This window comes from Mixophyes fleayi, chromosome 3, assembly GCF_038048845.1.
Source record: "Mixophyes fleayi isolate aMixFle1 chromosome 3, aMixFle1.hap1, whole genome shotgun sequence".
Lineage (NCBI taxonomy): Eukaryota > Metazoa > Chordata > Amphibia > Anura > Limnodynastidae > Mixophyes > Mixophyes fleayi.
In genome coordinates this window covers 313,097,442-313,241,620 of record NC_134404.1, presented here as the reverse complement: position 1 = coordinate 313,241,620, position 144,179 = coordinate 313,097,442, and the positions used below count along the sequence as shown (strand labels likewise).

At 41.4% G+C, this 144,179-nt stretch overlaps 2 protein-coding genes across 2 annotated transcripts; one reads left to right on the top strand and one right to left on the bottom strand.

Annotated features, from left to right (window-relative positions):
* Positions 1-96,602: 96,602 nt before the first annotated feature.
* On the top strand, positions 96,603-107,618 carry GZF1 (GDNF inducible zinc finger protein 1). The gene is made up of 6 exons (XM_075204016.1): positions 96,603-96,855; positions 98,051-99,416; positions 103,117-103,211; positions 104,472-104,639; positions 105,990-106,147; positions 107,075-107,618. The coding sequence occupies exons 2-6, from the start codon at positions 98,071-98,073 to the stop codon at positions 107,408-107,410; spliced, it is 2,103 nt and encodes a 700-aa protein (XP_075060117.1). The 5' UTR covers positions 96,603-96,855; positions 98,051-98,070; the 3' UTR covers positions 107,411-107,618.
* A 13,168-nt stretch (positions 107,619-120,786) lies between these two features.
* Positions 120,787-138,580, bottom strand: LOC142144809 (beta-soluble NSF attachment protein). The gene is made up of 11 exons (XM_075204015.1): positions 138,371-138,580; positions 131,175-131,254; positions 130,025-130,141; positions 128,576-128,622; positions 127,674-127,751; positions 127,135-127,190; positions 126,474-126,558; positions 125,655-125,759; positions 125,137-125,205; positions 124,883-124,933; positions 120,787-123,713 (listed from the first exon to the last, which is right to left on the bottom strand). The coding sequence occupies exons 1-11, from the start codon at positions 138,472-138,474 to the stop codon at positions 123,609-123,611; spliced, it is 897 nt and encodes a 298-aa protein (XP_075060116.1). The 5' UTR covers positions 138,475-138,580; the 3' UTR covers positions 120,787-123,608.
* Between the last annotated feature and the right edge of the window lie 5,599 nt (positions 138,581-144,179).

Here is a 144,179-nt window from a genome sequence, read left to right as displayed (position 1 = left end):
GATCTGCTTGTAGTTGAACACAGACGTGCGTATGCCCCATTTTTGTTTGTTGTTTTCTTTTAAAAAAAAACACACACACGCATTACGTTCGTTGTGCATTCTTAAATGAATCAGGCCCAATATTTAGAACTAAACCCTGCGCTAAATATAAATATTATACCAATAGACATGGCAGAAATAACAATTCCATTACACAAGTGTACTAGCAATTAAAAATACATTTAGAAAAATAGCATACATATATAGCACCAGGGCCGGACAGGGACTAAAAATTAGCCATGGCATTTAAAGTACACAGGCCCATCTCAGTTCCAGCAGGAAAGAAACTGTGTGCCACCGCACAGCGATGGCGCCGATAACGCGTGACCACATTGTGTTGTGGGTGTGGCCAACATGGTGCATTGATACATACATTAAAACATTACATTTATCACGCCCTCCCAGCCACATCACGCCATCCCCCCAGGCACATTATGACACCCCAGCCCACTGTACTAATCTATACTTCTGGTGCTGCTGACATCCATCAGGGTGGGAACTTCCTGTAGAGTGAGCAGGGAAGCTCTTTGTCTCACGAGATTGCAAAATCTTGTGATACTTAGAGCTCCTTGACTTGCTCTGCAGTCTGGGTCCTGTCCAGGAACTGGGAACAGCTATCAGTTCCCTTCCCCTAAGTAGAGGTGGATTAAGGATCAGGGGCCCAGTGTATTTAAGACAGCAGGGCCCCTATTATGTAACATAGTTATCATTTTAGACAAATACACAGGCAATACTGTGTGCACTACTTTTAGAAGCACACAGCTCTGCCTTTACAAGCAGTATGTTGTGAAGCTGGACATACCTCCTAACTGTCCTTGCAGTCGGACCAAATCCTGACTAAGCGAGACAGTCACCCAAATTCAAGACTCCCCCACCAGATTCAGTACAGTTGGCAGACTGTCCTGCTCTCTCCTACCTGTCTTGGTCACTTTCACCACTTGTAGCAGCTGGTTTCTTTAGCTCAGTTCCTTCTTGTCTTGATCCTGGAATATTGGATGCCCTATTTTGAAAAAAATGGGTACATGAGATTTAGAAAACTCCAACCTGCCCGGTGTTAAAACAATAGCACTCACGTTTTATAATTAGGCCTCCCTCCAATCCCTACAATAATAATATTCACATTTAATAAGTAGACCTATTTCCCTCCAGCCAGCTCCAACATTAAATTAACAGTATACCCATTTACTCAAAACATATTTCCCTCCCTCCAAACATTCCCAGCAATAAATTAAATAGCATTAAAGTTTAATAAATATAGCCATTTTCCACAACCATCACCGGCAATAAATAATTCATATTCACATTTAATAAATCACCCTCCTCCCCAAAATCAGCCCCATATTCAATTGATAGCCCTAAACCATCCCAGCATTAAATTAAAGGTTCCTTCACCTCACCTTAAATAATTAGCCCCCACTTACACTCCACCATTAAAAAGCCTATTTCCCACACTATATTAAGATCCTCCCTTCGGTCACATATATAATATTAAAATACTGCACGCGCACACACACACGCACACTATATTAAAATACTGCGCGCACACACATGCACATTATATTAAAATACTGCGCGCACGCACACACGCATACTATATTAAAATTCTGCGGACACACACGCACACTATATGAACATGGGCAAACACACACACACACACTATATGAACATGGCAAAAAAACACGCACACACTATATGAACATAGCCACTCACTCACTCACTCACTATGAACATGGCCGGCCACACACTCACCTTGTTACCTCCCTACGCGCTGCCCGGCGGACAGAGTTTCAGTGATGTGCGGCCGATGTAAGTAATCACATGGTACGCGCACCACGTGACAGGTGCCATCCCATATGATTAAACTCACATGGCCGCATATCACTGAAACTCTGTCCGCCGAGCAGCACACAGTGGGCTGCTGCTGCTTGGGCGGGCAGGCTGCCGGCTGGATCGGCCCAACTAGCCATCGGCCCTTCTGGCATTTGCCAGAAGTGTCAGATGGCCATTCCGGCCCTGTATAGCACATATAAAAGTCAACTAGAAATTGCTAATTAGTACTTTTGCTTTAACCAGACCTTAATCACTAAATGCAATAATACTGTTCTGTCTGGATAGTATCACCTGTCCGATCGCTTTAACTGCGCAGTAACTAACAGAGAGGAAAATTCTTCAGAAAGATATTTGAATAAAACTTGAGAATGTAAATATCATGTTAGGAACATTGTCCCATATAAATAGTTGCTGTGTAACACTGTGTTTCACAGAAGACCTGAATTTCTAAATCATTAGCTAGTTAATAAAAGCTAGCACAGATAATCCTCCATCTGGTCCACAATTATTTTACAGATAATAACACAGTACCTTTAATCTGTGACCACCTTTTGATATCAACTACTGATTATACACTCCATAAGGTATAATGTCATGATGTGCACTTATTAAACGGGTTAAACACAATCTTTTCTTCTCATATGCACTTTTCCTTTGAATACTGCAATCTGATCAAATGCAGGTGTAATGCAAGTGATCAATTCCAACTCCTGTCTGGTTCTGACGCGTTTCTTCTTTGTAGGAGACTTTTCAAATTGTCATTTTTGATTCCTAATGTTCAGTGAACATGTGACACACCAATCAATGTGATAGAGACTGTTGTGTGCATGAGACATTGATGGTATATCTACAGTAGGTATGTGTGACCACAAATGTGAAACATACCCATAGATTGTTTGCAGTTTGCATAGTTAACTGAGAGGGTGCTGTGCGGTTAAGTGGTAATACATGTGGAAGTGGGTGTTTGTGTACATATGTCCCAAACTGAACTTTTGTAAGTTAAAGAAATTCCAGTAGCATAAGGAAACAAGACCACAACAAAGTTAAGTAATTAATAAAAGGTATGATTTAAATAAAATATATATACACTTAGCTTTAGGGAAGAATCAATGATCCGTGGTACAAATAGTCATCAGGGAGCCTCAATACACAGGTCCTGACTGGTATGACAGTCTTTCATTTAGGGACATTCAAAATTCCACATTATCCAGTAACAATGCTATTTATTATTAGAGGATTGCAATCCCGGCCTCATCTATCTCAAATCCAGTCCCCATTAGGCGTCTATGATGTCTGGTGGGACTGCAAAAATGCCCTATTTATCAAGCCCTGAAATCTGGAGTTTGACCCTGACAGCTAACGCCATCTTCAGATGACGTTAGAGTTCTACTCTATGGGGAGAACATCGCAGAAGAGGGATTTTTGAGTCCCTCCCTGGCAGGATAATAAATAATAATTAACATGAGCAATATGCGATGGGTCATAAATAAACCCCTTAGTCTTTGACACTGCACTTCAGTCCAAAGATGAGACTGCCAGTCCAAGGCTCCAATTTATACAGCAATAAATAGACATTACATAATACAGAAATACAATAAGGTTCTGAGTTGTTTATACAACAAACACATAAATGTTGCACAATAAAACAATAGATGCATACAGCAAGATGTCTGATTATTTCTATAACGTATTACATAATAGAACAATGCATAGTTCCTTGATCCAGAGTAGGACGTAAGGTGTATTGTGTTTGCTTAGTTGTTTACTAACACAAGTGGTATTAAAGAATCAATCTCTGATTTATTATTAAACAGTGTGTTCTAAGAAAAAAACATTATCTTAACCCTATAGTCACTACAACATAGCACATGTAGAAAATGGCAAAAGGAGGAAAGTAATTAACAAGAAGATCTAGGAAAAGAATCACAAATAGTTAGAGTCATGTCTTCCTTAGGTCATCTATTGTATTTCATATGATATCATATGAAATATAATAGATGCCCCTTACATTCACTCTCTCGCCAAATCCTGCCGTTTCCAGCTTCGCAACATTGCCCGCATTCGGCCCTTCCTCTCCCAGGATGCCACCAAATCTCTCGTCCACTCTCTGATTATCTCCCGCTTGGACTACTGCAACCTTCTCCTTATCGGCCTCCACCTCTCTTATCTCGCTCCTCTTAGATCTGTACTTAACGCCGCTGCTAGGCTTATTTTTCTCTCTCGCCGTTCCACCTCTGTCTCCCCACTCTACCAAGCACTTCACTGGCTCCCCTTCCTCTACAGAATCCTTTTCAAGCTCCTCACTCTGACTTACAAGGCCCTCGCCAACTCCACTGCTCCCTTCATCTCTAACTTTATCTCTATTCACACTCCCTCCCGCCTCTCTTCCCCTCTGATTACCTCCTCTCACGCACGTATCCAAGACTTCTCCCGCGCCGCTCCCCTCCATTGGAACAAGCTCCCCCGCTCCATCAGAACTTCCCCTAATCGGTCCTCTTTCAAACGAACATTAAAAACTCACCTTTTCCTTAAAGCCTTCCAGTTTCATGCCTAAACTCCCACTGGTCGGCTTCCTCTCTTTCTCATCCCTTCATCCCTTCTCCCCTTTCCTCGACTCCGTCTCTGTCTCTCCCATCTCATCCATGTGTCTGTCTGTCTTCCCCTCCCTTTAGATTGTACGCTCCTTTGAGCAGGGCTCTCCTACCTCCTGTTTCCATCACTTTTAACTGCGCTCTCCAGCTACTCTGTTCACCTCCTCTCTGTCCCTCTGCCCTCTGTCTCCTCTCGCTTCTCTCCGCTCCCCTCGGTGACCCTTTACCTGTCATCCATGCACACCCTCTTGGTCCATAGTTACCTGCCTGTACTCACTTTTCCCTCCCTCCCTCTCTTTCTTGCTGTACCTGAGCCCCCAGAGTTATAGTGCTTACTGTTACTTGTACTGTGCTGTTTCACCTTGTACTATGCCATTGTTTGTCCTTGTACGGCGCTATGGATACTTTGTGGCGCCCTATAAATAAAAATTAATAATAATAATAAGGGTATCAATAATCCTGATTTCATGTGAATATTTAAAAGTCACCTGTTGAGGAGACATTAATTAATATTGATTTTAGAATTTCGTTCTAACTTTGAAATAATGCACTGAGCCTCCATAATGTATCTATGTTGTAAAATACCCACTTTCAGGCTCTTATAGAGTTGGACCCATTTGAGTCAAAAGCACAGGCGTAAAATGTTTACTGCAAATAAACCTCATTTACGTGTTTATTTTGCATTACACATGTCTTATTATGCATGCAATTCAAAATAAGCATGCAAATACGTCCGCATGAAAATATGTTTAAAATAAGGACATGTTTTATGCGTATCATGATACGACAGCAGACTTGAGACACCATTAATTATCATCAATTTGATGATGATGATGATGATGATGAATGGCTTTATAGTCTAAAGGTTTAAATAAATATTTTTGTTTGTTTGAAAAGCACCCCCATCCTCCCTCCCAAGAAAAAAATTGATTTATTCACCAGCACTCATAGCCTGGGCTGGACCCACAAAAAAAAATGCAGGCCCCCCTTAGGAAAAAAAACTCTCTGCCTGCAGGGTAATAAACAGTTAAAAGTAATCAATCGTAATTTTTGTATGTGGCACTACTGGTCCCAGGAAGCCCTCGCAGCCATAAATGTTTGGGTATGCTGGCGCTTGTAGAACTACAAGTGCCTGCATTCCCATGGCTGCCGGAACATGCTGGTGTTTGTGGAACTGTTGAGTCCTGCTGTTGAGTATAACTACTGCAATCTAAAAAAACACCTATCAATGTAAAAAGACAAATTCAAATAACCGTTAGAGATAAAGGACCATTATAGACTCAGGATACGTATCTTTTTTTAGAGCAATGTCTTGGTTTTTTCGTCTGGAGCTGAAATCATGTCGCAATTATTGTATACAATGCTAATGCTTTCAGTTCGCTGACATCTCTATTATTAAAAGGCCAATCCTGTAATGACAAGAACTCAGAACCATATTTGTGACTGCCAGCCATTATAGGTAATTTTATATGGGATTTTTGTATTCATTTCAATCTATACAAGCCAAGTGGAGAAGACATTACAAGATCAATACTCAGTGCAGTAGATAATAATACTAAATGATCATACTTAGAGCGGAATTTCAGCAGCAACTGTTATTTAGAACACAATGATGGGTTGTTGTACGGAATTTCTCTATGAACACCAATGTTACTCTATTGCAGCCCATTGTCTATCTGCACAGCGCAATGTGCCAGATGGGTATTCTGCTTCCCCCTACCTCTTATGAAAACAAGTTGTCATGATTGTTCTCTTAAACCACTTATCGTTTTATACAAGGTAGCTGTTCTTTCTGCACATTCCTGATTCAACAGAAAGGGAGCAAGAAAGTGTTGAATAAAAAGTAACAAATCAATGGTACAATTTAGATATTATATATGCAAAAAGCATCTGTACTATATATAAAACTAATGCAAAGTATGGGAAAGAGCGGATATTTCATAAGGACTGTTGTAATGATTATAACGTTGTTTTGTGGGTTGCAATGTGCTATGTGATATTTCCAATACTTGTTTTTAAAAAGCTAGAACATGTAGGTAGGGAATAATTTTGCTTTATATTATGATCTATAAAAAACAGAAGTGTATTACAAGTTTATATCCTGTTCATAATCAGATTTCACTGCCCACTGACCATAGATAATGAAAGGGCAGTGGCTTATTCTGATTGATGTATATATAAATGTAATAATAGGTTCTGTCGGGCGCTTCACTATGGTTTGTAGCTATGAATGTACTAAAGAATTACCACCACAATTCAACAACATACAAGGATATAAAATAAAACTAGTACATACCCTTGCGCTCCCGTTTCTGTTTAGGTGATTACAACATGGACACCTTATTCCTAGAGGGATTCTTTCTTCTGCATACAACTTGATTCACCATCAGGTGCAGTATACATATAAATCAAGGAGACACAAGGAACACAAAAAGCATAGTGTAGTATGTATACACAAAAACACTCTAATACAAGTCCACCACTACTGTATAGTACCTTCAGCCTCAGGCAAGGTGTGTCTAGAAGAGAGAGGGAGAATAAGATTCATCTGGAAAAGCGTGTGTTGGAATTTCTATAAGTAAGCATACAACCGAAGGGGTGCGGAGACAGAAGAATCACGGGTGGATACATTGGAGTTCATTGTCTTAAGAACACACATTAAAGATCACATTGAACTATACAGTGGTGGTGGACTTGTATTAGAGTGTTTTTGTGTATACATACTACACTATGCTTTTTGTGTTCCTTGTGTCTCCTTGATTTATATGTATACTGCACCTGATGGTGAATCAAGTTGTATGCAGATGAAAGAATCCCTCTTTGAATAAGGTGTCCATGTTATAATCACCTATACAGAAACGGGAGCGCAAGTGTATGTACTAGTTTTATTTTATATCCTTATTCTGATTGATGGCATATGGACAGGCTAGTAAACTATCATCAGTGAATTGGCCTAAGCCTTGCTGTCAGTGGTCAAATTATCATGGACATTGGAGAAAAGCTTGTTTGAGTTTATCAATCAATAAATGGATTAAAAATGATCTAATTCACGTATGTACATTCATATACCTTGAACATTGCTTTGCAACAGGATTACCCAATCTCATTGGTAGTGCTGTAGGCAAAGTACAATGGAAATGATAAAACCATCTGGTGTAATTCAGAACACGTTTCATTTTCCATTGGGAGAAACTAAATAGGATTGCTAAAACGTTGGTGATGCCAATGGTAGAGGTTGGGACCATCTTTAAAGTGCTTGTTAACAAGTATAGGTACAAAGGCATAATAGCCTTTTATTGAGTATCCCCCTTTATAAACTTTGCATTTCATGATTACCTAGGACATCCATGTGCCATGGTTTTCCCAATACTGACCTATTATTTTGTTGAAATATGTAAAATGAATTTTGAGTTTCCTAAAATGAGGATTCCTAAAATAACTAGACTAAAAGAATTAGAGAAATTACTCTACCTTTGACGCAGCATGCAGCACCCAAAAGGAGACACAGGGTGACTTTTATAATCTCAACACAGGCAATTTCTTATAGAGTGTTTTTCCTGGTTTTCTGGTTGAGTATAAAGCTATCCTACATTGTGGCACTTATCTTTGCAGTGAATTTGGTCCTATCCTTGGGACCAGGGGTGTCCAGAGTGCCAGAAACCTGGAGAGCAGAGGAAAAAGCTGAAGACTTTTGCTACAGGGTACACTGGTAACAGGTACTATACTGCAAAAGGTCACCGGTACAGAGGTCATTGTATATTCAGTTAATTTAAGTATGAACCTGTACAGATAATGCAGGTAACCAGGTTGAACGGATAGCAGGACTGAAGTCATAGGAAACAGGACTGGCATATCACTGATATAGCAGATATACCTCCAGGTAACAAAACTAACGTAACAGGATATACAGACAATGCTAATGTGGCACTGGTATAAAGAGGATGCGCATGTACGGGACTGAAGAAACTGGCTTATATATAAATAATAGATGATGTCTGGTAGTCAGAGGCAGAATGGCTACCAGCTAATGGCAAGGAGTAAGAGTCAGAACAGGAACCAGACAAAGCCAGGAGATCAAAGAGAGAGCAAAGTCGACAAACAAGCCAAGGTCAGGGGATCCAGTATTCCATAAGGTCAGGATCAAGCTAAAGGTCAGGGTTCCTGAAAATCAGTCAAGAAATTCAGCAGCAACCTCAGAAATTACAGTACATCCGCCAAACAATGGCAAGCTGTAATACAAAAGAGTAACAATCAAGGATAAATAGAGGCAACTGGAGAGTGGTGAGCCCAGTTTATTTTTATCACATCCAGGATTTCATACCTTTAGTGGTTGAATCTGTATTTATATTAGGATCATAATATTACCCTTTCTAAAACAGCTGGAGTTAGTTCCTAGCACGAGATAGGGGACAATTATGTGACACATAGGATTACTCAAGACAATAAAAAAGTTATTCTTAGATGGAGATCGATCCAGTATATATTTATGTGTGTGTATATGTAGGTATATATATATATATATATAAATATATATATATTATCTTCCATTGAAAAGGGCATCATAAACCCCGCGGCTTGCTGTAACCAGGACAAACAGGAAGAAGACAACGCATTGCATTATGGGACCATTATGGATCCTGGCAGATCCAGTGGAGCAAAAGATGGTACAAAATTTTTTCAATTTATCTAATCAAACTGCTCCCTAAACCAATTTTTTTATTTGGGTGACGTTATCTTAAACTATATTTTGACATGTTGTAGTAGATCTGTCCTGTCTAACGTTGAGTTGGAGGTCAGAACAGCTTCAATTAAAAATTATGCATTAGTTGCTACTTGGATACTTCCATATTTTTTGCAACAGTCTGTCCAACATTTCATGTCACTGACTTGAATCATTACATAAATTGTCCTAACAATTTCTCCACTACATACATGTTTTATATTATTTAAAACCAAACAAGTCCAGTTGAATATTTCAATTATTGATAAATCTTCCTTAACACTAACTTCCAGAAATGATCATGGCAGCTACCAGACAATAATGTCTGCACTGGTGGCATTTATGCACTAGAATTAATTTCTTTGGGTTTTGTCCATTCAGAGATGATCCTGCCATATATGCAGCCGAAGCTGACACCGGTTTTAACCACCACCCCTCCATAAAACCAGCTAACCCATGCCCTATCTAGCACTTACTATCTGCATATGAAAACTACAGGAGGAATCTCACAGTGATGCACAGACCAATCACTGTGTGCTTCATCCTGTAGTGACTTTATCCGGAGCATGCGCATAATTACAGTGAGATAGAGGAGGTCCAGCGGAGAGAAGATACTTCATCTCCACACTGAGTATCTCCTATGCTTACGTGCACTGGGGAGAGAAAGCTTACTGCTGCCTGGCAAGTTAATTGAGAACCTAATTTCTGCTGTTTCTAGACACATTCTGCTAACTGAGGCAAGATATTCTCCTTGTTTCCTTTTAGAAAACAGCAAATCACCTATCTCTCAAGCTGTAACTTCAGAAGCTCTGCCTCATATCTGTGGGGGGTTCTTTTTACCCCAGAACCCTTCTAATCAGCCAGTCATGTTGCCTCTGTAGAACAAGTCGCCCATGGGTTTTCTGGACATTCAGCTGTGAGCTATAGCTTTAGTTATAACTAACCCTTTAACTTAGAGAGTTAGCTAAATAAACTGGCTTCTGTATGAATAGCATAATAAGATGTGTCTTTTTGTTTTACCTCTAACCAGCGGTCAAAGTGGAAATTTAGAAGTGGCTGCATGGAAAATGCAATGGGAATGTAAGTGAATGGACTTTGATAGTTTTACAATGAGGACAGTAGGAGAAGTGGTGGCAAGGGATATCACTGTATATATACCCCCACTTCGACCACTGCCTCTAACCCTAAAACAACTTACCGCTAATTAAACTGGAGAGCACAACACAAATGTAAGTGTTAAGGATGAAAACACAATTTGTTACGCATTGTTATACTACCATAGCAACTGCTGCTAGTGGTTACGGCTGAAGTTGTTATACCTTCAATATCATTTTATATAAGACTGAATAAGATTTCATAACATTGCTCTTTATGTCTATTAAATGTGTACCAAGAACTGACAACTTTTCTAAAAGCCAATCGCAATCTTTGTGCAGACATCAGTCTAGTTCGTGCTTAGTGTTTATAATATGCAATTGCACAAACTCCTTATATTTAAAGATTCTGTTATACTACGTCGTAGTTCTACCTAAACTGCAATGACAATAGTCAAAAAAAATGTCAAGTACCATTTCTATGGTAACTAAAATCTAATCACAAGTGTCAAAATCTGTGTTTCCACAATCAATTTATTTAATACAGAGTTTACTGTCCAGCGGTGGCTAATTATTAGTCAGGAAGCTGAGAATAGACAGGAAACAGAGTTCAGGAATGAAATTGTTATAGCTATGACTGCCAACAGACAGGAAAGAGGAAACTAAGCAATGTCTTATATGAAAAATGAGGAATGAGCAATGTCTTATATGGAAAATATACCTTATTTACAGAAGAATTGTATTTGATTTCCCAAATATGAGCATATTATATGGAGAGAAGACACCACTTCTATATATTAGAATGTAGATATTTGAGTAATAGCTGCCAGGTTCCATCCCATATGATATGCGTGCGCAGCACATTTCACTAGGGTTTGCACCCAGGGAAATCTATAGAGGGATACTCTGCACCACAGCGCGCTGTCTAGCACCGCCTGGGAGGGGGGCATCCAAAAATGTCCCCAGTTCATATTAAGCCATACTTCTGTGCCCGCAACTCTCATTATGTCAAATACAATAGAAGTGCCTCTAGGATGGTGTAATCGATATATTACATGACAACATGTACAACTCACTGCACTGCTCCATTCTCAGCTCCTCCAGGGGTGGAGATAATTAGGGTGCAAATTAATGGGAGGATGCCGCTGTGACGCTATGTCTTACGAGTCACTGGGACCAAATACATAGAGACGGTGTCCTACATAGGGTGTGCCTTAGCACACCCGACATACCCTGTGCATATGCCTATGTTCCATATTAAAAGTATATAATATTAACTATAACATTATTAAAAATTCATTGTGCTTATTTGCACGCAAAAAACTTTTCAATAAACAAGTGTTACAAGCTATAACAAACAAATCTGATAATACAACAGGAAGCAGCCTAAGGAGCCGCACGTGAAGGCTTGGGGGGCTGCTTGTTGCCCATCACTACCATAAGTGAAGTAATCATCATATTAAGCTTTCAATGTACCTCCCCCTGTCCAGGGAAACACTGGTTGCAAAGTATTACATTCCAGCTGTTACCTGGACTGAAGCATGCACCAGGCTCGAGTTTACCAACTTCTCTATGCCGGTAACAGTGTGCTCCCATGGATCAGCTCCTACAACTCATGAACTGCCAACAGTGAGTAACTCTGAAAATATGACTGAAGGAGGTAGATAGAACAGAGTTTAGGGAAGCTCAACGGACTGACCCATCACTAGCGGAGATATATAGTGCAGCTGAGGTGGCAGGAAACTAGGTCACCATCGGCTTGGGGTTTGTATGTTCTCTTTGTGCTCACGTAGGTTTCCTCTGTGTGATCCAATTCCTTCCCACAGACCACAATACATACTGGATTGATTGGCTTCACACTAAATTGGTCCTAACGCATGTGTGCCTGTGGGAGGAGATTAGATTGTTAGCTCCACTGAGACAGCAACTGATACAAATGAATAAGCAGTCTCTAATTGTAATATGGGTGCACTACATAAATAAGGAATAATAATAATAATAATAATAATAATAATAATAATTGATGTAGGAATGCAATGGAATCTTCCAATACATTGTATTATTTTATTTCCATTATTTTGAAAACTTAGCTATGTATGTGTCTACTAGAATCACCGATTATTTATTTTCTGACAACTTCAGTACCCTAATACACATAGTTATAAAAGCTGATGACAAAGTCACTATAATCAGCCAGCTACTAATACAAAAGAGAGCACGACTGCTTACAACTTATACAGAGAACACTGGATGAAAAAAATAGCTATCCGTGCATTCCACTTAACAATGGCTAAATGGTATATGACGTGTTGTTTGTGTATTTACAGAGCAGAATAATGCTGCTTTGATTTATATAGTAGTTGTGCAGTTGTGCTCTCATCTTTAGTCTCAGTTTGCGTTACATACCAAGGTCATAGAGAATGAAAGACATTTTCTTAAAGCATCTTATGGGAAGTAATCTGTTTTGCTCACTTGTGAGACATATAAATCACTACTATCAGGATTGATTTTTTGTTTGTTTTTTAAATCACTGAAAAACATTTTAGATGTAGGATTTGACCAAAAGAAAAGTTGTAGACAAGAAAATACATGACCTATGTTATACTTCTATGTACAGTCATTCTGAAATGGGTTCATATGAGCAGAGATTACTCTTTCACTATATCCCTATTTTGCAGCCTCTTCATCTATTAACTTTCTGCCTTATGGATAGAGAACAGACATTGCTCTTTCTGTTCGTCATAAATGAGATTTCTGCCTTCCTAATTGTTTCATTATCTTAGCAAAAATGTTTTCAGATTAAACATTTTGCTATTCTCAGAAGCAATCTTGCAGTGATATTAGAGCTACAATCCCACACAGACTTAAAAAACCAAACAAGTTTTCAAAAGTGTCCTCCTAAGATTGCACTATGGGAGAGAAAAATGTGGTTGCCATGCAAGAAAGTGTCTCTCAGTGGGAAGCATTTAATTTTAGCTCTAAATATGTATTCCTAGGGAAGGCATAAACTGATCTTTGAGTCCTAGCCAGTCGATCACGAATCTCCTTAGTGGTCACATGATGGCAGAGGAAGGAGAGAAGGAAGATTGTGCTATGAACATGCATGCTGTCAAAAAGGGCATCCCTAAGCCTCTCTGCGCACTGCATCCTGTCATGTGACTGTAGTTGTCATGGAAATTGCATGACACTTAGCAAACTGTAAATTATTAACAGTAGCTTAAAGATAAACACTAAGGAAAAATGAACCACCCCATGGGGAAAATGTATCAAAATGTATTATTTTTGGCAGTTTTGAAACTTCCGCACACCGTTGGTAACTTTCACCTCCAAACTGCTGGGCAAAAAATCAAGTCGCCAATGATGTGGCGGTTTTCAAAACGGTGGATTAGTCAAAATCGCCAGAAAAACTGCAAGAAAACAGTCAGGTTTTCTAGACCTACTTCTGATAGGCTAGATAGCTCAAACAGCATGGTAATGACCAATCTTGCCATTCAGAACATAAGTGGAAGCATTATTGACTTATGAATTATAATGGCAAGCATTATTTATTCATTAAGGGGGCACAATTAATTTACAATTATATTATGTGGCTAAAATTAATTTATTATTAACTTATGAGGGCAAAATTAATTTATCATTATATTAAGGGGCAAAATGAACTTATGATTATATTAAGGGGGCATTAATTATTTATGATCAGGGCAACACTTTTTATTTCATGTTGGAGGTACCAACTATACTGCACACTTGTGTCACTACAAGTGCCAGCATGCACATGGGGATAAATTAATTCTGCCACAAGTGTACAGCATAATTTGTTGCCCTTTATAAATAATTATTGCCCCCATTATCTATTAAATAGCATTGTCCCTTAATATAATGTTGACTCAATTAATTAGGCCCCTTAAAATAATTATAAATTAATTTTGCTTCCATTAGTTAATTATGAATTAATTTTGTCCCTTTAATCAATAAACGATGATTGCCCGCATAATTCATAAGTTAATGATGCCTCCTTTTATGTCCTGAATGGCAAAATAGCACAAGCAGCACACAATGCTGCCTCTCGGAATCAACTCTATTTTTCTGATGCTTTTTCCAGGCATTTACTATTGGTTTATAAAATCACTGCTTGATACATCACTCGCTTTGTATTCTTATCATGGCTAAAAGGGGAGATTGAGATTTGTAATGTGGCCCTTTGAAAATAGAGCTTTTCCAGCAGTTTACTATCAGTTTGCCCATTCATACATCTTCATACATCTTCATATATATTCTAACTGGCAACCAGAGGAGAAAGCAGTTTTTAAGGTAACATCAGTACCAGGGGTGGAACTGCGCACTCTCTGAAAGGCAGAACAGATTTCAGTAGACCCTCGGTATAGTAGTCCACCATGCCAGCCCCCCTCACCTCCATTCCCAGCTACGACCATACCCTCTGCTGTGGCGGTAGTTCATCATCAGCATCATCATCAACATTTATTTATACAGCGCCAGCAAATTCCGTAGCGGCTAAAATTGGGAATAAACAGTAATAAAACAATACTAGGTAATACATACTGTCACAGTCCAGGGGGCTGGTAGGACCCTGAGACCTGTCTAGTTTAGCACTACCTCCTGGGAGGCGTGGTGCCTAACGACACAGGAGGTTTTCACCAGTGATCCCTGCAAGGGGATATGGGCTTGGCTGCTTCTGTACCGCAGGTCGCGGCCCTCCTAGTTATTATTATTATTATTATTATTATTATTAATTTTTATTTATAGGGCGCCACAAAGTATCCGTAGCGCCGTACAAGGACAAACAATGGCACAGTACAAGGTGAAACAGCACAGTACAAGTAACAGTAAGCACTATAACTCTGGGGGCTCAGGCACTGCATGAAAGAGAGGGAGGGAGGGGAAAAGTGAGTACAGGCAGGTAACTATGGCCCAAGAGGGTGGGCACGGATGACAGGTTGAGAGTCACTGAGGGGAGCGGAGAGAAGCGAGAGGAGACAGAGGGCAGAGGGACTGAGAGGAGGTGAGCTGAGTAGCTGGAGAGCGCAGTTAAAAGTGATGGAAACAGAAGGTAGGAGAGCCCTGCTCAAGGGAGCGAAAAATCTAAAGGGAGGGGAAGACAGACAGACACATGGATGAGACGGAGAGATGGGAGGAAGGGGGAGAAGGGAAGAAGGGATGAGAAAGAGAGGTAGCCGACCGGTGGGAGTTTAGGCATGAGACTGGAAGGCTTTAAGGAAAAGGTGGGTTTTTAATGTTCGTTTGAAAGAGGACAGATTAGGGGAAGTTCTGATGGAGCGGGGAAGCTTGTTCCAATGGAGGGGAGCGGCGCGGGAGAAGTCTTGGATACGTGCGTGAGAGGAGGTAATCAGAGGGGAAGAGAGGCAACGATCGTTGGACGATCGCAGTGAGCGGGAGGGAGTGTGAATAGAGATAAGGTTAGAGATGTAGGGAGCAGTGGAGTTGGCGAGGGCCTTGTAAGTCAGAGTGAGGAGCTTGAAAAGGATTCTGTAGGGGAAGGGGAGCCAGTGAAGGGCTTGGTAGAGTGGGGATACAGAGGTGGAACGGCGAGAGAGGAAAATAAGCCTAGCAGCGGCGTTAAGTACAGATCTAAGGGGAGCGAGATGAGAGAGGGGGAGGCCGATAAGGAGAAGGTTGCAGTAGTCCAAGCGGGAGATAATCAGAGAGTGGACGAGAGATTTGGTGGCATCCTGGGAGAGGAAGGGCCGAATGCGGGCAATGTTGCGAAGCTGGAAATGGCAGGATTTGGCGAGAGAGTGAATGTGAGGGGCAAAGGAGAGAGAGGAGTCGAGGATGACACCTAGGCAGCGGAGTTGGGGAACAGGGGAGATAGATGAGTTGTCAACAGTGATGGAGAGGTCAGAGGGGAAGGAGGTACGAGAGGGAGGAAAGACTAGTTGGTATTAAGCGAGATCTATAGGAGAGATGGGAGCTGCACAGGTAGGTACAAGGTAGAAGAATAAATACTAAGAAGAGTATTTTACAACCAGGAGCAGGGCTAGGCAGATCACTGCGGTAAGCAGCAAAAGTCCAGAGAATGTTCAGAACAGTATGGCAAGTATAGCAGGATATTCAGATCTGTGGCCAGGTGTATCCTTGGGTCCAGGTAGGCTAGTGAGCACTGGAACTGGATCAAATGAAATACAACAGAATGCGGAAGAGGTCCAATAGAATCCAGGATACTATAGCAGATGTAGAAGGGAAACAGGATCTGCTGCCATGTATATACTTAGGTTCAGATATGCTAGGGAGCACAGGAACTGGATCAGTAGGAATACAACGGTAGGAAGCAGAGTTCAAATAGCATACAGGATACTGTAGAAGGAAAACAGGATTTGCGGCAATGTGTACACTTATACACCAGATATGCACAGGAACTGGATCAGGCGGAATACCATGGTAGGCAGCAGAGGTCCAGACAATGTTCAGAACAGTATAATGGATATAGCAGATTATACAGATCTATGGCTGAGGCTATCCTGGGTCCAGGTATGCTAGGGAGCACTGGAAAGGGATACAGCGGAATGCAGCGGAGGTCCAATAATGGTCAGGACACTACAGCGGTAAAAGTTAAATAGAACAGGGTAACCAGAACACATCCACACACAAGGAGTGACTTCAAAAACTGAGACTGATTGGAAAAAAAAGAGGTGTCTTAAATAATACAGCCAATAGAGGGCACTAACCTATAGGAGTGAATGGGAGCAGCCCGACATCAAAGATTGCGCCGGACCTTCGGAGCAGCAGTGTCTCCGGGGTGGAGACCCTCAACAGGGGATCTCTTGGGTAAGTGAACTGGGACCTAACCGAGTGGTCGGCGGGTCTGGATCGTGATACATACACAGAGAGGTAGGAGGGCCCTGCTCACAAGCTTACAATCTATGGGGCAATGGCTTGATATACAAGAGTAAGTGCTACATCATATTGCATATTGGTTCAGCTAAAATGCAAAGGTAAATAGTATTGAGTGGGCTGAGTGATCAGTCACACAGCAATGTTGGTCAGAGGGTTGTTGTCTTGTGTTAGCTGTGTAGAGGGTGGTAATAAAGTAACCTAGTGAGATTAAGAGATGGTTGAGGAATATTATAAGCTTGCCTGAAAGAGGTGGGTTTTCAGAGAACGCTTGAAGGTTTGAAGACTAGACAAAGTCTTATTGTGCGAGGGAGGGAATTCTATAAGAACACAGAACGGAGTTGTCGAGGAGGAGTTGTATGTTGGTGCAATTTTGTTGACGGCCTTATATGTTAGTAGAAGAAGTTTATATTTTATTCCCTTAAAAACAGGCAAACAATGTAGAGACTGACAGAGTGGCTCAGCAGAGGAAGAACAAGTAGTGCTGCCACTGATCAATAAAGATGTGAAAAGTGCTGCCATTGAAGGTTGCAATTTAAGTTCCAGGAGAAAGTTTGAGAAAATCTTTTTTTTTAATAAATTTAGTTTTGGAGTATATTAAAGTACTGATCACAAAAAGAAATTCAATGTACTCCCCAAAGTAGTCTTCAATCGAATTTCACAGGTCTTCAATCGAATTTTTACTAACAAAGGAGCAATACAGAGACACATAATGAGCCTATTAGTGAATGGCTGAGCCTGTCTATAAAGGTAAGCACATTACTATTAGCCTACAACTGCTTTTTGAATGGAAAATTTATAACTTGTCAATAATATGAATATTGTTGGATTTCCATATTTCCATATTTTATACTGTAATTTAAAATCTTAGCAGTAAAGCCTTTTAGAAAAATAGACTTCACGGGCTTGAGTCATTAAGGGACGTATTTGTTTTTTGTGTGGATCGTACGCAATTCCCTTCTGCGCATGCCCAGAACGAGGTCACTCGTCCATCAATGAAACCAAGTCCGCTGCGTATACCAAATGACAGTTCTACAGAATCCTCTTCAAACTCATCACCCTCACATACAAGGCCCTCTCCAACTCCACTGCTCCCTACATCGCCAACCTCATCTCCATACATACTCCCTCCTGCCTCCCTGGTCGGCCAATGACCGTTGCCTTTCCTCCCCAACCTTCACCTTCCACTAAACCATTTTAGCATGTATTATATGTCACCATCTTCCATCCTCCATCTTTCCCACTCTTGGTTCTCCCCCTCAGATCCCCTTAAATTGGCTCACCCCTATGTGTTAATCATTGGGTTGCCCCTTTCCCTTTATATTATAAGCTCTAATGAGCAGAGCCCTCTTCCCTTCTGTTCTCATTATCTATAACATTTGCCCACCAGCAACACTGCACACCTCCTCCATTGACTTTGCACCTCTTTCAGTGGCTCTAAACCTATTAGTTGTGTCTTGCGCTGAATATACCCTTTGCAGCGCAGTAGCTGTGTTGAGAGTTGTAGTGTTATTTGTTTACTGTATTGTACTGTTATACCATGTATTGTCTTGTTGTTTGCCCTGTATACTGCACTGCACACCTCATGTGGCGCCCTATAAATAAAGGTTTACTACTACTACTACTAATAATAATAATAATAATAATACCCTCTCCTTCACTCAGTCATATCTTGTCTCTCTACCAGGCCTCTTGTTTATAACTTTACAACAATGCCAGATTACGATCCTTTGTTAATCTAAACAAAACTCTCATCCACTCTCTCATTATCTTCCACCTCAAGTATGGTATATGGTACCATCCCTCTCACCTATCTCACCTTTCAATCCATTCTTAATGCAAGATTGATGGCAAGATTGATTTTCCTCTCCTATCTCCCTCTGTTAATCCCTTCCCTACAGAATCAAACTCTTAGCCCTTACCTGCAAAGCCTTCAAATAATCTTACCACACTTATATCTCTGACTTCCTGCCCTTATACACTCTCTCTCACTCTCTTTGTTCTGCAACCATGTCTGGCTTGACTTCCCACTGGTTACCAGCACCCATGCCTGCCTCCAAGATTTCTCTCATGCCACTCTCCATCTATGCATTCCCATGCCCAATCAGAATCTTGCCTGTCTTCAAAGTTTCAAATGCTCCTTAAGAACCTACCTATCATCAGTGCCTACAATCCTTCCAACTAATTTCTCTCTCGCTGGTCCAGCCTGAGTCCATCCACACCTCCACTCTGAGTTGTACCCATTCCTTCTGTTTCAGTCTTGTTTTTCACTATTAGGTTGCAAGCTCTCAGGAGCAGGGCTTCTCCTATCTAGTCCATTACCATCTTTTAAAGATGTGCTTTCTTGTATTTGCTTTTTGTATATTCTGTATTATGTTTAATGTTTGTCCAGTATTTATTATGCAGTTAAATCAGTATTTTGCTTGCTGTTTAACTATGTTCTATATATAATACCTAATAGCTCACTGTATAATGTTGCTTAATATTATAGCAATCTATAAATAAACAATAACAATAATTAAGCTTGATAGACATATAACAGGGGATTTTTTTACTGTGTAAAGGGAATGTGTATTCTTCCATCAGAAATAGTGTGGGCGTTTGAGGCCTAGACAGTGGCGGAACTACCATCGGTGCAGCAGGTGCCATACACCGGGGCCCATGCAGCTAATGGGGTCTTCTGCATGGTTCCCTCCTCCCGCCTACCTGCACTGGGGCCCACAGCTCGCTAGTTCTGCCTCTATCAGTTTTTGACTAGAAATGTTCCTCATTGTGAATAGTGGACAAATTCAAAAGCTTACCAAAAGGGTTCCCTCAAATTTCATTATTATGATTTCCATGAGTATTTAAACACAGTGGGCCAGAGTCATTAAGGATAGTAAAGCAAAAAAGGAGTACGTTTCCTCCTGGACAAAACCATGTTACAATGCAAGGGGTGCAAATTAGTTTATTATTTTGCATATAAGATAAAAACTGGCTGTTTTGTCATGTAGCACACAAATACTTGATAGCTTTATTTTTACACTGAAATGTAAAGTTGATCTAGGACATGCTCTACACCAACTATAAATCTGTCATCACATTTTAAATTAACATCCCCCTCCAAAGCAACATGGTGTTTCCAAGGTACAAAGTTACTCTTTTTTTGCTTTCATTTCCTTAAGAATCAGGCCCTTTATACATGAAGTTTTGACTTTCAACAGAGATCACTTGTATGAGACACTCAATCTATCAATCAGTATAAAAATTCAAACTACAAAGATTTCAATGGAGCTAATCTCTCCTAAATGTCCTGTCCTTGACATTTAATGTTCAATAACTGAAAAAAGATTGAGGTTGTCTAAATGCAAGACTTCAATTTATTCCTTCAGCAGACACGTTTCACACAAATATGTATTTTATCAGATATACAATGAACCCCAAAGGTAAGGGAGCTTGGGTGAGATTGGCTCCATTGAAAAGTTTGTATTTGCATTCTTGAACCAATTCAGTACCACAAGCAATAGCATTCCACTTTTTTATGTGAAATTCTAACTCCCGCTGTCACCATGGATTGACGCTACGTTGAAAATATCTACTATATAAATGCCTAGTGGCGTGTGTGGAAAAAAAAACAAGCTGCAGCGCCACCTGCTGGGCAGAGTTATACACTGACCTATATATTTCTTGAAGGAGAAGTGACAGTTGGGAGTGGTTGGTGGTTGCCGGGGGTGACAGTGGGGAGTTTTTAACACCTTAAGTAGCTTGATGAAGGATGTGGCGATGAAGATGAAGGATGAGGTGATGGAGAAAAATGATGAGGTGGTGACATGTGGACAAAACCACATTAAAAAAGGGCGCTTGCGTCGGGAAGTAACGCTCTTCCCCTGAGGAGGTCTGGGCTAGGCCCAAATGCATGACAAGAACCTTTTTAACACCTTAAGTAGCTTGATTTGACTAGAATGCATGAATATCATGCACGGGTTACTTGTGTCAAATACATTCCATATTAACATTCAAATAGATATTGGTAATATTATAATAAAGATACAATACTACGCACTACTGTTTAAGCATTGTATTTGCTTTGCAATTAAATCTAGTTAGAAAAAAATGTTTGAGCACCTGTAATATGTAGTGACTGCCAGCTTATCATATGTGATCAGAAAGCCTTGTCCACTGCTATTCTCCAAAGAGTTATATAATAGCACAAGGAGGGTCAACCACAGGGCCACCAAGAGGTATTTTGGCCCGCAGTAGAGCAACATCTTGGGGCCCCTCCCATAGCTGCATAAGGGGCGTGGCAACCAGGGACTGGGGGGCAGGGAGGCATCTGCTACCAGGGCTAGTACCCTAGTGGGCTACCATGGGGTGGGTCCCTGGGCTATCTGTGTTTGTTTTCCTTTATAATGTCCCTAGCAGGCTGCTGCGCCAAGTCTTGCCCCCAGGTCTAAAATTTGCCAGAGAGACCCTGGTGACCTCACAAGGTTGGTGGCTCCTCCCACCACACAGGCAAACCTGCTACTACTCTGTACCTGCTCCCCGTCCTCTACTTGGCGCCACTGATGAAATAAGCAGTCCTGTAGACTGGGAGAGAAAAAGTGAAAACTAATGAGCAGGAGTGAAACAATGTGAACTCTGAGCTTACTGTTGCACGTTTGCAAATCATACATGTTTCATCCACAGTAAAAAAAAAGTGCATTGGTTGTGTAAAGCACCAACCACGTTGTGTAATGCTGTACTGGTCACTAAATGCTGCTCTACGGCAAAGATTTACAACTCCGCATCCAATCTCACGTTTAACACATTTTTACAGGATAATGAGATTTTCTAAGATTGACAGATATCTAACGCAACCTTCACATATAAAGGGGTTTTTTTTCAAATATTAAAAAGCATGACATTTTGATGAATTGCTGCCATAAAACAATAAAATATAAACTGTACTAGTTATAAAGACATTGCTCCAAAGATCTTGCAGTATTTTTAGCTGTCTTAGCTGTTATTTCACACATATACAAAAATGTGCAATTCTATGGGGTAAAAGAACTCATGTTACTATAGTGATATATTCATTTCAATGTGAATACATTCCCTTCTTATCCTATTTAATCCACTAGGTAAGCCAATATTTTGAAAGTCAGTTTAAAAGTATAATTAAGATGCAATTACAGTCATTAACATTTTTCACAATTTGATAATGTAAAGGGAAGGGAAAACCTAAATTCTGCAATGTAAGCATTGATCTAAATCCAATCACGACTGCACTTATCGTACCTTCCGCATCTCTGATGTCACTACTGGACTGTAAGCTCTTCAGGAGAGGGAATGTGTTACTTTTTTATTTGAATGTCATAAACTTTCTCCTGATTTGCTCCTCATATATGCTGTAAGGCTCATACTTTTCGTTTACATATGTCATGAATAATACTTGCCTACTCTCCCGGAAATTCCGGGAGGCTCCCGAATTTCGGAAGAGTAGGCAACATGGACACTTGTGGAGGTTGGGCTTAATGACGCAATTGCGCCTTTAATCCCCGCCCCCAGCTATTCAATGCTGTGAATTTCTGCTTTTTTATAGTAGGGGGCAGAGCTAGGGTGACGCGACAGCGTCACCACTCCCCCCTACACCTCACATGACCTGTCCTCCGGAATCTCCAGGAATATAGGTTTTAAAAGTTGGCAAGTATGATGTATATACTGTATATTCATTTACATAATGCTATCGGCACCTTGTGATAACCCCCCAAAATTCTTGTTCTCACTCCTGTTTCTGTGCACTTATTAACCATATCCATGATTACTCACAGTAGAGGTCATCTTTGCTGCATATCCTTTGCAGACAAGTAGGTTCATACATAAAAATTGGTTCAAATAATGATATATAATAACATATAACATATAATATAATAATAATAATAACTACAGATGTTCACTGACCCCATGTTTTGGTTTTAGATCTGGATTAACTTCGTGTTTTGGTTTTGGCAAAACCGCCCTCGTGTGTGGTTTCGGTTTTGGATCCCTATTGTTTTCTAAAATCCCTAATTTTTTGGCTAAAATCACATAATTTGGCTCTTTTTTTGTTTCTACAATATTATTAACCTCAATAACATTAATTTCCAGTCATTTCCAGTCAATTTTTGTCAAGTGACAAGAACACTACTACCCCTCCTGTTTCTGTATGAGCAATGGTACTGGAGACTGGAGAGTGGCAAGAACACTGCTACCCCTCCCGTTTCTGTGTGAGCAATGGCACTGAGCAATGTCACTGGAGAATGGAGAGTGACAAGAACACTGCTACCCCTGTTTCTGTGTATACAATGTCGCTGAATCTCCTGGGGAGGGAGGTACTTATCAAATCCAATACCCGGGAGATCCGACAACGCAACAATGACGTTTTGCCTCGATTTAGATCCGAGGATGCACGACAGTACCGAGCCGGCTCGCGAGCCTACTCGGATCCCCTAAGTTCAGGTGGGTTCTGTTTTCAGCAAACCGTGCCAGAGCATCTCTAATAATAACATTTGTGACCCGCTGTTCTTGCATCACATATTGAACACGTACTGCATGGTTACTGTACCTTCATACACATGGATACACTAAATCTACATGGCACATGTCTCTTGTAAAATAAAACATTGTCGCAATAGATATAGCTTGAATATAGATATAGCTTTTAAACATAAAACTCCTTCACAAACATTATATAGTTTTAATGTTACAAGGTAAGAAAACTGGATTAAGATAAAAAAAAAATAACAAATTATTTCAGATATATGATGTGGGTTATTTTGCATTACTGACATTATAACATGTTGCCATAATTAGGGCAGTTAAGGTACTGATGTGTTATAGTCTGTAGGATTGCCCTTCTATACCTCTATTAGATGCTTTAGATTAACTATCACTGTGATCTCTGTGTTGACATTCACACTGCCTCAAGCATCTGCTAATTCGCCTTCTCCTTTTTCAATATGTGATTATGCCTCCGTGACATTAATGATGATATGTTTCTAAAATAAACAATTACTCATGAACTGCTCAGAACAGAGCAAATAGTGTTAGCCTCAGCATTTTATATAAACATAAACAAATGCCCCATGTCTACAAAAAAAAAATACGTTTAATTATTGATTTATAGCCACTAATTTCATATACATAAAATGTTGTGCGAATCCGACATCAGTGCAACTACAGTATAATAAACTGACATTTTCATTTTATCAGTGTCATTTGGTCAATTTTACTTACGCATTGTGCGTGGGCAAGGTAGGAATTGTCACCTGGAACAAGTCTTTGAATTAGTATGTGGCAATAAGCAAATGTCCCTTATGACCCCTATTTCTCAGCAGATTGGTAGAAAACACCAGTGTCTCACTCCTGCTGGAGCCATTCGCTAGCCAAATTAATCATACAAATGAAAAAAATGATATAGAAGTGACTTTGATATTTATATTGTAAGATCACTGTGAGTTTCGCTTGGCAGAATGCTGTCTGGTCCGTGTGACACAAGAATAACTGCAGATTTTTAAATTAAACAAGTCCTCTGTGGCCTTGGAAGTAACCCATTAATGGGTCTTAGACTTCATGGAACTGTTTGTAATTCATCCACCAGTTCTAGTCCACAACCCTATTGGGAGCCCAGCTGTGTGTGGAAATCAGTATTTGAAAGTAGTGTCAAGACATAAAACAAGTTTAGACAACCTCTATGTTCCAGGGAGACTTCCTGTGGTCTTGCCTAGCCTATGGCCTATAGCTGTAAACTTGACTGGCAGGAAACTACTAGCACACAACGGTCAGTAGAAATCAGCAAAACTACCGCAGACTTTTAAACATAACAAATAACTGATATTGACACTCACAGAGCAAAATCAGTTGTTCACCAAGTAGATTTCCTCAATTTGTTATTTCTAACTTTTTCATAGAATTTGTAAGTAAGTTTACTGTTTGTGAAGAGATGTGAATGGGTAGGGCCTAACGGTTTGCGGTAGTGGTAGACTGTTTTAGGGCCTTTCTTACATTACTAAAAGAGGAATCCGTTCAGAAAGAGAGAATCTAGTGAGGACAATCCTTTATTGTGTCTAATACCTTCACATATTTACTCCCTCTTATAGTGCATGTTACTCTACTAAGCCCATGGGGTGTTGGCCAGATTTGGGAGACAGAGCTGTCCGTTCTTTCAGATGTTAAAATTAATTGTGCTAAGTGTAGTGTAGTAGCAGGGCTGAATCACTCGTTAGATGACCTAGGCCCCTGACTAAGGCCAGCAGACCGACAGTGACCTAAGTCCTAGGTGGCCTAGTAAGTGATCTGCATAACGGGGATAATCAAGGTCATCCATGGCCTAGGAGGCCGGTCCCACTGCTACTCTGCATCCCGATGGCTGTTCCCTCCCCCAGGAACATCCAGCAATGCACTATTCCGTAGAGCCATTTTTTTCCCTTCCTTATCGTTACCACCTGCCCCTTCCTAAAAACCTCACCTCATGCCTCTTCCTTACTCTCACCTCCTGCCCCTTCTTTTTTCTCACATCCTGCCCCTACCTTACCCTCACCTCCTGCTCTTTCCTTACCCTCACCTCCTGCCCCTTCCTTACCCTCACCTCCTGCTCTTTCCTTACCCTCACATCCTGCCCCTACCTTACCCTTAACTCCTGCCCCTTCCTTACCTTCACCTCCTGCCCTTTCCTTACCCTCACCTCCTGCCCCTACCTTACCCTCACCTCCTGCCCCTTTCTTTTTCTTACCCTCACCTCTTGCCCCTACCTTACCCTTACCTCCTGCCCCTTCCTTACCCTTACCTCCTGCCCCTTCCTTACCCTCACCTCCTGCCCCTTCCTCTCCTCTTCATTTGATCTTCACCCCTCTCCTGAGCTCTGCACAATGGCTGAGGCAGATATAACAGCAGTTTCTTCACAAGTAGGTAAGTGAATTTACAGGGATGGGGGGGTGTATTAATATTATCTGGGGGTAGTGTATTAATGTTATGTATTAATGTTATCTGTCATCAGCTACTGACTCTCTTAGTGTAAGAGAAGCACCCGGGTGATCTCCATTGTTTCTATTTTAGCAACATACTCAGAGTAGCTTTCACAATACTGATTCACTGTGTGCACAACATGACCAAATGGGGTTAATCTTGGGGATCCAGGGGAGTGCTTGGAGAATGCATTGTGGTGGTTATTATTATAATTAACATTTTCCTTTATAGTGAATTCATAACTTATGGTGTGTGGTATGCGATCTTTTATCTGGAAAAGTGAAATATGTTGGCTACTTGTTGTAAGTATCTATTCTTATCATGCATACTGCATAAATTGAAGTGTAGTAATTAACGTTAGACTTGGTTTATGTTGGAAGTTGCTATATCTGCAGAGATTGTTCCACATGTACTGTGGACATATTATCCTATCCAGCAGTACACTCTCCCTGTAATTAGACATGCATGGATACACTAGTTCTTGCCAGGACTGATAAAGGTTTAGGAGATTCCTGCTAATGAAGGCGATACATGTAGTTTATTGCAATCCTCTTTTGCTAAGAAACATCTATGCAGATAGTCACAAGACTTCTCATTTGCATATTCATGTGTGAAGTCTTCCCGATGTGACAGCAGAAGATTGTGATTGCAGGGAGGGGGACAAAAGAGTATACATCATCCTCTTCTGTATAGCTTTTCTCCCAATACACACACACATACATTAAAATAGATATATTTTAGATATACATTAATTAAAAGAAAATCAAATAGTGTTAGCATGATAAAACTAGACCTTTTAGAAGGTGTATGTTTGTTGGATTGCTTAATAGGAGTTGAAAATAACATGTGTGGAAATATTTCCATACCCCTAAAGGGAAAAAGCAAACATTATTCTGAGAATTCCTGACTTGTGTGACTACAATTAGTCGTTTTATTCTGTCAAGGTCACAAGTCTCATTAATGCTGCAGTGTGTTTCCATGTGAAATCTAATTTTTTCTCATAGAAAAACAAGATATAGGTTTTGCTAAAAATATGCAAAATATATTGTAAATCTCTAAAAAAGAAACGTTGATGACATAAGTCTGCACAGTTCCATCTAACACATGCATTAGGCAGACTGTTCAACCACTACTGCAAAATGTATTTATATGTAGCTTGAAAGACTTGATCGCCCCCAAGTGAAAAGTATGTACAGTGCACACCCATATCTATGTATGAGGCTGCAGCATGAAAAATAAGGAAGAAAATATATTGAGTTATTTACTAATTGATTTTATTTCTCTATTATTGTTATGAAACCTGTGACTGGATCACTTATAAATAACTTATGGTATAAATGTATTTAAAGGAAATAGCTCATGACGCTTATTTATATAATTGCACGTGCTATTGTGTATATTTTGGCAAGGGGAATCTTTAATTTCTGACACTAGGGGGAGAAAATTTATTTTTTCTGTTTTAACCTTTCTAGAGGAAATGCCTTATTTCTAATGTATATATCTGATACAATAAGCCTTTGTTTAGAAAGCCTTTTGTATATCTTGGTGTACGGAAATGTATCTATTTGGGGTTTGCAACTTTTACTTGGGGAATTCTTTTCTTTGGAGGAAATGTGTATTCTGCAACTGTTGGAAGAAAGGACTCATGCTAATATCATGCTAATTAGACCTTTTGAAGTGTGAGGGTCATAGGAAGATGTAATTAGACTTGCTGTCAGATGTCCACTGTGCAGGAAATCACAGCAAGGTTTCTAAGATATCACAGATAAGCGTAAATGTTGTTAGCTTTGCAATGCATGTAAATCTATGTGTTGGTAAACAGGTTACATCCTGATTCTAAAAATAGCCTGTAAGGCTGTATTCCATAAATAGTAAAAAAAAAAGGGAGCCCTTGTAAACTGAAATGTATTATTCTGATGGTCCATGTGACCTGACCACTGATACCTTTAATCAATGGAACTGTGCTTGTCAGGGCACCTGAGCAAAATAAAACATCACTCTTTGCTTCAAGACCCTGCTTGACAACTTCTTCAATATTGCTGTAACTCTGTGACCTGCAGATTAGACCCTAAATCTAATCCGTTATCCGGCTGTTTCTGAGGTTTGGACCTAGCTCTCCAGTACTACCACTCTGCTGCTACCCAGCAGCATTGGCCAGTGTGATAGGCCAGGGGGGATCCATTCACAGCACCCTGATCCATAGTAAGCGGTCAGGGGTAACAGCCCAAGTGTCCAGCACGGGAGCAAACTAGCAGCGACAGTTACCCAGAAGGAACGTGGTTCTGGGAGCCATAAAGGAGCCCAGTGGTGACAGCAAGCTCCTCCTACTGCTGCAGGAGGGGTATATTCGGAATAACGAAAGGGAATGGTGGCAAAGTAACTCCAGCCGGTTCCCAGCTAAAATAGACAGGGTGGCATAGGTGGTCCATCCTGTCACAAAACCTATCCAGTTAAACTTATGTGGTGGGTTCAGGGTCGGGGGTTTTATTAAATGGAATTAAAACCAGAAATAGGGCCTATTATCCAAGGTTTGGTTGGCACTTTATAAGTATTGGATATTAACAATAATAAAATATATGTAATGAAAGTAGAGTACACATTATATAAATGTCCTTCATAACATATGATATGCAGTAATTAATTTGTACTTACTGTTATCACTAGTAACACATTTTTCAATGTCTATTTGTAACAGGCGTTAGTAAACAACATAAAGAAAAAAGTGCCTGGAAACCCCCCTCCAAGCCTGGGGCACTGTATAATTGAGGTGGCTGGATCCTGCTTCCGCTTCACAAAGCTCTGCTTGAAAAGGGAGAGTGCACCTAACAGTAGTGCACGTAGCATTGCCCATGTATATTATGGGGCTAGGAAAACTTGGAGAGCAGCCAAGCACTGTCTAAAATTATAGCCACGCCCCCATGCATGCTGGTCACGCCCACTGTTGGCGTGGTGTGGAAACCCCCCTCTACAAATCCTGCGTTTGCCCCTGATCACTTTCCCATGCAACTGAAAATGTAAAAGAAATATTGCATGTCCTCGTCCTGCAGTCTATGTACATGTTCTTTCATATCATGTTAGGCAATATAATGTAGTAGATTTAATCTATGTTTGAATAAATCCTTTAAGTTGCAAGTATTGAAATTGAATGGATTGTGAGAGCCCATATTTCTCACATGGCTCTGTAAAGAAATTTGGAGTAAATTCATTCAATTCGATAAAATAGGTGTTTCCTAATTGGGATAAGATGTTCGTTTTAGATATCCAAGGCTAATAGCACATTTTAAGGTACTTTTGATGTAGGTTTAAGCCCCTTATTGTGTTCAATCTTGATCTCTGACTCATCCTGGATGTATGCAATTTTAAACTGGGCAGTGATAGAAGAACCTGTAGCCCATCATCATCATCATCATCATCTCTTTATATAACACCACTAGTTCCACAGCGCTGTACAGATAACTCACATCAGTCCCTGCCCCATTGAAGCTTACAGTCTAAATTCCTTAACATACGAGTACACACAGACTAAGGTCACTTTAATAGCAGCCAACTAATCAGATCACCAGAATGAATACAGCAGCACAGATTATTTCAGGAGATTAGAGCTCTGATCACATGGTAGATAGCAATCTGTCTACTTATGTGACTATGTAATAGAGGACAAGGCTACATGTGATAGGCACAGTATTATGATGTGAGGAGAGTAATAGAGGCAAGCGGGATATTTGTAGCGCTATGCGGCTCCTATAAAACGGGTGCTTGAAAACTGTGGTTTCAAATGAACCTGTATATGAAATACAGTTCATATATCTAACATACGCTCATGGCAACAACTGAGGCTGGGAGAATATCTTGCTAGCTTCCATGAGCCTTTGGGGGTGGACCCAGATCTGGAAGCAATAGCTGACTGTAGTGATAAGCAAAATTGCACCAAAATTTCCCCTGCAATTTGAATTTTGCAGTTGAATTGGCCGTTTTGCATAGGTGCAATGTACATTACAATCTATACATAACACGTTTGTTTTGTTATTTCACAGATTGGCATTTTCAACTGTTAGGGTGAAACCTGACTTTAGAAATACAGAGCTGGAACAATGATGGTCAATTCACTCTGCTGTGTGGAAAGCTTGGGATGGACTGGGAACTTTTAAGCTCAGATTGCACTGACAGAAGGTTTTTTTCCATCCTACGACTGTTCCCAAAATAATATAAAGCTGTAGTGTTGCTGATAACAACTTAAGTTGTACAACCATTAAATGTGCTTGTGATGTGATTTTCAAACATCACCAACACTACACAGGAGTCAATCCCTGTAAAGGCACTTTTGTAATTAAATAATGCCTTTGTCATAAAATCATCATCATCATCACCATTTATTTATATAGCGCCACTAATTCCAAAGCGCTGTACAGAGAACTCATTCACATCAGTCCCTGCCCCATTGGAGCTTACAGTCTAAATTCCCTAACATACACACACAGACAGAGAGAGAGAGACTAGGGTCAATTTGATAGCAGACAATTAACCTACCAGTATGTTTTTGGAATGTGGGAAGAAACTGGAGCACCCGGAGGAAACCCACACAAACACGGGGAGAACATACAAACTCCACACAGATAAGGCCATGGTTGGGAATTGAACTCATGACCCCATTGCTGTGAGGCAGAAGTGCTAACCACTTAGCCACAGTGTTCCATATTATATATATTTTAAATTACATAAAGAATATATGTATATAATATTTAAAGACAGTTGGCCAATATGTTCTACATGGCCTCTTCAATACATAGTGCCATGTTCATTCCTCTGTGATATAAAACACACTCTCTGAACTATGCTCTCACCTGGTCCATCTGTCACCAGTTATGGAGGAAGCTGACTCAGGCGAAAGCATAACGCTGAAAGATCGACTTGGAAACTGAGATGAGCCAACAGCTTAAAGTGTGTCATTATGTATTAGTATTATGTGATCTTTGCTGGGTGAAAATAGGTATGGACGAACATGGTTTTTTGTGTTTTTTAAATTCAAAGGGCCTAATTTAGATAAATGTGCAACACCTTTGCAAGCCATATTCCACTGCAAGGGATGCAATTTGTCTTTTTTTGCAGGGAAGTACAACTTGCTTTTAATGTGTCACACAATACAGGACAGTTGAGCTAGGGCCCCTCTACAGCACATGGTTTTGCCAAGGGGCAAAAGTGCACATTGTATCTGGATTTACACCTAAAACTAAATGAGACCAAATAAGGTATTATGTAATAAATAAATAAATAAAAAGGCTGTACAGAACCTTTTAAAGTACATGCAATTTTATTATTGTACAGCACTGTTTAATATTTTGTTATTCTACAAATTGAAGATAATAAAAATATAAAAATATATATCTGGGTTTTGTTTGACATTTTTTTACTTTTAACAGTGAAATAAATAGTTCTTTTACATCCTCAAAGGTCACTGGAAATTGCATAACACTTATCCAAAGCTATTTCCAACAATCTGCTTTTTATTTAGTTTTCAGTAAAAGTTTGTTTAACGCCTTAATGACAATGAATACTTTCATTAACAAAAACACGCAGTTGACTTTGGCAGTGAACGGCAGAATACAAGCTGTGCACTTAAATGGAAGTGAAGACATAAACGCAATGTCATTATTTACTCAGAATCTTCAGCTGCAAATGTGTTGATATGCAAATTGAGGAGCTTGCAAGTTTTTCGGAACTCAATAATTATTTTCCGCAAATCTGGAAGTGATCAGCTGCTAATTGTGACAAATCTTGTGATAGGACGTTTATATTGAATTCCATAGATTCCTGCCCAGTCACAGAAATACATATAGAATGTGTTCTATCGATTACAATTGTGAAACTTACTGAACCGAAATACAGTAAGCACAATTTCATAATGCTCATGAGAATGAATTAGCATTGTCTGTCTTATTATTTATTTTGCTTTAACTTCTTTAAATACCTTTGTTTTTGTTCTGCACTATTCCATCTAGATAATGTTTTGCAGAGGTCATTGTACTGTGTGTATGAAAAAACAGATGAAAGAGATATAACTAAAAGGTTGACATATGCGGGCACTGCTTTTGCACCCATGATGCCTTCAGTTCAATTGCAGGCACTATAGCTTGAATGTCTGGGAAAATAGAGATTATGGCTCACTGCATCTCATTAGCTTTAGAAATCAATGATCTTTATTTTCCCAGATGTGGAAACTGACCACAGATTGAACTGTGTGTTCCAAGGGTGCAAAACATGTTCCAGTATGTATCTGCCCCCCGCTGTTCAGATTAATTTTGTCTCTAATCTCCTGTGGGCCTACTGATAGCTACTGTCAAAATTGACACCACATCTGATCTGACAACACATAAAATTTCCACTTTTAGTAGGAAGAGGCAAAACTCAAAACAGTTATTTAAAAATACAATATTTTTTTGCTGTAACATTAAAAAAAACAAAAAACACACTGCACAAATTATTTTATTCTTGCTAACTTCTCTTTAATGTTCACTGATGGACTCTAAACAGGTTCCATGTTAGTTTAATCTGCTCTGCATGTGTAGATCATTCCTTGGCCAAGGGTAATTGTATTTTGTTCCATTTCAGTTGTTTGTAGTCATGGATCATGTGAGTCACAGGCAGCAGCCGGTTTCACCACCAGTGAATAGAGGAATGTTGTAGAAATGAGCTATTAGTGAGGACCACATGTGGAAGCAGAGATTGCTGTCACAACTCCAAGAAGGGTAGAAACAAGTCATGTGCAAAATAATACAACTAGTCATTTTACTTTTTAAACTTAGAAACATAGAATTTAGAGGATTGGCCCATCTAGTCTGCTCAATAAAGCCCCTCATTTTATTTTTTTTATTATTTATTTATCTACTTATTATGTGGTTAGAAGTTTTTACAAAAACCCAACAATATTTTGATTTTTTAAATATATGAAACCTCAACCCCATATTCAATGCATATTATAGAGAAACTTGTTGCAGAAAAACAATGCTCCCCTTGTCAACAATGCTAATGACCATGAGTGTCTTCTACTAATGTCTTGTTTTGGATGATAAGAAATTGTTTGGTTCTGTACAGTATCACATAAATGAAAATTTCTAGGTCTTGTTATGTATGCACATGAATAATTGTAATGACAAATAATATACAGTTTATTGAATAAGTCAAAGGAAGACAAGAAAAGCATAAACAGTGAAGTATTGCAGTAATGAATAAATACCACAATGAAATGCAGGAGTTAAACAGTCTTTTCTTACATTATTGAAATAATTAATATCTCTTGAAGGGCTATTGGAGCAGATATTCAGTGTAGACAAGGCAAGATATTAGACAGTATCTCTTGAAGTTATACTGAAGCAGAATATACAGTCTTTAGACAAGACAAGATAATGCACAATGTCTCTTGAAGCAAAACTGATGCAAATTAACACAGAGTCCAATAATCAATTCAAAGCCTCTCTTTGTGTAATACTAAAATAAACAATATCTCTTGAAGATTTTCTGGAGCAGATGATGCAGAGTACAGTAATAAATGCAAAGCCCCTCTAGAGAGCAAAGGATAGTTTCCACAGTCTGTGCCTGGGAATTCTGAGTAGAACTGTATGTGAATAGCTTGTAGATGTAGACCAGTAGACAGTAGACAGACAAACAGACTTGGATAATGCAACCTGATATCAGGAGTCCAATATGAACACAGACAGAACCTAGCAGATTTGTATAATGCAATCCAGAGATCAGAATACAAATAATGAAGAACCAGGCACCGATGCAAGGTCAGGACAAACTTGGACAGGAAAAACTGGACAAGATACAGAAGTCAATAAGCGTGCATATCCAACGATATTCAATTCTATCAAACGCTATCACTGACCAGGTATGAAGGCAAGAGGTGTCTTTAAATAGTGCAGCTCACCAATCAGAGAAGCCACACCTGCACTGAAGCTCGAACTTGATAGAAAGCAAGGATGCAGGAAACAGTTCTTCAGAAGGAGACAATCTGCACTGCAACTCAAACTTGATAGAAGGCAAGATGAAGGGAACAACCAGCTGAAACCTAATAGCTCTAAAGAGATTAATCCCATCTGGACAATGACCCCTCTCTATATTTTCTACCTCTGTCATGTAGTGAATCAGATCTCCTAGCATCCCAGCCATTACCTGAAGGCAGCAACTGCTACACAACTGGAGGCAGCAACTGCCAGAGCCGTAAGTAGAGCTGTGCAAGTGGTGCGACCTGGCAGGGCGCAAGGCCGAGGGGGTGCAACACCCACCCGCTATATGCAGCCCCCAGATGGTCCCAGAGCACTTACCGCAGGACTGTCATTTTTGAGTAACAGGGAGCTGGCAAAATGAGAACGCCAGCCGGCTCCCTGCATCCTGCTCCCTGCAGTGTACCTAATGTGCACATGTGACATCAGGATGCTGCATAAAGAAGCCTGCACAGAGAAAAGAAGCAGTAAGAAGACAGACAGACCGAAAAAGAAGACAAAAGAGCAAAAAGCAGACAGAGCAAAGAGAAAAGAGAACAAGAAGAAGCAGGATGCAGAAACAAGAGAAGCTGAGGAGCGCTAATGTAAGTATATTGCTGGAAGGGGGCTGTAAAAATTGTGGGTGGGGAGAGGGGGGCAGGTAAAAAACAAGGGGGGAGAGGAGGATGTAAAAAAAACAAGAGGAGAGAGGGCGCTGTAAAGAACAGGGGGGGAAGAGGGGGCTGTAAAAATAAAAAGGAGGGGAGAGAGGGGGCTGCATAAAACAGGGGGGAAAGAGGGGACTAAGAACAAAACAGGAGGGGAGTGAGGGGGGTGTAAAGAACAATGGGGAGAGGCAGCTGCAAAGAACAGGGTTGAGAGGGGGCTGTAAAGATCAGGGAGGAAGAGGGGGATGTAAAAAAGCAGAAGGGGTGGGAGGGGGCTGTAAATATGGGGGAAAGAGGGGAGCTGTAAAAAAAACAGGAGGGGAGAGAGGGGGCTGTAAAGAATAAGGGGGTAGAGGAGACTGTAGAAAACGATGGTAGGGAGAGAGGGGGCTGTAAAAAATGGGAGGGAGGTTGTAAAGAACAGTAGGAGGGGGCTGTAAAGATGTAAAGAACAGGGAGGGAAGAGGGAACTTTAAAAGACAAGAAGGGAGGAGTGTGAAAAGAACGAGGGGGAGGAGGCTGTAAAAAACAATGGTAGGAGAGAAAGGGCTGTAAAAAATGGGGGATGAGAGAGGTGGCTGTAAAAAAAAATAGGAGGGCAGAAAGGGGGCTATAAAGAACAGGAGAGGAAAGAGGGGGCAATAATAAGTAATTAATTATAAATAATAAATAAGTACTATATTCAAAAATGCAGTGATGTGTTTATCAATAATAATTTATAATAATTATAATAATTATTATAGTAATAATAAATAAAAATAATAATAATAATAATAATAATTTATCAAACAATCTCTATTAAATGTGGTGGAAATTTGTATGCCATGAATTTGATTGTGGGGCTAGTGGAGGAAATAGGCCTTTGTATTAAATGGGAATGCTATTAATGTTGAGGCTGGTAAGAGAAATTGGTCGGTTTATTAAATGTGAATGGTTTTAATTTAATGGGGCTGGTTTGGGGTAAGGAGGCTTATTTATTAAACATAAACACTAATGTGGCGCTGATTAGGGGGAAGGAGACATAATTATTAAATGCAGGTGCTATTTAATTTAATGTTGGGGCTATATGAGGGGGAAATAAGCAATATTCATTAACTGTGAATGCTATTAAATTCTGGGGCTGATTGGATACAAGGAGGCATGTTTATTTAACAAAAAAAGCTAATAATTTAATGTCGGACTGGTTGGGTGGCGTAGTGTTTAGTGCATACTAGACTTTCCAGGAGGTGCATAGCAACTATCTCTTTTCCAAACAGGGAACCCAGCATTCCAGGATCCGGCCAAGAAGATACTGCATTTAAGACACCAGCAGCAGCAACAGGTAGGAATGTCCCCTCTATTTGTGTGTTCCCACGAGTGTGCCGGAAGGCGTGGGGGGGCGCCAGTGCTCTGTTTTGTCCAGGGCACTAAAATGTTTAGTTACAGCACTGGCAAATGCCATTCCCAGCTCAGGGAAAGTCAATCCAACCAGCCAGATTCTACAGGTTAGATAGTCATTAAGATTTATTGAATTGGATTGGACAGCTTTAGTCTAAGTTATCTCTACTTCTTTAGTGTCAACAGATATATAATCACTAATAAGAGGCTTGAGCATCACAAAAAAATACACTAAAAATAATTTAAAAAAATTTGCATTTTTATGTGTGCAAAAACTATATGCCCTCTAAAAGATTTTCTGTTGCTCTAGGGCCGTGATTTTACGTACCTAGCTTCAGTGGTCAAAGAGGAAATTTAGATGTGCTGGTATCGAACTTTCACTGACTTGGAACCCCGAAGTTTTAGAGGTTTTGACATACTTAAATTAATTTATATGCCTTTTAACACTATATAGTATAATAAAAAGCATATTAAATTATGCAAGGCTATCCATCCTGTCCCCCCCAACTCTCCTGTGTCCAATTAACTTTTCTCTGTGTCCCTCCACCTCCCCCTCATTTCTCCTTTGTGTACTTACAGTTTCCCTCATATCCCCATAATTTTAAAATAAAACTTTCCAAAATATATCCCTTATATTTTCCATGTTACCCTTTATCTTTCCCTTATCTGTTTCCTTTCTCAATTCCTATGTGTCCCCACTTCATTGCAGGTATCCTCCTCTCTCCCTCCCTATCTTCTCTCCCCCGTGCCAAACATCCTGCTTCTTTCGTTCCTCCCTTACTCCTTCACCCTATCTATCCTTGTTCCAGCTCCTATTATTCCCTCTCACTAGGTAATTCACATGTTTGCCCCTCCATCATCACACTGCACCCTCCATCATCACATTGTGCCCCCTCCTTCTTCACACATTTGCCCTTTCATCACATTGTGCTCCTTCCATTACACTGTGCCCCCTTCATCACACTACTGCCCCATCCGTTCTTTACTTTCATATTCTTCGCTTTTCTTATTCCTTTCTTCAGACTTCTGGCTCCTCTCTGCACCGCTCCTCACTGACTGTGTCGAAACATGATGACGTCAGGCCCGACAGCGATTTTTTTTACACATTTTTTAGTGAAATATTCACTCACTTTGCTTGCGCCCCATAGAGGCACGAGCAAAAGTCATCATAACTTTTTACTGTATAAAAAGTAAAAATGCAGCTAATTGAATCTGCCCCACAGTGTCAGCTCAGAACTCTGTCTCTGACTGTTAGGGATTCTCAGTATGAATACTACGGAGAGTTATAATAGTGAAAACAGAGTGTCTTTATTTAAAACACCGGTCACACAGGTAATAAATAAGTGCAGTCAATGGTTAACAGTATAGATAGTCCATAGAACCAATAGATATCAGGTATAGTTCGAAACTGCAGCATGAAAGACTGGTGTTCAGGTATACAGATGAAGCGCAGGCACAAATAGTCAGTGAAGTGCAGATTCAGGTAACCAGGTTTAGCAGATGACAGGGGGCACCAGATGATCCATGAGAGAATCAGGCAAAGGAGAGTCAGACATGCCAGGGGTCAGAAGCTGGAAGATCCACAATAATACCAGGGAGTAAACAGGAGCAAGGCCAAACAAAGCCAGGTTCTAGGCCACAAGAGGAGCTATAAACATAAAATGTAGGGACAGAGCAGGAGTCAAATGCCAGGGTGGAGTCAGGATCCAAACAGGAGTTTCAAAGAGATATCAGCAGCCTGATAACATCAAATGCCACAGGTACACAGGGGCTACGGGGTTTACAATTGTGTGGGGTTTTTTGTTTGTTTTTTAAGATTTATAGGTTTCATTTTATATTATTGATATTTTAATATTTCCTGTTGATCAGCGATAAGAACACTTTCCATTTTAATTCCATGATGTAAAAAAAAATGTAGGCAGTGAATACTTTCTATAACACAATAGATAAAAGTATAGTAGGATAACATTAGTGATCATACTGTGGAACACATTATACCAGTGATTCAACAACATCCTTAATGGTATGCTAGTAACTTTAACCACTGCACCACAGGAACATTTACCTAGTATACTTAGCTTAGCTTCACAAGACCTTAATCATATTAAAACGAATAAGGATTACACAGCAAGAACCCAAGGTTCATTTATTCAGCGTGGTCCTTGAAACCAGTTGCCAGATATACGGCACTCTATCAAGTTTTTGTATGAATTATTCCTTCCTTCGCAACTATTAAAGCACACTTCTGCCGTGCCACCTTTGTCCTTGTACTCTCCATTTCTTTATTGTTCTTCTGCATTGTATTTTTACTTTTTTGACCCTGTAATAAAAACATTTATGACTGGAGATAAGCACACAAGGCACTGAAGGCAACACCCGATTACCTATACAGCCACTAGACAGTAATGACTGTAGATATAAAGATCAAGAGCACAACCTACTGTTCATTTCGTTTATTACAACTTATAGGTAAAATCCAATAAATGTACTGTACAATAGTGTATGATATTAATTTACAGCTTAATTTACTAAGGTACACTTGCAGCCAGCACATGTATAAATTAATTTAGCCCATAGATTGAAACAATAAAAATATTTTACAAGAGAAAAAATGGGGATAAACAAATAGGAGTCTATATATTAAGGCAAACAGGGAGGAAAGAATGTTGCTTTTTTTCTTATTTCCTTTTTTAGCTGTCCCCCCTCCATGGCCATCTTCCAGAATGAGTACCCTGAGAAGGACTCCGGGTTGTGCAGGGCAAGCATGCAGAATATAAGATTTTTCAATGACCACTTCATCTATAATGCAGATTGCTTTGTTAAAATAAAAACGTGCAATGAAATGTATTTTGTTATGTCTGCTCTACATGCTAGACTTTTCCAATGATAAAGAGAAGAAGTCAATGGGAAAGACTGCCAGGTGTTATAGGATTATGAATACTACTTGGAAAAGTCAAAGCAAACAGGTGCTGCCTTAGTTACAAGGGGCCTGATTCATTAGGGATCTTAACTTAAGAAACTTTTTATTTAAGTCTCCTGGACAAAACCATGTTACAATGCAAGGGGTGAAAATTAGTATTCTGTTTTGCACATAAGTTAAATACTGACTGTTTTTTCATGTAGCACACAAATACTTGATAGCTTATTTGTACACTGAAATTTAAGACTTAACAATATATTGAATAAGGCAGTTCTGAAACTGTGGTACCCTTCTGGAGATTCCTCTCATTGTGTTACCATAATGCTGCTCAAATGCCAAGGAACGGTAACTGGCATCTGTGGACCAGTCAAGAAGGTAACATTTACCACCCACAGTGGCACTAATAATGATTACAATTAGGCTGAGATGGCGATTGACACTTTTTGAAAGTTATAGCCCTTTGGTAAACAATTTAATTTGAGCAAAAAATACTTTCATATGTTTAAATGCATATCTAATTTACCTTTTACTGTTTCCTCTATATCTGTCTAAAAGTTTTTGAGTCTTTCTAGCACCTTGTGTTGAAACAGAGAGAAAACATTGTTCTTTTGTGTATTCCTCTCTGCAGGAGCAAAACTGTTGTAGACAGTTTCTTTGGGTCATTAAAGTTCACACTGTTACAAATTGGCGTGCAAAATAAGTTATGCAGCATCCCTGCTGGAAGATAAGTAACTCTACACCAGGAGCGGGTAACGTATAGTATCTTAATACTGCATCGTTCAATATGTATTGTTATTCATAGTTTAATTTATTCAAATTCTCCTCTGCATAGCAGTGAGGGCTCAAATGTGCCAGTAGATATATAAAATTCTCAGCAGTCAGCTTCCCAAATCCTCCCTTAAGTTAGGATTAAATGAAAACAAAATTATAAATTCAAATTGCTTTAAATGAACAAAAATATACAGCTATCAAACCTTTATATAAAAGTTTCAGGAACTTATAAGAATTGAAGCTGGACAGTGAAGATGTAAACCCCAAGATGTAAACCCCCATCTGTAGGACATGGAAGAAATGTATGTCAGACTACTGTTACGGATCAGTGAAACCAATGGGTTTTATACTGCTAATTGTTTTGCTACTTTGCCACCATTGTTTGAATTTTACCATTTTATATGAAATATCCATATATTACTTCTTAATCCATATTAAAGAAAAGTACTACATGGAATTGTAGCATTGTATTGAGTTTGATCTATGCAAAACTTGCATTGAACCACAGTGGTTTTATAGAATTGTTGAGACAATGCTGTATGGAAAATGGATCCAAATGTTTTGTTAATATCTTGAAGCAACAGTAAAGCAAAAGAAAATATTAGAGGGAGATTCAGTTGGGCAAAATGTTCCTCAGAACATCACGGCCGCGCTTCATTAACGTTGCCCGCACCTCGATGGGGTGCAAGCAGAAATCAGCATATTTTCTGAATTCAGTCTAGGAGTACACAAAACCTATCTCCTTCACTCAGATCACGATCATAGGCAAACCAAGGGGGGGTTCCTAGTGCCTGGAAACTCCCCTCCAAGCCTGTGGCACTGTATAATTGGGGTGGCTGGACCCTGCCCCTGCTTCACACGGCTCTGCTTGAAAAGGGAGAGCTGCGTGTACCTAACAGTAGTGCATGTAGCATTGCCCATGTATATTATAGGGATAGGAAGAGTTGGAGAGCAGCCAAGCACTGTCTAAAATTATAGCCACACCCCCATGCATGTTTGTCACGCCCACTGGCGGCGTGGTGTGGAAACCCCTCTTTACAAATCCTGCGTTTGCCCCTGACAATGGTATATACATATTTACATAATTTGTTTCACACTGTTACATACATACAGTTATTTGATTTTGTTGGTGTTACAATTATTTTTCTTTGGCCAGTGTGTGGTATGGTTGTAAACTGCGGTATTTGTGTGGTTTGGTAAAAGCACAACCTAAAGTAGTCAACATGTTTTTATTTATTGTTTGAGATTCAAGGGTACAGAAATAAAGAAAGGGGATATATATCAAAGAACACAATATAACACTCATTATTTTCAAATTTGGCTCCAATATTGAAAGTTAGGCAATCATCCATATGGAGAAACACATTTGTGGTATCAAACAGAAGCCCTTGCTATAGCTATTGCGTACATGTATATTTTGTAATACCCGATAAAAGTTTTTCTGTCTCTTTCTTCATTAAAATGTTCTTAAGTATAAATTTATAATAACTCTGGGGAAGTGTCAGGAGGTCTTCCACGGGGACAGTAGGGAGGCTATAGGAGGGGAAGGGGCATAAAAGCATTTGTTGTATCATCGGTCTAAATAGGTGGATCTTCTAGAAGCACTCTATAAGATCTGGGGCACACAAGGTTTTGTAAAGGTAAGAAATTGCTCTGGGAAGGATTTGGTCAAGTTGATTATTTTAAACAGAGAGTGTCAATAGGTATAACACTGTGGGGTAAATGCATGAAGCTCCGATTTCTGCAAGTCACCGGAAATCGGCGACTTTGCAGGGGAAATTTAAAGCGGCAATGGCTTGTAAAGGCAAGTTTGCCTTTATAAGCGAGTGTTTTGAGGAGTTCCTCAAAACACTTGTCATGTGTTCCATTTGATAGGTGTATTATAATCGCTTGCAGAGTGAGATGATGATAAGAGGATGGGTTTTTTTCCATTAGGCTGCTACTTGACATGTGATGTGATGTCATATGATGTGAAGAAGTAGCTTAAGGGACTGTTTGGGAAAGTCTGGGATAGATAGGGGGAGCAGAACATGCTCGGGGTCATGTGGGACCTGAAAACTGAGGATGCCTGAAGCTAGAATGATTGGAGTTAGTATTATTTCTAGAATGATTGGAGTTTGGGGCAGATCCACCATTTGTTCAGAAAAGACCCCAGCTGTCCATGCTTCATCCAACAAGCATCAGAAGCATCAAGAAAGATGGTATAGCCAGGGCTGCCAAGAGGAATTCAGGGCCCCGATACAACAAAATAATGGGGCCCCCCTTATAGTCGAGTATGGTAAAAAAAAACATTTAGGCAGCGCAAAATTTTTCGGATGTGTGATCATGCATTTGGGGGCGTGGCAAATGCACCATTGGGGCGTGGCTAACACATCAAAATCAATAGGCTCTTTTTTAACCCCTCTATGACAGACCCCCTCCTTGTTTTTTTAACCCCTCTGTGCCAGCCCCCCCCCTCGTTTTTTAACCCCTCTATGACGGCCCCCCCTCGTTTTTAACCCCTCTATGACAGACCTCCCCCCCTCATTTTTTAACCCCTCTATGACAGCCCCTCCCCCTTGTTTTTTAACCCTTCTGTGACAGGCCCCCCTCTCATTTTTTAACCCCTCTATGACAGCCCCCCCCCCCCCGTTTTCCTCCCTTTACTTACCTTTTCCTTTTCTTCTCTCTTGGTCTTCTCTGCTGCTCTGTGCTCCATTGCTCCAGACTGACTGAATGCTGGGCGTGACATGATGACGTCACACCCGGCATTCAGACAGTCTGAATGGAGCACAGAGCAGCAGAGAGGAGGGACGCCGGCGCCGCGATCACGTGAGTATGAATATTTATTTTTTTACTACCCTGCTCCCCCCACCAACGACTATTTTTTCAAAAATAGTTTTGAAAAAATAAAAATAAAACGTTGGCGCGAGGGCCCGGGCCGGGCCCCCTGGCATGCCCGGGCCCAGGTAATTAGTACCTGCTCCCCCCCTCTCGGCGGCCCTGGGTATAGCGACTGGTTCCACTCTGGAATTTTTGTCTTTCTCCTTAAATAAGATTAATATTATATTACAGAAATTAAGTGAAATATTGGAAACATCAACGATAAGTCTGCCTTTACTTCTTATCGGCATCCATGTCATCGGAATTAGTTTGTAGATATACATCTTGTCGTTGTTTTTAGCATGGATAAATGGTACCCAATCCATTTTATAATATTGTTCAGTATCATGTTTGTGGGAGTCACGTCCTATTTTTGTCTAGGGTAACATCTCAGATTTAAATTTTGGCTCAATACTATAACTGCAACAGAGCCATGGAGAAAAAAATGTATTTTTGGTGAGCATTAGAGTCACAAATAAAAGCCATATCCTGCCTATATATATTGTACTTGAGAGACAGCTCAAGCAATCAAAAAAACTCCAAATATCGGAATAGATAAATCATATTTTTTATATCTCCAGTGCTTCTGAATCCCTGGAGCTCTGCAACACTATCTACCCAGGTGGAAATCTAAGTGAACTTGTACAAATCAAGGTGGAACAATTGCAGAAAACAATTTTGCTCTTTGTAAATTACCTCCAGAGTCGTCTGAACTTACAGAAAAAGACCAGTAACGATAGTGTAGGGGGAAATCAGAGGAGCAAGTAAACAAGAAACAAAGACAAGGGACAAGGAAGAAAATAAAATAGCAGAACAAACTGGACAAGGGCACAAGATAGAAAGCAGAGCGGAGAATACTGAACTGGACACACAGGAGCAGGACAACACACAACATGATGGTCAAGAACTTAAACAGAGCTGTAACAGACAGAGCCTGTGAGTGCTCTAGGAACTCAGCCACAGCTTGGTGCCAGAATAAATGCTAGGCTGTATTGTGAGATATTCCAAGGGATATGCCAGGAATGACTTAAAGATCATAAGCAAGAATGTGAGTATTAACAATAGCAAGGGAACACAGAGGAGAGGCACAACAGACAGAAACAAACTTCAGAAACAGCCAGCATAGTAGCAAAGTTCAGTTAGCTATGCAGGGGAGTTCCTGAGCCTTGAACAAAGAGCAAAATGAAAGGCTGATTTTTTAATTCCTCCTCACTATCCCCTTTACAACAAAAATCATGTTGTTAATGTACAAGCTGGGCAAAATGGGAATGCACATGTCCATTGTAGGTGGGCTAACAAATACATTTTGTATATTTTTCTGAAGCTTTGCTATCTTTGCAACACAAATATGTTGACTTTTAGTTAAATAATGTATTATTTAAAACAAACTACAAGACAATCAACATATTTTTTCCTTCTCCTTATCCTAACCCTATCCCTACTCCTGCTCTGTTCACAGAGCAGCAATGTCCAGAGCAGGCCATTCCAAAGGCCCAGGAGAATGGGCAGGACGAGAGCCTTTAGGCCCAGGAGGAGAAGCCAAGAAGAAGTGGGTGGCAGGATGAGTGGCCAGAGGAGATGGCTGGCCCATCGAGGCCTAATCCCAATGACAGTAAATACATGTAACCTCTTATCTTAATTGAAAATCATGTTTTGTAGCCATGACACAGCCAAGAAGTGTAACCCACAGAGGTTTCCTCATATTCTACCCAAGCTATACTCTGTATTTAGGGCATGCTAAATTACTGAAAAAAATATTGCAACACTTACATTTTCCCTTTATTTTATCCACAGATGCTGCACACAAGGGTATCTATCTGTCCCTCTATCTGTGAAAATAGAGATGGCAAAGACATACCTGGATGGCGTCCATCTTCATATGGGTATCATGCAGTATAGCGCCGGTCAATGGGCCTGATTCATAAAGGAAAGTAAAGCAAAAAAAATGAGTAACTTTGCACCTTGGCAACACCATATTGCATTGGAGGGGAGGTAAATTTAAAATGTGATGGCAGATTTATAGTTGGGGTAGGGCATGTCCTAGATCATCTTTAAATTTCAGTGTACAAATAAAGCTATCACGATGTGCTAGATGAAAAATGACAGTATATATCTTTTGTGCAAAATAATAAATTAATTTGCACCCCTTGCATTGTAACCTGGTTTTGTCCAGGAGAAAAATGCTTCTTTTTTGCCTTACTTTCCTTAATGAATCAGGCCCAATATGTTCAGCTTTTGAAAAATTTTAAAATAATTTGTTGAAAATGATAAAAAAAAAATATTCATTTAAACAACAACAAAAAACAAAAAACAAATAAACAAATATGTTTAATAGAAAACAATGTTTGGGGTTTTTTTGCTTAAAACTCCTTGTTTGATTGTCCATAAATTAAAGGTATTAATATTGAAAGTGCAAAATTATTTATTGCTCTGTAAACTGTTCCTAATGGGAACCAAAACCATGCAGTGTTCATGTAACATTACTGTATTCATGAAGAGTATGATGTATGGGGTCCTTTCTTAATTGTGAGCAGTGTTAATTCAGAAATACGCTGCATTCTACATTCACATATGAGCTGCTTTACGCTAGACGCACCTGTTCTGGGATGGTTTAGGTGTTAATATATTGAATGTAAACCAGGTGCATTTGCTACTTGTGTAGAGTTGGAAACAATGGGCCTGAGTCATTAAGGTGAGCAAAGCATAAAAAAGGACTATCTTCCATATAAGGTAATTACATGTTTTTTCAGCTACTAGCATTCCCTGCAGAAGTAATTGAAAATAATCTGAAGAGCTTCTCACACTCCCCCCCTCTTCCTGTCCTTTACCTTTCTTACCTCTTGTTTTATCCTTTGTCCGGTCTTTGTTTTGTTTTACCCTTTATTTCCCTTCTCTACCTTTGTCAAAGCTTGTTCATTTAGATTTAAAAAAAAAAAAAAAAGAGGAAACAGTGAGTCTGTTTGTTTGCTTTATTATAACCACCGATAGATTGACACTTTATCATTTGTAACGCTATGCTTATGTACACTGTATAATCGGTACTATGTATTGCTATATTTCCTCTTTCTAACAAATAAAGAATTTAAAAAAAAAAGGACTATCATTTGCACCTGGGCAAAACCATGTTGCATTGGAGGGGGAGGTAAATTTAAAATGTGGGGACAGATTTATAGTTGGGGTAGGACATGTCCTAGATCAACTTTAAATTTCAGTGTAATAATAAAGCTAGCAAGTATTTGTGTGCTAGATGAAAAAACAGCCAGTATTTAACTTATGTGCAAAATAATAAACTAACTTGCACCCCTTGTATTGTAACATGGTTTGTCCCAGAGAACATTTACTCCTTTTTTGCCTTAATGACTCAGGCCCAATGCATCCAGCTCAACATATGCCTTCATATGCCTTATGTGCATGCATGTTAGAGAGCAATTGTTGCTGCATCTGTGTCCCCATAGTGCACATCCATTCAGGGTTCATGATTTTAAGCTGATACATATCAGAATGTTACAACACACAATTTGCATAATGTGAATTTAATGCCAGCTCAGAATAATGTTACAGCCAATTAAGATGAGAAACTCATAAATTACACTGACAAGAGTTTCTGCAGAATGTCAATGTCATGAATGCAAGAACCAAGCCTGGAAAGAAGCCGCGGGGTTATCAGTTCACTTTAAATAAGTGGAGCAAGAAATTGTTTAAAATGAACATACATATCAAAAGTCACTGACAATCATTATATAATGTATTATTATTATTAATATTTATTTATAGGGCGCCACTAGGTATCCGTAGCGCAGTACAGGGACAGACAGAAACACGGTACAGGGTGAGACAGCACGGAACAGTTAACAAAAAGCACAGTAACTCGGAAGCTCAAAGTACAGCTAGATGAAAGGTGAGAGCCCCCGGGGGTAGAGCGAGGGGTAGAAGGGCCTCACGGAAGAGACAAGGAGCTGGAGAGCAGAGTTAAGGTGGTGGAGAACAGGAGGAGAGGAGGCCCTGCTCGAAGGAGCGTACAATCTAAGGGGAGGTTAGGACGGACAGAGATGCAAGGGTAGCAGGAGAAAAGGGGGAGAGTGGAGACAGAGACGGAGAGGGGGGGAGAGGAGAGCGATGAGGAGGGAGGTAGGAGGGGGAAAAGAAGGAGGGCAGGAGAGGGAGGGGGGTAGGTGGGAGACTGGAAGGAGGGCAGGTAAGTGTGGGACTGGAAGGCTATAAGTAGTAGTAGAAGTATTAGAAGTAGTAGTATTAGTAGTAGAAGCATTAAATCAACACTACAGGGCATCATTAGGGGTCAGTTATGAGCCTACATGTCCAGCTAGAATATTTTAAGGTGCACACCTACCTCATGGTCTTTGGAACTGTACACAGAATATTCGTTTGCACCTAAATATGCAGGTTTTCAGGACCACCTGAAAATGGACATGGTGTAAAGAGTGAATCACCACTTCAAAGTACAACCTACTAACACTTTACAACATCTCATATTTTATTTAAACATTTTTTTATCCTAAATTATTGCTCTGTTTGCTTCATTTATGCTATATATTAGAGTGTGGTGCAATAAGGGTTGTCTTTATAACATGCATCACTTTATGTTTTTGAATTTTTATTATATTGGGCAAAGTCTGCTAGAATGCCATTACCACAGAGGTACACCTGGAAGGTGCAACTTGTATCCCACTAAAAGTATAGGAAAAGCTGTACCTCAAAGTCAAGTCAAGTCTGGTAAAAAAAAGTGCTGTGCGCCCTCCCACAAATCAGCGAATGTCCTTGTAAACGCACCCTCTCTAACCATTTATCTTATTTATATAATCACCCTGCAAAGCTAAAAAAAAATCTGTACGTGGATGCAAAAGTAGGAGCACTCAATACCTTAAGCTATAATGACTCCGGTGAGTCCAACTGCTTCCATCGGACAGTGAAAACTTCTGCACCACCATGGAAGGTGCCGTCTTCCGCAAAAGTAGGCGTGTGACTTCACAAAAGTGCATTTGCGTTTAAAGTTTGCATTTTGTAGTAAGTAAATAACCCTGAGTGACTTAAAACCAATCAATCATGCCTGAAATCCCGGAAGATCTAACTTTCATGACTTTTAATAGTTTTTGGTTGCACCGTTACATAAAAACTACAGAAAAATAAAACCAATACTAACTTTGAAGGAGAGAAAGACTTGGAAAGTAAACAGCCTAAATTACATTTTCTGGTGCTGGGGACCATATAGCTCTTTATAAAACCTTTCTATAATCACCAGCATTATCTTTTTCAGCAGTTTGTGCTACAGTAGCTCTTCTGTGGGATTGGACCAGACGGGCCAGCCTTTTGCTCCCCATGTGCATCAATGAAACTTGGGCGCCCATGACCCCGTTGTTGATTCACCAGTTGTCCTTCCTTGGACAACTTTTGGTTGGATCTAACCACTGCATAACGGGAACACCCCACAAGTCCTGCCGTTTTGGAGATGCTCTGAATAGTCTAGTCCTTGTCAAAGTTGCTCAAATTCTTACACTTGCCCATTTTTCCTTCTAACAACACATCAACTTCAAGAATGGAATGTTGTCTTGCTGCCTAATATATCCCACCCTTTGATAAGTGCCATTGTAACAAGATAATTAATGTTATTCGCTGCACTCTGTTCTTTTTAACTTTTATGATAGAAGATAGAAAGGTGTCAGAACACACAGTGTATCGCATCTTGCTACATATGGGGCTGTGTAGCTGCAGACTGGTCAAAGTGCCTAAGCTGACTCCTGTCCACCACCAAAAGCACCTACAATGGGCACATGAGCGCCACAACTGGACCATGGAACAAGGGAAGAAGGTGGCCTGATTGAGGAATCACAATTTCTTTTACATTATGTGGATGGCCTGGGTTGGTGTGCGTCCTTTATGTGGGGAAGAGATGGCACCAGGATGCACTATGGAAAGAAGGCAAGATGGCAGAGGCAGTGTGATGCTCTGGCCAATGTTCTGCTGGGAAAACTTGGACCCTGGCATTCATGTGGATGTTACTTTGACACGTACCACCTACCCAAACATTGTTGCAGACCAAGTACACTACTTCATGGCAATGGTATTCCCTGATGGCAGTGGCCTCTTTCAGCAGGATAATGCTTCCTGCCACACTGTTGAAATTGTTCATGAATAGTTTGAGGAACATGCCAAAGAGTTCAAAGTGTTGATTTGGCCTCTAAATTTCCCAGATCTCAATCCAATCGAGCATCTGTGGGATATGCTGGAAAAACAAGTCCAAGCCACGGAGACCCCACCTTGCAACTTACAGGACTTAAAGTATCTGCTGCTAATGTCTTGGTGCCAGATACCAGAGGATGCCCTCAGAGGACTTGTGGAGTCCGTACCTTGATGGGTCAGAGCTTTTTTGGTGGCATGAGGGGGACCTGAACAATATTAGGCAGGTGGTTTTAATCTTGTGGCTGATCGGTGTATATGTGAATAATGAAAGCCGAAAAACAAAGCTTTTTTGATCATAAAAATTGCTAGTTAAGTAGATACTGTTTGTCAGATAATGACAAGTAAAGCCATAAGCTAAAGTCCCTAAATGAAGATGATAGGGTTAACGAATGTTACTTACCCTTTCGGGGTTAACTTCTCTCCAGTTTCCAGCCAATAGGGAAGTAGTTGGGAGGTTCCTTCCTGCAGAGTATATATCCCTAGGCAAAGCATGCTGGATCCTCTTTCCCTGCTGGAAATCCCACCTCACCCTCCTGTATATATATTCTCCACTACCTATTCAAATTCAAATTTAAATTTAATAAACTGTGACCTAAATTTTGCCAAATTAACAGTTGTCTTGTGTCGTTATTTTTAGTATTAAGTTAGTAGTTAAGTTTCATGAAGGTTATAGTAACAGTAGTATGACATCTGCAGCTGCAGTTTAATACTATAGACCAGAGTGTAATGAGAAATAATTTAAAATTAAAGAATACTTCAATTGACCAGTTCCAAAATTTGCCAAATTGTTAGCCAGTAATGATATCACTTAATGCTTTTGATTATTTTTTTGTATCAAAATTATCTACTACCATATATTTTTTATTTCTTTCTTTAAATCTTTTCATTTGTAAAATTTTTGTAAATATCCCTTTATAATTAGTGTCGTTTGAAAGAAGAGAGGCGTCGGGGGCGAAGGGATGGGAGGGATGACTGTATGAAATTTGGAGATACCGAAAGAATTTTGAGTTAAGGATGTATTGTCTTTTGTGTATGTCTGAGAATGAACGAGGACCAAAGTTGCCCACAATGTGGTGGAAACGTGTGATTGCTGCAGCCTTCCACTCAGAGGCAACACCGGGCTACTGGCCAGGAGGAAAAAGGGGATTGTCCCAGATTGGGGTGAGTGGAGTGGGATACTCCAACAGGTGAAGAGTCTCATCAAGGAATCCCACACTGAGAGCTTGAGTCGAACCGCAGGGATCATGTTAGTCTTGGGCTGTCATGCATCACTTAGGAAGCAAGCCAGGGGTGTAACTCCAGCGAACTTGTAATCAACAAGTCATTTTCAAGGTCGACTCACATTTTAGAGTGTGGGGCTATGTGTTATGACATTAATTGGCTGAGCCAGGCAGCTTGGTAGTATCTGCAAAACAAGGGTAGTCCCAGGCCACCAGAGATATATGGTCGATGAGCAAATCTTGACAAATCTGGGGTCTACATCCGTTCCAAATTAAGTTATTACATGGGGCTTGCAGAGCAACGAGGGTCCGGTGCGGCGCCTGGATTGCCAGAGTCTGAAACAAGTATAGTTATTTAGGCAGTACTGACATCTTAATGGTTGTTGACTCTGCCTATCCAGGTTATGAAGTATTTCTTTCGGTGGAGGAGGTCCTGTTCTAGTTTGTGTATCAGGGGTAGAAAGTTTGCTTTGTACAAAAGGTCCTATAACTTAGTTATCTTGACCACTAGATATGTTAATGAGTCGTACGCCACTGGAAGTTAAAATTGACCTACAGAAGCTTTTTGAAGAGGCCAAGCAGATAGAAAGGCAATGCCTCAGACTTGCTTTTGTTAATCTTGTATCCCGAGACTGCCCCAAAGCCAGACAACTCCTGGAACAGGTGTGCCACAGAGACTGAAGGCTTGGTGAGAGAGAGTAAGACATTGACTGTGAACAAAGGGATTTGATACTCAGAGGATACAGTGGGTATGCCTGAAATTAATGCATAAGCATGGATCCAGCAAGCCAGAGGCTCAATAACTAGAGCAAAGAGCAGGGGGGATAGGGGGCAGCCTTGTATGGTGCCATTGGCTAAAGAGAAAGGGGTAGATGACAGGTCATTGTTGTGGACTGAGGCGGAAGGGTTTGCGATAAAGGGTGCCGATGGTCTTCAGAAATCTCCCTGTGAAACAGAATTTCTAGAGGGTAAGGGCCATGTATAACCAGGATACCCTATCAAAGGCCTTCTCTGCATCCAAGACAAGCACAAGTGATGGGGTCTTCATTGAGTTAATGAGGTGGATCAGATCAGTGACCTGTCAGGTATTGTCAAGTGCCTGGACGTAACGAAAGCCACTTGGTCCAGGTGAATGGAAATCAATGGTCTTAGCAAAAATCTTGAGATCTGTGTTCAATAAGAATATAAGGTGATAATTGGAGCAAGTGGTGGGATCTTTACCTGGTTTGGGGAGCACTACAATGTTGGCATCCAGTGGTGTCTGGGTGGAAACATTCCCCGTCCAGGATTTGATTAAGCTGCAAGCAGAGATGCAGGAGTAAACTAGGGGTGAACGTTTTGCAGTAGGGCATTGGGTATCCATAAAGTCCTGTACCTTTAGATGGCTTCTGAGACTTGATGGCGGTTTCAATTTCCTCTATGGTGATGTTGTCGCTGAGAGTGGCAGGGGTCGCGGGAGAGAGATTGGGGAGTCTACAAGAGAACAGATGTTTATGGTGGGGCGAGGGTTGGACTCCTGAGGATCAGTCTTCTGTAGGTTGTAAAGTGCCTTGTAGTACATTTTAAAAGTGTCGTTTATAGCCGCCAGGTTGTAATAGGGAATACCATCTGTAATTTTTATAAACGAGATTGTTTGGGATCAGCAGCGAGCCTTACATTTATTGGCTAGTAATGTATTCGCTTTCTTACTCTTCTCGTATAAGCATTGGTTTAGCCGTAATAGCGCCTTGTCTGTCTTTTCGGGCAGGATATTATTCAATTTGTTTCTAGCCAACAAAATGTTGCGGTAATTTCTGTTAGAGGGGGATCATTTATGGGCATTTTCCAAGTGTTGCACCTTGGTGGTGAGCTTGTCTATTTGGCGTTTCTGCTCCCTATTGCGGTGGGATGCGTAATTGATAATGCAGCCCCTCACGACTACCTTTTGCACCTCTCAGACCAAGCAGGAATCCTCCTGAATGTTGCTAGTGAAATAATCTACCATAGCTTTTATTACCATATTTTTTTAATTGACTTACATGGGTCATCATTCTTTTGTATCACAAGAATTGCCAAAATCTGAATTTCACTTAGCAGATTTGAGTACCAAGCCGAGCCGGCTCGGTACTTTCGCGTGCCCTCAGAATTGAAAACGAGGCAAAATGTCATTGTTAAGACTTCGGATGTTGCACGTTTTGTATTCTATAAGTACCACCCTCCACGGAGATCCAGCGCCATTTCACAGAGAGCCACAGAAGGGGTAGCACGGTTCTTGGCAGTCTCTAGTGCAGTTGGGCAGCATCATAGCTAGAAAAGAAAGAGGAAGGATAGCTTGGTTCTTCAAAGTCTCCAGTAACATTCTACTGAGTTATAGCTCACACAGAAACAGGAGAGCTCCATTGCTAATTGTCTGTCAGGCGCCGTCCCTGCTATTCCTCTGCTGTGCGGGGACGGACCCCTGATAAGACGCGGCCGGGGCGTCCTGCTGCCTAGCAACAGGCACGCAGCGTCCCCGGCCGTCTTCTGGATGTCGGGCGTGTGCGCTCTGACTCGTCCCGTTGCTAGGCAACGGGAAGCTTCTATTCGGTGGTCAGCACATCTGACCCGTCCTTCTGTTCCTCCTATCCCTGGCTTCCTGCCTCTATTTGAACCTTGCTCTGACGCCATTAGGGTGCCAGAGTAACAGGTTCCTGTCTCCAGCATTGTTCCTATTCTCTGTATGCTATTTGGATTTTGACCCGGCGCTCCTGACTACTCCTCTGTATTGTGCTTCTCTGTTGTGACCCGGCTTGTCGACCATTCTCCTGCATTCTGCCCCATCTTGTTCCTGCGACCTTGGCCTGTCTGACTACCCGTTTGGGTCTCCCTTTGGTACAGCACATTCCCGCTTCTGACCTGGACCGTCTGACCTTCATTACAACTACACCGGCAACTGGCTAGTAGGACCGCGACCTGCGTGCTCTGAGCAGCGAAGTCCAAACTTCCTTGCGGGGGTCCCTGGCGAACACCAGGGGCACGTTAGACTCCGCACTTGCTAGTTCAGTGGCGCTAATACCGGTTAGTGGCCCTCTGCCCCCGAGGCTACGGCCGAAGCCTGACATTGTCATTGCTGAAATAGAAATAATAAGGCTGGCAGTCTTGTTATAAATCTGCAGTCACAGTTTTCTGTGTAATATAGCTCACACACAAACAGGAGAGGTCCATTGCTCCATTGCTTAATGTCATTGCTGAAATAGAAATAATAGGGCTGGCAGTGTTCTTCAAAATCTGCAGTCCCATTGTACTGTGCTATATAGCTCACACACAAACAAGAGAGCTCCATTGCTAATTGTCATTGCTGAAATAGAAATAATAGGGCTGGCAGTATTCTTCAAAATCTGCAGTCACATTGTACTGTGCCATAACTCACCCAGAAATAAGACAGGTGGCAGTGTTCAGTGCTGAAACAGAAATTCAAATAATAATGCTGGCAGTGTTTTTAAAAGTCTACCGTGACATTTTAGTGTGCCATAGCTCACCCAGAAAAAGGAGAGGTGGCAGTGTTTAGTGCTGAAACAAAAATTATAATAATAGGGCTGTCAGTGTTCTTAAAAGTCTTCAGTGACATTTTACTGTGCCATAGCTCATACAGAAACAGGAGGGGTGGCGGTGTCCTTGTCACTCTCCAGTCTTCAGTCACATTGTTCTTGTCACTCTCCAGTCTCAGTGCCGTTGGTCACACAGAAACAGGGGTAGCAGTGTTCTTGTCTTTCTCCAGTCGCAGTCATGATGATACTAATCCCTCTACCTCATGTACTAAAGCCTATGTTCAAGTGCATAGTGGTTTTAAGGAAGGGAAACAAAAATGTAAATAAAAAGCTTGTACCTTTTTAAAGAAAAAATCACCTCTCTAATAAAGGTGAAAGTTTACTGGAGAAAAACATAAATTTGCCAAAATGGCATTCTACCCAAAATATTACCAAGCATACCAGCATCAGCTAGCTCCCTTCTCTCAGCTAGATCTCAGCACCTGCAATCTATACTGTCATCATATTCACCCTCATCAGTGTGTACATCATCCTCAAACAATACTAATTCATCCCTGGAATCCACCATAACAGAAGTCTGTGTACTTTGATGTAAATGCCGGTAATAGCCTTCCTCATGGAATTTGTAGTTCATTTTATGGCACAACTGTCACGATTTTTGTGCAATTCTTTTAGACCAGACCAAATGTCAAAATGTTGTGCTGACTCTTCTGCATCACCACTGGGTGTCTTGGGAAAGCTAAGTTTTTTCTTAGAAGCAGTTGCCAGCAAAACTGAAGGAGAAGTCATTGTGTCATGTGCCACTTGAGCTGTCAGCTTGCTGACCAGGAGCTCATTGCATCTATTGAGATCTGGGTGAGTTGAAAAGAAAAAGAAGACATAGCTCTTAAACCTAGGATCATGCACAGTTGCCAAAATGGAGTGATCCGATTTCAGGATGTTTGTCACGGGCACTAGGAGTCTTTACCCAGGGATCACCAGGTGGTAGGCTTACCAGAGCAATATAGATGGTAATAGGGTACTCTGGTAGCTGGGTGATCACGGAACAGGAAACAGCAGATGATGAGATGCTCAGGAAAGTCTATGACTAGCAGCACTGGTAATATGGAGGTAATAGTACACGAGGAACTGTAGGACAAGGAGACGTGAAGGTAGTCAGTGGTCTGCGATAGCAAGTTGTACCACTGCTATAGTGAGGAGGAATGTCCAACAGAAACGAGGAGGTGATGAGAGTCAGCGGTCTGCGGATAGCAAGTTATACCGCTGTCTGAGTGAAGGAATGGAATCCAAGTGGAGGTATCCGGGGAGTCAGTGGTCTCCGATAGCAAGTTGTACCACTGCTATGTGAGAGGATACTGGAACAGGTGATACTGGAGACAGGGATCAGTGGTCTGCTACTAGCAAGTTGTACCACTGAATATATATGTGAGGAGGTGCACGGGGAGAGGCTGCAACACAGGATATACACAGGCACCTTATATACGATCCACAGTAACATGCACAATATGTATATAAATGACTGAACAGGTCTGCAAATATAGGAAGTCTCTTGAAGCAGTCCAGCACAAGTTAACACAGTCAATGATGGCAATAGACTCAGCGGATAGCAGACTCCAGAGGAGAACCAACACAGTCCAGCAAGATATGCAATACACCAGCACAGTCAATGAGAATTATGCATACCGTGGTTCAGAAGCAGGTAGTCAGATAGGAGTGCAGGGATACCTGAGCGGCAGGAGGCCGGCTGGGTGCGAAGTCCCAGGATACCTGAGGCAGCAATCAGTAGGTGCAGCGCACAGATAAGTAGACCAACAGGGACACGAATCCACAGGAATCAATAACACGTGGAACTGGACTCACGCAGGACCCAGGAGAGTGGAGACGATCCAGCAGAGGAGTAGTAGATGAGATATAAATCCAATGCAGACGGGAGGGTAGACCTGCGGGACACGTGAAGGCGTGGAGAGCGGATCAGCAGTAGATGGATGATAGCGCGATCAGCAGCAGCAGGACTCTGCGGTACACGGAGGTAACCAGTAGCAACCAATAGTTGTCAGTAGCGATGGCACACGGGATAGCAGAGCAGACCAGGAGCTGTTGATCACGGAGAGTAGCAAATGGCAATGCGAGCAGCAGTCTCGAGGAAACACAGGAGAGCTGAGAAGAGACTGCAGTGCACAGGAGCAGCGGATAGGAATCAGCTAACTTGTCACGATGATGAACACAGGCGAGTTGTAGGCTGGAGGCTGTAGTGCACGGAAGCAGCGAGTAGACATCAGCTAACAATCCCGATGATGAACACAGGCGAGTTGTAGGCTGGAGGCTGTAGTGCACGGAAGCAGCGGATAGACAACAGCTAACAGTCACGATAATGAACACAGGCGAGTTGCAGGCTGAAGGCTTATAGTGCACGGAGGCAGCGGATAGGAATCAGCTCACTGACTTGATGAGGAACAGGTGAGTGGATGTAAAGTAACGGTTGGAGTGCACAGAGGCAGCGGGTAGGAACCAGCAAACAGTCACAGTGAAATATAATAGCGATGAAGTGGATTAGAGGACTGAAGTGCACGGAGGCAGCGGATAGGAATCAGCAAACAGTCACAATAATAAGTAGTAGCGTTGAAGTGGTTTGGAAGACTGTAGTGCACGGAGGCAGCGGATAGGAATCAGCTAACAGTCACGATGATATAGTTGATGGTAGAAGTGGTATGGGGACCACAGTAGTAGAAGTGGTTTGGAAACCACAGAGGTAGAAGTGGTTTGGAAACCACAGGAATCAGCAGCGCTGAAAACACGAGGAATACAGGAACACCTTCAGAGACTCATAGGGAATGAGACTCCAAGATCAGGCCACGTGGTGTTGACCACAGGTGCTTAATATAGGGAGTGTTGCCTGATCTGCCAATTGAGTTAAAGGGACATACACAGAAGTATAGGAAAGGGCTGCGCATGCGCAGACCCTCAGGATGGAGGACGGCCACGGTTCCTAAATGTCCGGGAAGAGGCACTCACCGTACGGTGAGTGACAGTACCCCCCCCTTTAAAGGTGGGCACAGAACGCCTGGAACCGGGCTTGTCCGGATTTTTGGAGTAGAACTTCTTCAAAAGGGCAGGAGCATTAAGATCTTCGGCTTTGATCCAAGAGCGCTCCTCAGGACCAAAGCCCTTCCAATGAACGAGGAAACGGAGGACTCCTCGCGAAATTTTTGCATCCAATACTTCAGTAATCTCGAAATCCTCCTCCTGATGAACTTGAACTGGCTGCGGAGCTGAGGGAGGAGTTGAGAAACGGTTGATGATAAGAGGTTTGAGTAAAGACACATGGAAGGCATTGGAAATCCGAAGATTCTTAGGAAGAAGAAGTTTCACACATACTGGATTGATTACTTGAATGATCCTATATGGACCAATAAAACGAGGGGCGAATTTCATAGATGGAACCTTCAAACGAATGTTTTTAGTAGATAACCAGACACGATCTCCAATTTTTAGTGGTGGAATAGCCCGCCTCTTCTTATCTGCGAAAGATTTATATTTGATAGATGTCTTCTTTAAACAGGTTTTGACCTGAGACCAGATATTTTTAAAGGTCTGACAAGCGATCTCCACCGCAGGAACTTGGGTGGGCGGGAGGGCAGGAAATTCCGGAAAAGACGGATGGTGACCGTAGACCACAAAAAATGGAGTTTTGGATGATGACTCATGATACATGTTGTTATGGGCGAATTCAGCCCAAGGGAGCAACTCTACCCAGTTGTCTTGATTGGCTGAAGAGAACATCCTTATAAAAGTCTCAAGATCTTGATTGACACGTTCAGTTTGTCCGTTAGATTGCGGATGGTAAGAAGATGAGAGTGCTAATCGTATGCCCAAGGTTTTACAAAGGGCTCACCAGAATCTGGAAACGAATTGTACTCCTCTATCCGACACAATCTCAGACGGACATCCATGAATACGGAAGATCTCTTTAATGAAATGTTCAGCCAGAATGGATGAGGAAGGCAAACCAGCCAGAGGAATGAAATGAGCCATCTTCGAAAATCTGTCCACCACCACCCAAATAGTGTTATGATTCTTACTAGGTGGTAAGTCAGTAACGAAATCCATACTAATATGGGTCCACGGTTTGGACGGAATGGGTAGTGGTCGCAGCAACCCTGCTGGAGTTCTGCGGGAGGATTTAAACTGGGAACATAGCTCACAGGAAGCAATGAACTCTTTGACGTCTCTCCTCATTGAAGGCCACCAGTAACTTCGAGAGAGAATCTCAAAGGTCTTGTGTTCACCGGCGTGCCCAGAAAAACGAGAGGCATGGAACCACAAAAGGATTTTCCTCCTTAGAGTAGGAGGCACGAGGGTCTTCCCAAATGGTAGCGTTTTGGTGGATGAAGCAGCCAGTGAGATACATTTGGGGTCTAGAATGGTATGGTTGGAAACCTCTTCTATATCAGAGGGCGTCATAAAAGCTCTAGATAAAGCGTCAGTTTTTTTGTTCTTGGCAGCTGGTTTGAAGGTTATTATTAATTCAAAACGGGAAAAGAAAAGAGACCATCTTGCTTGACGAGGGTTCAAGCACTGGGCAGACTGGAGATATGACAAGTTCTTATGATCTGTGAAGATCGTCACCGGATGGCGAGCTCCTTCCAGTAAGTATCTCCATTCCTCTAATGCAGCTTTGATAGCCAGTAACTCCTTGTCTCCGATAGTATAATTCTTCTCTGCGGGCAGGAGACCCCGAGAATAAAAGGCACAAGGATGAAATTTTTGCTGTTCCGAGCGTTGGGAGAGAATAGCTCCCAAGCCCACATTAGAGGCATCTACTTCCAGGAAGAAGGGGAGTGTCACATCAGGCTGTCGAAGGATTGGAGCCGAAGAGAAGGACTCTTTTAGTATTTGGAAGGCTTGAAGAGCCTCAGGTGACCATTGCTTAGGATTAGCCCCCTTCCTAGTCAAGGCCACAATAGGATATGCAATGGAAGAAAAGTCTTGAATGAAGCGTCTATAGTAATTGGCAAAACCTAAAAAACGCTGGATGGCACGAAGAGTAGTTGGCTGGGGCCAATGTAGTACAGCATTCACCTTGTCGGGATCCATTTTCAGGCCAACTCCGGAAACTATATACCCCAAGAATGGAATCTGGGGTAATTCGAATGAACATTTTTCTAATTTACAGAACAATGAATTTTTCCGTAGCCTGGAAAGGACTTCTGCCACATGTTGGTGGTGAGAAGGCAGGTCCTGTGAAAAGATCAATATGTCGTCCAGGTAGACGACGACACATACATATAGTAAGTCCCGGAAGATCTCATTAATGAACCCTTGAAAAACAGCGGGGGCATTACACAGCCCGAAAGGCATTACCAGATATTCGTAATGCCCGTCTCTGGTGTTAAACGCTGTCTTCCATTCGTCACCGGAACGAATTCTGATTAAATTGTAGGCACCACGAAGATCCAACTTAGTAAAGATACGAGCTCCCTTGATGCGATCGAATAGCTCAGTGATCAGCGGAATGGGGTACCGCTTCTTGATAGTAATGGCATTGAGTCCACGAAAATCTATGCAAGGGCGTAAAGGTCCATCCTTCTTTTTAACGAAGAAGAACCCAGCTCCAGCGGGAGAGGTGGAAGGTCGAATAAACCCACGCTGGAGGTTCTCCTGTATATACTCAGATGTAGCTTGAGTTTCAGGTAACGAGAGTGGATAGACCCGGCCCCTGGGTGGAGTCTTGCCAGGTAGAAGATCGATCGGACAATCCCAAGAACGATGAGGAGGAAGACGTTCAGACTGAGCTTTATCAAAAACATCGGTAAATGAAGCATATTGAGGAGGGAGTCCCGGTGAGGTAGATGAGATGGAAGATTGCTGTACTTTGAGAGGAATGACTTGGGAAAGGCAACGATGGTGACATTCAGACCCCCAAGACGTGACTTGAGGGGTGCGCCAGTCAATCTGGGGAGAGTGACACTGAAGCCATGGAAGGCCTAAGACAATTGGACTTGTCGTAACAGGAAGGATTAAAAACGATATTTCTTCATGATGCAGGGCACCAATCTGAAGGGTTACTGGAGACGTACTCTGAGTGATGAGACCGTTGATGAGACGTGATCCATCTATAGCCGTCACAGTAATGGGTGTTTTTAAGGTAATCACAGGTAGAGACCATTGATTTACTAATGATTTGGAAATAAAATTTCCTGCTGCTCCGGAATCAATCAATGCCTGTGACTCAAAGGTTTTGGTAGCACAGGAAATCGTAACGTCAAAGGCACAGACTTTAGATTTCATGGAAGATGGAGAGGACTCCAGGGACCCTAACTTCACCTCTCCAGAACTAGTTAGGGCCTGGCATTTCCCGATCTCTTAGGGCAAGAGCTGAGCATATGAGTGGAATCGGCACAATAGATACAGAGTCTATTCTTTACTCTTCGTTTCCTCTCCTCTGAAGATAATTTGGAACGTCCTATCTCCATGGGAATCACAGAGGGTGAAACTGGACGAAATTGAGGGTTAGAACGAAGAGGTGTTTTAGCCGAAGTTGTTTTCTCAGCCTCTCTTTCACGAAATCTCATATCAACACGATGGCAAAGAGAGATCAGATCTTCAAGTGACGAAGGAAGCTCCTGGGTAGTCAGTGCATCTTTAATTTTATCGGAGAGCCCCTGCCAGAAGGCGGCAACTAGAGCTTCAGTGTTCCACTGAAGTTCAGAGGCTAAGATCCTAAATTGAATGACGTACTGTCCTACTGTATGAGATCCTTGTCGCAGACGGAGGATGCTGGAAGCAGCGGAGGTCACACGACCTGGTTCATCGAACACACTTCGAAATGTAGCAATGAATTTGGCACTATCTTGCAATATTGGGTCGTTTCTTTCCCACAGAGGGGAGGCCCAAGCCAGGGCTTGTCCAGAAAACAAAGAGATAAGATAGGCCACTCTGGAACGATGGGTAGAAAAATTTTGAGGTTGGAGCTCAAAATGGACTGAACATTGGTTAAGGAAACCCCTACAAGTTTTGGGGTCCCCATCGTACTTTGACGGAGTAGGCAGGTGAAGCGTAGAAGCTGTAGACACCTGGGATGGCACTGGGGAAACGGAGGAAAGCACAGGAGCCTCAGTAGTAGCTGTCACTGTCTGTCCAGATGTTCCTTGGGAGGTTAACGATTGATAACACTGAAGTAACAGCTGTTGGCGGGCATCCTGTTGCTCTACACGGCTGACCAGATGCTGCAGCATCTCTTTGGCTGTAGGTTCCGTATCTGGGTCTGTCATGGCCTGATCTTACTGTCACGGGCACTAGGAGTCTTTACCCAGGGATCACCAGGTGGTAGGCTTACCAGAGCAATATAGATGGTAATAGGGTACTCTGGTAGCTGGGTGATCACGGAACAGGAAACAGCAGATGATGAGATGCTCAGGAAAGTCTATGACTAGCAGCACTGGTAATATGGAGGTAATAGTACACGAGGAACTGTAGGACAAGGACACGTGAAGGTAGTCAGTGGTCTGCGATAGCAAGTTGTACCACTGCTATAGTGAGGAGGAATGTCCAACAGAAACGAGGAGGTGATGAGAGTCAGCGGTCTGCGGATAGCAAGTTATACCGCTGTCTGAGTGAAGGAATGGAATCCAAGTGGAGGTATCCGGGGAGTCAGTGGTCTCCGATAGCAAGTTGTACCACTGCTATGTGAGAGGATACTGGAACAGGTGATACTGGAGACAGGGATCAGTGGTCTGCTACTAGCAAGTTGTACCACTGAATATATATGTGAGGAGGTGCACGGGGAGAGGCTGCAACACAGGATATACACAGGCACCTTATATACGATCCACAGTAACATGCACAATATGTATATAAATGACTGAACAGGTCTGCAAATATAGGAAGTCTCTTGAAGCAGTCCAGCACAAGTTAACACAGTCAATGATGGCAATAGACTCAGCGGATAGCAGACTCCAGAGGAGAACCAACACAGTCCAGCAAGATATGCAATACACCAGCACAGTCAATGAGAATTATGCATACCGTTGTTCAGAAGCAGGTAGTCAGATAGGAGTGCAGGGATACCTGAGCGGCAGGAGGCCGGCTGGGTGCGAAGTCCCAGGATACCTGAGGCAGCAATCAGTAGGTGCAGCGCACAGATAAGTAGACCAACAGGGACACGAATCCACAGGAATCAATAACACGTGGAACTGGACTCACGCAGGACCCAGGAGAGTGGAGACGATCCAGCAGAGGAGTAGTAGATGAGATATAAATCCAATGCAGACGGGAGGGTAGACCTGCGGGACACGTGAAGGCGTGGAGAGCGGATCAGCAGTAGATGGATGATAGCGCGATCAGCAGCAGCAGGACTCTGCGGTACACGGAGGTAACCAGTAGCAACCAATAGTTGTCAGTAGCGATGGCACACGGGATAGCAGAGCAGACCAGGAGCTGTTGATCACGGAGAGTAGCAAATGGCAATGCGAGCAGCAGTCTCGAGGAAACACAGGAGAGCTGAGAAGAGACTGCAGTGCACAGGAGCAGCGGATAGGAATCAGCTAACTTGTCACGATGATGAACACAGGCGAGTTGTAGGCTGGAGGCTGTAGTGCACGGAAGCAGCGAGTAGACATCAGCTAACAATCCCGATGATGAACACAGGCGAGTTGTAGGCTGGAGGCTGTAGTGCACGGAAGCAGCGGATAGACAACAGCTAACAGTCACGATAATGAACACAGGCGAGTTGCAGGCTGAAGGCTTATAGTGCACGGAGGCAGCGGATAGGAATCAGCTCACTGACTTGATGAGGAACAGGTGAGTGGATGTAAAGTAACGGTTGGAGTGCACAGAGGCAGCGGGTAGGAACCAGCAAACAGTCACAGTGAAATATAATAGCGATGAAGTGGATTAGAGGACTGAAGTGCACGGAGGCAGCGGATAGGAATCAGCAAACAGTCACAATAATAAGTAGTAGCGTTGAAGTGGTTTGGAAGACTGTAGTGCACGGAGGCAGCGGATAGGAATCAGCTAACAGTCACGATGATATAGTTGATGGTAGAAGTGGTATGGGGACCACAGTAGTAGAAGTGGTTTGGAAACCACAGAGGTAGAAGTGGTTTGGAAACCACAGGAATCAGCAGCGCTGAAAACACGAGGAATACAGGAACACCTTCAGAGACTCATAGGGAATGAGACTCCAAGATCAGGCCACGTGGTGTTGACCACAGGTGCTTAATATAGGGAGTGTTGCCTGATCTGCCAATTGAGTTAAAGGGACATACACAGAAGTATAGGAAAGGGCTGCGCATGCGCAGACCCTCAGGATGGAGGACGGCCACGGTTCCTAAATGTCCGGGAAGAGGCACTCACCGTACGGTGAGTGACAATGTTGATAACTCTTGGATCCTGGCAAAGCAAATAAAGTACTTAATCTACAAGTCCAACATAGTTAGCGGAATTGCTTTGTTTCATTTCCTCCTTCAATTTCTCTAGCTGCTTTTCAAAAAGTCTAATCAGGGGAATCACTTGACTCAGCTAACAGTGTCTGCACTCTTTTCACAGGTGACTACTTCGAGTGGTTTGAGCACCTTGCACAACACGGAAAGTATTCTCCACTGCGCTGGACTAAAGTAAATTTACTCTCAATTTCTATTCTTCTTGCAGCTCCTGCATTCTCCTACATGCTGTTGCAGAATGCTGAAAATGACCCAAAATATTTTGGGACACAGACAGAATCCCCTGCATGTCGCTGTCATTTTTTTAAAAGTTCTGTAACACCAAGTTGATTGTGTGAGCAAAACAGGGAATGTGATGGAATTCCCCCTGCTGTAATGCTCTAAGAATATTGGTGGCATTATCAGAAATCACATATCCTCAGGACAGTCCAAGCAGGATAAGCCATGTTGCAATGACATCCCTTAGTTTTTCAAACAGGTTGTCAGTGGTATGCCTCTTAGTGAAACAGATGATACACAGAGTAGCCTGCCTCTGAAAGATCTGGCGTTGTTTGTTAGATGCTGCTGCTGTTCCTGCTGCTGAAGGCGATTTACCAAACCAGTGGGCTGTCACAGTCATATAATGTTTAGTTATCCCAGTTCGCTTGTCCCCATATATGTGGTTAAGTGTGCAGTGGGTAGAATGACATTTTGTATCCCAATTATTTTCTTTTTTGTAACCTCTTGGTACAGGTGAGGATTTGTCTAGTAAAATGGTGTTGAGAGGGAATTTGGTAACAGGGACACAGGACTAATTAACTGTTTTATTACTGCTGCATTAATGGTGGATATTGGACGCAGATCTAATACTAGTATAGTCGCCATGGCGCCTGTGATCCGCTGTGCAACTGTGTGACAGCTGCCATACTTACTTCCTCTTGCAAGGATTGTTTAACAGTCACTTGTTGTAAACTACTAATAGTCTTCTTCTGGGTTGTTTAAAGATCCATCCCCTGCAGCAGGAGCAGCAGCAGTGGGCCTAATGCTCAAGGATCCTTCTGAGGAGTCCTGGATTGGGGAGAAGTCATCTCCCCTTAGCTATTTGGATGCAGAACTAACTCCGATCACTTGTGAGGATATTGATGATGAAGGTGTTGGGGGTATAGATTGCAGGTGCTGGGATCTAGCTGAGAGAAGGGAGGTAGCTAATGCTGGACTGCTTGTTGCTATTTTTTTAGCATAAGTTTCTGATTTTCCAAAGAGCTTTCCATGAACTCGCTTCATGGCGCAACATGGATGAGGTTCCTAAATGGTTAAGGTCCTACCTCTACTTAAACACATAAGAGGTGGATTTTTTGGTCTTATGCCCAGGCATGACAATGGCCTTCTTCCACTGGCAAGAACGGCTTCCACTGGTGCATGACTTGCCACAGTAGAGTTCATTAACAGCACTGTTTGCTTCGGTGCCTTAAGCCCATTGTTAAGTTGTTTTGGGGGGAACCTAACAAACCAAGCACTTCAGCCATAAAAGTTGCACTCCTTTTCGCTGGAGCTCTTACTTGCATGTGCATGTCCTTTTCAATATCTTACATAAAGGTGGGTGGGAGGGCCCAAGGAGAAATCCATATTGCATCACTTTTTTTTTTTCTTCTGCCACTGCTGTGTGGCAATGTTTCCTAGATGTCCTATGAACGGCCGTGTGTTTGTGTCGTTGCTCTTTCGCTTAGCATCCATCTCGCTGCAGTCTTTGTACGACAGTGGATGAAAATAATATTGACCTGTGAAATGTTCAAAATTGACTGGAAATGAATGGAAATGTGTTATTGAGGTTAATAACAATGTAAGGGCAAAATTATGTGATTTTAGCATATTTTAGCTATTTTTTCTAAAAAAAATACAGAGCCAAAACCAAAACCAAAATCAAAACACTGGAATCAGTAAACAACTTTAGACCAGACTATTTTACAGTCAATTGAGAAAGATACTGTATGAGTTAAGCAACAGGATATTCCTAAGGACATGAATTTCAGGTATGCAGGAAACTAACCAGATGATTGGTAGATTCTAAATAAGCAGAACACAAAATTACACATTTGTTTTACATTTAAAGTTAATTTACAAAAGCTACCGTGAACCATTTAGTTAATTTATAAGTGGTACAACTATTTTGATGACCCTACAGAGGACCAATGACTTCATGCCAGTTCCAATGAACCATCAACCAAACAGACCAATACATCAGAGAAAGGAAAGCTTTGCATTGAAAGTTGCTGCTGAGCTATAACTATTCTGGTTTCTAACAGATGTTGGGTCATAATTTAAGAACAACTGGAGAACCACAGGTTACTTAATTAAATTTTAAATTACGATAATAAAAGAAAGTTATTTAAAACACAGTATGATGCACATAAAACCGCAGTAGACTCAATTTAACATTGCAGAACTTCATAATTTCTGGAAGCAATTTTGTGGTGACGTAGTGGTGAAGGCTACACTACAACATAGGCCAAGGATGACACATGATGCACATTGCAACTTTGTCTGAAAGTCAGATAAGAGACCAGCAGGTAGGCACAAATGGAACAAATGCTATAGTGGACCTTTACTAACAGGTCACCTGACTTGTCACAGGGGCGCACGCAGGATTTTTAAGGGGGGGTTTGCCCCCCCACCCAACAAAACCCCAAAAAAACGAGAGAGCTGCTGCGCATACGCCCGTGCACGCGCAGAAGCTCCGTTTCGGCAGCACTGTACTATACAGCAAAGAAGCGTCCGCGGCGGTGCTGTATACAATACAGCACCGTCGTGGACGCTTCTTTGACAGCGCCGCAGATGCTGTATAGTACAATGCTGCTATGTAGGGGCACTTCTTTAGCGGAGGGGAGGGGTTTCTGGAGACCCAGAAACTCCCCCTGTGTGCACCCCTGTGTCATATACAATATCGCACCTTAAATAGTAAGTTTGTGCACATGTGTATTACAAATTCCTGATGTTGGAAGTTCATTCAGCAGATGTTCTAGCACGTACATTACCAACCTGTCTAAAAGAAGGATATGGATAAAAGGAGTAATCAAAAACACAAAGCATTGTAGACTGCAGATTCATTGATACTTTATTGCATGAATACACTCAACCAAAGCAAAAAGGTTTCAGGAATCTAGTGACAAATGGACCCCTGGATTTACCTTATTGAGGTATCAGTAAATCTTCCAGCAGTTTGCATTGTAGAATGATTGGAGCACAAGTTACACAGCATTTCCTGGGAAAGTCAAAAGTAATGTACTATTTTGGATGTTATAGAGAGGCTTTAATAGAAAATATTTGTATGTTATCTGTTTGAAATGAAGACCCATTAAAGAGAAACTCAATAGGATTAGTTTTGACAAACCAAAAAATTCTAATAGAAAAGGTGAACAAGAAAAGACGTTTAAAAACTGGTGTACCAGAGATACCCTATTCTGGTCTAGTGCAGTATAGACAATAAAAAAAAAACATCTAAAAACAGTCAGTATTTAACTTATTATTATTATTATCATTTATTTGTTGGGCGCCACAAGGTTTCCGCAGCGCAGTACACAGTACAAACAGTAGACCATACAGGGTTAAACAGTACAGAACGATAAACACAAAGTACCAATGCTTCAGTAACTCCAGGACAGCCATATGGAGTAAGGATAGAGCAGAAGAATAGATATGGAGACACGAGGGAAGAGGGGCCCTGCTCATAAGAGCTTACATCCTAAGGGAGGGTTGACAAATCAGACACGAGAGGGAGCTGGTGATGCCAGGGGAGAGAAGAAGGGGCCAGGGGAGAGAGGGAATAGCGAGCAGAGTAGATGAGGGGTTAAGTGGATGGTTGATAAGCTTTGAGGAACAGGTGAGTTTTAAGTGCTCGTTTGAAGGAGCACAGATTGGGAGAGAGACGGATGGAGCGAGGGAGGTCATTCTAGTGCAGGGGGGCAGCTCAGGCGAAGTCTTGGATTCTGGAGTGGGAAGTGGTAATTAGAGTGGAGGAGAGGCGACGGTAATTAGCAGAGCGCAGGGTCCGGGCAGGAGTGTGAATGGTGAGGAGGTTGGAGATATGGGGAGCAGTAGACAGGGAGAGAGCCTTGTAAGTGGTGATAAGGAGTTTGAAGAGGATTCTGTAGGTGATGGGGAGCCAGTGTAAGGCATGGCAGAGAGGGGAGGCAGAGGAGGAGCGGCGTGAGAGAAAGGTGAGAGGGGGAGGCCAGTGAGGAGAAGGTTGCAGTAGTCGAGGCGGGAGATGATGAGTGTGTGGATGATGATTTTGGTGGCGTCTTGTGAGAGGAAGGGTCTCTCACAAGAGACCCTTCTTCTCTCTGCAAAACAGAATACTAATTTGCACCCCTTGCATTGTAACATGGTTTTGTCCAGGAGACTGAAATAAGAAGTTTCTTAAGTTAAGATCCTTAATGAATCAGGCCCCTAGTTTTCAGAACAGAATTGTAACACTTAACAGGTAACTACACAGGTAATTAAGTTAAATAATATCACAAAATGATTGTAACTGTCAGTATGAAAACATGTTTCAACCGTTTGGCACAGGTTTAATTGCTACCTTTAATTGCTACCTTTACTCAAGTCAAACAGATAATGTATCTGCATGTATTCTGTGTGCATTAAAATCTCAAATATTAGTATATGATTTTGTGACTTACAGGTGCTTAGACTCGCCCCCATACCAAGCGAGCACAGATTAATTAGAGACACATCATTTCTGCATTATAACCGTACTGTCTTTTATTTAACCTCAGCTGGATACATATTAATTGATGTAACAGATTTCTGGCACCACACATTAATTTTAACACATAATAATATAGTGTACTGGCCTTGGCTGTATGACACTTTTTTGTCATTTACACAGTGCACATCATTTCAATATTATAAACTTCATTAACCATTTTGAGCTGACATTATAATATTATATTGAGCTTCAGAACTTTGATCCTGGAGAGATAAATTGACTATGAGTTCTGAAAGCTATTCTGTAACTCAAACTTTTTACATTTTTTAAAATAATAGATCATTTTATTTAACACTAAATGATTATAGTTTATGAACCAATTAATCAATAAGTTATGAGAGAATTATTATTATTATTATTATTATTTATTTATAGGGCGCCAGGAATTATCCACCACAGGTAGTCCAAATATCTTCATCATAATCATCATCATCTATATAATGTCACTAATTCCTCAGGGCTGTACAGAGAACTCACTCACATCAGTCCCTGCCCCATTGGAGCTTACAGTCTAATTTCCCTAACATACATTCATACACAGACAGAAAGAGAGAGACTAGGGTTAAATTAATAGCAGCCAATTAACCTACCAGTATGGTTTTGGAGAGTGGGAGGAAACCGGAGCAACCGGAGGAAACCCACGCAAACACGGGGAGAACATACAAACTCCACACACATAAGGCTCCCAGTGCTGCGAGGCAGAAGTACTAACCACTAAGCCACCGTGGTGCCCAATATAAAACATAGACAACGATCAATATATACTGTATCGCATGAGAAGCAAGAGGGTATGTTCTTATAAATAAAGTATAGCAATAGTGCCCTTATCAGTAACCATTATTAAAATATGAGTTATTACACTTAAATAAGTACCAGTAAATAGAGCACCTATGCAACGATATTAGATTGCACCTCCTAAAATCTGAATAACTTGTTGATGTGTGGTGTCAATTATAGATATTAATCTCAAAGAGCAGGAAAGGTAGGTATTACAATAAATATAGTAAAAATCAGCCAATAGGGTGATTATATATATATATATATATATATATATATATATATATATATTAGTGGGAGTAGTCCCCTTGAGATAAAAAAAAAAGATAAAAATGATGTTAATAATGTGTGTAAATAAGATTATTGGTGCTCATGGTCGGATTGACTGCATAGGTGGCAAGGATGTGTATAACAGTAAAAAGAATTGTACACCTTTAAAATACACCTCAAGGGTTGATCCATTCAAGACACATCCCTCACATGACCAGGAACAAACCCTTAACTAGCCTCTGTGTAGGAGCCAAACAGCAAGAGGAAGTGTGTGTTCCTCATAAGAGAAGAGCCATTTGAAATTGAGAAGGAGAAACAAGCCCATATAAGGCGGCAAAGGCCATTATTGGGAGAAGGAGACAGGGAAGATATTGGAGGAGACTATAACAGGGGCAAAGGAATGAGTAGGTAGTAGAGGAGCGAGTTGAAGGCAGAGCATAAGAGATAAGAAAATGTAAGGAAAGTAATGTAGAAGCAGAAATATCACAGAAGACAGCTAGAAAAAGAATAGTGAGGGGAATAGAGAAATATAGAAAGCGGCATGCTGGTAAGCCCAGAGGGGAAGCACACAGGATGAGGAATAAAAAATAAAGGATAAGATAAATAAATATTAAAATACACAGTAGGGGAGGAAAAGAGAGCTAAGACGGGATGCTTTTAAAGGAGACAATACCTTTAGAAATAGAGATGATTGACTAGGAAACCTATAAAACAGAGAGTATAATAGGTAGATTAAGTAGGATAGAGCTTTTTAGATAGAACAATAGAGTAATTAGAGAAACAAATATCAGAGCAGGAAGAGCTAGCAGTGATACAGCGACCGCCATCACTTGAGCCACTACATGGACTACAACAACGCTGCGCCAGAATCTAAGCGAGAAACTACAGTTCACATTCACTCTACAAGGACAATCCTACTAAAGCCAGGAGCACAAGGGCCCATCCAATGGTTACTATATCCAGAAAAAAATATAATAAAAAGTAACTGCTGAGTCTTGGCCAGGTGATTTACTTTTAAAAAGTGCTCACCTACTTATTAAGCTAAAGTGGATAGAAACAGACAAGTGAAACTAGGGACTGAAACTTAAAAACAAGAGATCTTAACCATTAAGGACCTAGGTTGCCTATTTGTAAATCAACTGTTTATTTCAGTAGATGTAATTATTGTACATGTATTAGTAAAAGGTAGAATAAGCCTTCATGATAATTTCAAGGTCGTTTAAAATAAACTTTAATAAAACTTTCTCTCCTTAACTCTCCTTAACCCTGTTAATTAAAAGTATTCATTTAAATATGTCCAAATATTGGGGTCTTGTCCTGATTGTTGGTTACACAACTCTCTCTGTTGGTGTCAGTGCTGCTTTCTCAGAAAACAGTACTAGAACAATCACCAATATCTGATAAGTGTGAAACAAAATAAAAGTACTGAATAAACCTAGAAATGGCCAGTAAGCCATCTATTAAAATGTGTATAAATTACATAATAAAACAACAAAATCTATGAAAAAAATAAAAATAATGTGCTATGCACACAGTCTGAGAGAGTGACTCTGACCAGCAACTTGCAAGTTGCCGAAATTGCCTACACTAGATCTAGTGATATTTTTCCAGGGCTCTGACATATAGATTGACATTTTAATTTTAAACACCAATTCCACTAAGGCCATCACATCATTATAGTGTTGGCTGCTAGGGCTTATACCCATTATATATACAGTATATACAGTATATACACAACTTGATAGTTGGTGATGACTTCAACACGGTCAGAGATCCGATTGTTTACAATTCAGACCTGAGTGCTCTATATCACAAACTACTACCCATCTCATTCCTTAACACACACTCAAACTCGAATGACCCTTGGGCAGTCTCTTATCTCCTACAAACGATTACTCCTCCTGTTCACACCTCTATGTGATACATTCCTGAATTGATTATATTCTTAAATATCAAAACACACTCTTTCCTAAATTTGAAAATGCTTGCCTCAATGATTTCATTGTTTGCCAACAAACCACTATATCCATATCACAATAATTTACCTTTGATAGATGTCAACAACCATGCTGAAGGCCAGTAACCATAAAGATTCAGAATTTCGCAGATACATCTAAACTGATGATTCACTACTGAAAAATCTCTTCACTACAAAGGGGGTTCTTCTTATTTTCCAGGACTTTTCCAGTCAAGGTGCCAATTTGTGTAGAGAGTTTAGCACAATTATCTAGCACATTTTCCAGAAGATTAAATTCTAACTCAGATATCCTGCTAAGCTGAAAATCGCAGAGAATGGCAAGGTCATAATCTTGACACACTATCCCCCAGCCAAAGAACACTTCATCAAACAATGGGTCCTGCCATTGTCGCTTTAACATCGGAAACTTCAGTATCGCCATTTTATGTGACGCAAGATTCAAGTGCCAGCATTTTTTATAGTCGCAATTCATAGGACCCGTCTCGAAAATGTTTCATGGTAAGTCTATATTTTTTTCATGTCAGCCTCATAGTCTTCAATATATTTATGTCGCCATAGTCAGTGTCTGTGTAATCTCAACCACAAAAACTTACCCAACCCCTCTAAGACACCCACTTTTTCTTTCCCTTAATCAGCTACCTGACACTTTTGGTGGTTTTCCATTGCTTAAAAAGTGGACACAGAAAGGTAAAACGTACAGATTTTACAGCAACATCCTTTCATTCAGCTCCAATTCTAACCACTCGATATCTCTAATTAACAATACAATTAATACATTTTTATTCTTTTCAGTGTTTAGCATAAACTTTGATGAGTCTGAAGCCTTGGCAATGTTTGGTCTGGCAAGGTCAGGCTAGTGTGACAACATTCCCTTTAACAATATCTGGGAGTGGCACTCCCTTCACACCTCAAAAACGAATTTATTCTGCTAGCCAATAAAATTCATTCTCCAAGTGAAAAAAAGAGCTAAACTCTTGGCAAGAACATAAATTTAATGAGCTAATTCAATTTGGTTAAAATGTCTACAAATATGTTTTATATATTGCAAATGATTTCACTTTCACAGAAAAAGGCTGATTTTCATATGTAATAATATTGCGGAATTTGTTCTGCACAAGAAAAAAGATAGAATTAGCCTTTTTTCCAAAATATACAACTAATCAACAAAGGAGTGAAGAGGCGGATGCAGGACAATATGTAACAGTAGTTCATACTGTTGTATCTGCTAAAAGGTGATTTTGTTAAACTAAATATGTATAGTTTTCCAATCTCTGAACAACTTTGTGATGTATTTAATAGAATGGGAAAATAATTTTGCTTCCATTAATTTATATGAGTTGGTTTAGGATTATATGAGGTGGTTCCTAAATTAAAATGAGGTGTTCCCTAAGAAAGAAAGTAGAGGTTCCATAGAATTTCCTTCTTTTAAGTTCATATGTAAGGTTCACATGCATTTCATCCACCTACCTTTAAGTCACCTTTAAGTGTTACAAAGGTCCACTAGGAAATCAATGAGTTGGAGTTATAGAAGATTACATTAAGATTTAACTTCTAAAGCAAAGTATTATTTTAGCCAGCCGCTTTTATTTTGTTTTTCTGATTTGTAGTAATAATTATGTCCTCGTAATTGCCACATGTACATCCTAATTTCATTAGTATAAGGTCCACTAGGCAATCAATGAGTTGGAGTTATAGATGATAAAAATACGATTCAACTTCTGAAATATAGTATTATTTTATCCAACCACTTTTATGCTGTTCTTCTGGTTTGTAGTGGTAAATATGTGCTCGTAATTGCCAAATGTACATTCTTATTTCTTTAGTGAAGACGCCACTGTTAGGGCCCACGACCACCAAGCTGAGCTTTTAGAACAGTTAGGGTAGAGAGCTTAACCTTTAGCAGCCACCTTCCCCGTAAAGCTTAATATGCTTACAGGTACTCAGATGCCCCCAGGTCTTAAGCTCAGAGTAGTAAAAGCTCATCAAAGATGGCCATAGCGCAGAGGGAACTGGGGGCGCTAGCCCAGACTGGAGCGGGTGGTCAGTGGCAGGCCGAGTTCAGGGGTCTGAAGCAAATGGGCAAATCGATATCCAAGCAGAGGTCAGGGTCACAGGTGAAACAGTGAAGTCCAGAATACAAGCCAAAAGGTCAGGGATACAGGCAAACAGGCAAGGTCCAATGTGCAGGGTCAAAACAGTAGATCAGGAAAGCAGGAATCCAACAGCAGGTCAGCACAGCACAAGACTGGAAACGCTATAACCGTCAGGGAGTTCCAGTCCTCCCTGCCTGAAATATCCAGAGCAGCCAATTAAAACCATGCAGCCCAGCCTAAAATAATCAGCCACAGGAGACTGATAATAAATTCCTCCCTAATACGCACAAGCCCGGCTTATTTCCCCGCCGGGACGCGACGTTTGACAGCTCGGAAGTGACGTCCCGGTCATCAAGGAGACAGCCTGGACGCCAGTTACAGAGGAGAGCGAGCCCTGGCGACTATGGACACCGCCGCGGCTCGTAACAGCCACCAGATATGATTGGAGTCTAATAATTGCCATAATGGGGCATCCTTTTATTAACACTTTGTATAATGCTGGGTGGTTGTTCATTTGTAAAAAAGAAAACAGTCTACACTTATGATAGTCAGTGCACGCTGAGAAATGCAAGTGTAAGAGACTGTTGCAGTAATAGATAGCCGAGGGCGAGGGCCTCTGTACAGGAACAGTGCTGATGATGTGCCTGGCTGAATAGCAAAAGCCACATGTAAATTAACCTGGATATTATCTGACTCCTGAGAAGAAGGGAACAGGTTTGGAAGGTCATTGGAAGGTCACTGAAGGTTATCTACTAACCATAAAATGAACACAGCAGCATGTATTATATTTTTTAAGTTTAATTAATGTAAAGGATTATCGGGCCTCTCTTATTTTATATATGAAGTATATAACCTTCATGTAATGGAGTGAATTGGTGTACTTGCACGTACCTCTGCAGATTATTAGTATTACTTACACCTTGAAGCACATTCTTTAGTGCATTTTGTTTCCGGTTTTAATCTGGTTTTACTCATCCTTTCTGGTTTCAGATTTTTAAAGCTTAGTTATGGGTTAGAAAATCACTGCCGCATCCTGTAGTAAGGAACATCTTCAAATATATCCAGTCTATACACATTTGGTTCATTCAAACAAATTCTTGTTTTAGTGGATCTAGGTACATCTTGTGTCCAGCATATAGAAACAAGAAATTCCTATCCCCCATCAGATTGTCCATCATTGGATGGAAGATTTCCATATTCCACAAGGTTGCTATCTTGACATACAAACCAATGTTCAGGCCCATACATTCATACTTAATAGAGAGAAATGCGTTACAGGCACTCTGTACCATGATATCAATGGCAGATAGCTATAACTGCCCAGGCGAGGGTATCCAAAGGGGTTAGTATAGTGTACTGTAAAACCCTGAATCCCTTCTAGTTACTGTTGTTCAAATAAATGTCTATGCTCTCAAAGTTTAGTGCATATGTGTTTGAGGAAACAGTTAGAAAAGCCTCATCCAGAGAAGAAATAAGCCAGTGCTCGGTATAACCCATATTATATATGGTACCAGCTGCATGGCAATATCAATGCACATATATGTATACAAAAGAAAAAGTGTCAGGCGCTGTCTCCACACTGACACTTGGTGCAGGAGACAGGCGCCTGTGTCCTCCCGACAGCCGTGTCCCGTTACCTAGCAACAGGATGCTCCCTGGTTTTCTTATGCAGGCTGTGTGTGCGCATGCCCAGCAGTCTCGTGTCCCAATGCTAGGCAATGGGACGCTCTCCCCGCTCACCTGTCTGTGGTCAGCGTGTCTGACCACCAAATCCCATTCACCCAATCAGGGTGCACCTTATTGCTTATATAGGATCCTCTGGCACCATTAGGGTGCCAGAGTATTGGTTCACTGCCTGCTCCAGCGTCTCTTGGTTCTGACTCGGCTTGTTCTCGACTACTCTCCTGTGTTACAATTTTGTACCTTTTTACTCGGCTGGTTCGATTTTTGGCTTGATCTGACTACTCTCTGGGTCCTCCCTCGGTACCGCTCTGCTCGGCTGGCTCTGACCTGGACCTTCTGACTACGACTGTCTACTACTGTCGCTACACCGGTGACTGTCTTGAAGAACCATGACCTGTGTACCCTCTGCAGCTAAGCCCAAACTCCCTTGCGGGGGTTCCTGGTGAATACCAGGGATATGTTAGACTCCGCGCCTCCCTGTTCAGTAGCACTCATACCAGTTAGCGGCCATCCCTGATAAATTCCGTGACAAACAGACAGTTGTTGTCAGCGCTTATCCTTAACACTGCATATCTGTGTGTAACGAGCAAAAGGAAAACATGAGGTATTGGTTCATATTTTGATCAAAACATTTAAGCCTGTATCCCAGCGTCAAGGGCGCCTCATTGTATACAGGTCTTACACTGACCTGTATGTAGTCGGTGTTTTCATTTTGCTAAATACACACAGATATGTATGGTTAAGGATAAGCTCTGACAACAAAACTGTCTTTTTGAGTTGGAAAAGCCCGGTCAATTTAATGACATCATCTTTCAAAAAGATGGGACGAGTATGAGACATCTATAAAATGCCAGTTCCAACTTTTATGTCTTCTTCCTGATATCACAATCATTTTGCCTGCTCCCTATCTGCACACAGATTGTGTAATCGCCCCATTCTGGTTCACTTATGTAATATTTTTAACACTCAGTGCTCTTTGCCGTACTCTTATTTTCTTGATTATGCCTTCAGACTATGGTATTTCTTTTAAATGTACATTGTGTTTAAAAATAGGAAGTGGTCTCAACAACCTCTTAAATCCATTTAAGATCATTATAATCAAGGATTTTCTTTAGATTTTCATTTTCCAAAGACTGGTTTGATTATTTAAGAGTGTCATTCTGAACTGTCAATCATGGGTTAACATGCCAGAAGATGTTAGTTAAGTAACCCTTTTTCCACACTTAGAATTGCTATAAAAACTTTTTTAGTAGTTGTAAGTTACAATAGAGTATCTTCTTTCTAATAGCAAAAAAAAACAAAGTTTCAAGCACCCCCTAAAATTATGAACATCAGGATTTAATTTGACTGCAATATTATATGTCCAGGTATATGTAATATGCCATAATAATGGGCATCAGAATCATATTTGCTCAAATTATTTTTCCTTTAAATAATGCATAGCAACATGCCTGAAATAATGACCAGATCTTGGCAGCATTAATGTTCTAATCTTGCCCAATAATTATGCTAAACAACATGCCAATAGCAAGGCTCATATCTTGTCCAGTAGCAATTCCCAGATGAATGTAATTTATTCCAAGGAATAACGTCCTGTAGAATCTGCCCTGCCGCTAGATAACTGCCCTGTAGAATCTGCTTTTACCCCTCACCTCCTGCTGGGTCCTGGTCCCTATGCGCTTCTGGGTTTCTTCCAGTGCTGCCCCAGTAAGCGCAGTGTCAAGCATCACATGACATGATGCAGGTCATGTGCCTTCTCCAGAGGTGGCCAATTAGAAGCTGGACAGGTGGGGTGGAACTTACTTTGGTTTTCATTAATCAATCATATTCTGGTGCTTTAGTTACTGCAGGGAGTTTGCACCATGGTTTAGAGTTACCTATAAACTCTGCACACATATAAATAATGTAACTAAACTTTTACTGGAAGATAATGTAATTACACTGTTACTAATGCATGTAATATAAGTGCAATGAATGTTATTGATAGCAGTGAAAGATACCTTCATTTTATATGACTGATTATAAAGAATGTATTAATATCCCATGAAAGTTGTGTACAGTCATCTGACCTAGTCAACTAAGTGAACAAAATTAATGGTAATTTTTGTGTGTAATAATTGTAAAAATGATCTTCAGATGTACTCCTAGTGGACTTAGCATTATATGTAAGGCCAGAGCTGTGGGTTTCAAAAAGTGGAGTTGTTGCCTATAGCAACCAATCAGATTCTAGCTGTCATTTTGTAGAATTTACTAAATAAATGATAACTAAAATCTGATTGGTTGCTATAGGCAACATCTCTTCTTTTTCAAACCCACAGCTTGATAAATTTACCCCCAGGTTTTATGTTCAAGCTATTGATATTATCCTGTAAAGTTTTACAGATACCAAGTTTGTTCATGTTGATAAGAATAAGTGCCCATCAAACACAGTTATGTACCTTTAAAAACAAACTGTAACAAAGACACTTTATAATAAATCAATGGGGGGTAAAGACAGATATCGCTTCAACGCAAAGTTTTGAAACAAATGACACTGAAAAAAATACTAAATGGTACTGAGAACCCATCTGGATGTATTTAAGTCAAGATTTATTAGTGAGGAATATTTATCAGTCTATTTGGGTCGAAATGTATCCACCCATAATGGAAAAGCCACATTAAACCTGGTTTGCATTAATATGTGAAACAGATGGTAAGAAATATTCAAGAAAGTCAACAAAAGAACAGTACAATTTGTGCTGCAAAAGAATTTCTATACATTTTTGCACTACTGATCTCCATATGTTTGGGAATAACATTTACACAGACACACATATTTACATGTGCACACTCAAGGGTCCTTGCGGTAAGTGGGAATCAATGAGCCAGAAGTACTTGAACAATTTAGGGGCTGATGCAGAGTTAGTGCTACGCCAGTTTGTGCAGCGTTACTTGTGTAAATTCGCTCTGTGCATGCTCAGAAAACTAATACACTCAAATGCGCAAATGCAGACATGAACGTAACTGACACTTACAACTGCTTATAACCAGAGAGGTGGAATGGGGAGAGTGGAGTTTTAACATACATTTTACACCTGCTACAGTTTTTTTCCCCTTTCCACCACAGTTTCAAAGATGAAATTCCATGTTGTGGTGCAATGTTATTCAATCTCTTCGCTGCTAATGTTTCTTTTCACCCCTGCACTGAACTGATTTTGGCACATTTTGAGCTGGCTACATTCCACCATCAATGTTAGTAATTATTTTGTGCAGTACCCAAACAAATCATGAATTCTTTTTTTCAGACGTTGTATTTATCAACAATACTTTTTTTAAACTATTTTATAACCCAAGATAAGCAAGTGGAAGCAGAAATAATAATGTTTTTTTTATAACAAGAAAATTCTTATATGACATGGATTACCTCAAGGGGAGTCCCCCTTTCAGACACATGGGGCTAGATTTACTAAGCTGCGGGTTTGAAAAAGTGGGGATGTTGCCTATAGCAACCAATCAGATTCTAGCTTTCATTTATTTAGTGCTTTCTACAAAATGACAGCTAGAATCTGATTGGTTGCTATAGGCAACATCCCCACTTTTTCAAACCCGCAGCTTAGTAAATCTAGCCCATTGTGTCCCTCAGTAGATCATTTCTGGTGATCACAAGACATACATGCAGATTTGCATTCATAAAATTGTTAAAAAAATATGGTACCAAATTTTTTAGAAGAGTCTACAGTTCTGTGCTTTTACTCTCTAAACAGTTCTACTTCAAACCTCTCATTTCCTCCCAATCCTCCAAACCCTACCATCTCTTCACCACTTTCAACTCATCTCTCTATATTTACTTGACTTTGCTAACCCCCGTATCTCCAAAATTGATTCAGTCTACTATGACAACTCCTTCTATCAGGCTGCTCTACCTCCACTATCCCCATCAGGCATACCTACCTTGTCTTCCTTCCCCCGCCTCCTTCCACCTGCCTTCTTAACACTAATTCCTATCAACTCCTCCTATGCCCTGCTAGCACATCACCCATCTGATCAACCTGTCCCTCCTCCTTCAAAAATGCCTGGTCTCCCCCATTCTCTCTTGATCCTGCTTCTCTCTCTAATGCCCTATCTCCCTCTTCTCTTCTGCCTCCAAACTTCTTGAGCGGGTTTTCTACAACCGTCTTACCATTCTTCCCACTCCCTCCTTGACCCATTTCAATCTGGCTTTTGGTTCTTCCATTCCAAAGAAACTGACCTCACTAAGGCCACTTTAGATCTCCTTACTGACAAATCAAAGGTAATTTCTCCCTACTTATCCTTCTTGACCTCTCTGCAGCATTTGACACTGTTGATCACCCTCTCTTCTTGCAAACCCTACACTGCACCTGCCTCCATGACACTGCACTCTCATTGTTCATCTCTGTACCTTAACAATCCCTCCTTTTCTGTCTCTACACCAGCCTTCACCTCCCCTCCACTTCCCCGTCCTCTCAACATTTTCCAAGAGTCTGTTGTCGACCCCCTGCTTTTCTTCCTTTACACTTTTTCCATCTGTGATCTTATCAGCTCCTTTGACCTCCAACACCATGTCTATGCCAATGACTCCCAAATCTATGTTTCCTCTCCCTAACCTCTCTGGCATAAACTGTTTCCTGTCTTCCCCTTTCCAAGGTCCTCTCCCTCACCCCTCTCCCTTCCTTTAACAATACCACCTTCCTCACACTCTTCGCCCTCACCTACAAAGCCCTTAACCGCTGGTCTCCACCCTACATTTCTAACCTAATTTCTACACATAATCCCTTCTGCCCACTCTGCTCTGCCTCACCTCCCGACAGTTTACCCACTCCCACCTATCATGATTTCATCTCTACGCCCAATAAAACTATCCACCAGTCTCCAAGGCTTCAAACGTGCCCTAAAAACCCACCTTTTTATTCAAGTTTGCCAGACCTCCTTCTAACTCTGCCACCTCCACAACCCCAACCTCTGCCTCCACCCTTTGTGTCTGCCCTCCCTTTTAGAATGTATTTATTTCTGTTTGGGGGATAATAGCTGTTAAACATTTGCGCAAATTTTACAGTAAAATGTATTTAACATTGGTACATGTTTTTTTCTCTTTTTGCATGACACATCCGGAAAAGAAAATTATCAGTCATTATTTGTTCGTGTTATCAAGCAATGAGGTTCTGCTACCTGCATATATAAAGTATCATAACAGATTGGAGATTCAATGTACAGTTTGTGCATAGGCCTCCAAACAGCGGCTGGGAGTGATAACAAATTACCGCTAGCATGCTTTTATAACAAGTAATAAATCATTTTAGACTTATGCCTCCTGCTATGAAAGATTACATGAGATACATGATTGAGAGTAAGTAAACAAAATTCAGTATACTGATTTCAATATATACACAAGTGGAAATCTTGATTATGAGTTGTGGTGCCCTTGGATTGGTAGTGAATTTCACATTTTTGTTTGTTTTTAAAACATACTTTCCTCCTTTATCATAGCTGATAATGAACTGTACACGTTCAGCAAAGGATAGTATTACGTTACAAATCGCAGGGTTGAAGCTCCATCTGGTGGCAAATACAAATCATTGAGAAACATAATTAAATATGACTGTCACGGGCACTAGGAGTCTTTACCCAGGGATCACCAGATGGTAGGCTTACCAGAGCAATGTAGATGGTAATAGGGTACTCTGGTAGCTGGGTGATCACGGAACATGAAATGATGGCCGATGAGATGCTCAGGAAAGTCTATGACTAGCAACACTGGTAATAATGAGATAATAATACACAAGGAACTGTATGGACAAGGACACGTGAAGGTAGTCAGTGGTCTGCGATAGCAAGTTGTACCACTGCTATAGTGAGGAGGAATGTCCAACAGAAACAAGGAGGTGATGAGAGTCAGCGGTCTGCGGGTAGCAAGTTGTACCGCTGTCTGAGTGAAGGAATGGAATCCAAGTGGAGGTATCCAGGTAGTCAGTGGTCTGCGGTAGCAAGTTGTACCACTGCTATGTGAGAGGAGTATGGAACAGGTGATACCGGAAACAGGGATCAGTGGTCTGACATCAGCAAGTTGTACCACTGAATATATATGTGAGGAGGTGCACAGGGGAAGACTGCAACACAGGATATACACAGGCACCTTATACACGATCCACAGTAATATGCACAATATAGATATATATATAGATATAAATGACTGAGCAGGTCTGCAATCTAGAAAGTCTCTTGAAGTAGTCCAGCACAATGATAACACAGTCAATGATGGCAATAGACTCAGCGGATAGCAGACTCCAGAGAGAACCAAACACAGTCCAGCAAGATATGCAATACACAGCACAGTCAATGAGAAGTATGCATACCGTGGTTCAGCAGTAGCAGTCAGATGGGATTGCAGCGGTACCTGAGCGGCTGGAGGCCGACTGGATAGGAAGTCCCTGGATAGGTGAGGCAGCGGTCTAGCAGGTGCAGCGCACAGGTGAGTAGACCAACAGGGACACGAATCCACAGGAGTCAGCAACACGTGGAACTGGACTCATAGGGGACCCAGGAGAATGGAGATGATCCAGCAGAGGGTAGTAGATGAGATACAAATCCAAATGCTGACAGGAGGGTAGAGACCAGTGGAACACGTGAAGGCGTGGAGAGTGGATCAGCAGGAGATGGACGATAGCGCTGACCACAGCAGCAGGACTCAGCGGCACACGGAGGTAACCAGTAGCAACCACAGGAACCAACAGCGATGGGAAACAGGAGTGCAGCGCAGGGCAGGAGCTGTTGATCACGAAGTGTAGCAGATGGTAATGAAAGCGGCAGTCTCGAGGAAGCCACAGCAAAGATGAGATGAGACTGTAGTGCACGGAGGCAGCGGATAGTAATCAGCTGGCAGTCACGATGTTGAACACAGGCGAGTTGCAAGCAGGAGACTGTAGTGCACGGAGGCAGCGGATAGTAGTCAGCTGGCAGTCACGATGATGAACACAGGCGAGTTGCAAGCAGGAGACTGTAGTGCACGGAGGCAGCGGATAGTAGTCAGCTGGCAGCCACGATGATGAACACAGGCGAGTTGCAAGCAGGAGACTGTAGTGCACGGAGGCAGCGGATAGGAATCAGCAAACAGACTTGATGAGAAGCAGGTGAGTGAAGTAAAAGCTGGAGTGCACGGAGGCAGCGGATAGCAATGAGCAAACAGTCACATTGATATAAAATAACGTTGAAGTGGTTTAGAAGACTGTAGTGCACGGAGGCAGCGGATAGGAATCAGCAACAGTCCCAAAGATATACAATAGCGATGAAGTGGTATAGAAGACTGTAGTGCACGGAGGCAGCGGATAGGAATCAGCAAACAGTCATGATGATACAGTTGATGGTAGAAGTGGTATGGGAACCACAGTAGTAGAAGTGGTTTGGAAACCACAGGAATAGAAGTGGCTTGGAAACCACAGGAATCAGCAGCGCTGAATACACGAGGAATACAGGAACACCTTCAGAGACTCATGAGGAATGAGACTCCAAGATCAGGCAACGTGGTGTTGACCACAGGTGCTTAATATAGGGAGGTTGCCTGATCTGCCAATTGAGTTAAAGGGGTATACACTGAAGTATAGAAAAGGGCTGCGCATGCGCAGACCCTCAGGATGGTGGACGACCACGGTTCCTAAATGTCCGGGAAGAGGCACTCACGGTCCGGTGAGTGACAGTACCCCCCCTTTTAAAGGTGGGCACAGAACGCCTGGAACCGGGCTTGTCCGGATTTTTGGAGTAAAACTTCTTCAAAAGGGCAGGAGCATTAAGATCTTCAGCTTTGATCCAAGAGCGCTCCTCAGGACCAAAGCCCTTCCAATGAACGAGGAAGTGGAGGACTCCTCGCGAAATTTTTGCATCTAGTACCTCGGTAATCTCAAAATCCTCCTCCTGATGAACTTGAACTGGCTGCGGAGCTGAGGGAGGAGTTGAAAAACGGTTGATAATAAGAGGTTTGAGCAAAGATACATGGAAGGCATTAGAAATCCGAAGACTCTTAGGAAGAAGGAGTTTCACACATACTGGATTGATAACTTGAATGATCCTATATGGACCAATAAAACGAGGGGCGAATTTCATGGATGGAACCTTCAAACGAATATTTTTTGTGGATAACCAGACACGATCTCCAATTTTTAGTGGTGGAATAGCCCGCCTCTTCTTATCAGCGAAAGATTTATATTTGACAGATGTCTTCTTTAAACAGGTTCTGACCTGAGACCAGATATTTTTAAAGGTCTGACAAACAGTTTCCACCGCAGGAACTTGGGTGGGCGGGAGGGCAGGAAATTCCGGAAAAGACGGATGGTGACCGTAGACCACAAAAAATGGAGTTTTGGATGATGACTCATGGTACATGTTGTTATGGGCGAACTCAGCCCAAGGGAGTAACTCTACCCAGTTGTCTTGATTGGCTGATGAAAATATCCTTATAAAAGTCTCAAGATCTTGATTGACACGTTCGGTTTGTCCATTGGATTGTGGATGGTAAGAAGATGAGAGTGCTAATCGTATGCCCAAGGTTTTACAAAGGGCTCGCCAGAATCTGGACACGAATTGTACTCCTCTATCAGACACAATCTCAGATGGACATCCATGGATACGGAAGATCTCTTTAATGAAATGTTCAGCCAGGATAGACGAGGAAGGCAAACCAGACAGAGGGATGAAATGAGCCATCTTCGAAAATCTGTCCACTACGACCCAAATAGTGTTATGGTTCTTACTAGGTGGTAAGTCAGTAACGAAATCCATACTAATATGGGTCCATGGTTTGGACGGAATGGGTAGTGGTCGCAGCAACCCTGCTGGGGTTCTGCGGGAGGATTTGAATTGCGAACATAATTCACAGGAAGCAATGAACTCTTTGACGTCTCTCCTCATTGAAGGCCACCAGTAACTTCGAGAGAGGATCTCAAAAGTCTTGTGTTCACCGGCGTGTCCAGAAAAACGAGAGGCATGGAACCACGAAAGGATTTTCCTCCTTAGTATAGGAGGCACAAGGGTCTTCCCAAATGGTAGCGTTCTGGTGGATGAAGCAGCCAGTGAGATACATTTGGGGTCTAGAATGGTATGGTTGGAAACCTCTTCTATATCAGAGGACGTAACAAAGGCTCTAGATAAGGCATCAGCTTTTTTGTTCTTGGCAGCTGGTTTGAAGGTAATTATTAATTCAAAACGGGAAAAGAAAAGAGACCATCTTGCTTGACGAGGGTTCAAGCATTGGGCAGACTGGAGATATGACAAGTTCTTATGATCCGTGAAGATCGTCACCGGATGGCGAGCTCCCTCCAACAAGTATCTCCATTCCTCTAATGCGGCTTTGATAGCCAGTAATTCCTTGTCCCCGACGGTATAATTCTTCTCTGCGGGTAGGAGACCCCGAGAGTAGAAGGCACAAGGGTGGAATTTTTGCTGTTCCGAGCGTTGGGAGAGAATAGCTCCTAAGCCCACATTAGAGGCATCTACTTCTAGGAAGAAGGGGAGTGTCACATCAGGCTGTCGAAGGATTGGAGCCGAAGAGAAGGACTCTTTTAATGTTTGAAAGGCTTGAATAGCCTCAGTTGACCATTGCTTAGGATTAGCCCCTTTTCGAGTCAGGGCCACAATAGGAGATGCAATGGAAGAAAAGTCTTGAATGAAGCGTCTATAGTAATTGGCAAAACCTAAAAAACGCTGGATCGCACGAAGAGTAGTTGGCTGGGGCCAATGTAGTACAGCATTTACTTTGTCAGGATCCATCTTCAGGCCAACTCCGGAAACTATATACCCCAAGAATGGAATCTGGGGTAATTCGAATGAACATTTTTCTAATTTACAAAACAATGAATTTTTCCGTAGCCTGGAGAGGACTTCTGCCACATGTTGGTGGTGAGAAGGCAGGTCCTGTGAAAAAATCAATATGTCGTCCAGGTAGACGACGACACATACATATAATAAGTCCCGAAAAATCTCATTGATGAAGCCCTGAAAAACAGCGGGGGCATTACATAGCCCGAAAGGCATTACCAGATATTCGTAATGCCCGTCTCTGGTGTTAAACGCTGTCTTCCATTCGTCACCGGAACGGATTCTGATTAAATTGTAGGCACCACGAAGATCCAACTTAGTAAAAATACGGGCTCCCTTGATGCGGTCAAATAGCTCAGTGATCAACGGAATGGGATACCGATTCTTGATAGTAATGGCATTGAGTCCACGAAAATCTATACAAGGGCGTAATGATCCATCCTTCTTTTTGACAAAGAAGAACCCAGCTCCAGCGGGCGAGGTGGAAGGTCGAATGAACCCACGCTGGAGGTTCTCCCGTATATATTCAGATGTAGCTTGAGTTTCAGGTAACGAGAGTGGATAGACCCGGCCCCTGGGAGGAGTCTTGCCAGGAAGAAGGTCAATCGGACAATCCCAAGAACGATGAGGAGGAAGACGTTCAGACTGAGCTTTATCAAAAACATCGGTAAATAAAGCATATTGAGGAGGGAGTCCCGGTGAAATAGCTGAGATGGAAGCTTGCTGTACCTTGAGAGGAATGACTTGGGAAAGGCAATGATGGTGACATTCAGGCCCCCAAGACGTGACTTGAGGGGTGCGCCAGTCAATCTGGGGAGAGTGACACTGAAGCCATGGAAGGCCTAGGACAATCGGACTTGTCGTAACAGGAAGAATTAAAAACGATATCTCTTCATGATGCAGAGCACCAATCTGAAGGGTTACTGGAGACGTACTCTGGGTGATGAGACCGTTGATGAGACGTGATCCATCGATAGCCGTCACAGTAATGGGAGTTTTTAAGGTAATCACTGGTAGAGACCATTGATTTACTAACGATTTGGAAATAAAATTTCCTGCTGCTCCGGAATCAATCAATGCCTGTGACTCAAAGGTTTTGGTAGCAAAGGAAATAGTCACATCAAAAGCGCAGACTTTAGATTTCATAGACGATGGAGAGGACTCCAGGGACCCTAACTTCACCTCTCCAGAACTAGTTAGGGCCTGGCATTTCCCGATCTCTTAGGGCAGGAGCTGAGGACATGAGTGGAATCAGCACAATAGATACAGAGTCTATTCTTGACTCTTCGTTTCCTCTCCTCAGAAGATAACTTGGAACGTCCTATCTCCATGGGAATCACAGCGGGTGACACTGGACGAAATTGAGGGTTAGAGCGAAGAGGTGCTTTAGCAGAAGTCGTTTTCTCAGCCTCTCTTTCACGAAATCTCATATCAACACGATGGCATAGAGAGATCAAATCTTCAAGTGACGAAGGAAGCTCTTGAGTAGTCAGTGCATCTTTAATTTTATCGGAAAGCCCCTGCCAGAAGGCGGCAACTAGGGCTTCAGTGTTCCACTGAAGTTCAGAGGCTAAGATCCTAAATAGAATGACGTACTGGCCTACAGTATGAGATCCTTGTCGCAGACGGAGGATGCTGGAAGCAGCGGAGGTCACACGACCTGGTTCATCGAACACACTTCGAAATGTAGAAATGAATTTGGCACTATCTTGTAATATTGGATCGTTCCTCTCCCACAGAGGGGAGGCCCAAGCCAGGGCTTGTCCTGAAAACAAAGAGATAAGATAGGCCACTCTGGAACGATGGGTAGAAAAATTTTGAGGTTGGAGCTCAAAATGGACTGAACATTGGTTAAGGAAACCCCTGCAAGTTTTGGGGTCTCCATCGTACTTTGACGGAGTAGGCAGGTGAAGCGTGGAAGCTGTAGACACCTGGGATGGCAATGGGGAAACGGAGGAAAGCACAGGAGCTTCAGTAGTAGCTGTCACAGTCTGTCCAGATGTTCCTTGGGAGGTTAATGACTGATAACACTGAAGTAACAGCTGTTGGCGGGCATCCTGTTGCTCCACACGGCTAACCAGATGTTGCAGCATCTCTTTGGCGGTAGGTTCCGCATCTGGGTCTGTCATGGCCTGATCTTACTGTCACGGGCACTAGGAGTCTTTACCCAGGGATCACCAGATGGTAGGCTTACCAGAGCAATGTAGATGGTAATAGGGTACTCTGGTAGCTGGGTGATCACGGAACATGAAATGATGGCCGATGAGATGCTCAGGAAAGTCTATGACTAGCAACACTGGTAATAATGAGATAATAATACACAAGGAACTGTATGGACAAGGACACGTGAAGGTAGTCAGTGGTCTGCGATAGCAAGTTGTACCACTGCTATAGTGAGGAGGAATGTCCAACAGAAACAAGGAGGTGATGAGAGTCAGCGGTCTGCGGGTAGCAAGTTGTACCGCTGTCTGAGTGAAGGAATGGAATCCAAGTGGAGGTATCCAGGTAGTCAGTGGTCTGCGGTAGCAAGTTGTACCACTGCTATGTGAGAGGAGTATGGAACAGGTGATACCGGAAACAGGGATCAGTGGTCTGACATCAGCAAGTTGTACCACTGAATATATATGTGAGGAGGTGCACAGGGGAAGACTGCAACACAGGATATACACAGGCACCTTATACACGATCCACAGTAATATGCACAATATAGATATATATATAGATATAAATGACTGAGCAGGTCTGCAATCTAGAAAGTCTCTTGAAGTAGTCCAGCACAATGATAACACAGTCAATGATGGCAATAGACTCAGCGGATAGCAGACTCCAGAGAGAACCAAACACAGTCCAGCAAGATATGCAATACACAGCACAGTCAATGAGAAGTATGCATACCGTGGTTCAGCAGTAGCAGTCAGATGGGATTGCAGCGGTACCTGAGCGGCTGGAGGCCGACTGGATAGGAAGTCCCTGGATAGGTGAGGCAGCGGTCTAGCAGGTGCAGCGCACAGGTGAGTAGACCAACAGGGACACGAATCCACAGGAGTCAGCAACACGTGGAACTGGACTCATAGGGGACCCAGGAGAATGGAGATGATCCAGCAGAGGGTAGTAGATGAGATACAAATCCAAATGCTGACAGGAGGGTAGAGACCAGTGGAACACGTGAAGGCGTGGAGAGTGGATCAGCAGGAGATGGACGATAGCGCTGACCACAGCAGCAGGACTCAGCGGCACACGGAGGTAACCAGTAGCAACCACAGGAACCAACAGCGATGGGAAACAGGAGTGCAGCGCAGGGCAGGAGCTGTTGATCACGAAGTGTAGCAGATGGTAATGAAAGCGGCAGTCTCGAGGAAGCCACAGCAAAGATGAGATGAGACTGTAGTGCACGGAGGCAGCGGATAGTAATCAGCTGGCAGTCACGATGTTGAACACAGGCGAGTTGCAAGCAGGAGACTGTAGTGCACGGAGGCAGCGGATAGTAGTCAGCTGGCAGTCACGATGATGAACACAGGCGAGTTGCAAGCAGGAGACTGTAGTGCACGGAGGCAGCGGATAGTAGTCAGCTGGCAGTCACGATGATGAACACAGGCGAGTTGCAAGCAGGAGACTGTAGTGCACGGAGGCAGCGGATAGGAATCAGCAAACAGACTTGATGAGAAGCAGGTGAGTGAAGTAAAAGCTGGAGTGCACGGAGGCAGCGGATAGCAATGAGCAAACAGTCACATTGATATAAAATAACGTTGAAGTGGTTTAGAAGACTGTAGTGCACGGAGGCAGCGGATAGGAATCAGCAACAGTCCCAAAGATATACAATAGCGATGAAGTGGTATAGAAGACTGTAGTGCACGGAGGCAGCGGATAGGAATCAGCAAACAGTCATGATGATACAGTTGATGGTAGAAGTGGTATGGGAACCACAGTAGTAGAAGTGGTTTGGAAACCACAGGAATAGAAGTGGCTTGGAAACCACAGGAATCAGCAGCGCTGAATACACGAGGAATACAGGAACACCTTCAGAGACTCATGAGGAATGAGACTCCAAGATCAGGCAACGTGGTGTTGACCACAGGTGCTTAATATAGGGAGGTTGCCTGATCTGCCAATTGAGTTAAAGGGGTATACACTGAAGTATAGAAAAGGGCTGCGCATGCGCAGACCCTCAGGATGGTGGACGACCACGGTTCCTAAATGTCCGGGAAGAGGCACTCACGGTCCGGTGAGTGACAATGACACACGTATAATATCCTATGATCTTCTTAACAATTATTGGAAATGGAAACAAATTGAAACATTTTCCCATTATTAAAGAAATTAAAATCTGCAGAAGTCACAGTCTTGAACACACAAAGGGCGTAATTTGTAATTGAATATAAATCCATTTGCTGAGCATAGAAATACACATTTATGTGCTGCACATGCACACCAAAATGCATCCACATTTAGATTTGAGTGTATCTTAAGAGTTGTTGCCCCTTCCACCTAAAAAGGCAAAATGGGAGTCAACAAGCATAAGTCGAAGATATAACCTAATGGAACATGAACACATCTCCAGACAGCAGCACTATCTAGCCTCTTCTGAATGACTGTTTGCGCTTTAACCCCTCCTTCTGATAGTACTTCATTCATTAATGTTGCGTCTTTATTATGTCTGTAAGGCGCCCTACCCACATGCTCATTAGCTGCCAGGGACAGGCGCCTTCCTTCTCTGCAAATGCGTCCTGTTGCTAGGCAACGGGACACCTCTTCCTCTTCGCCGTGCCTGACATTGCAGACTCATACGCAGTTCCTTGCGTCCTCATTGCTAGGCAATGGGACGCTCGTTTCCTTTCTTCGCTGGTGGCTAATTTGGATGGCCGTGACCTGCACATCTCTTGTAGTGAACCCCAAACTCCCTTGCAGGAGTCCCTGGTGAAGACCAGAGGCATGTTAGAGGCACCTCCTAGCTTAGCAGCACCAATATCAGCAAGTAGCCTTCAGTTCCAACAACCTTGTGACAATATACTCTGGCCATGTCTTCAGAAGGTCCCAGTGAATCGTCAGCTCATGATCTGTTACTCCACCTGGCTCACAGTGTTGAGAAACAAGAAACCAAACAGGCCCAACTGCTCCAATGTATTCAGGGAGTAGTCTCCAGACTGGATCCTCTCCAAGGTTCCTTAGCTGTCTCTCAGTTTGTGGCCGTCACCACCACCAGGGAAACCTTACCCGCCTCGACTCCTGAGGTAGTCACAACTTGTTCGTTACATCTCCTTCCACCAGAAAAATTTGATGGGAGATCCTAAGAAGTGCCATGTTTTTTGAACCAATGTTTGATTCAGTTTGAATGCAACCCAGGATCTTTCCATTCTTAGCGTATCAAAGTTGTATTTATCATCTCTCTGCTCTCTGGTAAGCCTCTGGCCTGTGCCTCCCCCCTATGGGAACAAACGATCCTCTCCTGCAGAACGCCTCATAATTTTTTAAGCTTTTCGCAATATATTTGATGAGCCTGGTCAGGTCTCCTCGGCAGCTTCGGTCTCCTGAATTTGCATCAAGGCTCTCAGACCATAGGCCAGTATGTGGTTTATTTTCGTACTTTAGCAGCGCTGAAGTGAATAACTAAGCACTTGTGGCAACCTTCTGTCAGGGTCTGGCAGATAGCATTAAGAATGAGCTGATGTCCTGAGAACTTCCAGCTGACCTTGAAAACCTCATCTCTCTATGAAACAGGATCAATCTACGTTTTTGAGAGTGAACACCAGAAAAAACCTATGCTAGACGTTTCATTCCACACCTTGCTCCCCGCTTCCAGCACCCAGATCCAACCGATGAACCCATGCAGATTGGGCGGTCTCGTCTTTCCCCCAAATAAAGGGAGAGACGCTTTAAGCAAAATCTCTGTTCATCCCAGTTTTGGGGAGCCTTCTGTAGAGATTTGGGGGTTGGCCTGAAATTCTCCTCTGGCTATCATCTTCAGACCAATGTCCAAATGGAGCAAGTAAACCAAGATCTTGAATTATTTCTCTGTTGGCTTTCTTCCAGTAATCAAACTGATAGGAGCAATTTACTCCCATGGGCTGAATTTGCCTACAATAACAATATCCACGGTTCCCCTGGTTCCTCTCACTTCTTAACGGGGTATGGTGCCCACCCCATTCTACCTGACTTCTCTCCTCCTCTGGCTCCTACGGTTCCTACTGCCCACTCCCTAGTACATGATGTTGCTCTTATTTAAGCTTCAACCAAAGAACATTTATTAAAATATTCGCAGCAGTATAAACACTCTGCGGACTGTCATCGAAAGCTGGTTCCCGTTCTCCATCCTGGGGATAAGGTGTGGTTCTTCACACAGAATCTTAGGCTTCGGGTGCCCTCTATGAAATTGACCCCGCATTTCCCAGTGATTCATATCATCGTTACACTTTTCATATTGGTCTGCTCAAACCTCTGGTGCTCAATATAATTTCTCGTACACCCACTCTTCCACATCCCATTCTGACTGCGACTGGCAGCGAGAATGAGATTAGTCATATTTTGGATGTTTGCAAGCTGCATGGTCATTCTCAATACTTGGTCATTTGGAAGGGCTTTGCCCTGAAGAAAGATTGTTGGTGTATGAGGAGCAGGACCTCCATGCTCCTCTTCTTCTGGCTGGTTTCCATAAGAGACTCTCTTTGAAGGATGCTTCTTCTGGAAGAGAGGGGCGGGTACTTCATTCATTAATATTGCGTCTTTATTATGTCTGTAAGGCACCATCCCGCATGCTCAGTAAGTGCCAGGGACGTTTGCCTTCCTTCTCTCCATTGGGCCAGGCATTGCGTGTGCATGCGCAATCCCTCATGTCCTCATTGCTAAGCAACAGAATGCTTGTTTCCTCCCCCTGACGGCGGTCAGCTGTTTCAGACCGCCGAATACCACTACCAATTAGGAATGACATACCTCTATTTAAAGCAGGTTCTGGCACCATTAGGGTGCCAGAGTATCTAGGTCTACCTATGGTCCACCGCTCCTGCTTGTTTCCTAGCATCCTGTCTGACCTTCTGGATTCTGACCCGGCTTTACCTGACTCTGCTTTTGGATACCCCTTTGGTCTGACCGTATCTTCTGGTTTGACCCTCAGCTTCCTGACTCTTGCCTTGCTTTTGCCTGCTCCTTTGGTGCTTCGTTTGCCTACATGGTTTGACCTCGGATTACACGACTACGTCTTTTCACAAACTACTTCGCTGGTGGCTAACTTGGAGGGCCCCGACCTGCATGTCTCTTGCAGCAAACCCCAAACTCCCTTGCAGGGGTCCCTGGCAAAGACCAGAGGTATGTTAGACTCCGCATCTACTAGCTTAGAAGCAGCAATACCGGCAAGTAGTCCTGAGTTGCAACAAACTCGTGAAAATGTCAAGTTGCTCCCGTCTGTGCAGTTGTCTTATTTGCCATTTCTTTTTGGACTACTTGAGGAAACAAGGTTCCTATTGGTATCATATAGTTGTAAACAATGGTTGTGGGGTGGTGTTTGTATTTAATTATTTTATATGTAAAGTGCAATTTCCACCTTTATTAATAACACTGTTAAGATATTATTATCTCTTGTGCAAATGACACCAAAACATTATATTGTGTGCAAATAGGGCAACCAACACTGTTATCTCTATTCTATAGTTGAGTGTATGTACACATTTGTACAAATGACATAAAACTACTGCTTTTTTTTAGATGGAATTATCTTGAGATAAGTTCTACTTAAAATATACACATATAGACTGCAATTTTTGCAATGAAATGTTTACATGTACGTCATGCATCCAACTTTAAATCAGGTCCTAAATGGTCAACAATTCCAAACTAGCAGTGCTTAATATTATTATTATAATTTACTTATAAAGCACCAACATATAACGCTATTCATCGAGAGGATCATGATTCAAATAAATAACATACAATGACATGAAGCATAAAGTAAAGGTGGTCCTGCCCAAATGGACAATCTAAGAGGTGCGCAGAACATATGATACATAAGGTTGCAGAATAATAAGCATAGATGTTGGTGGGGACAGCTACATTTAAGCAAAAGCATTATCAGCCACCAATATTAAACCAGCCATTGGAGACTGGTATTACTGTGCCGCTATTAGTGATATGTTATGGTTGGAGAGAGACAGTGGGAGGTGATAACAGGTAGCTGCTGGCAACCATAGTTATCATTCATCCTTTATATTAACTGAACCTCCTATCTCTTCTGGTTCTTGAGAAGGCTTTTGCGTTTGTGCTACATATACTTTCTCGTTGTTATCTTTCAATCCTGAGTAGCTATGTGCCCAGTATTTTCTCTGACATCATGCTTGCTGCTGGATACAAAACATGTTCCCAGAAGCTGTGGCGGCAGCTGCTGCCATCAAAGAGACCGCAGAGGTGGCTAAAGGAGGAACAGAGATGGTAACAGCAATGACAATTGAACTCTGTGGATCCAGCAGCTGAATTGAGATAGTTTTACAGTATTACTACTACTAATAATAATATTATTTTGTATTTTATAAAGAGCAAACATATTCTGCTGTGCTGTAAAATATTAGGAGGACGCAGTACAAAGAAATAAAAAGTTATAGAAGCCCCTGACCAATCAAGCTTACAATGCAAGGGCTCGTTCCAAAAACCAGCAGCAGAAACCATGGGTGACAAAATGGAAACTGGTTCATTTGGGGCTAACCTGTCGATGACACTGCTGCTCATCTACACAGCAGAGACATACAGACACTTGAATCACTTAACTACACGATATTCAGAGTGGTTTGCTCACATCAAATTCGGTCTGTGAACAAATTCTGAAAAAACTCTCTAAATGAACCTAAGGGAAAGGGTAACATGTCCAACATAATGTGAGAAGGGAAAGGAGAAGATTTCTTAAAGAAGAGATGCCTTGGGCATAAAACTGGATGCAAGCAGAAGTTCCCCAATATTCTGAAATGTCTCCACATATGAGATTCTTGGAGATGAAAATTGCAAGGCAGCTGAACTTCCACAGGATTAAGAACAGTCCCCACAGAGCAGGAACAAAGAGAGTAAAAAGGTTGAGAATAGTGAACAAGTGATTTAATAAGATGGTGTGAAAAAGAGGATGAGGTATAATGTAAACTATAAACAAGAAATTGTAGCAGGAAAGAAATGCATCTTGAAAAATCCAAATGTAAATGGGCTAATGGTAAAATACAAAATATGTAAATCAAACTGAATTAAATTTGGCACAGGGGGCACGTGCCTTCCTCTCTCCAGGAGCCTCCTGGTTCCTACTGGTGCTGCTGGAGACAGTTATTAGCCTTATGCAGTTATAAATGCCTGAGGCTGACCTGACTCGGAGCGATGTCTGAGCGTTCCGAGGAGATGTCAGGCAGCCCCACAATTCATTGCTAAGAGAGAAAGTGTATTCACTTCCTTTCGGAGTAGTAAGGAGCATGTAGCGGAGCTGCACAATGGTGCAATGTTTTCTACATTCTTATAATCAATGAGAGAGATATGGAGGGAGCAGCAATGAAAGAGGCATGGAAGGGGCAGCAATGAGAGACATGGTAGGGGGTAGCAATGTGAGAGACAAGGAAGGGGCAGCAAAGAGAGACATGGAGGGGGCAGCAATGAGAGAGATATGAAGGGGGCAATGGGAGAATCATGGAGGGGGCAATGGGAGAATCATGGAGGGTGTAATGAGAGAGACATGAAGGGGGTAATGAGAGAGATATGGAGGGGGGGCAGTGGGAGAATCATGGAGGGGGCAATGGGAGAATCATGGAGGGTGTAATGAGAGAGACATGAAGGGGGTAATGAGAGAGACATGGAGGGGGGAAATGGGAGAATCATGGAGGGGGCAAGAAAGAGATATGAGGGTAAAACAGCAGTTTGTTTCTTTCTTGTGAATGACAACGTTATGCCCTTAATTTTAGACCATAGGAGCCCCCTGTCTTAAGTGCCCCAGGCCCCCCAAAGCCTTAATCCAGCTCCGGAAGTAGCAGATAATAAGAAAAAAATCTCTTTACCTGAATCCTTGAATGCTGATCCTTCTGGTTCTTTAAGCAGAACAAAAAGACTGATATAGATTATATTGCAATGAAATCTAGGCAGTTAGTATTTGAGGTGTCTTATAGATGACAAAGTGTTTTAAACTCTGTTTGTCTTTTCTGTTGAATCTTACATAGTTGTTTGTAGAGCATCTTAAATAAAAGTCAGGAAAGGAAGACAAAGCATAAAACCATGGAGATAGCAACTAAAAGAATGGAGAGTTCCCTGTGAAAATGTTTCCATTTGTTTAAAGTACACCTGTCACTATAATTTAATATTTTCTGTATCAAACATGTTTAAAGCCTACTATCATATCAGGCTTGATTTACTTTTTAAATCTTTCTTTTTCTGCTAGAATGCCTGATTAGTAATACTGGCATCCAGAAACCTTACCTGGTTGGATCCTATGGTTGGTACAGTTTCTAGACTCCCAACAAAGACTGACCAAGACACTGCAGTATCACATTAGTGTTAGGCACATACATCTATAAGTTATCTATGGAGCTCTCAATTAGTCTATATATAAAAAAACAGGCACATTACCGAGGAAAAATAATTCCAGGGGCAGCGTCACATAACGACTGGGGCCCTGGGAACCAGTGAAGGCCTTCCTCCATTGCTTTTGCTATGGATGCCAATGCTAGGACAACTAGCAGTAGAAGTAATACAATACACAGGCAACAAGGAGCACCCTACTTCCTGAATCTAATTTCTCTAATTGTTCTCTACAGTTCAGCAGCATTGAGCATATCCTTATCACAGCTAGTGGAGAACTGTACATCCACTGAAAGTTATCAGTTGGGGGGCACTAGAGGGATACAAACATCCTTTTGGTCAAACCACAGTGACAGGTGAAAATTGCCACTGGAAATTGATGGTACAACTGGGACTTTAGAAAGCTGTCTCATGGTGAAAATATTGTGCACAGAAGCTTAAGTACTGTCTCCTCTTGGTGTGGAAACAGGAGGGGACCCATCTTCTGACCCGGCTAGGGTCAGCTTCCTCTCCCACCGCATCTCTTCCACTTCTCTGCGTAAATCCCTTCATTGGCTCCCTATCAGAATTCAGTGCAAGCTAATTACCCTCACTTACAAAGCCCTTACCAACACTTCCCCCCATTACATCTCTGACCTTGTCTCGAGATACATACCTACCCGGCCACTCTGCTCTCTCTCTGATCTCCGCCTCAATTCATCTCTCATTACCTCCTCCTATACTCGCCTCTAAAACTTCTGCCCCTAATCTTTGGAATTCTCTATCCCATCTCACTCGACTCTCCCTCAAACTTCAGTCTTACAAACCCTCACTCAAAACTCACCTTTTCAAGCTCTTCTATCCTGCCACCTCCTAACCATGATATCCATCACCTCCTCTTCATCACCTGTCATCTCCATTTTTCCCAGTTGGTCCTACTGTCTCTTACCACCTCTCACTTTAGAATGTAAGCCCTCGCACGCAAGGTCCTCTTTAGCTATTCTCCCATGTTTGTCTACTATCCCTCGTACGTTCTGTCACTTCTTTTGCTGCACGCTGTGTGAGTCCCCATAGCATTACTCACTATCATTTATATTACTTACATGTATTACCTCATCTATTTGTTACTTGCTTCTGTATCCGGTGCTACGGAATCTGTGGCAACCTTATAAATATTAATAAATGAATAATAATTCCACAGGTGTAAGGTGGATGGTCTCAAGCCTGCCTAATCGTAAAAAAATACTAAATTCACAAAGAAACACTGAATCCACACAAAAAGCCGGAGCCACACTAAATTCACACAATACCCCAAAACAAGCATGCAATACCCATGTGTTCGTGTATGTGCTGGGTGGGTTTTTTTGGAATAAGCTTGCACTTCAATTATTGCTTCTTTGACTGAAGTGCATAACCAGGTGTATAGACTGTAGGCTCCTTTCTGATGTGCTTTCCAACTGCATTTACATAAAATGGATCGTGATGGAGCATTGACCCATGAAAACATTTAGTATATATTTTAAAATGATTCCTTTTTTTTTATTCCTAAGTAATAAATGTAATCACTCTTGTTCCCATTGTGCCCCCAGTGACTAAACTTTAAATACTCTTATCCTCATCCCCACCAATAGCGCCACACAACGTATCAGCTGATCTAACTTCCTCTCCGCCATTTTCCCGAAGTCCAATGAACAATGAAAAAGGCCCAACAACTAGGAAGACATCTACGGGCTCGAAAGAATCGGTTCCTCTATAAACCGCTGCTGTGTATGATGCAATGAACATCTGCTCTGTCATTGGATATTTACCTAACCTATGCCGATTGGTAGCGAACGAGGAAATGGGCGCGGTCATACGGCGCTGGGAAGTGTTCGGGTGGGTTACCGTATATCCCCATCACTTCCGGTACACACCGTAATCATCTGTGACGGTGCGACAGCAGTGCGGCGCTGTACCAGCTTACACGGTATGTGGTGATAGCAGTGTCATGTGTGTTTAGTCCTCAATCAGGACACCCAGTCCCTGCTGCAGTATCCCTCGTTTGTTTTATGATATGAGGAGGGGGCATTACACAAAACTAGCTGAGACCCCCAAAATAAATCTTGATCAAACTGTAAAATTATTATTTTACTGGTCACTGTGCATTAAATTCTCTTTACAATGAGTGACGAGTGGGAGGGAATTGATTACTGAGTATTTATGGACAAACAGATGCACTGAGGAAGTGCTATAAGGGTTTTTTTTTTCTTTACAGAGGCTAAAGGCATGATAAAAGTCCATACCTAGTAAAGAGGGGTGTACTTGAAATATGGACTCTGCACACCTGTCATTCAATTATCTTGAGTATGACACAGTCCCACTTGACATGGAGGATGAGCTTCTACACTTTCCCCCACCCATACCCATCAGTCCTACTCCACCTGCACGCAAGCGTCCTTGTTCACAAAGTCTTTTAGCAGCTGTTGAGCAATGGCACTGAGGGGTTGGGTGGTCCACTGCTCACTCCTTCTGGGATACGAGCACAAATCAGCAAAATCAATTCCTATTTTCAGTCGCAATGAGCGCTGCAGTTCTATAATTGAATAGCTATCTCTGCATTACATTTGGATACACTGTATTATATTGCACGTGGATATATTGTATTATATTACTGTGCGCATACTAATGTAAAATTTGTAACTTTTTCTCTACATTTAAAGTGTGGCCGCAGGCAACCTGCCCCTGCTAGTGGGGGCTATTGCCCCCTTCTGGATCAGCCACTGGTTACAACACTATTTATATGGGAATAAATGCATACCCATACGTACCCTCTGGCGTTGAAATGTTTGTTTGTTTTTAACTCATGTAGAAAGCGCATTGTGTTTATGTATTTATTAAATATGTGTTTCTCTATGTAAATGTTAGTTTTCAATTCAACAACATGTTTGGAATGGAACAAGGAGCTTTCAAAATAGCGCAGCTCAACACATAAAGTGACAGATATGTATGGTCTCCTTTGGTAGAATGATTATTATTTTCACATTCGTTGAAATGCACCCTAACTAGCATAAAAAACACAAGTTAAGCACATAATTTTATCACCAGTGGTTATATAACCTAAAGTTGGCCCCGCATATCATGTAGGTCACTAATTAACATTCTCTCTGTTTGTTTTATCCAAGCTCCTGAGTGACGTATTACAATGGAAAGCACAACCATCTATCTGGAGTCCAAGTCGCTGCCTGTCCATCTCCTGAATGAAATGTACCAGCTGCGACTGCTTGGTTACTTGTGTGATGTGACTGTTAGAGTGGAGCATGAGGGGACCAGAGTAGACTTTTCTGCTCACAAGTCTGTGCTGGCTGCTTCCAGCAAGTACTTCAAGGAGATATTTATCGATGACCGCCTCTTGGGTGACACGGCTACTTCTATATTTTTGAGTGGAGTAGCGGCTGTGGACTTCGCCTCATTTCTGGAGTTTGTCTACACAGCCAAAGTAGAATTGGAAGAAGACAGAGTACAGCGGATGATTGATATAGCGGACAAACTCAAATGTGTTGATCTGGCCGAAACGTGCATTCAACATAAAAAGCAGATGTTGGAGGAATCGGTGTGGTTGGACCTTCAAAATATTGCTGAATCCCAGGAGACTGAAGAAGACATGCGTGAACTGCAAATAAATTCTCTAGCAGAGATCCAACCTCCTGAAGAAGAAGTTCCAATCACGAGTAATGCCACCAACCTTACCAGTGCACCAGAAAGACAAACTAGAGTTGAGTCATGTGATGAGTCGTCGTCGGCTATAGTGATTGTAGAGTATGTTGATAAAAAGAAAGATCCTTTGAAACTTTCAAACTCAAAATCCAGAAGATCAAGTGGTCGCCTTGCTGGTAGAAAAGCTGTCGTTGAAATTCCTAAGAAAAAGTACACAAGGCGACTACGGGAACAACAGGATATAGAAGAGGTCAACTCCTTGCTGAATGGCATCGAAAAGGAACAGAATCTGTGCAACGAAGAACTTATGGATGAGCAGATTGAGCATAGTATAAAGGCTGAAGAAGATGAAGACAATCCTTGCGAGCTGGAGGAAAGCGAGAAAAAGTCTAATGAAGATCACAACAAAAGCAGTGAAGCGGTTGTGTGCCCCATCTGTGGGGAAAACTTTGTAGATGACAAAAGTTACTTAAAACACTCTAAACAGAATCATGGGGGTTCTGAGGAAATCTACCAGTGTGAGATCTGCAATCAGACATTTGCAAATAGGTGCAATTTGAAAAGCCACCAGCGTCACGTGCACAGCAACGAGCGTCACTTTCCATGTGAGCTCTGCGGGAAAAAGTTTAAAAGGAAAAAAGACATTAAAAGGCACATTTTGCAAGTTCATGAGGGTGGCGGGGAGAGGCATTACTGCCAAGAATGTGGGAAGGGGTTAAGCTCCAAAACTGCTTTAAGGATTCATGAGAGAACGCACACAGGGGACAAGCCTTTTGGGTGTACACAGTGTGATGCCAAGTTTTCCCAGACTTCTGCACTTAAAACACATATGAGGTAGGAACAATCATCTTTCTTATCTATCTTCCTCCCTGCTTCTATTAGCTGATGATATATCACCTAATCCAGGTCCCCCACAATTCTCCCACATGTATATATCTGAACACTACAGATATCCAGCAAACCTCAAACGCATTATCCTATCTCCCATCTCTTCCAAAGTCCTTTAAATGTGCCCATTGGAATACACACTCTGTTTGTAACAAACTTACCTCCATACATGACCTCTTCCTCTCAAACGACCTCAACCTTCTGGCAATAACAGAAACATGGCTCACACAATCAGACACTGCCTCACCTGCAGCCCTTTCACATGGTGGCCTCCATCTCACCCACACTCCCAGACCTGGAAGCAGACAGGAGGTGGGGTTGGACTACTTCTCTCCCCACAGTGCACGTTCACAGTTCTACCAAATGTTCATCACTCACGTTCACATCTTTTGAAGTTCATACTGTTAGGATTATCTATGCATGTTGCTGTCATCTTTTCGCCCCCCCTGGACCCCACCAACAATTTCTTGAACACTTCTCGGCATGGCTCCCTCACTTCTTCTCCTCAAATCCCCCACCATCATCATGGGTGATTTCAACATCCCTATTGCTATTCCACGTTCCAATGCTGCTTCAAAACTGCTCTTTCTAACCTCCTCATTTGACCTCTCCCAGTATATTTAATCCGCTACTCATCAGGATGGCCACTGTTTTGATCCTGTTCTATGCTCAGTTTCTAATTTCCTTAACACTCCTTTCCCCCTCTCGGGTCATCTCCTTATTAGTTACTCGCTCACTCCCAGTTCTTTAACCTCCCTGCTGTCAAACTCTTCCAAGCCTCCTCATACCCGCAGGAATATTAACTCACTCTATTGATTTTCAACAGTTTTCCACATCTCTCCAACACCTTCTCTCCCCAATTTCTACATTCTCCTCCCCTGATATGGCAGATTATCATTTTCATCAAAGCCTAGCAACTGCCCTTGATCAAGTGGCTCCATCGACTCTTCATACTCCACGTAGACTTCGTTTTCAACCGTGACACACTAAAGTAACATGAAATCTACAAAAACTTTCTCGTAAAGCTGAACGTCACTGGCGTAAATCTTGTACCCCTATAATGATTTCAGCGCATATACTGCTATCTACCACTCCTATGGAAGTGCTCTGGACACTGCTAAACAAGCATACTTCCAATCTCTCATCTATGCTCAGGCTTCTAGCCCCAAACTCCTTTTCAACACATTTAAATCTTTTCTCAATCATCCCACCCCAAACCCTCCGACTACCATTAGTGCCCAGGATCTTGCTTCCTATTTCAAGGACAAGATTGATAAAATCAGACTTGAAATGATATCATCTCCCTCAACTAGCAATCAACTCAATTCCTTCCCAGCATCCTCTGACCCCCTCTCTTCATTTGATCCCACAAATGAAGAGGAAGTTTCTACCCTCTTATCTTCTCTACCTCCTGTCCTCTTGATCCCATACCTTACAAATTGGTAGGTCCCTCTCTCATGTGCTTATTCCACCTCTATCTAAAATCTTTAATCTATCTCTCTCTCCTCATATCTTTCCATCACTATTCAAGCACGCAGTGAATACTCCTATTCTAAAAACCTAAATTCTGACCCAAACTCTCTCAAATTACCACCCCATCTCTCAGCTCCCATGCTCCTAGAAACTTCTCGAGCGAATTACCTACACTCGCCTCAAACGTTTCCTTTCTGCGAACAACCTATTAGATCCTCTCCAATCAGGCTTTCGCTCTCAACACTCCATAGACACTGTGCTGACCAAGGTTGTCAATGATCTGATCACAGCTAAAACTAAAGGTGATTACTCTCTTCTAATTCTCCTCGTAACTATCCTTTGTTCCCCACATCAACGCTATATTTACATCATGCTTAATACATCTAAAAAAACCATTTCCAGAATACGTACATATCTCACACAAGACACTGCAAAATCTTTAATTCATGCACTTATCAAATCCCGCATCGACTATTGTAATTACCTCCTTACTGGTCTTCCCAAAATCAGACTCGAGCCCCTACAATCTATTTTGCACACAATGGCTAGATTGAGTTTCCTTGCAAAGTGTTTTACATCTGCTTAGTCACCCTGTCAGTCTCTACGTTGGTTGCCTTTTTTTCAACAAACCCAATATAAAATTCTTCTCCTCACTTGTCTCAAAATATCTCCCAACTCGACACCTCCGTTCTGCACAAGATCTGCGTCTCTCTTCCACGCTCATCACATCCTCCCATTCTCGGTTACAGGATGTTTATCGGGCTGCACCCACTTTATGGAATTCACTCCCTCGCACCACAAGACTTTCCTCTAGTCTCCAAACCTTCAAGCATTCACTGAAAACCCACCTCTTCAGACAAGCTTATAGTATTCTCTACCACCCTCTTAATCTTCCTAGGTTACCCTATTACCACCCTCTACACAGCTACCACAAGACAACAACCCTCTGACCAACATAGTTGTGTGACTGAGCATACAGCCCACTAAATACTTTTTAACTTTACATGCTAGCTGGACCAATATTCAATATGATGTAGCACATACCCTGGTGTATGGAAACCATTGTCCCATAGAATGTAAGCTTGCGAGCAGATCCTCTTACCTCTCTGTATGTGTTACCCAGTATTGATTTATTACTGTTTGTTCCCAATTGTAAAGAGCTACGGAATCTGCTGGCTCTATATAAATAAATGTAGATGATTATGATGAACTGACCCCATAACACTACTCCGTTGCCAACAAAACATATTTTTGCATTGGAGATTGAATTAAATCATCCTGGTGATTTTTGCCAGGATTCCTTTCGTATTTCTGGTTCTCGTTATGAAAGCCCTCTACAATACTGTACCTTTCTCCGTCTCCTCTCCTCCCCATAGATCACCATATGTATGTTCTATGATCTGCTAAATAACTACAGTTTTCATCATCTCTTATCACCACCTTAAATACTTCTCCCATGCTGCAGCTATTCTCAGGAGAGCAATCAATGTTTCCCGTTAATTTGTAAGCTGTTGCAAGCAGGACTCATTTGTCTCAAGTTATGGTCTGTATTTTAAACCTGTACTCTAATCAATGTTTATTTCGATATGTTTGCACTTTATAAATAATATCATCATAATATTGTTGGTACAATATATTTACACATATGCTACATCTATAACATTTATTTAATGTGTTACCTTGTCTCAGGCCAAAAAAAATAATCTACAAGCTCTCAGATGTCTGCTTTGTAAGTCTGTCTGACATGCAGCATTCATCAATAAGGCATAAACCATATACATCAACGTTTAAAGTGGAACTAAACTCAGAAAATGAAAGATACTTATTTTAGAACTCCACTTATTAATACACATGAAAGTGATAACTATTTCATACTGAAGTATAGGAAATGTTTTAGCAGGCATTGCCCCTAACGTCATTTTACTTACTGATCCAAATCCGTGAACTGAGATGTTAAACAGACTTTCAAACACATCTGTAGTGGTTTAATGAGCAATTTCTGAATTATATCCTGAGAGAACTGTTCTATTAAAGGAAAATTACGATAGTAATGTTCTAGAGGCGGTTTGTCAGCTAACCTACGCTTGTGCATACACACACTAGAATGCTAGTTCACAGGTATTTCCATTATGGGTCATATAATAGGAATATATATATTTTTCTCTTCCCCCAGAATTCACACTGGCGAGAAACCATTTGTCTGTGAAGAGTGTGGAGCCAAGTTTACACAGAATCACATGCTTATTTATCATAAAAGGTGTCACACAGGTAACACAATGTATACATAAATGATTGGTTTAAAACTATAATATAAGTAATTCTATTTCAGTTTGTATAACACTTTTCATTGAATAGAGGCACATTCTATACTGTATCCATTTCTTGCAGCATGCCAGGACTGTCCTTGTTTCCTAAATACAGTGTTCCCATTGGCTAGAGTACCTTAGCTGGAATTATTGGGGAAAGAAGTAGTAAATATTCATTAAGACTGTAGTAGAGTGAATGCAGGGTTGGGGCTTATAAGCGACCTACTCTAAAATTCAGTCCGTTCATATGTTGGACCATCATTGACGATGATCAAAATACATTACAGTTAGGGATGCGTTATTCCTTATAACACTCAGCACTGAAGCGATGACAACAGGGGGTAAAGGTTTGAACCTCCAATTTCTGCAAGTTCCCGGAAATCGGTGACTTTGCAGGGAAAATTTAAAGCGGCGATGGCTTGTAAAGGCAAGTTTGCCTTTAGGACTCGGTTTATAAATATATTATTTTTAGGAGTTTATAGATATATTAGCACCACTTGTGTATTATAAGAAAATAAGTTATTTTTAGGCGATAAGGGTTATTTTAAACATGTATATTTTGTCTCTTTTTATTTAAGTGGTTCTCCTCCTAAAAACTATTTTTAATATGTAGTGGAGGGGGCAAAGGCGAGTATCGGAGGCACACACCAATCTGATACAGGGTCACATCTGTCCAGGATCCAATCACCATAAGCGGTGGCGGCACTCTATGTAAGACCAGCTGTGTGCCTCCTTCTGCGCTGGTCTTCATCAGCTATTCAACTGCTTCCTTTTACTGTTACCTGTGTGATCTTCATTATAGCAAACTCAGACAGCTACTGCCATGAACAGAATGCTGGAATATCATTCTTTGTATACTAAGCATGTCTCTGCCATGTCAGGCAGACTGTAGCTGAAAAGCCGATAAAGACCAAAGCAAAGCTCTGCAAGATCTGTGTGTGTGTGTGTTTATGAAAGGGTACATTTGGCTGCAAATGTAGTTAATGGTGCAGTACTTTCATACAGCCAGCAGATGGTGCTATATGCTTTTATTAATAGGGAATGTATTTTTTTTGTACTGGATTAACACCATCAGGGACATTTGCTTGCTTTTGGGAAGTTACTTTAACATATGAGAAAAAAACAAATTATATAATTGTCTTATATTTTAAATATTTTTCTAATACTTACTAAGTAAATAATCAAGAGTAATCTGTTTATTTCCACTTCTGTTACGGCACAGGAGAGCGACCTTTTATGTGCGAGACCTGTGGGAAAAGTTTTGCCTCCAAAGAATATCTAAAGCATCATAACCGCATACACACAGGCGCCAAACCGTTTAAGTGTGATATCTGCTTCCGGATGTTTGCTCAGAGGAATTCTCTTTACCAGCATATTAAAGTTCACACTGGTAATACTCATTTATTCTCTGTTTTGAAAGAAAATAAAGTATGAAAAATGTCTTTAATCAAAGATAGTGATTTACTTTCTTAGTCTCGTGCATCTGCCATATTGTGTTATATAAAACAGCAGAGAAGGTCTGTGCAACACTGTAATAAATAAGTTAAACTGTTTTAAAAGCTTAATCCATCCATGCAAAACAGATATATATTTTTACCAAGCTTAGATCCTAAGCGTTGCCCTGAAAAAAGTTCTGTATTAGAGCAGGCAACAACTTAAGAACTACTGCAGCCCATAGTTCTGGTCTGTTGCCATTGGAGAACAGTCAGTGCACCAAAACACAATCATACTTTTAATTGGCATGTTGTCAGTTTTATGCACAGTGGTCACGTGTTCTCTGTCCAAGTGAAGGATGAGGATATTGTGTTACACCTTTAAAACATGGTGTATTTCAGTGGTGAGCGACTGCTTGCTCATGGGTGAGATGTGACCAGTAATGTACCCTCTGCTTTCTAGTTTTGTCACTGCGCAGTCACACAGTCCATGTAACAGGTTAGTCCATGATCAGATGGTGAGGTACTGTTAAACACAAAAAGAGAAAGCTAAAAGTATATATTGAGGCAGGTGTTCAGTCCTATTTTGCAATCATATATATTATGATATGTAATAAAATAATGTCTGGTTTCTTCTACTGTGAGTTATCACATTTGTTGGTCTATATTCATCATCACCATTTATTTATATAGCGCCACTGATTCCGCAGCGCTGTACAGAGAACTCATTCACATCAGTCCCTGCCCCATTGGAGCTTACAGTCTAAATTCCCTAACATACATACATACACACACACACACACACACACACACACACACACACACACACACACACACAGAGACTAGGGTAAATTTTTACAGCAGCCAATTATTGATCTCCTTTCATATTGAGGAGAAAATAATATCCATTTGAATTAATATAAAATGACTCAATGATTCTATTAATAGTGGCTAGGCTTCAGGCAATCATAGTTATATCAGACAGCTTTTCACGTTCATTGCCAATATTATTAAAATGAGTCACCCAATAGTGTGATAGTTATGGATGTGCGATCATGGAAATATATCACTCCAAATTTAGGTTATAAATTATTGTTATGCATAGATTTCCTCATATGTAGGGATACATATGAGGGAACATTTCGGCTGAGCATTAGGACATGAGCAGCCAGTTATGTTGCTCAGGATACTTGCCAGACAGGTTATAATGCAAGTCAAGTGAAGTGAAGTATTTATCTTATTAAATACTGTAAAATATAAGAAACTACCATTTTGACTAATGCTGTGTAAATTATATTCTGTTTTAGGAGAACGCCCCTACTGCTGTAATCAGTGTGGAAAGCAGTTCACTCAGCTGAATGCACTACAGCGGCACAATCGCATCCACACGGGCGAGAAGCCTTTCATGTGCATCGCGTGTCAGCGGACATTTACTGATAAGTCTACACTCCGGAGACACACCACGGTGAGAGATCTGCCCCTCTGTCTGTTTCCCAGGCCAGGCTTCTAGAAAAAACACAGGGAAAATTTAGTTTAGAAAACGACAACCGGGCAAAGACACAGTTCAGTCAGCATGAAAATATCTGTATTGTCTCATGGACCTTTAAATGAACAGGTTCTGATTCAGTGATATATTACATATAATCTGGTTTTAAATGTATTGCCTTTTGCTTAGGACAGCCAAAGTCAAGGATTGGAGAAGGTAGAGTAGTGGGGGATGAAGTCAAGGTTGGAGGATTGGAGAAGGTAGAATATTGGGGGATGACGTCGAGGTCATAGGATTGGAGAAGGTAGAATAGTAGGGGATGAAGTCGTAATCGGAGGACTAGAGAAGGTAGAATTGTGATATACAGTTTAACAAAACAAGTCTTCATCATAGCACAAGCAAAGAAATCCAAAACAAAACTTTGTTCCAGCAGAGGTTTGGTAGAACTGAGGGACTTTATAATGGCTACAAACAGGTGAGATAAAGTGTTCTGATTGACATGACCCTTTTCACTGAAGGGCTGATTGCAGAGTAAGGAAATCTGTGCAGTAGTCCAGGTAGGTGACTAGCTAGATTGTTGTTCTTAGCAGAGTGCTGATCACAAGAATTAAGAGAAGGTGTTTGTAGCTGTCATTGTGAATTGATTTCTGACAGCTGTCACCTGGAGCTAGTGTTGTGAATCCTCACAGTAATTATTTTCTGTCAGCTGGAACTAGTGTTGTGAATCCTCACATATACATTCTATTCTTATTTTATTATTTTGAAGTTTTGTAATAAATCCTCATTTGTTGAGGTCTGTATTGCTGTAAAATTGTAGTAACGCCTAAAAGGTGAAGATGTTTGCATTCATATAATGCACCAATTGCAGTTTAATTGTATTGTCTCACATTTTTGTGTTTATTAAAGATCCATGATAAAAATACACCGTGGAAGTCATTCCTTGTTGTCTTGGATCCGAAAGGTGAAGATGGGGAAAAATCAGAGCTTACAGAAGAGGATGGCGAGGATTCACCAAAACCTGCAGAGAAGCTGACTTACTCAGAGAACGGTCACTTTCCTAACCTGACTGTCGTGCCTGGAACTGTAGATATATTGCACGAAAACAACACTACCTCTATACTGGGCTGTAAGGCCGACTGCACCATTATACCTCAGGACGTGTACATAGCCACCACTTTAAGCCACCTGACTGTCCTCCATACACAGACGGAATCTATTCAAGCAATGGTCAGTTTGGAGTAATTTCATGCATAACTTGCGAATGAGGCTGGGTCTTAAGCAGCAGTGTGGACCAATCACATGCCCAGCAATTTAGTCTTAATGTTTTACTACTGTTCGTAAGGTTCTATAAACGTTTCGTCATCCCAAGGGAATTCTGCATTATTTTTGTTATTGTTTCATTGTCCTGAAAGACATTTCCTTCCACAATAAATGCCCATTCCAACCTTCACATCATAAGAGTGTATAATTATTGAACTGTAATGAAAAGGTTACGTAGATTGGGTGATACGCTTCCTAAAAGGAGGGATTTGTAGCAATAACGTTTGGTGTTATTTCAAAATGCTGACTAAGCTGTACCAATCTTACCAAATTGAGGATCTGCAGTATTATTTTGTTTTCTAGCGCCTTTCAAGGTGCGCACACCCTTGGTGTTTGAAAATACCACCGTAGAATAAATATGCATCTACATTTGTAGGTTGCCTATAAAAGAGCTTTTCCCAGAAGCCAGTGCAAACATTAGCACCCTGACAGACACCGCCATCTTGGCTCATAAATGCACACGCTTCCACATAAAATAAGTGCACTTGAGCGAAATTAGGCGTCTTCTAGTCAGATACAAGCCGATTGTTGATGGTCACTGTGGTTCAGGGCAAATGTTGCACCTAAATGCCTAAATTGTTCCTACATTTCCATTGGCTCAAACACATTTCATTTAAATTGGGAATTTGTTATTTTACACAGCTCTATGCCTGCCTTGTGGGAGTTTGATTAAAACATAGCACAAGTCTAAATTTGAGGTATTTTAGCTGTAAAGTGTGTACAGAATCATAATCAATGATAATGATTCCACTATTCTCAATTCTATTGTCTGCACTGTGATTACTTTAGAGACAAGGCTGAAATGAGAATTTACACTACAGATCTAATTAAACACAGTTTTGCTGTGAAATTTACTTGCATCACTTTTAGACCAGATTATATTGCTCTCCCTGTTTTATCAGTAACTGGTAAATGTTCTGTAACAATATTGAATATTATGGTGCAATATTTTTTTCTTAGTTCTTTTATGTAATACAACACCAGCTAGTTTATTTTACTGTGGGGATATTGTTGGTAAATTTGATTTATCTGTGTGGTGAAACATCATCCTCTATAAATCTGCTTCTTAAAGTTTGTTTTCAGCGAACTATTCAAAATGTATTTAACTGCAATCTCTGAGCAAACCTGAAGTGATGTGTTTGCAATATTCAGTTTGCTCATCTGTAACAGTGCGTTAGCCCTAAAATATATTCTCTGTTTGCTGAAATTACTGCTGGTTACAAACTGCTTAGTTTTTAAAAGTCATATAAGATGCTACTGTCTGCATGGTTTCATTTACTAAAGTGTCTAAAGTCCAATATGAATCATCATTAACTTTTTGTTTTGTGCATCTGGATATGGGCAAAATTATTAATATATATTTTATGATCCAATGCAGTTTGTGTGTTTTATGTTTTTTTGCAACTAACTGCATCTGTCTAATAGTTTTGTGGCTGGAGTAGGTAAGCTTCCAAATCAAAAGTGGAGGTGTTGCCCATAGCAACTAATCCAATTCCAGCTATCATTTATCCAGTATGTACTAAATAAATGATAGCTGAAATCTGATTGGTAGCTATAGGCAACACCTCCACTTTTTCTTTTAGAAGTTTTAGTATATCTAACCCCGTGAGTTCATCCAGGGTGCTATTTGCACAAACTTTGTTTGTTTTCCCCATGTTTGTTCCTATCACAAGCAAAAAACACACTGGTAAGTTGATTGTCTTCTGGCTAAATGTGTGTGTATGTGTGTGTGTGTCTTTTAGGGAATTAGATCAAAGAAGAACAAGCTGTAAAAAGTTTGGTTTCATTTAATAAAACTACAAACTTTAAAAATACAATTGTACCATACATAGCGAAACCCCAAGCGGGCTTAACAAACTAATAAATAAATTTTTATATAAAAAGGATATTTAGGAATAAATCAAATAAATATAACATGATCTAGTCTATAGGACTGTTTCAGAATTAAATATACTGACAATATGTATATTAAAGGCAAAAAAATTTAAACCGCAATTAACCAACCTACCTTGTTAAAAATATGATATACATGATTTGTTATCTTATTTAGATGGAATTGGCCATAGTGTTATATCATCAGTATTTGTGCAGAGTCATTTGCTATGAGTCTGTTATATTCTCAAACTGAGGAAACTTATTTTCTCTTTCTTCCTATCTGGAGGACACTGCTACCATGGGGTTGTGGCTGGGGAGTGTGGAGTTGGCACATAACTAGTTAAACTGTGGCTGCTGACTGACTCCTCCCCTCTGCCACCCCCTGTAGCTAATCAGTGTAATCTAAGTGCCCAAGGAGTTGGGCTGACTTTTATTTTGCTCCTATTTATTTTATTTTATAGGCTGTTTTTCCACTAGGATAGTGTAGAAAGAAGATAGAAGGGGACAGCAGGGCTGTTTTACTTACAGGACTGCAGCGCTGTCAGGTAGTGAGAGCGGCGGCTCTCACAGAAACCGCCTATCTTCTTTGTATGATACTGGCACGCCAGAGCGGGAGAAGACGCGGCCACATAATTTCCTGGGGACCGGCGCTGCTCTGAGGAGCATAGAGTGCCAGAATCCAGAAGAGTTGGCCGCCGCCATCTTGGAAGCTACCAAGTCCCTTCCTCAGAGAGGGGGGGGGACGGAGCAACAGTACACAATGCTTTTAAGGCATTAAGAAGAGGCAGTCTGCAGGCTTAATAGGAGAAGCGCCACAGACAAACTCTTATAAGCAGTCCGGAGGCTGCTGGACACTGCACACAGGGAGGAGTTATTATAGAGCTCCCCCTGTCTTAATTGGCAGACTGGTTTCTTCCACAGGGCCAAAGCATCGGCTGGAGAAGGAAACTTTGCAGTCAAACTCGGACAGACTTTGCTGCTGGACTCCCTCATGCCTGGTATACATTAACCTGGATAGGCTAAGTATTATTTAATCCTTATAGTACACTATACTTGCTATATAAGAGGAGGTATACTGTGTCTTACAAGTGATATAGTGTTGTAGTTACATAATTGAATATATTGTTTCCTACTCACTAAAAATGGATACATATATATATATATATATATATATATATATATATATATATATATATATATATATATATATATGTATATATATATATATATATATATATATATATATATGTATATGGAGGTATACTGTGTTTTACAACAGATATAGTGTTGTAGTTACAACGTTGAATATATTGTTCTCTACTCACTAAAAATGTATACATATATAATTGGGTTATAAAAAAAAAAAAATCTAAGATACTACTGGTGACTTTGTCAGGGATTAGTAGTATTTTTAGGGGTCAATCTATACCTGTGTGACTGTATACTATACTTTCTATTCCTATTCATTAATCATGTCTAATGAAGGAAAATCTACTAAAGCTAAGTTTTATAATTGTTCAAAATGTTAAATAAATTTACCTATGGGACAACAGGACCCGGGGGCCCTCTGCGTGGGCTGTGACGCGGGATCCCAGGCTGCGCAGTCTCAGGTTTCGGCTCCTATAGCCATGGAGGAACCGAAGTGGGCAATGTCTTTACAACAGTCTGTAGACTCTCTGGTGCAGCTTTTGAGCCGCCCAAAAGTGACTTTAGTAGAGGAACACCCCTCTACCTCGTTAGTTGGGGTAGCCCAAACGGCAGTATTGTCTCAACAAGAGGAGAATGCAGGTGTAGGTCCAAGTGACCTTCCATCCTCATTGGCTCCTTCAGGCCTTTCCCTGGGGGAACCGGCATGGTCCAGTGCCTTGGTTAGCGGTATCGATAAATGAAACCATTTTTTAGACTACCCAGGACCATCGTGGTCTAGAAACAAAAGATGCAAAGTGAGCCATCCTCTCTTCTCGGTCATCAGAGGAGGACGGGGAACTTCTGCATGAGTCAGATTTCCAGACACAGGTCTTAGACCTGGATGACTCTAACAGAAATCAAGGTGTTGAGGATCTGGTTCTGGCAGTTCGGTGGGCCTTTGATCTCATAGACATTGACGAGCCTAGATCAGTTAACCACGGGTTATTCAAAAAGGTTAAAAACCCGTAATTTATTTCCCCCCTTCTTCGTAATTAAGGGAGATTGCTGAATCTGCCTGGTCTTAGCCCGATCGCAAAATGGTGGTTCCACGTAGGTTTGCAGCCAGATGACTTAGCACGCTGGGAACAGGTTCCTAGAGTGGATACACCGGTGGCACGACTGGTGCGCCAGACTACACTGCCAGTTCAGGGCACCGTCAATCTTCAGGATGTCGCTGATCGGAAAGTGGAAGGATTTTTAAAATCCATTTATGGTATAGTGGGAGCCTCCTTTAGACCCATGCTGTCTTCTGCATGAGTTGCTAGAGTGATGGAAACGTGGGCTGACCGACTGGCAGAGGGATTGTAGGATTCGGACCTTTTTCCCCTGGCCTTACACCTGAAGGAAGCTGCAGAGTATGTGTATGAGGCAGCGCAGAACGCAGCATCCTTTACATCTTGTATGTCTGCTAATGCGGTAGCGGCTAGAAGAACTCTCTGGCTTCGGTCCTGGGAAACTGACACAGAATCCAAAAGGGCCTTACTTATTTGGGCTCTGTACTTTTTAGACCAGAGTTAGATAACTTTATCTCCCAGGCGACAGGGGGGAAGAGTACTTCCCTTCCCGTGAATGTAATAAAGCCTCGTACACCGAGGTTTAGCTCCTTTCACCACCTTTTCGAGGAGGGCCCGCCTTTAGAGGTCAGACAAGCAGAGGTAGGGTTTCTGGGTTTAGAGGCCTCTCCCATAGAGGAAGGTCCTCAGCTGGTAGCAGGTGCCAGGCCAGACTTCCGGGGTAACCAGCAGTCTGACTCTCACCCTCCTTTCCTCGCAGCTGTGGGAGCCGGGGGACGTCTGCGACTGTTTACAGAACAGTGGATAAAATTCTCTCCAGATGGGATATATTGTGGAGCTTTTAGGTCAGGCCCCTCATTGGTTCTTTGCAACTTCCTTGCCTCTCAACCACAACAGAAGGCAAGCGATGTTGCACTGTGTAGATTCTCTTTCAGCGGGAGTAATCTGTCCGATCCCAGAGAATCAGAGACGCCAGAGATTCTATTCAAATCCCTTTTTAGTTTCCAAACCGGGCGGTTCCTTCCATCCCATTTTGAACTTAAAGTCTCTTCATCTACACCTAAGAATACACAGGTTTCGAATGGAGTCTCTTCATTCTATGATAAATGGGTTGGAGGGGGAGAATTCCTGGCGTACATAGATATTGAGGACTTGTATCTGCATGTATCTATATGGGAAGGGCACCAGCCATTGCTCCGCTTCACGGTAGGAGCGGTCAATTACCAATTCAGGACGCTTCCTTTTGACCTGGCCACAGCGCCCAGAGTATTTACAAAAATCATGGCAGTAATGGCTGCCCGCTTCCGGTCTATAGAGGTGAGCATAGTGCACTCGACGACTTGCTGATCAAAGTCCCTTCAGATCAGCTCCTTTGTCAGCTTTTACACCTCACTTTAGAGACCCTGCAGCTTCACGGTTGGTTGATAAACGTCCAGAAGTCGCAGTTAATACCAGTCCAGAGGATGATTTTTTTAGGTCTTATAATGGACACCAGAAGACAAAAAATTTTCCTTCCACAGGACGAGGTTTGCTCACTACAGGACCTAGTGACCAAGGTCCTAGACAGTCACAAACCTTCCATGCTTCTTTGCATGAGGTTACTGGGCAAGATGGTTTCAACCTTCGAGACGATCCCCTATGGAAGGTTTCACTCTAGCTGCTTTCAGGGAGATCTCCTAAAGAAGTGGTCAGGTTCATCTCTCCACTTGGAGCACCAGAGGATAATGTTGTCCACAGAGGCTCGTCTATCTCTCAGATGGTGGAAGAGTCAAGAACACCTAAGCATGGGCAGATCCTTTGCCCCATGTTCCTGGATCATCTTAACAATGGATGCCAGTCTAAAGGGCTGGGGTTCAGTGATGCTACATTTGCACCTTCACGGTCTTTGGTCAGAACAAGAAAGTTCCCTTCCAATAAATATCCTGGAGTTGAAGGCCATGTTAATGGCTCTCAAAGGGGCTCAGTCCCTAATTCAGGGATTCCCAATACGATTACAATCAGACAATGCTTCGGCGTTTGCATATGTCAACAAACGGGGGGGACAAGGATTCCAAGGGCAATGGGCATATCAGCCCAGATATTTGCCTGGGCATAACAGTTTGTCCCATCTCTGTCAGCTGTATTCATTCCAGGCATTCTAAATTGGGAAGCCGACTTCCTAAGTTGCCACACAGTAATTCCAGGGGAATGGTCGCTCCATCTAGAAGTGTTTCAGCTATTAGTCCAGAAGTGGAGCCTTCCGGATCTGGATCTTATGGCGTCCAGACACAATCGGCAGGTTCCCAGATTCTGTGCAAGAGCAAGGGACCCGCTAGCGGTGGCGGTGGACAAAATGACAATGCACTGAAATTTTTCGGCTGTGGTATCTTTTCCCTCCCATTCCAATACTTCCCCAAGTACTCCGGCGGGTAAAGCAGGGAGGAATCCCAGTTATACTGGTAGCACCCCATTGGTCCCGCAGGGTATGGTATGCAGACATCCTTTTCTTGGCGGTGGGTCAAGGACTTTTGCTGCCTCTTCACAACGACCTCCTTCTACAGGGTCCTTTTCAGCATCAGGACCTTTGATGGCATGGCTGTTGAAGCGGTCAAAACGGTTTTCCTCCAGGGTGGTGAGTACCCCGTTATTGGCCAGGAAACCAGTGTCAGCCCACATTTATCATAGAATCTGGCGCATCTACGTTAAATGGTGTGAAGACTGGGCACACAATACAAGTAAATTTCATTTGTCCTGGCTGCTAGGTTTTCTTCAAAACGATCTTGATGTAGGGCTGCGCCTGGGATCCTTAAAGGTCCAGGTCTTGGCTCTTTCCATCTTCTTCCAGAAGTATCTGTCGGAGCTTCTGGAAGTCCATACTTTTTTGGAGGGGGTCCTGCACATTCAACCTCCCTTAGTACCAAATCCAAATCTCACGGTGCCGTGGGAGGAACAATCTATGCTACAAGAACCTCCTTTTGAACCCTTACAGTCAGCGGACCTTAGGTTTCTTACATGGAAGGTGGTGTTCCTGCTGGCCATAGCATCAGCTAGACGAGTCTCAGAGCTTGGGTCTCTTTCTTGCAGGGAGCCTTTCCTGGTCTTCCATGATGACAGGGCGGTGCTTCAGACTGTCCCTTCCTTTCTACCGAAAGTGTTACCGGATTTCACATTAATCAGGAAATAGTGGTGCCAGTGTTCCAAGATGCTTCTGCAGGTTCCACCTTAGAATATTTAGATGTGGTCAGGGCATTAGGTATTTATGTCCAAAGAACTTCGGACATCTGGCGTACGGACTCTTTTTGTCCTAGTCGATTCCCGGAAAAGAGGCTGGCCAGCTTCCAAGCAGACCATTGCTAGAAGGCTTACCTTTACAATAAAACAGGTGTATCTTAGGGCTGACCGGACTGTGCCTACCCACGGCACACTCCACCAAGTCTGTGGGGGCTTCCTGGGCTAAGCGGAATGGGGCCTCGGCTGATCAGCTATACCGGGTGGCCACATGGTCCTCGGTCTATACATTCACCAAATTTTATCAGTTCAGTGAGTTTGCATCCTTGGATGTTACATTCGGCCGTAGCGTGCTACGAGCTGAGCATTCAGGACGGTCCCTCCCTTGGGGGGCTGCTTTGGTAAGTCCCCATGGTAGCAGTGTCCCCCAGATTGGAAGAAAGAGAAAAAAGGATTGTTATACATACGATAAATCCCTTTCTCTGATTCCAACTGGGGGACACTGCGTTCCCTCCCTTCTGTTATTTTGCTGTTTGCTTCTTGGTTGTTCGACTCACTTTACCTGAGGGCTTTAGAATTACACTGACTAGCTACAGGGGGTTGCAGAGGGGAGGAGTCTGTCAGCAGCCACAGTTTAACTAGTTAAGTGCCAACTCCACAATCCCCAGCTACAACCCCATGGTAGCAGTGCCCTACAGATGGAATCAGAGAAGGGGATTTATCGTAAGTATAAAAATCCTTTTTTTGGAATTTAATGAAAATGAAGGTGAAATCTCTGATGTCTCAGATTCTTCACTATTTCAAATAGATGGAGAAAATAAATACAAATGATGCATGACCCTTTAAAGAAACTACTATACAGGTGTTTTATTTGTAGGTGCTTAAATAATAATAATAATAATAATATGGAGCCTGTGTTGGATCTCTGCGAAGGAGAAGAAACCATGGAGTGGTGTAATGTGAGCTAAAATTAAAATCCTGCTTTATCCACAAAGTGAAAAGACAAAGGTCTACACATATTGTCATACTATCTCAGTCAACAAACCCCCATCGCCTCTTTGTCACTTTCAAACTCCTAGCTCTGCTCTCCCCTTCCTGCCGTCCCATCCACCCTCTCTGCCACTAACTTCCCCACCATTTTGATCTCCAGAATTCATTTAATTGGAAATAAAATCTCCTCCTCCCACCTCTCTCATACCCCCTATTGTCCTCCAGCCATCATCCAGTGTGCTCCTTCTGCCCCACCACAGGCGAGGAAATTCATTCTCTACTTATATATTCTCCCCCCTCAACATGCCCCCTCGTTCTCATTCCTTCCCACCTTTCTGACACTGTCCTCTCTCGGTTCACCTCTTCTCTAACCACTCTTTCTCTATATCTACCTTGGGCTCCTCCTCCCCCTCTTCCCCACTTTCTGCAGGAGTCCCTCAGGGCTCTGTCCATGGCCCTCTGCTCTAGTCTTGGTATAACTAATCACTGGGTGAACTTATCAGTTTCTTTGGTCTCCAGTACCACTTCTATGTCGACGACAGCCAAATCTACCTCTCATCTCCTGACCTCTCCCCTTCCCTGCTCACTCGGGTATCCTGTTACCTCTGTCATCTCCTTCTGGCTGTCCCAATGTTCCCATAAACTCAACATGTCCAAAACTGAACTTATTGTCTTCCCTCCCTCAAAAGTTTCCTCCCGTCCTCCATCAATGTTGACAATAGCAATATCTCCTTTCTTACACAAGTTCGATGCCTGGGTGTCATCCTTGACTCCTCCCTCTCCATCTCCCATATCAATTCCAATCCTGCAACATAACTTGTATCAGACCCTCCTCTCCAATGACATCAACAAAATCTTCATCCATTTTCTGATAATTTCCCACCTTCATTACTGCACCCTTCTCCTTACTGGCCTCCCCTGTTCTTCCTCGATCTATCAGCCTATCCTAGCCTGCAAAACATCAAACGTTCCCTTAAAAAAAGCCCACCTGTTCAGTAAAGCCTACCATTCCACTATCTAACCTCTCCCCTGTCCTCCTCTACCCACCTCTTCATGTGCCTTCTTCACAAACTCAAAGTATTCCTCACCCTCGTTTATGCTCCCATCCTTCTACCACATACTCTTGTTTATCCCTCCAGTTAGATTTCTAGTTTCCTTATACTGACTCACCACTATGTGTCTCCTGTCTACATCTTCCTTTTAGATTGTAAGCTCTTACGAGCAGGGGCCTCTTACCTCATGTCCTCCTCCTTTTGTTTCTTCAGCATGGCAGCTTCATCGACTTCATTTTTCAACTCTTTACTGGGCTCATGCTCTTGCCTTCCCACCTCAATCACTGACTCTGATACTGTTTGTGCAACCATACTCCTGGACCTGGTTCAGCTTTATAGTGTTCTGGGATACCCTCATAACTTATTGCCCCTGTGTGTCTGTTCATAGCTGTTGAGATTTTAACAACAGCCTCTGTGTATTGTCCTGTAATGCCCTTTTTAATAAACCCAGGGGAAAACAAGTGTTGTGACAAAGAGGGACTAGTGTTGGGATGGGATTCGAGAGTGAGCCAGTCATATCTTCAGACATGGTACAATTTCAGGTTGATAACACCCAGGCCTCCTTTCTTTGCAGATTTATATATGCACTTTCGCACCCAGGGCTGTCTTCCTACACATATAAACATTGATATCTGACACTGCAACTGCTGAATAACTTGTGCAGGATTTGGGCTTGGAAAATATATAAAAGTCACAAGATGATGTGCATTTTACTGAGTTTCCAGTCCAAGATATTAGGAGAGCAGTCCACCTGTAATAGATCTTTTATGAATTCTCTTTTATTGGTATTTAGATTGAAGATTTAGCCTTTATCTCTAATTATGGTCAATGAGTCTTAGGGCTAGATTTACTAAACTGCAGGTTTGAGAAAGTGGAGATGTTGCCTATAGCAACCAATCAGATTCTAATTATTTATTTAGCACATTCTACAAGATAACCGCTAGAATCGGATTGGTTGCTATTGGCAACATCTCCACTTTTTCAAACCCGCAGTTTAGTAAATATACCCCTTAGTCTTTGGTGGCCTGCCCAGGATCGGTGTCCCAATTAATTTTGTGTCTAGGGGGTCAAACCTTTTTTGGCCGTGAGCAGTGTATTCTAAAGAGTAGATACCTTTGTTCAAGGAAATGTGATCAGATTATCTTAAAATAAGTTAATGGTCTGGAGTAATATTATTGAGTTGGAGGTGTTCAAACAGTCCCACTTCTAGAAGATCAAATACTATTTTGTTTTGGATTTTTATTTTGTTTTAATTCCTTATTGAATTTTTTTTTTAATCTGAGCTCTCTAATTGTGTCTCAATTTCCTTTTCCCAGAGTGTTTCACTTGTTAAGGTATTAAAGAGAGCTGAAATGTTTGTCTAATAAAATTAATCAGGTCGCCTTCTGAGAAATACAGATATTTGAGTCTACGGAGTATATTTACTAAACTGGGTGGGTTTGAAAAATTTGATATGTTGCCTATAGCAACCGGATATTGTCATTTGTAGAATGTACTAAATAAATAACTAGAATCTGATTGGTTGCTATAGGTAACATCTCCAGTTTTTCAAACCCGCAGGTTAGTAAATATACCTCTATGGCTTGCCACCGAAATCTGAAGTGAAAAGCTCAACTATTTGTTGTTAGGTGCTTAAAGGAGCACAAAATTACCCTCCAGTGCATCTTCTTCTATCATTTATGGTTAAAACATCTCAACATGTTGTAAAGTTTGATTATAATCGCACAATATCTCAAAAGGAGTAAGAGGTCACAATAGCTTATTTCTTAGGGATTGTATTTGGAAGGAGCAAATCTGCAGATACTTAGAAAGCTTTGGATGAGGAGCATTATACCGCTTAGATGACCTACACAAGGCCCCATCTACAAAATCATATATTAAAGTTTTAATCTCAAATTCCCTCCCCAAGAGAGAGACATGGTGCCAGCTAATCCTGGAAGAAAATCCAGGTGATCTCAGATTAAAGACAGAGGGGATGGATCTGTACTTGACTGCAATTGTTTAATGCATCTAATCAAACCATCATCATCATCATTTATTTATATAGCGCCAGCAAATTCCGTAGCGCTTTACTATTGGGAACAAACATTAATAAGACAATACTGGGTAATACATACAGACAGAGAGGTAAGAGGGCCCTGCTCGCAAGCTTACCATGCAGGATAATTTGAATATAGGGATTTCAGAGTCAAATAATGTTGTAGTCAAACACTAATGAGCGTTCCCGGTGGTGAAAACCAGGCCAGAAATTGGCTCAAACTGCTTGGCATAAAAATATTTCCTAAAATAGTTTTCAGTATCTAGTCAAGATGGAAAACCTTTATCTGTGGGGTTTACCCATCCTGATAAATGGAGATGTACACTAATGCATCTGTTTAATAACCTCTTCAGGAACATGTACAGGAATCATTTGAAAACAAAGTCATCTTGATGTGCAATTAGTCAACCAAACCAAGAGATAATAAGCCGCCCACACCTATGAAGGTCTGACTTTAGACTAGTGAATAAAGAGGAGAAATCCCCCTTCATTTGCATGTTATAATTAAATGTGACATATCTATGCACACACCGTTCAGTCACATTAAAACCACCTGCCTAATATTGTGTATGCCAACTTTTTGCTGCCAAAACAGCTCTGCCCCATCGAGGCATGGACTTCCCAAGACCTCTGAAGGTGTCCTATGGTATCTGGCACCAAGACAGTAGCAGCAGATCCTTTAAGTCCCGTAAGTTGCGAGGTGGGGCGTCCATGGCTCGGACTTGTTTTTCCAGCATATCCCACAGATGCTCAATCGGATTGAGATGTGGGGAATTTGGAGTAAACACCTTGAACTCTTTGTTACTTTCCTAAAAACATTCCGGAACAGTTTTTGCAGTGTGGCAGGACGCATTATCCTGTTAAAAGAGGCCACTGCCATCAGGGAATACCATTGCCATGAAGGGTTGTACTTGGTCTGCAACAATGTTTAGCTAGGTAGTATGTGTCAAAGTAACATTCACATGAATTCCAGGACCCAAGGTTTTCCAGCAGAACATTGCCCAGAGCGTCACACTGCCTCTGCCGGCTTGCCTTCTTCCCATAGTGCATCCTGGTGCCATCTCTTTCCCAAGTAAACAACGCACACAGCCATCCTCGTGATGTAAAAGAAATGTGATTCTTCCATTACAGCATGGTCCAGTTCTGGTGCTCACATGCCCAATGTAGGAGCTTTCGGTGGGGAACAGGGATCAGCATGGGCACACTGAGCGGTCTGCGGCGCTGTGTGTTCAGACCCCATTCTATTATAACCAGCTTTAACTCTTTCAGCAACTTGTGCTACAGTAGCTCTTCTGTGGGATTGGACCAGGCAGACTGGCCTTCAATCCCCATGTGCATCAATGAGCCTTGGATGCCCATGACCCTATTGCCAGTTCACCAGTTGTCCTTTCTTGGACTTACGATAGGCACTAACCACTGCATACTGGGAACTCCTTACAAGACCTGCCGTTTTGGAGATGTTGTGACCCAGTCGTCTAACCATTACAAAGCCACTCAGAACCTTGGCTATATATCACCAAATATGTAATTTTCTTATCCTTTCAATTGAAATGGTAATTCTGTTTCATGATTAATTTATTTGATGCCAAAAGGTGTAAGGGAAGGGCCTTGGACTTACAGTAATTTACTTTTTACACTGACAATAGGGAGTTTGAATGCAAGAGGTAAATTTATTAAACTGCATTTTTTGCAATTTATGTGCAGTATTGAAAACATTATGTGCTTATAGGCTGTAAAACAGAGGGAACGCATTCCCTGCTGTGGCAGAGACCGCCGAGGCAGAGGGTTTGGCTCCAGTGAGACCTGCATCGATTGCTGCCTCCCCTAAGTATTTGTATATATACACCTATATACATACATATACATACATATACACACATACATACATACATATATACACACACACACACACATACAAAAATAAAACAAATACGGTTACATATTGTCACTTTATTAACTGTACATGTGCACACAAAAAGAAACAATGTATTTCCTGCTAAGTTACAGTATATAGGTTACATAATTATACACCTAGAAGGAAGACAGATTGTCCGTTACATAGATCGAAAACCGCGGCATCACATTTTACACAACTGACACACACATGCTGTCCACTATTTCACAATATTTCCACAAAATCTAAGTTTTACCAAGACACACAAGACTACAAAAACTATTGCAACTTATTATTGTGACACAGATTAGTAATGCATATTTTCACAACTGTGCAAAAATACTGGTTTTAGATACTCTTAAATGAAAAAAAAAATCACTTACATAAAAATAAAATAAAAAAAATCCTCGCCCCTAAAAAATAAATCAACAATTATGTATTAAATATAGACCAATAACGATTAGCGATAAGTGATTTCCCATACTCTCACATCAAAATGGGCCATGTTGCTTCCTAGGAGATAAAGTCAGTGAATAACCCCCCCCCCAAAATTAAAAACACAGAGAAAAGAAAACCCCACACATACACGCACATATAGAAATTTGGACCTTAAAAATAAAACATTTTCATTATTGAATATTTACCAAAAACATGTTTTGTTGACAAATAATTTTATGCAATATAAACTTAAAAGTGCAATGACTGTAGTCTGAAAGAATTTCATAGAAACATGTTAAATTGTATCTGTTGCCTACACACAGTGAAGAACTATTTTGCAGGGTGTACGAAAAATAAAGTCATGCCAATGTACCCGACTAATTAACTATTTAATGGCCAGCTGGTTTTTTTCTTCATGACAAGACAAATGTTTATGCTTCAAAGATACATCAATTTCGCTCGGAATAACTTTTCTAATCTTTCTAAGTAAACGTTGTATTGTTTTTTTTATTGAGGTCAAAGGCTTTCTTACAGTAGAAGACTGCAATAAATATAATTTTACTGTATGACCTTTAAATAGAAACAAATGTGCAACAATAAAATAATAAAACACAGTTTCAGGATTCTTCCCAAAAATACTTTTAAGTAATTAGTGCAACCCCAGAAACGCACTTCAAATGTAACCAGCTAGTTCTTACGAGTATAGGCAAGGGTGGTGGGCTGATTCGTGCCCCCCCCCTGCATCTCTATAGAAATAGATCATCATCATCATTTATTTATATAGCGCCACTAATTCCGCAGCGCTGTACAGATAACTCATTCACATCAGTCCCTGCCCCATTGGAGCTTACAGTCTAAATTCTCTAACACACACAGACAGAGAGACTAGTGTTAATTTGATAGCAGCCGATTAACCTACTAGTATGTTTTTGGAGTGTGGGAGGAAACTGGAGTACCCGGAGGAAACCCACGCAAACACGGGGAAAACATACAAACTCCACACAGATAAGGCCATGGTCGGGAATTGGACTCATGACCCCAGTGCTGTGATCGCCTGTAACAGTGATCACAGATATCCCAGCTAGCAATAACTCATGATTATCAGTAATCTATTAAGGCAACACTCTTTCGTGGCAAGCCCTGGCATCTAGACTCCAGGGGGTAAATTTCCAAAAGCTGCGAGCTTACGGCGGGTTTGAAAAGTAGAGATGTTGCCTATAGCAACCAATCAGATTGTAGTTATCATTTATTTAGTACATTCTACAAATTGATAGCAAGCTATAGGCAACATCTCCACTTTTCAAACCCGCTGGAAGCTCGCAGCTTGATACATTTACCCCCAGGACTGAAGGAGCCGAGCAGGCGGCAGCAGGAGATCCGTTGCAGGTGGTGAGTAAAGCTATTTAAAGGCCCCTTCACCTGTGCATCACATTAGAAAATAATACGTTTATGTGGAGATACCCTAAGAGCCCTTATAACATGGCTATGGCCTGAAAATATACAAATGGTAGCCATAATTACAGAGAGTAATTTGAGCAAGACACTCAAGATTATTTAGTAGCTCACAACCTTCATGTCTTTCAGTGCTACATTTTACAGTGAAATAAGGTGCCGTGCTTTATGCTTCAATAAAGATTAATATAGATCCTTTTTTGCATCCTGTTTTAAGTATTCACCATAATAAGACACAGCTATCTCTGATTTGGCTTGACTTTGGCTTGTGAAATGATCTATCCTCCTACAGCAGGGAAATCCATGTGAAGCCCTCAAAGGGAACAGCCATAGACAGGAGAATGCTGCCTATGGGCTAGATTTACTAAGCTGCGGGTTTGAAAAAGTGGGGATGTTGCCTATAGCAACCAATCAGATTCTAGCTGTCATTTATTTAGTACCTTCTACAAAATGACAGCTAGAATCTGATTGGTTGCTATAGGCAACATCCCCACTTTTTTCAAACCCGCAGCTTTGTAAATCTAGCCCTATGACTTCAATAACTGCAGACATCATGACGAATATTGATGAGCCACAGTCATTATTCATGAGGCCCTAGCTCCTAGTAAAACGATTGGCTGCATGATGATGACTATTCGGTTAGCCCACAAACCACCTACACTGTGTGTAGACAATGGGTGCAATTTAATAACATAACTCCTTTTACTCCCACAATAAAGTTGGCCTTATGCATAAAAATAAAAGTATAATTTGAATCCTTTTAAATATTTGGATCCCCATACTAAAATAGGTATAATTCATATAAAATGTTTACTATGAAATCCTTTCAGTGCTAGAGGCCATGCAGCCACTAGCATTGTGTTGTACTACAGACTTTATTGGAGCTGAAAAGTATAAAAGTAAATAAAATACATCATTTACAAAGACTAAAAGTAAAGAGGGATCAGATGTATGTTTGCAGCAATCATCAGACTTATTTTAGGTCTCCGTCGCCATCTCCGTGGATTGATTTTTTGATGCGAAGTAACATGGTGGTTAGCCACTGATCTAAACGAGATATGGAATCAAATTCCTTCACCTGAAATTAAAATAAAGAGAAAATTAAACATTTTGAATTGAAATACAACAAAATGGGAGTATTTTACCATCTTCTAGGTCAGTACATCTGTTGTGGTGCAGTAAGGGAAACACCAGGCTGGATTATCCCATAGTGGGACATGGATAAGGCACAATATTCATGAAAATGCAGCCTATCAATTCAGAAGAAACTAGTCACATCACTGAAGCCTGGTATACATGTCCCACTGTGGGATAATCCATAACACATTGTAGATGTACTGCCAGAAGATACACACACCATGAAATCTAGCATCATTGTAAAATTCTTCAGAGAATTAAAGTTATGTACTTTTGTACTTTAACTCCCTACAATTGCAATAAATAAAGAAGAATTTTTCAACTAAGCTGGATTCCTGTGCGTTCGGACCTTGTAATTGTTTGTATACATAAAGTTGCGTGTATTCAGAGCTGTTCCACTCAAAGTCCAGCACCCCAAGTGGAAGTGATGACAGCATAACCCCGCAGGCTATAAGCACCCACAAACATGGCTCTCTGCTAATCAGACCACTGTGTATTTCAGTCTGTCCCCCAAACAGCTACATAATAAATATTTAAAGTGCTTCCTTATTAAATGCTGCTAAAAACTGAACTCCTTGATTGATGAGCAGCCCATGAACAGAAGGACTTTCCTTCTCCTGTGTTAAGTGATTATGAGTTATACATTGCAGTACAGCAATCACTGCTAACACCTATATTGGGTGTAGTTCATAGTCACCAAATGTATTCTACAGTCACTGATAAAAACTACATATAGTGTATAGGAAAAGATATGCACTGAGGACATTTTTCTTAACGGTGTTTATTAAACGTTGTTTTTGTATTGTTTGTTTGTTAAATAGAAGCTTACTTCTAAAACCTTCTCCCCACCTTTTGCATTCCTCATTTTTGAACTTTAGTATTTGCTGTTTTGAGATTTTCTTTGCCAGTCTAGAGATATATCAGAGGTATCACATGCTCAGAATACAACCTCTCTTTTCAATTAGAAGACAATGGGTTAACAGGTAAGAATATCAATAGTTTAAATGTTTCTGCACGCAAATTAGACAAGAGGACCAGGTCAAATTTAAAGCATTTGTATTACGTATTGTGCAGTATCTATGTAGTGTCACATAACAATCTGTTACTTACAGCTTCGGTGTATGCTTCGCTATTCTGTTCTTCATGAGCTTCAAGCAATTTCTGGGAAAAACAAAGACAGCATGCTAAATATGCATAAAGACCTACAGAGAGGTGTCACTCTGCACATCTCCTGTAAGAACATGACTCATCAGTATTCCCCGGCATCCCTGTACTCCACATCACATGTGCCATGCAAAGATATTGCTCCCATCTCCCTCTCATTATCCTGGCCTATAACACAGACACCACTGGTACAGACTGACCTTTAATAGCTTACATTCCCTTGAATCTGAAAATGCAGGAAACATTTCTTCATATTTCTCCACTGCAATCTGCAAAACAGAAACCGCTCACAATCCATTGTAATCAAACAGCAGAGAACCCGTCTGCACGTAGTGGTAGATGTTTTGGGAGGCTCATATTATTGAGAATGCAGACTATGAATTCTATGAATGAAACTATGAATGCAGACTATGAATGAAATAAACTAATGAAATCGGAACTTGTGATCTCAATAGGGCATAAAAGTATTGCCATAAGTCACTAGTGAATTGAAAGGGTTGCATTCTGAAATACAGGTGCCTCATGCCTCCTTATTATGTGTCTCATTGATGTCACTGGTTTACAGTGAATTGATAGACTACATTCTCATGCATATCAATACAGCCCACACAATGGCTGCTTCCACTGGATGTAGGTAATAAAATTGTTTGTACTTGCAGCAATACTGACTATTATCTCATTATGAATCCTATACTTCAATACATAAACTGAAGTTTACCTTGGCATTCAGTTCATCTACAATGAAATGGCAGAGAGCAGCTTTGAAGAAATATTCTTTTGCACTATACTTCAGTAGCGGATTATCCATCGTGCTGGTACCGACCTAGGAAAGATTAGAATTTGGATTGGTCAGCAAATCAACCAGATGCATAAATAAATAAATACCCAGATTATGGAGGGTGACAGGACTGGAGCACACAGATTTCCTGATCAATTAGATAGTGAAAATAAATTTATACCACATAATTAATTTTTTTATTAATGTGGATTATCCTGTTATTCTGCTAAACATTTCAATATGCAACACATTGTTCTCTCTCCTGATATAAATCAAATAATTTTCAATCCCGCATTGTTCTCTCTCCTGATATAAATCAAATAATTTTCAATCCCGATCATATATAGGAGGTTAAGATTTTGGTTAATTTTCTTTCATCCCATCTGGTGGACACTGCTACCATGGGTTGTATGAGGGGAGCGTGGAGTTGGCATTTAACTAGTTAACTTGTTTAACGTATCAATGCTGACAGAACCCTCCCCCCTGCAACCCCCTGTAGCTCCTCAGTTTAGTTTAAGCGCCCAAGAGAGTTGGGCTTACTTTTTTTTTTACTAGTATAACTTTTAACTTATTTTATTTCTTTTCTTTTTTTATAGAAATAGTTTTTTTTCTCTAACTTTATCGGAGGAGTGTGCTGCATTATATAAAAGAGCCACTAACAACATTCACATAATAATATATAATACTAATAGGTTTCCTATATAGGACAAATTTGAATTGTAGGTCTATAGTTATTTAATGATAAACCAGCACACCAACCTGTTCATATATTTCTGTTGCTTTCTGGTACTGTTCCAATTGAGCAGCATACGCAGCAACTTTTAGTAGACATTTGTTAGCAGAGCTGAAATGAGATCATGAGAACAGCCATTCAATAATCCATACCCAGGTCTGTGCTTTTTATATACAGACATATTTATTACACATATTTTAATGCTGCTTCCATTAGTTAAGTCCGTACCAACGCTCCAACAGGCAACAGGTCTTTTGTATTCCACCCTCTATAAAGACTCAGTCACAGCCACCACAGAATTAGAACATACAATAATTGCTTTCACCCTGCAGACCCAAGAAAGTGATCCGTTGACATTACATATAGAGCGGGGTGATGCACAAACCATAGTGATCATATTGTTCATCATGTTGCTAAAGTCACAACACACACACACACACACACACACACACACACACACACACACAAGTCATTATTTAAGAAAACAGCAAAACACCTTTCATTGGTGTTTTGATATCACTTAGGAATACGTGATATTTTACACTGCACCTGATTAAAGTCTCTTCCTCCACTGCCACACAGAACATGACTGTACAATAACCTGTCTAACACCACTATAAATGTAACATAGTAACAAATATAGTGACAGCACTACACAATATTACCGGAAAGAAGGCAGAAACTTACCTGTTTGATTCCTCTCCTTTATAGTAATCAGCTGACTGCTCATAATGTGCAATTGCCTAGGCACAGACAAAAAGTCATTATTAATTATTAGAAAGCAAATACAGGAGTACAAATTAAGTATAACAACAAGATGTGTGGTACACATACAGGTGGATGACATGTGACACAGAACAAGTTCAGATTCTGTACGTGTGAGCTGAATGTATCAGAACAGCACTCACTTTAAAAAAAAAAAAATTTTTGAATCATATCTTAGAGCAGTGGTTCCCAAACTGTGCGCCTAGGCTCCCTGGGGTGCCTCGGTGATCTCACAGGGGTGTCTCGGTCAGGCACAGTGGTAAGCAAGGCGGGGGGCTACTTGGTAATTATTTTGGCTTAGAGGGGCCTTGAAAAAATTATGGAGACCCTAAGGGTGCCTTGAACTGAAAAGGTTTGGGATCTACTGCCTTAGAGAATATATCATATCTATGTGTTCACTTTAGCAGTGCGCCTGCTTCTTATAACCAGTAGCTAAATAATTTGAGCAACTATGTTCTTACCTTTTCAATGTCTACAAGCTCGGTCTCATAAATTTCTGCGATTGTAATGTGATGTTTAGCAGCAATTGTAAACCTTCCCTGTAAGAGAAAAGAATAGTTATTCATTTTAGTAAATGATATATATTATATTTTAAATAGTATGTTAAAGAAACAAAAAACAGTCTGTGTAAGTGATTTGCACTATAAATGATTGTATGGGACTTGCCCTACTATAGAGGCTTTTTTTAGTTTACTGACTTGATATAATGATCGTGTTAATCTATAAATCGCAGAGGGAGGAGACAATCAACTGGAATTTTAGAATTTCGAAAAGAAAACTTGCGTGTGGATGTATGGGGAAAAACATAAAAAAAGTTCCCTTATGGCTTAAAACAGGTTCAATAGAGAAATCCCAATGTATTTATTTTTTAAACCTTCTACACAGAGTCTACATTTCATGTTTGAAAAATACAACTACCCCAACGAAGAAAAAACATTCACTCTGTAAAGGTCATGTCTTATAGCAGCACTGAGATGTCTGTAGACCTGCCAAAACTTTTGTGCTGCGTACAACAATAAATAAGTAATTGGAGCTGTACAATACACATACACCTTCTGACAATCGTTATCTTTGCATAACATTTGGCGTTGCCTGCAGGGCTCAGAAGCATTTGCCTGATGTACAATGTACCTAAAATGTATATTACACTATGCTGCAGGGAAGCTTTGAGATGTGTTGATGAGCACGTTAATGCTCTGTTAAAACAAGGAAAATGTACTAGGTTCTGTCTAAGCTGTAACTAGCGTTGTTTTGCGCTGCCTGTGTGAACGACCATTTAGAGAAAAACAAAGATGTGTTCCATAATTTTTTTTAATTTTTCTTACAAATGATCGGAGAGCTACAGAATGAGGTTGTTCCTTACCATATCTGTGTAAATATCGATGGCTGCATTTAAGCAGTTGATGGCCTCTGATGTTAGCAATTAGGAAACACAATGAAAAGCAACTTAACCAAATATAATGCATTTTCTTTAAAGGTTAGTGAGTTTAAATGAAAGATTCATACTGAAGCAGAACGGTTACCATTTTTAATAAACACAAATTAAACACAACAACTCTCTTCTAGTTTCTGCTTCATGTAAATGTAAGTTAAGAATGTATTTTAATAAGATAGTTCTACAACAAGGAAACACAATTTGAAACTGGAAGGAAGAAGACTGGAAACAAACAAACAAACAATAAGGAAGACCTGTTTTCTATAGAAAGAATGATAGATCCATGATATAGTCTTCCGGTAGTTGTGGTGGGCACCACCTGGTTGGCCACAAGCGCATCCATACTGCGCTTATGGCCGGTAGTTTCCTTTATGGTTAAAATTTGATGCCACAGTGTTCACAGGAGAAGTTTTTCTCCAGTATGGATGGATACAGTAAAAGAATACAGGAATGTTTGGGAAAACCTAATGCTATAGTTAAAAATCAAGATAGAAAATATTACAAAAAAGAAACCATCCCTTGCAAATAAACAAACAAAAATAAGTGGTTCTTCTCTGCAAATTCTATGTTTCTAGGTATAATATTCATATTACAGAAATGTTTCTAGCTTCTAGGAAGAGTGCTAACAAGTGCACAGTTTAGTTTGATTAGGGCTTTGTTTTTGTCTCTATACCATCATCTACTACCTACTACTACCCTCCTGCCAATATTGTTCAACAGTTAGTATAACTAGTATGGGGCGAGGTCAGCTTGGTCCCAACAAATGACAGATCAGGAAAAGGTCAGGAAGTCACAGCCTCATAGCCTGTACAGAAAGAGACCATAAGACCATGTTTAGCTGTAGCATGTGTATTCCCAAATATCATAAAGTTGTTCTCCACCTTAAGAGACCTCTGATCCTAACTGGTACCCTCACCCCATGTAGCAGTCAGATGGGGTTCCCTCCTCTTGGACTTCTACTGATCCTTTAAATGAAAGCAAAACCAATCTTCTGAAACAAGCACTGGGAGATTTATTCAACACACAGAAGGGATTCCGTATAGAGGAAGCAAAAGATAGTCTGACAACTGGACAGCCATGGTCCCACCCCAATAAGCTGCAGTCTCTGCTAATTCATGACACTCTTACTTAACAGTCTGCTATACCGGCAGCGGGGGCACCAAATAGAGCGAGGGATTCATTCCATTTGGAGCCAACAACACTCACGGTAAAGTGACTTTAAAAAGTGAAACTTTTTCAAAAGTGGGGAAAAAAATGTTAAATGAACACATTTCAAATTAAAATATACACTTGATAATTTATGCATCATGTGAGCGAAGATTTAAACATTAAAACATGTTGGAACAATGCGCGCATACTGTACATCAGGAGAGTTACCTTGCGGATCAGCTTTCTTGTACGCATTACCGGCATCTACAAAACTGGTGGCTGCGTCGTGCTTGCTCTGCAGCTGCATGTACAGTTTGGCTGCCTGACAAAACGCATTTCCTGCAGCTACAAAATAAAACATTATCATCAGCCATTGATTCACATAGTATACTAATTGTTAGATACTTAAATTACAGTTGTTAAACCGTTAATAAATCTTGGTTGCAGCAGACACAATATATTGACCTCTCACTGGTAATCGCTAAGTATCTGACAAAGGGGCCTCACACTCAGTATTTTTTCCCGCTTTTTAACAATCCCAGAATTAAACCCTAAAAATAGAGTATTTTTGCCTTCACCTTTGTGTGCAGCATTTGGGGGTGATCTCTACATCGGCCGGCACTAGAGGAAAAACGTGAGTCTTTTTGGAAACCTGCAGGATGCACCGATTCCTTATCAAGTAAATATGTGTCCAGTCAACTACATATATATGTACTATATTCTCCACCTCACATCAGAACTAGGGGCCTGATTCATTAAGGATCTTAAATTAAGAAGTTTCTTATTCAAGTCTCCTGGACAAAACCATGTTACAATGCAAGGGGTGCAAATGAGTTTTCTGTTTTGCACATAAATTAAATACTGACTGTTTTTTCATGTAGCACACAAATACTTGATAGCTTATTTGTACACTGAAATTTAAAGTTGATATTTGTGTGCTACATGAAAAAACAGTCAGTATTTAACTTATGTGCAAAACAGAATACTAATTTGCACCCCTTGCATTGTAACATGGTTTTGTCCAGGAGACTTAAATAAGAAACATCTTAATTTAAGGTCCTTAATGAATCAGGCCCTAGGACATTAAAGGGCTTGGACAGTTTGGGCAGGTCCCCCTACCTCAACATACACACACTGATATCCTAACCCTTCAAAGGGCAATTGGGTGAAGGCTCCTATCCCAGGACATCCACAGTTACCTAAAGCCAGAAGCTGCCTTGATCTAAAGATTGGGGTCCAGCACTTGGCTTCAGGTAATGATGGGTGAGGTGAGACCAGCACATAACTGATACAATAGCAGAAGGCAGAAGAACAGAGGGAGGTTGTCCACAGTCGCCCGGCCCTTTAAAGCAGCATCGTCACACAGACTGGCACTCACCACTCCAATTCTTAGCCATCTTGAACATGTTTGCAGCTCGGGCATACATCTCACAGGCTTCTTCAACCTTTGTGTTTCCACTGTATAAAAGGGAAAATAAAACGTTATTCTCTGCGCTTTATTTCCTTCTACATTATTGTTAAACACAGCTCAGAATAGAATGACTTTTACAGATATATGAAATTTAGTTTATATTACATTTTAGGTTATGAGCGGCTCCCTGCAAATTTCTTTAATAGGCTCCTGCACAAATGTTTTCTATAGGACCTAAGCCTTCTCTTATCATAAGGGGAATCACAAAATCAGAAGCGGGATTATTACACCAAAATACTGTTTTCAATGTGATCACATAGGAAAAATTAAGCTTTCATTTGTATTTTTAAATAAACAAAAAGATTAGGTAGAATTGGAAACCAGATCAGATGCAGGCGCTAATTACAGGAGTTTATAGCAAAGTTTGACTTTTTCTTTTTTTTGACCCGTGATCTTAAAAGAAAACCACATTGGAAAAGATATGTACTGTAATAAAAAAAAAAAAAAATATTTTATGATAGCTCCCATTTCAATTTCTTGAATAATTTGTGTATTATATTCGTTAATGCTACAACATCCGCTTTAAAACATTTATCTGAATATAGGATCTGCTTCTGTACCTTTATCCTCTAACAGAAATAACTTTATATTTAAATACAATCGTTTGTACGTTATTAATAATTTTTGCACATATAAATGGTCTGTCATTTATCATCATCATCATCACCATTTATTTATATAGCGCCACTAATTCCGCAGCGCTGTACAGAGAACGCATTCACCTCAGTCCCTGCCCCATGGGAGCTTACAGTCTAAATTTCCTAACACACACACACACACAGAGAGAGGCTAGGGTCAATTTAATAGCAGCCAATTAACCTACTAGTATGTTTTTGGAGTGTGGGAGGAAACCGGAGCACCCGGAGGAAACCCACGCAAACACGGGGAGAACATACAAACTCCACACAGATAAGGCCATGGTCAGTAATTAACTCATGACCCCAGTGCTGTAAGCAGAAGTGCTAACCTTTTAGCCACCATGCTGCCCTTTGGTCATGATCAAAAGCGGAATTGTTTATATCCAGTTATTTACAAGAAACTATTTCAAATCACCTGCACATAAAACCACTCTTGTATTCAACACCTACAATAAGGATTTATGTAGCGATGTTAAAAACCAAAAGAAACTTTTGTAATTACATTTATATTGCTTTTTGTGTTTATACTACTATTGTTCCCTCTCTGCCATTTGCACACACAGCCACCGGCAAAGAAGGAAAGGAAAGAAGATAAATTACAAATGTAAAAAGCGATTTGGGAACAGGGCTGGAATGTCATCTAGATTAATTTGTGATGTAATTTAATTAATTTGTAATGCAACTAAAAAAAAAATAGTTTCTTACATTATATATAACTGCAAATGTTCATTATTTGTCTGCAGACTATGAATGTAAATGACAGATTGAGACACACACACACACACACACACACACAGCAACACCCCTCTCTATGAACAACAGATACACAGTTTCTAGGTCAATTCCTCTCATGTGGACTTCACATTATACAAGCATACATGCATATTTTAATATACCCCTTGTTAATACTTACAAGAGCATAATTGCCACTTCTCCATCACTATATATAGCTATTTTCTGCTAGAACAGCCTCCAATCTTCTGGGAAGGCTTTCCCCATATATTTTGGAATATGGCTGTGGGGAATCTCATCCATTCAGCCACAAGAGCATTAGTGAGGTCAGACACTGATGATGGGAGATACGGCCCGGCTTGCAGACAGTGTTCCTATTCATTCCAAAAGTCTTCTATGGTGTTAAACTTAGGGCTTTGTGCAGGCCGGTCAAGTTCTTCCACACCAAACCCAGGAAACCCTTTATTTTGATGGACCTCGATTTGTGCATGGGGGCATTGTCACTTAAAGACATGAATTGTCCTTCCCCAAACTGTTTCCACAAAGTTGGAAGCATATAATTCTCTAAAATGTCATTGTGTGCTGTAACATTAACATTTCCATTCACTGGAACGAAGGAGCCCAATTCAAACCATGAAAATCAGCCTCAGACCATTATTCCTCCTCCATCAAACTGGCAGCACGCATTCAAGGAAGAAGCGTTCTCCTGGCCTCCGTCAAACCCAGATCTATCCTTCAGACTTCCAAATGGTGAAGTCGTCACTCCAGAGAAAACATTCATTGCTCCAGAGTCCAATGGAAGCGAATGGCATTGCGCATGGTGAACTGAGGCTTCTGAGCAGCTTCTTGGCCATGGAAACCCAATCCATGAAGCTCCCATCTATCAGTCCTTGTCAACATTGCTTCCAGAGGCAGTTTGGAACTTGGTAGTGAGTGTTGCAAAGGACGACAGACATTTTTTACGCACTTCAACACTCGGCGATCACGTTTTGTAAGCTTCCACTTCGTATTGCAGCACGGTGGCGTAGTCGTTAGCACTTCTGCCTTACAGCACTGGGGTCATGAGTTAAATTCCCGACCATGGCCTTATCTGTGAGGAGTTTGTACATTCTCCCCGTGTTTGCGTGGGTTTCCTCCGGGTGCTCCGGTTTCCTCCCACACTCCAAAAACATACTGGTAGGTTAATTGGCTGCTAACAAATTGACCCGTGTGTGTGTGTGTGTGTTAGGGACTTTAGACTGTAAGCTCCTATGGGCAAGGACTGATGTGAGCGAGTTCTCTGTACAGCGCTGCAGAATTAGTGGCGCTATATAAATAAATGATGATGATATTAACAACACTCTCAGTTGACCGGGACAGTTCTAGCAGGGCAGTAATTTGTCAGACTGACTTGTTGGAATGGTGGCATCCAATCACAGTGCCACGTTGTAAGTCGCTGAGCTCATCAGTACAATCCATTCTACTGCTAATGTTTGTCTGAGATCCCATGGCTGTATGCTTGATTTTATGCACCTTTCAGTAATGGGTGTGACTGAAATGGCCAAGCACACTTATTAGAAGGGGTGTCCACAAACTTTTGGCCATGTAGTGTATATAAATTACACATTATATTTCCTTTATCCACAGTAGATGCCACGTCCAACTGCTTCACACACAAGTCAGTATGCAGCCATAATAAGCACACATGTGTAATCTGCAAATATGTTATGTCAAGCCCAAATCATATCCGTAATTCCGGCTAAGTCTTTTACACTTTCTATTGCTTGGCTTTTTTTAAACCACAATTTTAATTTCCCACAGGATAATGAAACTATTATCAACAAAAAAGTGTATTATTAAAGAAAAAAGACGATCATATTACCAGATTTAGTATGATAAAGGGACAGGTGGTTTAGTCTCCTGACCTCAATCTTATTCATCACATAGACAGCTTGCGCAAGTCTGGATTAGCAAGTATCAACTTGAATAATGAAGGGTTATATCTCCCCAGACATGTCTAACAATATCCCTGCTGTGTGCATAGTGTTTAGTACTGCCTTCGTGTAGTGAATCATGTTTGCAAAATAGTTCACAAATATAAAGAAACGATTTAAAATGTGTCATATTTTTTAAAAATGTAATATTTTACTTAGCTAAATACTAAACCCAAGCACTAGAAACATACACACCCCTGTTGTGAACATGTCCTTCCTAAAAGCAGGTATAACCAATCACAGCACTCCCTTCTCCTAAAAGCAAAATTACCCAATCACAATACTAGTTCTTTAACAATTAAAAAAAAAAAAAAATACTACTGCCTGGTGTTCTCTCTAAAAAAAAAACCCAATTGTTTAGTAATGTTGATAATCAAGTTACTTTGCCGATTTTACTTTTCAATGTACATTTTAAATGTACATATTATCACCTTATTAAACGTTTCAGCAATCTCTTCAGCATGTTTTGCCAGTGTGTGTATATTACATTTAGCAAACCAAAAGGAGAATAGATTTACAAATACTGCCACCACCAATCACTTGCTGTAAATAATCTTGCAGAAAACACAAAACCATTGTGGGGCATTTATAGACGGATTAGCTTTAAACTTTGTTATTAGCAAAAATTTTGGGGATCAGGACTCATGAAAGGCGAAGCAACACCTGTAAAGAATAAGTGAAAATACAAAAATAGCAACTGACAAAATAGCAACGGATGGCACAATGACAATTCACATTACACGATACCGCTGTCTACCTCACTGAGCCTGCTATAGTCTACCAGATTAAATACAACTTTATAACATTATAGACATGTTCTTCGTTTTCTCATGAATCCGTTGCAGCCGTCATTAAATACACCACGTCCTACGAATGTCAGCAATATGATCAGGAAATTGTAAGACTATTCTCAATCTCCTCTCCAACACAATATAGGCTACCTGACTGTTAGATGGGGACATATATATATTATGTTTTAAGTTGTACAGCACTAATGAATGGCATAAAGATTCTGTCTCTGTTCTCCGAGTCACAAGGAATTAAAATTCCCAGTACACCCAATGTACCATACAGCAAACACTATTTCCCCAAACTCCCTTCAGTAATCTACATCTATTCTGTATAACATAAAAATTAGAAATAAAGATAGATAGGGCACATCAATTATGATAAGCATACTGTGAAATATCAAAGACTGAGAGGGTAGATTTACTAAACGTTCTAAAAAGGAAAATTGGAGGTGTTGCCCTTGGCAACCAGATTCTAGCTAACACTGATCTAATAAATTGTAGAAAATGATATCTAGAATCTGATTGGATGCTATGGGCAACACCTCCGCTTTTTTTTAGTGAATCTACCCGAGTCTTTTAGGGTAAGTGGCTATAAAAAGTTATATATCCCATTTGATATTTTCATATTTTATTTTTATGCAATCAAAATAGATTTCTTCTAGAATTCTTACCACTGATCATCACAAAATACTCTAGTGTCAAATCAAGTCAAGTCTAAAGCTTTTTATAAATCCAGTACATATAAAAATATATTTTTATTACATACGAATTCACCTCCCTTGTTTTAATACTTAGTAGAAGCTCATTTAGCTGCAATCCCAGCTGTTCGTCTCTCCAACAGCTTTGCACATCTGGACACTGCAATATTGCTGGAGTTCATCAGGTTTTATGGGGAATTCTGGTGAACAGCAATTTTCAGATTCTGTAGTCTGAGCTTTGACTAAGCCACTACAGGTCGTCGATGGTTTTTTTCTGTACTTAAGCAGCTGCAGGGTGGATTTTCTGGATGTTTTGGGTCATTGACCTGCTCAAGTTTAAGGGCTAGATTTACTAAGCTGCGGGTTTGAAAAAGTGGAGATGTTGCCTATAGCAACCAATCAGATTCTAGTTATCATTTGTTTAGTGCATTCTACAAAATGACAGCTAGAATCTGATTGGTTGCTATAGGCAACATCTCCACTTTTTCAAACCCGCAGCTTAGTAAATATACCCCTAAATCTTCTTCCAAGTCACAGGTTGTTGACTGCAGCAGGTTTTCCTCTACATGTATTTATATCTTTCTCTGAAGCAGATAGGTGCCTTGTTTTTCCTATCAAGTACTCTATGGGGAGGGGGGGGGGAATTAATTTCTCAAAATATTTGCACAAGGTGCCCCCGGACGGCCACGAGATACCTTGCGTGGATTTTTTTTTTTTACAGAAGTAATACTCATTTTTACTTGCGCCCCATAGGGATGCAAGCAAAAATGAGTGTTACTTTTTACCTAAGTAACGGTAAAAAAGTGTGTCCGCAATATTCTTAGGAAACATCGCGGTCAATTGAATCTGCCCACTTTGCATTACAATTCAGGTTTTGATCACGTATTACCTCTTAATTGTGTTGTACAGGTTGTACTTACTGAAAAACTTTAACGTGTGCCACAGTGTGAATGTGCACTAAAGTGGGGATCAGTGATCCCGATGTCTGTATGACTTTCAATGGGCTGTGCAGTCAGTTTGTGCCACATGCACAGCAGTCTTCAGCGATCCCTCATTCTTATGGGGTTCCATTCATACATTTTGTTTTCGTCCATGGCAAACGCATATAAACCAGTGAAAAATAAATATATCAGAGATCATTGACCTCTATTGTAATCTGTCTTCTTCATTCACATTTGAAAACACACTCAAGCTGTGGACTGGACATCCCTATGGCATGCGTTTACCATAGGGATCAATAATTCTTGAGACCACTTTGACTGCATGAGACTGTTAAATATGATTTTTTTGTTAAGGCCTCATAAAGCCTTTGTTCAGCCATTTATTGTAACTTGCATAGATATATTATTTGCTAAAAGAGATTATTCATTTTTCTGCTGATATGCAGTTTTACAAGATGTAAGCCCATGGCCTTGAGGTTAAGCTGACATAGGAACTCCTGAAGTTATGTATCAAGATATGAGAACAATAAGTAGCTTCATTTCTAGCTTGTAGTGTGGGAGCTGTGCTCTTGATGTTGGACATGGCATACAGGAGATGAACCTCCAGCTCCCCTTGAGATAAAAATAATAGGCTCATCTGTCCTTAGAAGGGGGAGAAAGTAAACACCTCAAGAATACATGAGAAAATTAATTAGTGGCATTTCCCATAGAGTATGCTTATGAGGTAGGGTTCATTTATTCAGTAGGCTAAAAAAAACTTGTATCTTTGTATCAATAAATCAGAGAATATTCCTTGTATACAGAACTTGGTCTGTGTCAATTCTCTCCAGCTGATTGAAGCGCTTCCAGATATACTTGACACCACAGGCAAACTTGGATCAGAATTTTAGATCGAACAACACTGCACATGAGAAAAGAGCAGGCTTGTAAATCCCCTTTCCTTCCACTAATGGTATATGTCCATTAAGTTTAATTCACATGTTTTATAAATTCCAAATGAAGGCACACCTATGCAAAAATATATTGATTTTTTTTTTTATCTCTTACGCTATAGCTTAATGTAGCAGAGTGTTAAAGGGCCTGGTTGGATAGAAAGTTCCCAGATAAAGCAACACTCAGTCCTGGTATAATATGGTACCCAAGACATCTGTCAGCCAGCATCATCTGCAGTATATGAATAATTCCTGTGGCTAATACAATGATAAGGTATAATAGGAGTGATGGACATTTAAAAGGCCTGCGACAGTATCCCAGCTAGGAAAACACCACTCCCAGCCCCCTCCCTCCTCCTCCTCCAGCCTCTGTCTCCCCACCTCCTGCCTGCTCTTACCCAAAGAGACCCCTCAGGAAGGAGTGCGAAGACTTCACTCTCTTCTCGGCGTCTGCCATCAGCTGCACGGCTTCACGCTCTTTACCGGAGTTGTCCATAGCCATTGTCAGGGATCCCCGGGAACCTGTCAACCTAGAGCGTTCCTTCCCCTGCCTTCTGCAGCAACACAGACACTGACCCCAGCCGCTGCCCGTCGATGACAGCCAAGGCGTGATGGGAAATGTAGTCATTACTACCGTCGCAGGACGGTAGGTGACGATCTTGGCAGCCATGTTTACTGAGGGCAAAACACAGCCAGGAACTTATCACTCACTACTATGGATGGACTACATCAAAAAGTAAATACTGTCCTTTCAGCAATAGTGAATATGTTATAAAGATATGGATTAGAATGTAAAATTATTGTTGAAAATTCAAATAAAAAAGTTGACAATGTTTCTGAATATTTAATATCAATCTTCCAATGAACAGTATTTTTATTGACACTTTGTTATAGTAGAATGTCACTAGAAGGTGCTATATAAGCTTGAAAAGAGGCATGTTGATAACCCTTAACAGCCTTAAAATTAATGCTGCAATGCTTTTTAGTGTAACAGTGTAAGATTAGTAGGGTTTATTTAAGTGCTGTATATTTTTTATTATTATTATTATTAATAATCATAATCACCATTTATTTATATAGCGCCACTGATTCCGCAGCGCTGTACAGAGAACTCATTCACATCTGTCCCTGCCCCATTGGAGCTTACAGTCTAAATTCCCTAATATAGACACACACTCACAGACAGACAGACTCATACAGACAGACAGGTAGAGACTAGGGATGTGCACCGGCGACTTTTGAGGTCTCGTGTTTTGTGTTTTGGATCCGGATTTTCGTTATTTTTGAGGTTCGGATTTGTCTCGCAAAACACTTGACGAAAGGTCTCGGTTCGGATTTAAGGTATTGGATTCGGATTTTTTTTGAAAAAAACATAAAAAGTTTAAAAATCAAGTTTTTGGGCTTATTTTCACTCCTAGGCTATTATTAACCTCAATAACATTCAATAACAAGCATTTCCACTAATTTACAGTGTATTCTGAACACCTCACAATATAGTTATTAGTCCAAAACGTTGCAACAAGGTATCTTTCTGGACTGCGTAGAGGAGTGGGTCACCACAATATATTATAAACCCTGAACTTTTATGATTCGCACCAATAATTGTACCTGGACTGCGTAGAGGAGTGGGTCACCACAATATATTAAAAACCCTGAACTTTTATGAATCGCACCAATAAATGTACCTGGACTGCGTAGAGGAGTGGGTCACCACAATATATTAAAAACCCTGAACTTTTATGAATCGCACCAATAAATGTACCTGGACTGCGTAGAGGAGTGGGTCACCACAATATCTTAAAAACCCTGAACTTTTATGAATCGCACCAATAAATGTACCTGGACTGCGTAGAGGAGTGGGTCACCACAATATATTAAAAACCCTGAACTTTTATGAATCGCACCAATAAATGTACCTGGACTGCGTAGAGGAGTGGGTCACCACAATATATATAATAAGAAAACCATCAACTTGTTTGATTCGCACCAATAAATGTACCTGGACTGCGTAGAGGAGTGGGTCACCACAATATATTAAAAACCCTGAACTTTTATGAATCGCACCAATAAATGTACCTGGACTGCGTAGAGGAGTGGGCACTGGGCACCACAATAAAATATATAAAAAACCTTCAACAGGTCTGCATTACACTACACATACGGCTGCTCCTCCATCCTCTCCATCATATACATGTTGGAGTTTTAGCGTGTGACAACCTCTTGTTTTTGATAATGTCAGTGCATTTTGAATATTTTTCAATTTGCCCCACACCACTGAATGTACTTTATCTATGATACGCATCTATCTATCTTGACTGCGTAGTGTGGTGGCCCCGGTACACAATTTGGTACCGGGGCCACAATAAAATAAATACACCCTCCACGTGTCAGAATTCCACCAAACAAGTATCTGGACTGCGTAGTGGGGTGGCCCCGGTACCCAACTTGATACCGGGGCCACAATAAAATAAATACACCCTCCACGTGTCAGAATTCCACCAAACAAGTATCTGGACTGCGTAGTGGGGTGGCCCCGGTACCCAACTTGATACCGGGGCCACAATAAAATAAATACACCCTCCACGTGTCAGAATTCTACCAAACAAGTATCTGGACTGCGTAGTGGGGTGGCCCCGGTACCCAACTTGATACCGGGGCCACAATAAAATAAATACACCCTCCACGTGTCAGAATTCCACCAAACAAGTATCTGGACTGCGTAGTGGGGTGGCCCCGGTACCCAACTTGATACCGGGGCCACAATAAAATAAATACACCCTCCACGTGTCAGAATTCCACCAAACAAGTATCTGGACTGCGTAGTGGGGTGGCCCCGGTACCCAACTTGATACCGGGGCCACAATAAAATAAATACACCCTCCACGTGTCAGAATTCCACCAAACAAGTATCTGGACTGCGTAGTGGGGTGGCCCCGGTACCCAACTTGATACCGGGGCCACAATAAAATAAATACACCCTCCACGTGTCAGAATTCCACCAAACAAGTATCTGGACTGCGTAGTGGGGTGGCCCCGGTACCCAACTTGATACCGGGGCCACAATAAAATAAATACACCCTCCACGTGTCAGAATTCCACCAAACAAGTATCTGGACTGCGTAGTGGGGTGGCCCCGGTACCCAACTTGATACCGGGGCCACAATAAAATAAATACACCCTCCACGTGTCAGAATTCCACCAAACAAGTATCTGGACTGCGTAGTGGGGTGGCCCCGGTACCCAACTTGATACCGGGGCCACAATAAAATAAATACACCCTCCACGTGTCAGAATTCCACCAAACAAGTATCTGGACTGCGTAGTGGGGTGGCCCCGGTACCCAACTTGATACCGGGGCCACAATAAAATAAATACACCCTCCACGTGTCAGAATTCCACCAAACAAGTATCTGGACTGCGTAGTGGGGTGGCCCCGGTACCCAACTTGATACCGGGGCCACAATAAAATAAATACACCCTCCACGTGTCAGAATTCCACCAAACAAGTATCTGGACTGCGTAGTGGGGTGGCCCCGGTACCCAACTTGATACCGGGGCCACAATAAAATAAATACACCCTCCACGTGTCAGAATTCCACCAAACAAGTATCTGGACTGCGTAGTGGGGTGGCCCCGGTACCCAACTTGATACCGGGGCCACAATAAAATAAATACACCCTCCACGTGTCAGAATTCCACCAAACAAGTATCTGGACTGCGTAGTGGGGTGGCCCCGGTACCCAACTTGATACCGGGGCCACAATAAAATAAATACACCCTCCACGTGTCAGAATTCCACCAAACAAGTATCTGGACTGCGTAGTGGGGTGGCCCCGGTACCCAACTTGATACCGGGGCCACAATACCTCCTCCAAACATGCTACAGACAATTCGTCATTGAGATCCCATTAAGTATGTTAAAGACAGACAGGGTCCAAGTGTTATTAGTTGACTTTGTAAAGAAAAAAACTGTCCCTGTTGCACATAGTCGTGCAATGAAGACTTACTTTTTCATTTAAAGGCACGATCTTTCAAGTGTAGTGTTTGTAAGTCTAAGTCATATTATACTTTTGGTAAAATTGGTTTTTTTTGTTCCTCTTTATGTTAATTAATTAGTAATAGAATTAAAGTAGGAAATAGAATTAAATAGAATTAAAGTAGGAAATAGAGTGGTATAGAGTTGTAGTGTGGTATAGATAGAGTGGTCCACACAATATAATAATAAAACCCTCAACTGGTCTGAATTCCACCAAACAAGTATCTTGACTGCGTAGTGTGGTGGCCCCGGTACACAATTTGGTACCGAGGCCACAATATAATTTAAAAACCCTCCACGTGTCGGAATTCCACCAAACAAGTATCTGGACTGCATAGTGGGGTGGCCCCGGTACCCAATTTGATACCGGGGCCACAATACCTCCTCAAAACATGCTCCAGACAATTCGTCATTGACAGACCCCAGACAGACAGGGTCGTAGTGTTATTGTTTGACTTTGTAAACCCAAAAAAATGTCCCTGTTGCACTTGCACATAGTCGTGCAATGAAGACTGACTTTTTCATTTAAAGGCACGATCTTTCAAGTGTAGTGTTTGTAAGTCTAAGTCATATTATACTTTTGGTAAAATTGGTTTTTTTTGTTCCTCTTTATGGTAATTAATTAGTAATAGAATTAAAGTAGGAAATAGAATTAAATAGAATTAAAGTAGGAAATAGAGTGGTATAGAGTTGTAGTGTGGTATAGATAGAGTGGTCCACACAATATAATAATAAAACCCTCAACTGGTCTGAATTCCACCAAACAAGTATCTTGACTGCGTAGTGTGGTGGCCCCGGTACACAATTTGGTACCGAGGCCACAATATAATTTAAAAACCCTCCACGTGTCGGAATTCCACCAAACAAGTATCTGGACTGCATAGTGGGGTGGCCCCGGTACCCAATTTGATACCGGGGCCACATTACCTCCTCCAATTTCCAAGTGTAGTGTTTATAACATCTTAACACTACACTAATTCTAGCACGTCAAAACCTCTTGTTTTAAATAATGACAGGGCATTTAACTTTTGATTTAATTTATTGAATTTGTTGGCATTTTCTTTTACTTTTTGAACATGGCAAACGACTGTTGAATGGTCACATAATGCCAAAAAAAAAGGTGCAAGATGGAATTGTCCTTGGGCCCTCCCACCCACCCTTATGTTGTTGAAATAGGACATGCACACTTTAACAAACCAATCATTTCAGCGACAGGGCCTACCAAACAACTGTGGCTGAAATGATTGGTTTGTTTGGGCCCCCACACCAATAAAACAATTCATCTCTCCCTGTACAAACTAAACAGGCTCTACTGAGGAAAGATGTCGTCCTTATCCTCAACCTCTGATTCCTCTCCCCCTACAGTGTGTACTTCCTCCTCCTCACACATTATCAATTCGTCCCCGCTGGACTCCACAACCACAGTCCCTCTGTACTGTCTGGAGGGCAGTGCTGTACTTCATTGAGGAATTGATTATTCATTTTTATAAACATCATTTTTTCAACGTTGTGAGGAAGCAACCTCCTTCGCCGCTCACTGACCAGGTTCCCCGCTGCACTAAAAACTCTTTCCGAGTACACACTGGAGGGGGGACAACTCAGTTAAAAAATAGAGCCAGTTTGTACAGGGGCTTCCAAACTGCCTTTTGGAGTTCTACCACGTCACTACCTCTAGTTAATTTAGATTGCAAGGCTTGTAAATATAAATACTTTGAAGATAAAAAAAAGCAGGCTGCACAGACTGTGGAGCTAGAAAGTGAAATTAAATGGACCACATTACTTTGGTGGCTATCTATGCCCCCCCCCCCCGCCCTACACTTGTAGTTGAATATAAATAAAGCAGCCTGCATAGACTGTAGAACTAGCAATTCAAATATACAAAGAAATGGACAAAGGCAGTTTGGTATCTGTCTGCATCAGATCCCCTCTCCACTAGGAGTAAAACAGAAAACTTTTCAGCCGTTATATAATCTAGAATATAAATAGAAATTGAGAAATGCAATTTGGTATCTGTCTGCATCATAATCATCAACATCCTCCTCAGCGCCAGCTACATCAATATCCTCCTCCCAGTGCACAACATTCACACCTTCATTAGCCAAATCTGTAACTGGACTGTGGGTGATCCTTCCAGCATATGCAGAGGGCGTGCTGCAAATGCTGGATGGAGT

What these genes read in the sequence shown, in the direction of transcription:
- GZF1 (XM_075204016.1), top strand. Translation starts at nt 98,071, where the DNA reads ATGGAAAGCACAACCATCTATCTGGAGTCCAAGTCGCTGCCTGTCCAT. An exon ending in GCATATTAAAGTTCACACTG is followed by an intron (nt 104,640 to 105,989) that starts GTAATACTCATT and finishes ATTCTGTTTTAG; the next exon opens with GAGAACGCCCCTACTGCTGT. An exon ending in CACTCCGGAGACACACCACG is followed by an intron (nt 106,148 to 107,074) that starts GTGAGAGATCTG and finishes TGTTTATTAAAG; the next exon opens with ATCCATGATAAAAATACACC.
- LOC142144809 (XM_075204015.1), bottom strand. Translation starts at nt 138,474, where the DNA reads ATGGCTATGGACAACTCCGGTAAAGAGCGTGAAGCCGTGCAGCTGATG. An exon ending in AGCTTGTAGACATTGAAAAG is followed by an intron (nt 127,191 to 127,673) that starts GTAAGAACATAG and finishes GTCTGTGCCTAG; the next exon opens with GCAATTGCACATTATGAGCA. An exon ending in TAGATGAACTGAATGCCAAG is followed by an intron (nt 125,206 to 125,654) that starts GTAAACTTCAGT and finishes TCTGTTTTGCAG; the next exon opens with ATTGCAGTGGAGAAATATGA.